General features: G+C 40.8%; 4 protein-coding genes, 2 non-coding genes and 1 pseudogene across 7 annotated transcripts; 3 read left to right on the forward strand and 4 right to left on the reverse strand.

Moving 5' to 3' along the window:
- Window positions 1-11,060: 11,060 nt before the first annotated feature.
- On the reverse strand, window positions 11,061-11,203 carry LOC136389791 (small nucleolar RNA SNORA67). Its single transcript, XR_010748363.1, has one exon. It is a non-coding gene; the product is annotated as a small nucleolar RNA SNORA67 (small nucleolar RNA).
- Window positions 11,204-14,944: 3,741 nt separating this feature from the next.
- CNTF (ciliary neurotrophic factor) lies at window positions 14,945-17,781 on the reverse strand. The gene is made up of 2 exons (XM_066361428.1): window positions 17,012-17,781; window positions 14,945-15,805 (listed from the first exon to the last, which is right to left on the reverse strand). The coding sequence occupies exons 1-2, from the start codon at window positions 17,123-17,125 to the stop codon at window positions 15,317-15,319; spliced, it is 603 nt and encodes a 200-aa protein (XP_066217525.1). The 5' UTR covers window positions 17,126-17,781; the 3' UTR covers window positions 14,945-15,316.
- A 905-nt stretch (window positions 17,782-18,686) lies between these two features.
- ZFP91 (ZFP91 zinc finger protein, atypical E3 ubiquitin ligase) lies at window positions 18,687-52,511 on the reverse strand. Of its 2 annotated transcripts, none has more exons than XM_066361446.1 (11): window positions 52,040-52,511; window positions 46,605-46,633; window positions 29,539-29,751; window positions 29,256-29,292; window positions 28,491-28,589; window positions 27,820-27,954; window positions 26,917-26,967; window positions 26,527-26,605; window positions 25,462-25,576; window positions 22,634-22,733; window positions 18,687-22,299 (listed from the first exon to the last, which is right to left on the reverse strand). In XM_066361446.1, the coding sequence occupies exons 1-11, from the start codon at window positions 52,378-52,380 to the stop codon at window positions 21,789-21,791; spliced, it is 1,710 nt and encodes a 569-aa protein (XP_066217543.1). In that variant the 5' UTR covers window positions 52,381-52,511; the 3' UTR covers window positions 18,687-21,788. The 2 variants fall into 2 exon arrangements, with proteins under 2 accessions (XP_066217543.1, XP_066217536.1); XM_066361439.1 differs by having other exon boundaries at window positions 28,491-28,592.
- A 4,155-nt stretch (window positions 52,512-56,666) lies between these two features.
- Window positions 56,667-98,938, forward strand: LPXN (leupaxin). Its single transcript, XM_066360411.1, has 9 exons — window positions 56,667-56,801; window positions 61,392-61,549; window positions 69,309-69,349; window positions 74,445-74,544; window positions 87,128-87,295; window positions 88,524-88,697; window positions 88,815-88,896; window positions 97,231-97,379; window positions 97,689-98,938. The coding sequence occupies exons 1-9, from the start codon at window positions 56,789-56,791 to the stop codon at window positions 97,956-97,958; spliced, it is 1,155 nt and encodes a 384-aa protein (XP_066216508.1). The 5' UTR covers window positions 56,667-56,788; the 3' UTR covers window positions 97,959-98,938.
- Window positions 91,826-91,902, reverse strand: TRNAA-GGC (transfer RNA alanine (anticodon GGC)). Its single transcript has one exon. It is a non-coding gene; the product is annotated as a tRNA-Ala (tRNA).
- An 11,852-nt stretch (window positions 98,939-110,790) lies between the features above and the next one.
- OR5B21 (olfactory receptor family 5 subfamily B member 21) lies at window positions 110,791-115,980 on the forward strand. The gene is made up of 2 exons (XM_066360412.1): window positions 110,791-110,919; window positions 115,009-115,980. Exon 2 carries the CDS (start codon window positions 115,030-115,032, stop codon window positions 115,978-115,980), a length of 951 nt encoding a protein of 316 aa, XP_066216509.1. The 5' UTR covers window positions 110,791-110,919; window positions 115,009-115,029.
- A 14,274-nt stretch (window positions 115,981-130,254) lies between these two features.
- LOC136388592 (olfactory receptor 5B12-like) lies at window positions 130,255-131,253 on the forward strand (annotated as a pseudogene).
- Window positions 131,254-142,862: the final 11,609 nt, after the last annotated feature.

A 142,862-nucleotide genomic window follows, 5' to 3' on the forward strand; every position in this document is an offset into this window, starting at 1 on the left:
TGGCCATTTGTATTTCTTCCCGGGAGAAGTGTCTGTTCATTTCCTCTTCCATTGATTTCTTATCTAAGTTGTATCACTGTCTGAATTGTATTCTGTTGCCTGTCTTCCCCACCAGAAGGCAAAGTTGAAAATGTCAGTGACTATGTGGTGCTCACCTCTGTCCTAGTGCCTTGAACACTTCCATGAATAATGAAAACACATCTTACCTTGAGGATGATAACGCCTCTCTACCGGCAGCTGCTTTTACCTCCGATACAGCTCTTACCTAGCTGTCTGAATTATTTTTCTAAAACAAAGGGTAGATGCCAGCACCGTCCCTCTCCAGAACCTTTTGTAGATTCTTTCTTGAAGGCGTCATTACCTCATTCTTCTACTCTCATCTCCTTCTTGTGGCTCTTAGGGAACCTTGAGTTCAGTCATGGTGTACATTCACAAACATGTCACAGGCTTTTGTTAAGCCAACTCTAAAGGAGCTTGGAGGTTTTGGCTAGTTATAAATGATAAAGATTTCTTCAAGGTTCTTAGAGTTTGCAAACTTACAATATAGCTAGGTAAAAACCCAGAAGTGTTTAAGGGTTCTTATAGTAGAAAGTACATTGTTGAGAATAACCAGTCCTGCATTCTTAGCCCTGAGGTTGGTCCGGGATGTTTATCAGTCAGATGTTGGGCAGTCTGGGTTTTAGATGTCGTGTGGTCTGATCACATCCGATGATCTGGGTAATAGATGCCATGAGATCCAGATATGTGAGTCCTTCGGAGAGTAATCAGAGCCATTTAAGGTCCTGATGTATATTCAGGCATTGACACAGGACTAGAAAATTAAAAAAAGTTTAAGTCCCCAGGCTAGTCAAAGCAAGAACGGAGTCTTTCCTCATGCCTCAACCTTCATCATGTTAATAGTTTTAGCATTTTATATATTTTAAAATGACTCCATTTTATATATTCTCTGTTTTTACACTTTCCTAATTTCTTCCTTTTGATCATGATTTTTCTTTCAGCAAACAGATCAAACAAAACATTTTAAAGTCCCTCATTGTCACCCTGCGTCCATCACGTCCCTCAGACGGACTTGCTATTTATGGGTCTTATATCCATCTTAATATTTGTGCCAATTTTCAGGTTGAAGTATTAAGAAAGGATCAATTAAGACATTACAGACAGCCCCTGGGTTACCAACAAAATTGGTTCCCGGCCCTGGCCGGTTGGCTCAGTGGTAGAGCGTCGGCCTGGCATACGGAAGTCCCGGGTTCAATTCCCGGCCAGGGCACACAGGAGAAGCGCCCATCTGCTTCTCCACCCCTCCCCCTCTCCTTCCTCTCTGTCTCTCTTTTCCCCTCCCGCAGCCAAGGATCCATTGGAGCAAAAGATGGCCCGGGCGCTGAGGATGGCTCCTTGGCCTCTGCCCCAGGCGCTCGAGTGGCTCTGGTCGTGACAGAGCAATGCACCCGATGGGCAGAGCATTGCCCCCTGGTAGGCGTGCCGGGTGGATCCCGGTCGGGTGCATGCGGGAGTCTATCAGACTGCCTCCTCGTTTCCAGCTTCGGAAAAATACAAAAAAAAAAAAAAAAAAAAAAATTGGTTCCATAGGTTTGAAAATGTTTAAGTATTTCTATGCACAGAAAGGTAAAAATAAATAATATGCTAAGACAAACATCCTGTCTAAGATGCATTGAATGGGTAAATGCACCTGTTCCAACTTTCATACAAATTCAACTTGAGAACAAACCTACAGAGGCTATCTCTCTCCTTTGTGACCCAGGGACTGCCTGTATATATCATTTCTAGAAACCTACTTCAGCCTTGAGAGTAGGTCGGTTCACTTAAACAATGGTCTGTCACTTCAGGAGGTGGGATTCAGCAGGTGGCTCCCTTCAGTCTGTGCTACGAGCAGTCAGGGTTTTCAGGAAAAGCATCTGTATGGAGACAAAAGGGAAAGCAATGGCGAATGGTTGAAGCAAACTGTGGCCCTAGTTTCTGAATTCTGAAGAAAGCCAGTCGAGAAGATTTTAGATGTCTGTCTCGAGGCATCTTCAAATGGAGAAAAGCAGTGATGATGGTCCGATAGATTCTCCGGGTTTGCAATCTGAATGTTCTTGAAATTGGTTTTTAGAAATGATATATAATACATATATATCAGTATCCAGGTTATGAACGAGATAGCTTCTATAGGTTTGTTCTTAAGTTGGAATTGTATGTAAGCGATTTGTCTGCAACAAGCACAAAGATTGTCTATATGTGAGCTGTGACGGTGATGTTCCTGATGTTCATACCAAGTTGTCCCACTTTAGCTTGCGTCGCTTTGGGAAAAGGGAGGTTTTAGTTCCCAAGGATTCTAAGCCAGAAGGATGGGAGAAAAATTGGAAATGTTTATTTGGAGAGTCATGGCCAGATGTTGGAGGGAACTGGAAGAATTCAGGATCTAGTCTAGTTTTACAGGTAGGAACAAAACCTCAAAAGATAATGAACAGCACTAGAATCTAATATCCTCAATGATGTATTACTAAAAACATAATTTTTCTCTCTAAAATTGTCCTCATTTTTAACAAAGATAGACAAATTAAGACCAATGTGTTTACAGAGTAAATCTAGTTTTAATAAACTTGGCCTGTTGTTTATACAGGAGCAATAAGAACAGTAACTAAGTACATAGGGTCTTTTAAGTCTGATTTGCTGGAATTTTTCATAAGGACTCTTCAGATTGAACTTGAAAATCTTTCGAATCCAGAAAACCTAAGGCAAGAACTTGACATCAGACTTCACCTGAGACACCTATAGATTTGGGTGAGTTCCTCTCTTCTCAAGGTTCCCAAAATATCTTAAGGTTCTTGCACCTGCCAAGACATGGCCTTCTTTAAGCACCTGGTAAGGCTGCTGGGAATCTTGAATGCAAGGTGCCAGGCTGATGTTTCCAAGGGTTTTATCAGCCTCCATAAGTCAATTTCAATTTCTTAAAACTGTCTGGTCATATCTGAGCCTGTTTCTCTCAATCATCAATTCAAATGAGAGGCTCAGTATTATAACCAGTTTCCAATGTGTCCTGTTACATAGAGAACAGATTTTTATTGAACTTATGCAAATAACAGTATTGCCATGAAAATAAGAGTTTCCAAATTCTGGATCAAGTAAGGAGAAAAAGAGAAATGTTTCAGTTCTGGTCATAAAGATATAATCTATCAAATTGCTCTAAGTTGTAGGTAGCTTAAGAGAAAAGGTTTCCTTATATCTGGAAAACAAAACAAAACAAAAAAACCCCAGCAAAATCTTAAGTTAAAAAGTCATAAAAATTGTAATCATCTTTATCAGTTAATCCAGTCCAATGTTATTCATTCTTGTTGGTCTTGATCTTTTTGTTAACAGTTTAATGAATCAATGTTTTCTGAGTTCTGTAGATACCCAGTTTAATATACCCTAGAAATTTTGTATAGTTTCTAGAATAGTTATTTTAATAACAATATATACATACAACTACAACATAATGATCTCTTATTTGACAAGGCTTCCCATGTAATTTTAGCATATGAAATAGTTTAGTTTTTCCTTATAAAGAGAAAGAGTTTCCTCTGAATGTTTCAGGGAACCTTCTGAAAAACCTCAAAGTTATATTCAGGTTAAGAAAAAAATTTTATTTAACGTTGAATTTGGGGAAGTTGTCAAAAATTAAAGACAAAATAAAATAGCAAAATAATAAAAAATTCTTAACAGCCTCCAAAGGTCCCCCCCCCCAAAAAAAAACGTTAAAGCATTTGGTCAAATACATAGGATCATAAATAGATAACTAAACAATTCTTAGTTATCTATTTAATCATGGTGACAAAAACTTCATAGGAAAATACAAAGTTAAATAGTTGCCAGCATCATTTAGCTCTTTTAACATAAAGAAGACTTGGCTTTACCTAAGCAATAAAAAATGTGATGATCAGAACTCAGGGAATAACTTTAATAAAACACAAAACCTTTTCTTTCCCTTTGTAATCTCTTCTTAAGAGCATACCAACAGTACAGGAAAACTTCATTCTTTCTTCCCCCCCCCCCCCAAAAGAGACAGAGAGAGGGACAGACAGACAGGAAGGGAGAGAGATAAGAAGCATCAATTCTTTGTTGCGGCACCTTAGTTGTTCGTTGATTGCTTTCTCATATGTGCCTTGACTGGGGGCAGGGTGGGGGGGTTACAGCAGAGCGAGTGACCCCTTGCTCAAGCCAGCGACCTTGGGTTTCAAGCCAGCGACCTTGGGCTTTAAGCCAGCGACCTGTGGGCTCAAGCCAGTGACGATGGGGTCATGTCTATGATCCCATGCTCAAGCCAGTCATCTCGTGCTCAAGCCGGCAACCTTGGGGTTTCTAACCTGGGTCCTCTGGATCCCAGGCCGATGCTCTATCCACTGCGCCACTGCCTGGTCAGGCTAAAACTTTATTCTTTTAACAGAGAGAAAAAACTAGATTCTAAGTTTGTAACAGTGTACTATTGATAGTAAAATAAAATTAACTTTAATGTTAGTACTTAACTCCTTTAAGCCAATTAAACAGAGCTCTTTTACAAATTAGCAATACCTTCCTGAGACAATATACACACAAAACATGTGAATATACAGACAGTGTAAACAGAAACCTGTTTCATTAAAATGTCAGCCGTGAGACAGATATAATAAGACCCCAAACCACTGATCTATTACAGAATAACTTAAGTTTATTCATTCAGATGTCTAAGGCATTTTCTTATTAATATTTGTGGAGGAGAAAAAATTCTTAAAGATTTTATTTACTCATTTTAGAGAGAGGTGAGAGATAGAGAAGAAGGGGGAAGGAGCAGGAAGCATCAACTCCCATATGTGCCCTGACCTGGCCATCCCAGGGTTTCAAACCAGCGGCCTCAGAGTTCCAGGTCAACACTTTATCCACTGCGCCACCACAGGCCAGGCCAGGGAAGTGAGATAATTACAATTTGATTTTGACCTTGGCAAGAAGCCTTAGATCCAAAGCAGCAGTTTGTGCTTAGAACAAAACAAAGCGAGCAAAACAAAAAAGACCACTTGGTTTCTTTTTTTATTTCTTTTTTCCTTCAGTACAAGGAATTGAGGATGGTAAAGACAGCAGACTTTGTAAAGATTTTCAAGATAAGGACAATTGCTCCAGTTCCCCAAAGCATCGAGTTGTAAGTTAAGTGACATCATCACTTGATCTACCCGTCCAACCACATCTTCCTAATTTGCTTCTTTCCCCCTGACACAGAGTTTTATTTTACTCGGAGGAGGAGGTTTAAAAAAAAAAATTCCTATAGGGCTTTGAACTTTTAGCTTCCAATTTTGTCAAATTTCTAATCAAAAAGTCCCCAAATCCTTTCAAATACCTGGTCAGATTTCAGCTGGGATAAACAGTAAATATTTCTGGTTAGCATTAAGTAATTCCACGGCCTCAAGAGGGTGCACAGGTCATTACCTCCCAGAGTTATTTCCTCCGATACCCACAAGAAAGAACTGAACGTCCTTATGACTTTGACTAAATTTAGATTTAAACCCTAGCTCTAGAAACCATCTCTTTCTCCCTTCCGATACCCCTCCCGAGACCTGGGCTTCACCCAACCCTGATAATCAGCAGCCCCCAGGCTGCAGAAGACAGTCTCCCAGACTTGACAAATGATCACAGGTTCTGGACCAACGATAATACTTGGGCCTCAGTGTTGCTTCAGTTCCTGAGTCCTTAGGTAGAATGACCCCCTTGCCAACTCCCAGACAGAGGGACACTGAAATAGTCCTTAGAACTGTCCTCAAGACCGGAAGAAATGATTCACTACCTTTATCTTACCTCCGACCAATTAGCCTCAAAACAACCCCAAAGCCCCTGGCCCACGCTGTCTTGTGACTTTGCCCTAAATAATCTGTAATCTACATGCCATCAGATAGTTTGGGCTTTGAGCATCAGCTTCCCATTCTCCTGGATGGTGCCATTCGTCAATAAAAAGCCCATATTCCTCCACTGCAGTACTCGGTGTCTGGAGTTCAGCTCTGCCAGCCCTGAGTGGATGAACTCTTCTTGTTGGTTACCAGGCTGGCAAAAAGCCAGGCCAAGCCCTCCGGGCGCAGGCAACAGCTGTCCCTGGGAGAGAATGAGGAAGAGCCAATTGGTCTTACAGTCTTCTGTTTTAGGTACTTCTTATATGTTTACTTCTTTTGTTAGCTTGTTATAGGAGAGTCTTGCTTTTGTTTTATTTATTTATCTATTGATATCGATTTGAGAGAGAAAGGGAGAGAGAGACAGAAACATAGAACTGTTCCTGTAAGGGCCCTGACTGAGGATTAGACCCACAACCCTGAGCACTGGGACGGCGCTCCAACTAACCAAGTTATCTGGCCAGGGCAGGAGAGTCTTGCCTTTAATTGTTGGTTCACACGAACAAAGTTTCTTTTAAGATTCTTTTAGAGTTGTTTTTACAAGTTATTTTGTCTTTTAGAAGGATCTGCGTACTAAAGAATGCATCCTAGTGTCCCTACGAGGCTGACAATTGTCTCTCTAGGAGAGGGCCCCAGAGGTAGACTTAAAGTTCTTCCTCAGTGCCCATTTCAATCTTAAATTATTTTGCTAAGTTGTTCCATCTTATTCAAAAGGCAGACGAGGCAGGACCAGAATGTTTGTACATATCACTAGCTCGAGTTTCCGAGGAAGCAGCATTTGGGGACTTTTAGAGGGTGAAGAACTCACGTTAAAGACAAATTTTCCTGGAAGGTGTCACAGCTGGGCAAAAAACAAAAACAAAACCACAAAAGAGATGTCAATCAAAAGCCCTCAGTAGTTTATCTGCAAGCTCATCATTGGGGGCGGGGGGGGGGGGGAGGGCTGGAAAACAGGTTAGGTTTGTAGGATTTATGCCTGTGTCCTTGCCTATGAAATCTTTCTTAGTAATTGGCTGAGGAAGTTTCAAAATAAGAAGTGAGTTTATATTTCTTTTCTTTTTATTGAATTTATTGGGGTGACACCAGTTAACAAAATTGTACAGGTTTTCTGTGCACAATCTACATTTGACACATCATCTGTATATTGTGTTGTGTGTTCAACAGCCCGTCAGGTCTCCGTCCAGCCCCTTCTGTCCCCCCTGCCCTCTTCCTCCTCCTCCTCTTCCAGCCCGCCTCCCCCGGCAATCACCGCACTGCTGTCTATGTCCACAAGGTTTGTCTTTTTTGCTCAATCCCTGCACCCCCTTGTCCCCTCTTCACGACAGCTGCCAGCCTGTTCTCTATGAGTCTGTCTTATTTTATTAGTTCATTTTGTTTACTCTATTCCACATATGAGTGAAATCATTTGAGTATCAAATGATTGTATCATTTGAGTATCAAGTATTGTCTTTCTCTAACTGGCTTATTTCATTTAGCATAATACTCTCCAGGTCCATCCATGCTGTCGCAAAAGGTAAGAGTTCCTTCTTTTTTATGGCCATGTAATATTCTATCATGTAAATATACCACAGCTTTTTTTTTTTTTTTTTTTTTTGTATTTTTCCCAAGCTGGAAACAGGGAGGCAGTCAGACAGACTACTGCATGCACCCAACCGGGATCCACCTGACATGCCCACCAGGGGGCGATGCTCTGCCCAGCTTGAGGTGTCACTCTGTTGCAACCAGAGTCATTCTAGCGCCTGAGGCAGAGGCCACAGAGCCATCCTCAGCACCCGGGCAAACTTTGCTCCAGTGGAGCCTTAGCTGCGGGAGGGGAAGAGAGAGACAGAGAGGAAGGAGAGGGGGAGGGGTGGAGAAGCAGATGGGCACTTCTCCTGTGTGCCCTGGCCAGGAATCAAACCCGGGACTCCTGCACACCAGGCCGGCGCTCTACCACTGAGCCAACCGGCCAGGGCCTATACCGCAGCTTTTTTATTCACTCATCACTTGGGCTATTTCCAAATCTTGGCTATTGTAAATAACACCACAACGAACACAGGAGTGCATATATTCTGTTGAATTAGTATTTCAAGTTTCTTCAGATAAATTCCCAGAAGTGAAATCACTGGGTCATAAGGCAGTTCCACTTTTAATTTTTTGAGGCAACTCCCTGCTGCTTCCCACAGCGGCTGCACCAGTCTGCGTTCTCGTGCAGAGGCTTCTCTTCTCTCCACATCCTCACCAACACTTGTTTGATTTATTGGTAACAGCCGTTCTGATTGGTGTGAAGGGACATCTAATTGCGGTTTTAATTTGCATTTCCCTGATGATTAGTGGCCTCGAGCATCTTCTCATGTCCGTTGGCCATCTGTGTGTCCTCTTTGGAGAGGTGTGCTTTCAGGTGCTTGGCCCATTTTTGGATTGTTTGTTTTCTGGAATTTTTTGTTTTTGTTCTTTTGTGTTGAGTTTTAAAAGTTCTTTATTAATTTTGGATAGTAACCCAAAATTTGGTTTCCAGAATTTGCTTTAGTTAGCATCAAATTTGTTTCTTTAAGGAAGGCTACCTTGGAACCGCTGAATTTCTTAAGGGCTTTTAAATACCAATTGAAAAACAAAATGCTTCTCATTCAGCTTGTTTACTATATCTAACGTTTCCTAATTGTGCACATAAATATTTTAATTTCAGGATCTCTAAAGACACCGAGAGTAGTCACTGTAATTCCAAACTGTCCCTCTTATCAGCAATCTTAGCAGAGGATAGCCGAGAGATCCAGCGGGCATTGTAGAATGGGGTTGGCCCTCCACAAACAGGCTGGGGAAGAGGGCACCCTGCTACAAAAACAAGTACCAGAGGACCCAAGAATTAAAGCTCTGAGCCTCAACCGCAGGACGGAGGCATGGAACCAGCAGTTCGCCGGAGCAGGCAGGGAGCCGTCAGGGAGCCGGCACGGAGCCAGCAGGGCGCAGGGCGCAAGCAGTCACTTTGTTTGAATCCAGTGGCAGCGCCCGGGTAAAAGCGCCGCATTCTTCAGATTCCATGACACTGAGGCGGCATGTGCAGAAAGAACTCGGAAAGAGTTCGGTGGCCTTGGCTAGAAACAAGCGATACGGGTTTACTCAAGGGTCTTAGAGTTGCACACTTGGAACACGGCTAGGCAAGAAACCAGACGTGTTCTGAAGAAAGAAAAGTGAAGGGTGCTTAGAGTAAAAAGTACCTTCTTGAGAAGAATCAGTCCTGCATTCTTAGCCCTAGGATTGGTCCAGATGGTTCTCAGTCAGATGTCAGGCACTCCAGGTAAGGGGATGTTGGGTCTGAATACGTGAGTCCTTCAGAAGGTCACCTACAGGACTGGAAAATTCAAAAAGTTCAAGTCCCCACGCTTGTCGGAACAAGACCGTCTTTCCTCACGCCTCAGCCTTCATAATGTCAGTAACTTGAGCAGCTATCTCGGTTAAAGTGACTTAGTGTTGCGAGTCGCTGTTCCCAGGCCCCTAGAGGCTGTTTGGAGGTAAGGGTACTAGCGAGCACTGGATGAAGAGTGAAAAGAAGGTAAACAGATACTCTGTTTCCTAAGATGAAGTTGGTCTATCAGAGAAGCAGAGAGGTGCAGCGGGAAGGGAATGCCCCTCCCCCCAGACTAAATTATAGTTCTCATTTTATATTTTCTAGCTTGAACACTGAGGAAGATCACTGAAACTTTCTGGCCCCCTTGTGCTGCACTTACTGATGGGAACTAAATAAATGAAGTTTGAGTTCCTTCCGGTATTAACAGGAAGGCGCTGCTCTACGGCAGGATAGGAGTATGTCCAGATGCAGGCTTTATGCATCCTGGGTGGTGCCTTGGTCTGCATGTCTCCGTGGCTCTCTGGAGAGCCTGCCGGCTGCCAGGCTTCTCCAGGGCTTGTCCGACCCGCCTGCTGTGTAAGCCATCTTCTGGGTGCAGTGCACAGCCTGAGTCTCAGCTCGGCAGAGATGTGGACGATTTCTGGAGGATATGAGGGACAGGGTCAGCCTCTAGTGGCCAAAGGCCCATAGACACAGCAGGGCGAGGTCTAGGCTGTGACCCAGATGGATCCTGGGAAGCAACTGGCATTCCCCTGAGATTCTTATAGAACTCGCTCCTCAGGCGAAAGTCTTACATTATTCCAAGCTATTCGAGGCATTGAAAATACCTAGTGTTTGTATGTTGTTTATTAGTAGTTTTGGATACTCAGTCTGTCTAAATGATGTGACAACCTGTGAGTTAGTGTTTGTTATTTCCATTTTGTAAATGAGGATCTCAGAAAAAGTGATTTGTCGCCAAGTTTGGAAACTTAACACTTTGCCACAGGGAAAGATTTGGTACATACCTGTCTGAACCGGCTTTGTTTAAAAAAAAAAAGTGAATTTCAGTATTAGATAATCTCAATTACTAGGAGTCCCATGGCAGTGGGGTGGAGTGGAGTGACTTTTGGAGCCAGAATTAAAACTCCAGTCCTGTCACATACTAGAGGACCTGGAGAAGAAGTTCCTGTACATTCCCATGTCCTTCATTTGTGAACATGAGATCATATCTCAGACGATTAAATGACATAAAATGGTATAGAGAGAGATGCCTGACATAAGTAAATGCAATATTCCATCTCAAATGACCTTAAACACGTCAATAAAAAGACAGAATCTCTTAGCAGTTTTTCCTATTTTTCCCTATGTGATTTTCCACAACTTCGTTTCTACCCTCAAACTGACCAGAAATGAGCCACTCAGGGTTCTTGTGTCTTTCAAAGGCTTGATTGGGCTTGGAATTCTTGAAATTAAGTCATGTGAAAGAAAGCTTCCCCGTCTGCCAGCCAGCTGCCGGGCGGGGGAGCGGCCGGGGAGGTTTCCCGGTGGCTGGCATCGCGGAGAGTTCCCCAGCACGCCTGACTGCGCCGCCCACCAGGACGGGAGGCTGACATTCCACCCAGTGTTGAAATCACTGGAAATTCCCCGTGTTCATCCCAAAATAACAGAAATGAAAGGAGCAACTCGTGGTCTTGCTGAGGTGAGACCTTTAGTGTGATCTTGCATTCTTGCATCCTTTATTTTCCATCTGCCCAAAATAAATCAAGTAATGTAAGAATCACATGCATGCGGGTTTTCTTATCTTGCACCCCACACACTTCATCAAAAAACCAAATTATACGAATAAATTGTGTGTGTGCATAATTTTTTTTACACGTAGGCAGCCAAAGGCAGGCAGAGGAGATTACAGCTCCCCTTCTCCCCCAGGGCCTGAGGCACGGCAGGCTCTATTCCAAGTTGCTGCTTTCCGGGAGAGGGCGCGACTAGGCCCCTGGGAGGGGGCACCACCTTGGTTTTACTGTCTTTATCAGTAGACCTTAGGTTTTCATCTCACGGCACACATAAACTAACTACTAAAATTCTGAGGCACACCAAAAAAAAATGTATTTTTTGCTGATCTGACAAAAAAAATTAAGTATAATTTTGATTCATTCACACTGGCAGTTACTGTTGTGTTGGCTGTTGTCATTTTTTTCTTTGACAATCTGAGGGAAAAGCGGTCAGGACCCCTGACTCAATAGTCAGAAATTCTGGTGGCACACCAGCTGAAAGTCGCTGCCTTATGGCTCTAGAGAAGCTTCTAAGCAGAGAGGAAACTTTTGTCACCTTCCTTTTTTGAATGTACCGACGGAGGGTTCGTTCTTGGGTCTGATGCTCACGCTGCGGTGGGATGAGACAGGGGGCCAAGCCATTCTTCCTAACGTCCAGGGCCCAACACTGTGGCAACACAGGTGCACTGCACAATCAATAGAGTCGGCATGCAAACTCTACTTTCTGTCTCCACTTCTCTTCACCAATCCCTTTCTCATCCTGGTAGAGGCGCCCCCTCTGCCCCCTCCACCCCCTCCTGTGCTCACCTCCTTCAAGAGGTGGAGTCACAAAAATCAGTCTCGACTTTTCAGATATGTCCCCCTGAACTATTCACTTGTCCTCTGCCGGCTTGACCAGAGGTCAGCAGTGTGAGTCACCCCTTGGGCTTAATCTTGCAGCAGCCTGAACTAACAACAATGCCAGGGTTATGACTTTATACTTTCCATTTTTATTAAAACTCACTTCCCTCAAATCTGATTATCGTAAAGATAATTTTATTCCATGCTTGGCCTTCGAGTAGACGGTAATTTGCAAATCTTTTCCAAACCGCTCTCTTAAATCAAGGCAATAATTTACCAACTCTCACACATGCCATTCCTTGACAGATTCAGGAAAACACTCTCTTTCCCCACAGAGAACGTGTTTCTAGAGACAGTGGGATAGAAAAAATCCTCTTCACAAAATAAAAGTTAGGGGCAAAGAACAGAATTTATACATTCTATACACACATAGAATATGGTTATACATATATAGCTTAGATGTATATAAAAATATGACTCCCTGGAGGTCCTATCTATATACAGATCTAACAAAGGAACTAAAGTGTAACGATCAAGAATCTCTTTTGCATTGTGGATGATTAAAAATATATATACTCCCAGTGTCACCATCACCCGACTGTATTGAGATACACACCTACAGCGCTGGCCTCACGTCAACCCCCTCTATGCGATCGGTTTCATCCATTCAGAGAAGCGTGATGCAGTGTGTACACATAGACCCGCTCATGTTTATGCTTTTATTATTAGAGCTAACTGTTCATTTCCCTCATCCTTTATCTTTTCCTGAGGAGTCTCCCCCACACTTCCTTTGAGGCACACTGCAAGTTCCTTGAAGAAACAGATACACAGCTCAGCACAGCGCCGGGAGTGCACTCACAGACCAGCTGCTGACAGACCTTCCTATTTCCTCCCCGCCCACGGTCAGGACTTGCACCTTCTCTGGACCCTCTGCCTCTTCGGATGCTCCTCTTACAAATAAACATTCCTTCACAGGCCGCTGGGCAGAGCTTTCCCGCGCCCCGCCGACCTCTGGTCCGTCTGCCCGTGTGTGTGCTGCAACACCTGAATATAAAGACAACACTCTGGGCGCGGAGTCGTGCCTTTCAGATTTAGCACGTCTGTGATCAGTTACTCCCCACTAAGCAATTTTAGTCACCCTTCTCCATTAAACAAAAAGAGTGTAACGTATTCATTCTACAGATACATTTAAGAATTTCACATTAATAAGCTTATCAATAAAAAAAAAAGAATGCTCTTAAGGGAGAAGAGATCATTTAAATAAGGAAAAGCTCGAATTAAATAAACCCCTACGTACTCAACTGGGTAACCATCCACCTAGACCAAAATCACAAACGAAATAAAACCAATCAATCAACCTCTAGGGGCAGGCGGCCCTCTCTGGGTATTGCGGCCTCACTGTCTTCTAACCGGGCAACTCCTTCCCGTTTCTCACTTCTGTTGACTTGGTGCTCATCCAACCACTGAGATACTTCCTCCCTCCTCCAGGAAGGAGTGATTGCTGGTCCTCGCTGGGCTTCCTCCTTGAACTCAATAGCATTTAAACCTGGGCCTTACAATGTCAGCCTTTTAGCTTTGATTTCTCTGAATGCACATACAACCTTGTTTCCATAGGGAAGAGCAGGGCCTTACTTCCCCTGTATTGCCCTCAGTCCTACCCCAGAAATCTTCTGATAATACTGACTTCATGAAGTGTTGGACATGACCCATGTGGTGAGACACAAGCTCAGGCACCCATCCCACTTCATGGAACCCATGTGAGCTGGCCCTGACTCGTGGCTCATTTAACGCAAAAGCCTAAAATAAGTACTAAACCGAATTGATTTGGGCCCCCAATCCAAGGTCTTGAGTCTTAATTAATCAGTAGTATGAAAAGATACACCTGAGAACTTTTTGATTCACATTTGCATTGGTTCATAAGCCCCGCTGAGAGTGAACTTTTCTGCTAACGCCCTCACGTACTGGCCAGCACTTCTCATCCGTTTTCCCCTCAGGAACAGGAAACAAAGAGCAGGCCCTTGGTGGTGAAGAGCGAAGACTTTGCTGTGCATTGTCTTAGCGTCGCTGGCTCTCCCACTGGGAAGAGGGGCCTCGCCCTCTCCTCAGGACTAAGTCCAGAGAACATGGAGCTCTGTGACTTTTTAACCCACTGTCCATGAACGCTTGGGTTACAGTGACTATCAGCACTGCTGATTCCAGGGACCGTGTGGCAACCTGGTAGAGGCTGTGCCCAACCCTGAGCTCATAAACGTCAGCGGACACTTGAAAGCATGATGTAGTATCTATTGCACAGCTTCCTAAGTTTGGAGGTTGGGCGGCCTGGTCTTTCCCCCAAGCAGATCGCCTCCGCTCTCTTTGCCAAATAGGGACAAGAAATACCGCCTCTGATACTAAAACTCTGCCCTTCAGAACATGTACGCTAGTCCCTCCTTATCCTGGGGGATACCTTCCAAGACCCCCACGTGATGCTTGAAACCACAGACAGTAGAGAACCCCTTATGTTTTTTAACAGTAAGAGATTAGTAACTAAAAATAAAGCGATTACTACAATGTTATGTGAACGCAGTACCTCTCTGCTAACGAAGACGGCTAAGTGACTGACAGGTGGGGAGTGCACACAGTGTGGCTACGCTGGACAGAGAAATGGTTCGTCCTGGGAGGGTGGAGCGGGACTGCGTGAGAGTCCATCACAGTACTCAGAATAGCGTGCAATTTAAAACTTACAAATTGCTTATTTCTGGAGTTTTCCATTTAATATTTTTGCACCATGGTTGAGCATGGTACCTGAAACCGAGGAAAGTGAAACGGGATGAGTGAGACTACCGTAAGGGGGTTGTTTCCTCAGCGCGAGGCGAGGGACAGAGGACACTCTCATGTTCCAACCCTCTGGCAGAGAGGCGCAGGGACTGAGGTTTCTAGCCAGGCCTCAGCCACGAAGGGCACAGAGGCTTTGGAATGAGAAAGGTCTGGGTTCAAACTTTGTGTGCCGTTTGCTGGGTGAGTAATCTTGACTAGTTAGAAGTTTCTGTGAGCCTGTCATCTCATCTGTCAAATGGAAACACCACCATCTCCCTCAACAGGGCTGTGAAAACGACAATCGACATAAAGCCTCTGGCATACTGCTTCAGTGTAGGAGGGACTCAACGTTAGTTACTATTTTTATTACCCAAGAGTTTGAATCGGATAGCGTCCACGATTTTTAATGCCCTGTTATACTCCTCTCAGAAGTCTTCTAGGACTAGAGTTAAAGATATATTTATCCTGTGAGGCTGTTAAATGTCTGCAGAGATTACTCAGTGGGTGGTAAAGGTTAGCGCGCTGAAGTGGAACAATGTCCCGGGCCCCACACCCAACCTCCCGCCGAGGAAACCTGTGTGCCCATTCGTCCGGATCTCCAATCCTGCTTGATGAAAATGCCTGCGGTCTGAAAGGTTTTCAAAAACTTAAGAATGGGAAAGTAAGGCCTCAGACAACTATGTACACTCCGTTAGAACAGAAAGCGAGAGCACGGTGTACTGCTACATTTTCTTGTCTTTAGCAATATAGTGGCTTCCATGTGCCGAGACCCCAGTCTGATGAGAAGAAATGACCCGGAGGTCATGGATGGACCTCACTGTCCACTGTGAAAGCTCTTGCAGCACTTTCAGGCCCCACAGCTTCTTTGCAAAGAGACCACCATCTCCAACAATAACGGGTATCCCATCAGCCTCCCTGGGTGGGATCTTGTGTTCCAGGAGAGCCATTAATTCCTCCAGCTGGTAAGCAAAGGCAGCCACCTGGAGGAGAAGGGTATGTATAGCCTGATGGAAGTCACCTTCGGCCGGAGTCAAGTGCACCCGCTGGTCTTCCAGAAGCCTGGTCAGCATAGTGTGGAAGGTGCGATAGGCCTGGAGGTTCTCCTGGAGCCGCTCGGCCTCAGTCAGCTCGCTCCACCGGCCGCTGCCTGCCGTGGGCACACCGTCCATGGAGTCCAAGTCTATGTCCTCGCTCAGGCCCTGATGCTTCACCTGGCCACGGATACAGGGAAATGTCACATCGTCTGTAACCAACCCAACATCTCACTTCAGTCCTTCCCAAACCTCATATAACATCTTAGTCGCCTCCCTGGTCATGGATCCAAATTATACAGAAAATGAAGTCTAGAACAGAAACCCCTGATTTGGGGTCCACGGCTGGACTCTAGGAAGACCACACTGTCCCTGAAATTATACATACTGCTTTGACTACTTGTTCATTTTGGGGGGAGAATCTACAACTTTCACCAGGTTCTACAGGTTGAAAACCACTGGTCTTGGATAGCTTTTCCCTCCAACTTTAAACTCCCTCCTAGAGTATTTCAATCATACTCAAGTTTTAAGTATGTTCAACATACTTGAAGACACAGGCCACACTTAGGAAGCCCTCGAATGTAGCCATTGTAGAATTTTTCTAATCATCCTCTCCTCCACTGCCTAGTCAGTGGGACCATCTTTTAGAGAATTCAGGGGAAATCAACTTAAACAACTGGTACTTCTGAGTCTGATTTCCGCCCGTTGGGGCTGTGCAAAGATACTCTACAGGGTCTGGGGTGTTTCCACCCCAGGTCTTAGTCAGACTGGTGAGAATCTCCCATCAGAACACCAACCCGGAACCCACAGTTCACACCTTAAGGGTGTAACACTTCCCCATGTCCCCATGAATCTTCTAGGGGATCCTTTTGATACTGTAGGCAACCTTTCTATTTAGACCCAGAGACACTTTTGATGTATTTCATTAAAAAGTGAGTGGCTGATATTCTATAGGAGAAATTGGTTGGGTTTACACTGTTCTCCTCCTAATTCTATAAACCTTACTCTACCTTTCGTTTACCCAGTTCAAAAATTCAGAATAATGTATATGAAGAAACCAAACTTAGAGGGCTTTCTGCTTAATCCATTCTGGTAGAATTCACATGGTGGGCAACCTGATTTGGAACAGCCCCCGAGACAGACAGCCAACACTACATGGCACCCCATGTGTATTTTCTACTAAAGAAACAGGGTTTTCTAAAAACCCCAAGAAAACAAGCTTATATAAGTTTCCTTAAGGGAAGGGGCCAGGTAAAATGATATATGTGCCCAATATAGAACTGTATGATTAGGGCTTTCATAATCAGTAATGGGGCTGCAGCATTACAGTAAGGGGTTGGAGCAAAATAAATGAAGTGAAAAATAACAGCAAAGTAGGCAACTTACATAAGATTCCATGAGCGCGGTCAGGTCGGAACGAATCTTCCTTGCTAGCCAGATAGAGCGGCTGCAGAGGTCCCGGCGGGGAGGGGTCGGCGCTGAATGTTCTGCGAAAGCCATCCCCTAACTCAACTGTCCCAGGAGACAAGCGAGCTGAGTTTGTTTCTGTCTACACTGGTCCAAATAAGAAATGTGACTCTCAGACTAAATCCACTGGGCATTCTCTACCCCCACCCCCTGCCTGACTCACAAGTGGCAGCAAATTCCTGGCTGTGGATTTTTGTGCCCGTGGAATCAAAGGCCCCTTTTACTCAGTGCTTTTCCTGCAGTGTCTGCCTCCATCGCTCTCCTCCTCCGAGTGCCTGGTGGACTTGTTTTTATGTCATTGTTTTGCTTTTGCACTTAGCAACAAGGTCACTATCTCACTAATCCCCGTGACACCCCTGCCTAATGTGATCTACTTTACACACATATAACCAGTTCATTTTATTATCACCATCCTTAGTGCTCCCCATGTCCTTTTCTTTTGCCTGGTAAAGGATTCAGGAAGATTCCATTATTACTATTGATAGAGCCCTGCCACTTATTAAGCATCTCACATGGGCCAGACATGGTACCTATCTTCAGAATAATTCTGTAAGTATTATTTGCCCCACCTTACCTAAGAACTTGAGACTTAAAGAAATTAAATAATGTGCACAAAATCCAATAACCATGCTCAAAATTTCAGAATAGGTATTTGATTCTACAGCTATTTCTCCCACTGACCTTCCAATTTCACTGTTTAGATCACATTTTGTTCAAGAAACAAAGTTATGTGAAAAAGATCCTTTAAAAATAAGTTTTGTTTTAGTCCTATCCTTTTGTAATGAATTTAGTTTACATTTGATTATAAATCATCAGAAAAGAAAGTATCCCTTCTCCCAATCACTGTGCCCTCTTTCCAGCTACAGCAGGAGGAAGGTCCTGCTCAGGCCTCTTCTTTCCCAAAGGACGGAAACACCCAACCTGGACTTGGTAACATTTCTAAGGCCGACTCACTCAAGTGACAACATGCTTTTCTTCTTCATCCTTATCAGTCATACCATAGGCTTCTTACCAAAATAGGAGAATGACTGGGGCTTTGAAATGAGGGCTAAAACGTTTAAAAGCACTTGGAGAGTTGCTATTCTACTTACCTTTAACTCAGTAGGTGAGGATGGTGCTGACTGGGTAGAGGTTGCAAATTTCAACTTCAAATCAATCAATTAGCTTTCATTATTTCATATCATAGAGCCTCTAACTGAAACACATACCTTCTCAGGGGCAAATTTCCACAGGTAAACGATAAAGGATGATAAGGGAGAGAGAAATGAGGCCGGTGGCTGTCACAGTAGGCCTTTTAAGATGTAAAAGTATCTTCTCCTTTTTTTAGTTAGTAGTCTGCCAGCTGATCACAGGATCACGTGGCATCTCAGCATTAGAAATCAAGACCAACTACCTGGTTCTCAACAAGTGCCTTCTCTGCCACCTGAAACCTGCTGAGGGCGCCTGGGTCCTGAGCAGGAGCAGCTGTTTCACCCAAGAACAACTCTAACTTACTACAGCCAAGGAAGACCAGCTGCTTCCATGAAGACGACTTTTATTTTTCTTTACATATTTATTTTGGATATGCCTTACCTAGATTAAGAGAAAACAAGAATTTGAAAAGCAGAGTATCCCTTTTATTATAATCTCTTTTTACATAAGTTTTTCAACCTAGATTCAGGTAACTACCTGTCTCTCCCATCAAAGGAGAAGGGTCCTGCACATTACATAGGCAAAAAGGCTTTTAGGAAATAAAATATTTTAAGTTGATCCATTACAATTTTTCAATTTTCTTGAGTACATTGGAAAGTGGGGAAAAGACAGGAGAGGAAAATGGGATTTCAAACAACCAGACTGTAATAAGCTCAGGTTTAATACACTCTTTATATTTTTTTTCTCCAAACAGGTACAAAGGAGGTTCAAGTGCTCTACGTGGATGCTTTCCCATACCTTAATATATATATTTTTTACTCCCAGTAATCCTGGCCAGTGTTTATTATCTAAACTCTCTGAAGCATATTAAGTCTCAATAATGTAAAATAACCCTGGGCAATCAAATAAGGGGGAAGCACAGAAATAATGCTTGTATCGCAACTACCTTTTCAGACTCTAGAACTGCCAATTCCAGATGGAGAATGAGCAGTGGGGAAAAGGTAGCAGAGTTGACTGTGACTAGGAAATGCGGAATTTTCAAAGTGAAAGAGCCCCCGGGAAGGCAGGAGGAACAGAAAGGAAAACAGGTAGGGAGTGCAGTAAAAGTTAGTGTACTTAACACCAACGCTCTCCTATGCTGGCATCCCTTTCTCAAAAGGTAGAAGTCCATGAAAAAGATTTTAAAATTTATTGCAAACTGCTATAATAATTTATTGAAGCAAATTGTAGGCAAATGGTAGCTATGAAGAGGACAAAAAAAAAAAAAAAAAGAGGAAGAAGAGATATTTTTAATTACTAGAACTAACTAGTTGTCTTTGGTGGGAAGAGGAGTGTGAGATGGGAAAGAGCACATCTATAAAGGTATTTTTTTCACCGCAGTTTGCTTTTGTGTACATGGCTAAAATAGCTGACGGCCAACTACCAAAAATGTCATTTATGGACACAAAGGATAAGATAAATGTGACCAAGACAAAGGTGAATGTGGGGGACAGATGCTAGCTAGTAAAACAGTCAAAATGGACTTAAATTGGGGGCAAACAACTTTGTTGTAGATCCACCCAATCATTCACGTATTGTTTTCTAGTCAGCATACCGAAGTCCATTCCAAATCCTCGCTGTGGGCAGGAAAGCATACTCTACATCCCTCTATCCTCACTCCACTTTCTGCCCCACACGGAGGACGGCAAATCTGCAGCACTCAGCAGAGAAACAATAGTGCTTACAGACCGCGCACTGTGGCCATGCCACTCCCGACTCCCTGGCATCCCAACTGCCGACACTGGTGGGTGGAAAGTAAGCCTCTTTCAGAGCTGACATTTCCTTACCCCTCTTCTTGGGGAAAAAAAATCAAAGGAAAAATTTATAGTTTTAGTGTTTGTGAAAAACAAACTGTTCCTTATTTTCTTCTTAGCAAAACTTCATTCTTTCCACCAGCCATCGCACATTTCTGACAGACAACGCACCCCCAGGGCAAGCCCTGAATTCCAGTTCTGAGGAACACAGGACAGAAACCGTCCTTCTAATTGCCTACAAACGAACTGAAAGAAGTTTTGTCTTCTGGGAGTTACGAACTTACACAAAACCACGACCTGTCTCTCCCGTGAACAGTGACAATCAGTCCACCCCATTAAAACCCCTCTACCTCAAGGAAAGTGGGAGTTCCCGGGATCTTAGGGGAAACCGAAGCCATCACTACACTATGTTTGTTGAAGCCTTTCCCTTTCTGAGTGTGTTAGAAACGGGAAACGGAACAAAGCAATTTTCTCTGAAGTAAAACTGAACGACCCCTAGACCATTCCTTCACTAATGGCAGTGCCCTTCACTACTCAGGAGATGGAATGAATCGATGATAAAGCAAAGCAGAAACAAAAACAAATTTACAGGAGAAAATCTTTTATCTGTAATTCAGACCCTGAACAATCTTTCTCATCCCCTCAAAATACCCAAATCTCAATGTTCTAAAAACGTACAGAGCACTAGTTACCTCAAATCTAGCATTCTTCCCTAAAAAGGCTTCCAAAAAGCACTAAGCTACTGTAGTGATTTTATTGGTGCTGAGGACCAGCTTCAAGGCCACTGGAGAGCTGTGATTTCAGAGGCTGCCTGTGCTTCTTCAACCCTCTATCTTGCCTTCAAAAGTACCTCTTATGGAAAGGACCCCGTGTCAGAATAATCGTATCTCTCCTGGCCCCACAAAATATAGCAACAAAGACAAAAAAGAAAAAAAAAGAAAATCACTTTCCGTTAATAAATAAGAAATTTCAGGTTCCACAACACAAAAAACACACATGTTCAAAGTGCAAATTTCTGCCATTAGACTGGGACTTTTCTCACTGTCTCACCGGTCCACGGCCCCACCCTATGGTCAGAGACCACGGAGCGGGCAGCCCCTCCCTGTGGGGGCCTGCTTCCCAGAAGTGAGCACCACGAAGAACCTTATGGAGGTGTTGGAAGGGGGACTGAAGTGCTGGGGTCAGAGTGGTCCCCATGTTTCCTTCCTTTCTGCAACCCAGTGAGGAACGGAGAAGGGCGTGAGATGTGTGCTGTTTTAACAGCGCTCCCTGCGAAGGGGCCCTAAAGTGCCAAGTCAAGCTGCCAGCCTCCGGAGATTAGAATTCTAGGATACTTGGAGGGCAGCGTGCTGCAGTGGGTAGAAGCCAGACCATAGGGCAGCAGGGAAGGAGAGAAGGGATTCAGAGGACAGTACATACGACTAAGAGTTAAAAGCTGACCCGAGCACGGAAGAATCCGAGTTTGGAAAAGGGCATCTGCTGTGAGCAGGAAGTCCGCCTGGCTGGAACTGAGCATGAGGGATCCCTCACTGGAAGAGCTTATTTTTTGTCTACCTTTCTGGAAAGGCAACATCAATTTTATAGAGGGGACGGGAGGAGACGGTGTGTGTGTGTGTGTGTGTGTGTGTGTGTGTGTGTGCTGTGATCCACATCGGAAAGAGCAGGCCCTTCAGTTATTTTACTAGATCTTAAATGCTTTACATTTTTTTTGTCCTTTTTATCTTTTAAGTACAAAGTCTGAGCTGTCCCAGTGCCTAAAGTCTTCCCTTCTACTAAGGTCCAGTGGAGTCTGAGTCTTCGATCAGAACCTCTGTGGTAGCACCGAGAATATCTGAGTTCATGACCAGCCCTTCAGTGCCCCCGCTGGTGCCGCTCCCCACAAAGATCTTGCCGTCGGCCATCAGGCTCACCCGGTCCGGCCCACTGCAGTACGACTTGGACATCCCTTCGGCCTCTAGCAGGAGGCACTCTCCGGAGGCCGAGTTCCCCAGGGGCTCAGGAAGGAGAGGAAGGCCCTGACCATCGGCAGGCTGGGTCAGGGACTCCGGGTTAGTGCCCAAGATATCTGTGCTGGTGATGAGGGCGCCGGCGTTGGCGGCCAGCGCTTCGGCAATCAGCACCTCAGGGTGGCTTTTTGCTTTGTGTGCCACTACACTGTCCTTCTTCTCAAATTTTTTGCCACAAATATTGCAAGAGAACTGGTAGAAGGAGTCTGCATCATGCTTCTTCATGTGCCAATTTAGGGAGGCCTTTTGCCGACAAGTGAACCCGCAGATCTCGCACCTATGGGGGGTGGGAAAGGGCTGATCAGACAGAGAAGTCAGGAGCTCTGACTCAGTCAGGGTGCAAATGCAGAGGCTGCACACTCAGAAGCAATAGGAACTCATGTCTTGTGAATGGCTACAAAGGCTACCAAACAAAACACTAATCTGCTTTTTTCCTTCTGTTTAAAAGACAGAAGAAATGAAAGAGAGTTCACTAAGTAGCTCCCCAAACAATACCCACTGTTATTGGTAAAAGCAAAGCAGAGTGGCAGCTGAACTGTTTGGAAAGGGCTAACCGTCCAGTGGAGTCCACGCACGTCTCCCCAGGTGCCGGCCGATAAGCAACTACTCACTGTAGCGGCTTCTCGCCCGTGTGGATCATCCGGTGCACTGCCAGGTTGTGGGAGCTCTTGAAAGCCCGAGCACAGTATTCACAAATATAATCCCTCTGATCTAAGGAGAAAAATAATGGGCTTACTGTTCACTCACAATCTATTTTTTTCCTAGTTTACAATAAGTAAGCAGATGAGCAGGCAGGCCAATTTAAAGCAAAAGCAATACTGTTTTCAATATATAAACACTGGATAAACAAAAACTGAAGTAGAAATAGCTTTTTTGTTTTTCTTTATACTCCGTGTATAGTATAAGGATCTATTTTTTTAAAAAAGGACCTAGATAGAAATATATAAGAACTAAAATCCTAATCTTGCATGATCAGGCAGTGGCGCAGTGGATAGAACATCAGACTGGGACGCAGAGGACCCAGGTTCAAAACCCCGAGGTCACTGCCTTGAGCATGGGCTCATCTCGTTTGAGTGCAGGCTCATCAGCTTCAGCATGGGATCACAGACATGACCCCATGGTCGCTGGCTTGAGCCCAAAGGTCGCTGGCTTGAGCCAGGATAACTGGCTCTGCTGGAGACCCTGGTCAAGGCACATATGAGAAAGCAATCAATGAACAGCTAAGGTGCTGCAACAAAGAACTGATGCTTCTCATCTTTCTCCCTTCTTGTCTGTCTGTCTGTATGCTTCTGTTCCTCTCTCCGCCTCTCTCTGTGTCTCTGTCACAAAAAAAAAAAAAAAAGAAAAAATCCTAATCTTAACTTTACCAGTAATCCAGACCTTAGACAAATTGCTTACTTGGCAACTAAACTACATTTTCCATCGATTTTATTGTTTAAAGCTGTGACGCAAGGTAAACAATTGACCCTTCCTCTCCAGGATCCAGCACAGCACCTGTGCTTCCCCTGCCGTCTGACTCCACATCTCCTGCGCCCAGCTACCTCCGTCATGCACACGCCTCCCCCCTCCCAGGACTGATAAATTTGCTAACATGGTGTGTAATCTATGCAGCACAAAAGCACTGTACTTCATCATTGCTTTATCACTTGGCTCCCAGAGGAGCAAACATGCTTAGTATCATTTGTTGAATGAATGAGTGCTACGTTTTCTCTGCCTAAGTTTAAAGGTAAACGGTAACAAAATTAACCCTGTACTCAATCCCAAACAATTTCAAAACTAAGTAGAGGAGAAGAGCCCAGTTGTTGTCAAGCTTGACTGTACTTAGCATCACCTGGGGATCTTACTAAATGTAGAGGCTGATTCAGCCGGTCTGAGGCAGGACCTGCGATTCTGTCTCTGACCAGAACTCAAGTGATGCCGGTGCTTAATGGCCTATATTCTGCAGGACAAGTAGGAGACGTTGTAACCAGAGTCAACAACACTGCATACTGCCCAGGGCTTGTCCACTTCGCCAGCTCCACAGCCGCATGGCAAACTGAGTGGGGTATCCATGTTTAAGCAATTTATATTTTCAAAGGGAGTCCATATGTACTAATTTGGAAAAAGAAAGCTTTCTCCACTGACATCATAAAATTGTTAACCAAATATAAATGATCTGGAATGAACTGAATTTCTAAAACAGTTTGTCACAGCAGGCTTGTGCTATTTAGCTAAAAGAGTCTAAACTGGTTAGCAGAAAGTGCCTTTCTGTAACACAATAGTCTTTTTCACAAAAACAGTCCTTTTCTGTGAAACAGAAAGCACAGGGAGAAGGCGCGCAGAGCACGGCGGCAGCGAGCAGACCGGTGCGGGTGCGCTCTCTCTGCAGAAACACAGCACGACGCGGGGCTGCGCACTTTGAAATGACTGAAATGATGGAGACCTAAGTTCAAACCCTGGTGTTTGTTGAAAGTCTACCAGGTGCCAGGCCCTGTGTAATAGCCCAGTATGTGATCTCATCTCATCCTTATGACCTGGTGTCATCAACATTCAATGACATCTTAGTTAATCTACTTTACAGATGAGGCAAAGTGAGAAAACAATGATGAAACCTGCCTACGTCACACATACGGTAAGTGAAGCAAAGGGTCCACATGTCAGTGTGACCTCAGGCAGGAGACATGCTAGTTCTGCAACTGGAATTCCCGGTCTCAGGACTACGACAGCTGGGAAGGTAACACGTATCTATCAAGTATCTGGCACGTACCGATCAGCTCGAATATCGCCCCCAACTGTTCCTACTGGCTACACTGCACTGAGACTGTCAATGGCTGAAATGAATGGAATCTGAATCTAGCCTGGAATGTGTGCCACTGAAACACTCTGTTTCTCTTTTTTGAGCCAATAGCTCCTACTAGAGGTTACCTGTGAATTTAATAGCTAGCCTTTATGATTTCAACAGCAGCAAAGTCCCAGGAACCATTTAGTAGTTATCGTAAACTATGTATAAGTAAACCTATTTACCATTTAGGCTTTTTCTCTGCAAGCATCTACACAAAACAGAATTAGAAAATCTTGGTTTCACCAAAGACTAGCTGTGTGAACACAAGTAAGTTAACATTGCTAACCCTGTGGTTGCCTGACTGTAAAACAAGACGGATACAGCCAACTTGGTGATGCTGGACAGATACGCAACGACATATGCAAAATGTTCGGGTCACACGGCACGGGCTCCATGAAGGGTTCTTCTCAAAGAAATCCAAGGGAAAAAATTAAAAGCCAGAGTTTGTTCATCCCTTATAAAATGTATGTCATCACATTTCCTTTCCCACCTTCCTTTCACAAGTGACTGTACTCTTTTTAGATTTATGTTAGGAAAATACAAACCACTCCCAACCTGCACTTAGAAGTACAGTGCATTCATTCATCTGCCTGATAACACATCTGATTCTGAAAGTACCTGTATGATGTTTGGCATGTCGCAGAAGTTGCTTCTGGAGCCTGAAGAGTCTCCCGCAGGAGGGATGGGGACATACGTATTTCTTCTTTAGCAAATGCTGATATTTAATGTGGTGCTAAAACAATAAAAGAAAGTGAAGAGGGATAAAAATTAAGGCTTCCTAAGTGCCTGTCCTTTGCTAAGTCAAAAAATGCTGAAGGAAAATCAAGTACTTTATTTTTGGATAGAGAGGCAATAAAATCAAATAGTTAAGAACACGGCTATGGAAATAAATTTGGATTCCAATCTGGGCCGGTTATTGAACACAGCAGTGTGACTGATCTCAGGAGATGTGACTTAATTATCGTAAGATCCAGTTCTCATTTGTAAAATGGAGATCACCCGCCCCATAGCACTGTTGAGATCCAGAGATCATACTGCATGGTGCTTTGTGCAGCAAATGACACATACAAGAGTACTAGCTATCATTGTAACAGGACCAGAACCAAATAAGAAAGTAAAGCCCGAATCCATGTTACACTTGCTGCCAAACTAAACATCAAACAGGCATTTCTTAAAGTTTAGTAAGAAGTATTTCCCTTTCATGTGTTCTGTGAAACCTAAACATAACCTATATCATTATTCATATTTTTAAAAACCTACTTACTTCATAAAAACCCTACAAACTAAAGTTTTTAAACTTATTTTAAACAGTATTCAAGAAATGACTGGCTTGAGTTACTAATTTAATTTTTTAAAAAATACACATTGAATAAAATCTGTTCATTTGTGCCTTGGTGTGTCGTTACAATTGCCTTGTATCTGAAGTATTTATAGCACAATGGGAAACACTGGAACTTTCCAAGATTCCAAGGAAACTCTTTTTGGGCTCTGGTTCTTAGAGACACTCTTTTCTGTCTCTTAACACAACGACTGAAGGAATTTCATGTTTAAAGAAAGAACTTTTTCTTGACATTGCATGTCAATGATAAAGCCTACACAAAGTCACACATTACAAGGTCTCATCAAGCTTGAGAACTAGCAACGGCACAGAACCTGCAAAGCTCCTTACAGAACCCCACTGACCTGCAAATAGCGAGGGTGAGCAAGAACGGTCCCGCACCCTTCCATCTCGCAGCGCACGTACTGGATGGGAGGCTTTTTCCTGTCACCAGCAAGTACGAGAGAAGTTAGCAACAGAACAGAGGTCTGCCCAGTGACCTTCAACTCTGCCTGCACTATCTATGGAATAGCAACTTTATACTACATATTGTGCAAAGTAAATGACCCCCAAAATATAAAAAAAGTATTAAGACTTTTAGAAACATTAAGTTCCTGCAGTGGAATCAGAAACTTTGCATCGAAGACATTCATAAAGTTGATTTTGTCCATTCCTGCAGAATTACTATGAGGCCAAACATGAGTAAAGCACCTAACTCCAGAAACAAGGTACAACACAGGAGTGTAAATATTTACCTCCTTTTGGGTAATCGTGGACTTTTGTCATCTTTTCGCCTTCTTCCTCTCCTATAAGGAAAAAAAAAGAGTAAACTGTCCACATATTCTGGATGGAAGCTTACTGAGTGGAGGGTGGCCAAAGAGCAACTGGCAGAAACAAGGGTAACCCAGAATACGTGAAGTCACAGACCTATCTGGCAAACCAAAGATTTCTCTCTGGAGTGATACTACTTTCAAATAAGTTTGCATCACAAGTTCAGTATATACCGTTCATAAACTGTACAATACTATGGACAATCTGGATAAGCCTCAACATTACTACCTGAAGCACTGTTTCAGTTAAATCTTGTCAATTTAAAAAATATTATGAAAGAGTCTATTATCTTTTAAAAACCCTAAAAATATATAGTCTTCTTGCAATAGAATCAAAAAACCTAACCACTTAAAAAAGAGGAAAGAATCTTATTACTGCAGCAAGAAATGGTTGCTACACAGGACGCTTTCACCTGACCAAGGTTATTACATCAGTGGCCGCCTCTGCCTTTCTTTTGAAGACCCACATTTGTCATACTTTTTCTTGCTCTTCTACTCCTCTGCAGCCCTCCTTGTACCTACTGTGTTGCCCATTCACTTGTATATCTTTATACAGCCTTGATTTAAACTTTTCACGTTTCTGAGAAGAGTCTGCAATACAACTGTCAGCTGCTTACGGCATTAATACAAGGTGGGGTTAAAGTAGGTTCACAGCTGTTCGTACGGAAAATAATATGGTAATAAATTGTTTTGCACACTCATAACAGCAAGCCTACTTTTGCCCAACCCTGTAAGAATATGACAACACCATCCCTCACATTCCCCCCCTTTTCCCACTAGCGGCTTCAAAATGTTAGGTTTCCATTTCAGTAGTAACTGCCCACTCACTTCCTAGGGGGTTCCTCATCTTCCCTAATTTCATTCTCTTCTTCTTTCACCTCTACCTCTACTTCTACTTTGATTTCTTTCTTCTCTTTTTCTTCTTTCACCTTCCCTGATTTTCTCCGTGGCTTTGGGGTTTCCCTGTAAACACAAATACATTTAAACATAGGTATCCTGCAAAGTATCCTTTCAAGGTCAATGTGATAACAAGGGTTATAATCAATTTATTATAAAATTATAACTCCTTTTTTTTTTTAAGCAAGAGAGAGACAGAGAGACAAGAAGGGATAGAGATGAGAAGCATCAATTTGTAGTTACAGCACTTTAGTTGTTCATTGATTCCTTCTCATACATGCCTCGACTGGGGGACTCGGCCAAGCCAGTGACCCCTTGGAAGCCAGTAACCTTTGGGCTCAAGCCAGCAACCAGTCTATGATCCCTTGCTCAAGCTGGACGAGCCTGCATTCAAGCCAGCGACCTTGAGTTTCAAACCTGGGTTCTCAGCATCCCAAGTCAACGCTTTATTCACTGCGCTACCACCTGGTCAGGCTGTAAAATTATAACTCTTAGGTTCATGAAATGTGATTTCCAGCTGACCATTCCTCACATGTACAAGTAACAGGGCTTTCCAAAAAAATTATTTTTCATTGACATGCCTGAAGTAAAATGAGACATACCTTTCTAAATGGGGTTTGTAGGTTTCATCTCTTGGGTCATCTTTGAATGGTATTTCTTCTTCACTGATCAGCATTTCTTCTTCCTCCTCCTCCTCATCACTACTAAACAGAAGCAAATAAGAGATTAGAAATCCTAGTTGTAAAGATTACACATGAGGAGATTTTCTAATTTTAGTATATGTACTGAAGTGAGCACTGGATTTTATTAGGTAATTTTTTGGAGGTAGCCAGAGATTCAGTCAGTTATCTAGAGTTTTTATCCTTATGATCTAGTTGACCTACAATCTAGCTGCTTTATTCTGAAGAATAACTGGAATTAAAAATCCCTGGTATGCTATCAATTAAGTAAAGGCAAGGAGATGATTATTCAATGTCACAAATAGTTCAAGATCAACTGACTTTGTAATACTATTTCTAATAAGCAGCTGTATCAAAAAAGACCTATATCAAGAGAATGCTCCCCCCAAAAACACATGACCTATCAACAAAAGTACTAATAAAATTTCTAAACTCCCACATTTCATATTAGTGCCTTCCATGGAATAGAAGATACTCAAGACACGATTTCTGAACAGTATAACTAAGGATTACATGGTTAAGGATCTAGTCAAGAACAAAGCAGAATCTAAACTCAATACCAAAACTGAAGTTAATTTCTTTGTGACAGTTCCAAATTCCTTCAAGTGGAATACAACTCTAAATAATTTCATGTAATTGTGCTCTATGTCCCCAAGAGTTTGAATATGAAATATAAAATGTTCTCACCTAATGCCAACTGGAGATTGATGCTCTTCTGCAACATCTGAAAAAAATAAAGCCCCCCCCAAATTATCTTTGTAGATGTATTTTCTCCTTACAGCTAAGAGACCAAATTACAGCCTGAGATAATCACACAAAAGGAGAATATCTGCAAATTGTCAAAAAAAAACCCTTCCTATATCACCACACATAACCCTGAGAGGCTGTTTTGTTTGGTAAAGGTTCAACATTACATTTAAAAGCAACAGGCAACTGGTTGCTAAGTAACCCTTTTCTTCTTGCCCCATACCATAATCAAGCTGATCTGTGTTTGGTTCTGACTTGCAGATGAGCTGCAGCGAACCAGTCTTGGACCTAGAGCTCCGGGTGTTCTCTGCGTCACGATGGCGAGAGACAGATGTCCTGCTGCTACTGCGCCAGCCCCTGCTAGGCCTCGTTGTAGCAATGGAAACTTCCTGAGGGAGGGCAGAACTGTCGTCTTCCTCTTTCTCTTCCTTGGGATCTAGATGAAAACATACCATTCTTTTGAAGTTTACAGTTAACCAAAAACCATTTTGTATGGTAAATGGTAAATTTCTATTGTAAATTCAGTCAAAGAGAAGATAAACTTTTTTTTAAACAGGAAAAAACCCTCAGCTTTCTAAACAAAATAATACAAACAAAATGAGGAAAAACTCAGATAAAACTTATCCTATTGTCATCTCTCTAAAAATAAAAAATGCATATTGCAAAGTAGTAGCTTTATACTGCTTTTTCTACTAAAAAGTGGAATGCTAAAAGGAGTATGCAAAGTATACCAAAGAAGTTAAATTCATGGAATTAGAACCTTTAGATCTAAGACAAAAGAACTTAAAGTGCATGGTACCAGAAAGATGACCAGAAGTACAGAGGAATGAAAAAGAAAGTGTCATAGGTCTAGACATTTTAATCAAGCAATGCTTCAAGGAATTGTTAAAGAGAAATTCCATAATGGTCAGTACACAGAGCATAGGTCTGGTGTGTGGACATCCCAGGTTCGATTCCCGGGCAGGGGACACATGAGACGGGACCATCTGCTTCTCTTCCCCGGCCTCCCCCCACCCCATCTTTTTCTCTTCCCCTCTTGCACCCAGGGGCTCAACTGGTTCAAGTGTGGGCTCCGGGCACTGAGGATGGCTTGGTTGATTTAAGCATTGGCCCCAAATTGGGTTTCCAGGTAGAATCCGATTGGGGCACATGCAGGAATCTGTCTCACTATCTCCCAACCTCACTGGCTCAGCAAGGGGTTACTTGGTCTGCTGAAGGCCCACGGTCAAGGCACATAAAAAAAAAAAAAAAAAGATATGCTCAAACAGTTATAGGAAACCACTGACAAAGAACTAAAGGAAATCCGAATTATGTTTCAACAAATTCAATGTCAACAGAGTAACGTAGTCCCAAAATGGAGGGTTAGGTAGAAGCTGAACTCACCTCCTCACACACATGTCCACATCAAAATTACAACTAAATTATAAAACAGTCAACCTGGATAACCATTTGAAGACTGCCCGAACAGAATCTTTATATATACAGGAGAAGCCATGTTGAAATTGACAGGAAGGGTAGAGACACAGAACTGACAGAAGAGTGGAGGCTAGCCCTGCACCCCCCATGTGGTTGAGAATCCAGAGGGATATCTCAGCTGCAGAGGTCCCCGCACTGAGAAGTGAGGGATCTCAACTAAAACTACGGCTGCCCAGCCCAAAGTACCAGTTCTGAGAGGAGGAGCCCAGGTAAGACTGAAAATCAGCAGGGATGGATTTCATCAGCCTGGGTGAGATGGAAGGCTGCTGGAAACCCAGGCGTAGTCATAAACAGACAGCAAACAAACTCACTTGCAGGCATTTAGCAAGGGCTCTGGCAGAGAAATGGCAGCACTGCCCGTTATCTAGAGACACAAGTTGTACAGCCCCGATAAAGAGTTGGAGGGACAGCGGCCAGTGTCCCTATGTTGAGTCCCTCATTAGCATAGCCCACGGATGCCATCTTTCTTGGGTCAGATATTTCCCCCCAAACAGCACTAGCCTGGGGAGTTACACTGGCCCCGTCTGATGGCTCCCTGGGCCCTGCTCTACCCAACTTGCACATGGCTATAGGTGTTGCCAAAGGCTGTAATCAGACTGAACTGATTACAGTCTTTCTAAAAAATCTCTGGAGGAATTCGGAGCAAGTTCATATGGCTGCCCGAGACACATGGAGAGAGTTGTGTGGCTTTAGGGAGAAGGTTGCTTTCCCCATATGCCTGACTAGCACCACTGTTCCTTGTGTGAGGCCCCACCTGGACATGGCATTACCCTGGGGAGTTGCACTAGCTCCTCCCTGGCAATTCCCAGAGTCTCCACCCTGCCCAGCTAATGCAAAGCTTGCGATATGCCAGCAGCCGCCAGCCTAGGCCCACACTGAAAACTCTTACAGAATTCCGGGTATGCTCCAGGGGTTGATGGAGACACACAGAAAGAGGATGAATTGAGCAGATTTAGAGTAAGAGCTATCTTTTTGTATGCCTGACAGGTGCCTACCTATGCTGAGCACCCCCTCCACACAGCCAAATCCTACCCTGCTTTGGTCTGATGATCTCTACTTGGTCTACCCTGAAGACTTCCTAAGAGCTCACAGCAAAGGTCCGCAGGCTGCAGGCTGGTAGAAATTGGCCTCAATAGACCAAGGATCACTTTGTAGCTGCTAACAGGCAGCCCAGGACTGGTCACAGGCTGCATCTGACATTAACCTGCACACAAGTTTTCCTCCCAAGAGGTTCCAGAACCAATACATCTGGGGGCTGGCCTCAGATGATAACACAGCACAACCTAATTAGCTCCATACAGAGGTCTCAGAAGACACCAGACCCTGCGAGACCGAATTTCACTTTGTGAAATCAGTGCCCTCACAGCAGCTTTTACACTGTGGTCGTGACCAGTCCTCACAGCCAGCTAGCCTGAAGGTCATCCCAACCACAGACATACCATCAGCAATTCAGGCTCAACCAAAAGAGGAGGGCACACAATGACACTCCCCAAAGCACCCAGCTCAGGGGATCAAGGAGACTGTACCACTGGGCCCCATAGGACACTTACTACATAAGGCCATCCCACCAAAACTGGCAGACATAGCAGACCTCTACACAGGGAAGCTACCAGAATGGGAAGACAAAGAAACAAGCTGCAAATGAAAGAACAAGAGAAATCTTTGGAAAAAGAGCTAATGAAATGGAGGTAAGCAATCTACCAAATACAGAGTTCAAAATAATGATGGTCATAAGAATACTCAAGGAAGTTAGTGAGTACTTCAGTAGATTACAAAAGGATAGAAACCATACAAAAATCCAGTGAAAAATGAAGACTATCATAACTGAAATGAATATACTAGAAGGAACCAACAGCATATTAGCTGAAGCAGATCATATCAGCAATTTGGAAGACATGGTAGCAGAAAACACCCAATCAGAAACAAAAAGGAAAAAAAAAATTTAATGAGGATAGTTTAAGAGACCTCTGGAACAACATCAAGTGCAACAGCATCCACGTCATAGGGGTACCAGAAGAAGAGAGAGCAAGGGATTGAGAACCTAATTAAAGAAATAATGACTGAAAACTTCCCTAATGTAGTGAAAGAAAAGATACACAGCCTAGGAAGACTAGACAGTTCCAAACAAAATGAACCCAAAGAAGCCTACACCATAAGAATGTCAGCTGATTCCTCAACAGAAAGGTCAGGAGGGAGTGGCAAGAAATATTCAAAGTGCTGAAAAGCAAGAAGTTACAGCTAAGACTATCTAGCAAAGCTATCATTTCAAATTGAAAAATAAATAAATAAATAAAGCACTTCCCAGACAAGAACAAGCTAAAGGAGTTCATCAACACATTTCAGTGTTACAAAAAATGTTAAAGGGACTATTCAAGATGAAAAAGGAAATATATATAAATGAATAAAATAGAAATAACTACATACTTACTAACAATCACTTTAGATGTAAATGGAATAATAAATATTCCAATCAAAAGACAGAGGTTAGCTGAATGGCTAGGAAAACAAGACCCATATATATGCTATCTACAAGAGACCCACTTCAGATCAAATGACACACACGGACTAAAAGTCAAAAGATGGACAAAGATATTTTATGCAAATGAAATAAAAAAAGCTTGGGCAGCAATACTTATACCAGACAAAATAGACTTTAAAACAAAGGCATTCCATAATGATAAAGGGATCAATCCAACAAGAGGATATAACCCTTATAAACATTTATGCACCCAAAACAGGAGCACCTAAGTACAATATATAAAGCAAATCTTGATGGACATAAAGAGATCAATAGTATTATAATCATAGTAGGAGATTTTAACATTCCATTGACAGTAATGGCTAATAAATGTTAAAGAGCATTTGTAAAATTTCTATAGATAATAAAGGTTTAGGGCAGAAAAATTGGAATCACAAACTAGTGCCATTTATTTTCAAAGTACAGACATTAGGTGAATAAATTGTCTCTTCAACACATTAAAAGACTGCTCAGACATGTTTGAGAAAGTGAAAGGATGCTTTCTCTTTAAAATTGCAGATCTGAAAACATTTTTATTAACTGGATGGTCTCTATAGCTAATAATTAGCTCAAATTTAACATTTAAGTTTGAATGAATAAGGCTATTCTTGAGAAGATGGGTGGGTGATAAAGGAGCAGAAAGTAGACCAAGGGCATGTACAATAAATGTCATGAGGTGGGAAATGGAAGTAAGACCAAGGTGACTGGAGCAGAGAGAACATGATGGAAACTGTCATCACTTATAATGTTGGGGAAGAGGCAGGAAAAAAAATTTAATAAAGAAGGTAGTCACAGAAAGCCAGGAAAGAGTTTAAGCAGAAAGGCACAATCAGATTTGGTTTTAATGTTCACTCTGGTTGCAGATGAGAAAATGACTTAGGTAGGTAAGAACAGATTCAAGGAGACCTACTAAAAGTTGACTGCAACAGACTAGGCAACAAATAATACCTTGATAAAGAATAAAAGCATGGGAGATGAAAAGAATTAGAAATAATGTGAGGATACTTAGGAGACAGACTAGACAGGACTAAAGAATGACTTAATAAAAGAACAGAAGGGATAGAAAGGTATCATAGATTTAATGGTTTCTAGATTTATGACTTGAACAATCGGATGGATGGTGGAGGCATTCACAGAAAAAGATCAGGTGTTTTTCGTTGTTTGTTTTGAGAAATATGCGTTCCATTTTGGATATGTAAGTTAGATATGTCTGCTGAGTAAAATATCTGTGCACACAGACCTTCCAATTAGCATTTTAACACTTAAATAAATCAAAAGAAAGAGAACAACCATAACTTGAGAAAAATTTCTAAAGAGAAGCTAAACAAACAAATGGGAAAAACAACTAGAAAGAAATGGACATTGAGGAAACAGAAAACCTTATTTCTTAATATATCCTAGAATTGGCGGCAAGTACATCATTAGATAAAGAACAATACACTATATTGGCAAAAGTAGGTTTACAATTAACTGTGAATACATCAAACAGTTCATTCTCCTATTATTATTTATTATTGTTATTATTTCCCACAGAAAAGAGTGTACCCTATGTTTGCTCCACACTGTATTTAACAGAAGTACACTCAAGAAAATATTTTGGAAATTTAAAAAAATAAAAGATAGCAAAAAATTAAAACCTTTAATAAACTGTGTGAAGTTAGGCCACAAGAATAGAAAATCTGTCAAATATGAAGGACATGAATTGTAATGGTTTATTTTATGTGTCACCTTGGCTAAGCTATGGTATGCAGCTGTGTGGTCAAACACCAGTCTAGATGTTGCTGTGAATATGTTTTGCAGATGTGATTGACATTTAACTCAGTAGATGTTGAGTAAATTATCGTCCAATCATGTGGATGGGCCTAAGAGCAAGGAAAGGATTCATGGAAAAGGAATTTGGCCTCAAGAATGCAAACACAGAAACCCTGAGTTTCCAGTCCTGTGGATTTTATACCTAAGACTGCAACACCAGTTCTAACATGAATTTTTGGTGTGTTGGTTTGCCAGATGGATTCTGAATTTGATGACCCCCATCATCACATCAGCTAATTCCCTAAATCTCTCTACACATATACAGTGTGTCCGTAAAGTCATGGTGTACTTTTGACCGATCACAGGAAAGCAACAGAAGTCGATAGAAATGTGAAATCTGCACCAAATAAAAGGAAAACCCTCCCAGTTTCTGTAGGCAGCATGTGCGCATGCGCAGATGATGTAACACCGTGTGTACAGTGGAGCAGCCCACGGCCATGCCAGTTGAGATGTGGATGGTACAGAGTATAAACTTCAGTGTGCTCTGTGGCTCGCTAAATTCGAATCCGTGACCAAAGTGCAACATGAATATCGGTGCGTTTATAACGAAGCGCCACCACATAGGAATAACATTACTCGGTGGGATAAGCAGTTGAAGGAAACCACAGTTTGGTGGAGAAACCCTGTTCTGGTAGGCCATCAGTCAGTGACGAGTCTGTAGAGGCTATATGGGATAGCTACCTAATGAGCCCTAAAAAATCTGTGCGTGAGCCCACATTGAACTGCACTGAATAGGTATGAAACTGGGAGAATTTTCCTATTATTTGGTGCAGATTTCACATTTCTATCATCTGTTGCTTTCCTGTGACCGGTCAAAAGTGCACCATGACTTTACGGACACACTGTATGTATATTGTATTAGTTGGTTCTCTGAAGAACTCCAATACAGATAGATTCTGGTACTGAAAGTAATTCCAGATGAAGAGAATATTAAAGATAAGTTTTCTGAATTGGTTCTGAGGTCTGATTCGAGTTAAAGGTGCTAATGACAACTTCCAGTAGTACAGTGAGTACTGAAAGTCCATTGTATGTTTTAACAAGAGAAATAGGCAAAATATCACCAATGGATACTCCCAATCAAATACAGTGGTACCTTGAGATACGAGTTTAATTCGTTCTGTAACAGAGTTCGTAAGTCAGTCAACTCGTATATCAAACAAATTTCTCCCATTTAAAATAACTGAAATAGATTTAATCCATTCCAGCCCTGTGAAACATCCCCAACCCATCCTAAATTACAAAAAAAGACATGTTTTTCATTAAGAAACACACATGTATACTTTACCAATACATAACAAAATATATGAAATAAAAGAAAAAAGTGTTATTTAGTACTGTATTCTTACCTTGGAGACAGAGAAGTGCGGTTAATGGAGGTGAATGGCAGAGGAGGAAGGAAAGAGGAAAGGATGTAGGCACTGCAGACACGTAAACTAAAATTGCACTTTCTTAACACTAAATGTAAACTAAAACTGCATTTTCTTTACTTAAAATGAAACCACAAAAACTTAATTGTAAAAATATGCACTTTCTTAACTTCAAACTTAACCTAAGCTTAACATTATGTATCTTCATTTAATCATCACCTGTTTTTGCCTTTTTGGCTGCACTTTCGGCACTTTCACTCGCAGGACTTTTGAATGAAAACCTACCCAAAGAGGTTTGCTTTAGCCTGCCTTTTAAAATGCTATGGAAATGTGACAAACAAGTGTCATTAAAAAGTGCTAAAGCATGACCAGTTGAAACTTTTTCTGGGTGTTTCTTTTCAATGAACCTTGAAGGCTTCTCCCACATTGCCAGCATGTCTTTAATTTCACTCGTAGAAATCACTGCCTCCCGCTCTACCTCCTCCTCACTACTAATCTCTTGCAGAAGCTCCATATGTTGCATCATCTGTAGCTCCTTCAACTCCTCAGTTGAGAGTTCCACCTCATGTTCCTAAACGGGCTCATTTACGTCACCCTCATCTACCTCCAGACCCATGGACTTTCCGAGGGACACAATCTCCTCCAACGCTTCTACCTTGGTCTCGGTCTCTGGTTCAAATCCTTCGAAGTCCCTGTCTGCAACAACATCAGGCCATAACTTTTTCCAGGCCGAGTTCAAGGTTCTTCTTGTAACCTCTTGCCATGCCAAGTCAATAATGCATAAACATATCATGATGTTGTAGTGATCTTTCCAAAACTCTCAAAAGGTTAGAATTTTATTCTCAGTCACCTCAAAGTAGTGGCAGTTTTGTGTAAAGCTTTTTAAAGTTGGAAATGACCTAATGATCCTTAGGTTGCAAGACTGAAGTCATGTTGGGTGGGAGGTAGAGGACTTGCATGAATTTGAACTCATCAAGAATGTCATCTTCAAGACCAGGTGGGTGGGCTGGAGCATTATCAAAGATTAGTAATGCTTTCATCAGGAGTTTATTTTCTTGAAGATATTTCTTCACTGCAGAACCAAAGACGAGATTTACCCAATCAATAAAAAACGGCCACGTAACCCTTGCCCCAGCATTGGCGCGCCACATAACCTGCAGTTTTTCTTTAAGAATCTTGTGAGTCTTAAAGGCTCAAGGATTTTCGGAATGATACACTAGCAGTGGCTTTACTTTACAGTCACCACTAGCATTTGCACACAATGCAAGGGTCAGACAGTCCTTCATGCATTTATGGCCTGGCAGCTTCTTCTCCTCTGTGGTGTTGGAAGTCCTCTGGGGCATTTTTTTCCAAAACAATCCTGCTTCGTCCCAGCTGAACACTGTTGGGGGATGCAGCCTTCCTTTGTGATGAGTGCAGCAAAACGTGCGATGTACTTACTCCTCAGCTGCCTTAACGTCAGCACTCGCAGCTTCACCATGCCTCACCACCGAGTGGATGCCAGATCTCTTCTTGAAATTTTCAAACCAGCTGTGACTTCCCTTAAACGTATCTTTTGCTGCCTCTTTTGAGGTTGATGGTTCTTTCTTCTTCAAGTCTTCGTATATGTGCCTTTCGCATATTATAGCCTCCGTCTCTGTATCTTCGGCCAGCTCTTTCTTTCACCCACACCAGCAAAAGCCTCTCCATTTCTTCATGGATATTTGTCCTTAATTGGGAAAGAATTATAGTTCCTTTTGCTGAATTTGTGCTTTTGATGACATGCTTTTGTTTAAGGATGGTACAAATTGTAGATGTATTGCGGTTATACAGCCTTACCAGTTCAATCACTCGTACACCACACTCATGTTTTTTATTATTTCTTGCTTTACTTCTATCGACATCATTCTCTTCTTCTCACCACTGTCCTTTACACTCACTTTCTTCAGCCCCATGATAGCACACAAAAAAAGTTCGTAAAAAATGCAAAAATGAGTACAGCGCATGAGATTCAACTTGACTCTGTGGGTAACAGGTGAAAAAGAATGAGATGCTGGTGTTGTGCTGCCGAAACTAGACCTGTGCACCAATGCGCCAACTAGCGGCAGCTTCTCAAATCACGACTTGTATCTTGAACAAAAATATGGACTGAGTCGCAACTCGTATCTTAAAAAAAAAAAAAGTATGTTGGTCTGCTCGTATCTCAAGGTACCGCTGTACTTTTAATACATGTGAACTTTTCTTTTTTTTTTTTTGTATTTTTCTGAAGCTGGAAACGGGGAGGCAGTCAGACAGACTTCTGCATGTGCCTGACCGGGATCCACCCAGCATGCCCACCAGGGGGCGATGCTCTGCCCATCCAGGGCATCACTCTGTTGCGACCAGAGCCACTCTAGTGCCTGAGGCAGAGGCCACGGAGCCATCCCCAGCACCCGGGCCATCTTTGCTCCAATGGAGCCTTGGCTGCGGGAGGGGAAGAGAGAGACAGAGAGGAAGGAGAGGGGAAGGGGTGGAGAAGCAGATGGGCGCTTCTCCTGTGTGCCCTGGCCGGGAATCGAACCCAGGACTTCCGCATGCCAGACTGACGCTCTACCACTGAGCCAACCGGCCAGGGCCTATGTGAACTTATAATACATGTTTTTAGAGTTCACATGTAAGGCCAAGTTCTAGTGATTAGGTATTTGATACCTTAGAACATTTCAAACTAACAAGTATAATGCAATCGGCTGGCTGCACCTAAACTGCACTGAATAAAGTGGGCAAAGTTAAAGACATGCTCAGAGATTCAAATTCCAGTCTCAAAATAAAACTAGGCCTGACCAGTGGTAGTACAGTAAATAAAGTATCAACCCAGAATGCTGAAGTCCCAGTTCCAAACCATCAATATGATCCCATGGTTGCTGGCTTGGCTTGAGCCCCCTCCACAAGGCACTTATAAGAAGCAATCAGTGAACAACTAAAGTACAACTACAGTTGGTGCTTCTCATCCCCCTCAAAAAATAAAAGAAATTTTTAATTAAAAAATTTTTAAGTATAGTTTGTATGCAATCTTATATTGGTTATATTAGTTTCAGATTCAACATTTTTATACCTTACAACAGGGGTCCCCAAACTTTTTACACAGGGGGCCAGTTCACTGTCCCTCAGACCGTTGGAGGGCCAGACTCTAAAAAAAACTATGAACAAATCCCTATGCACATTGCACATATCTTATTTTAAAGTAAAAAAAACAAAATGAGAACATATACAATATTTAAAATAAAGAACAAATAAATTTAAATCAACAAACTGACTAGTATTTCAATGGGAACTATGCTCCTCTCACTGACCACCAATGAAAGAGGTGCCCCTTCCGGAACTGCGGTGGGGGCCAGATAAATGGCCTCAGGGGGCCATATGCGGCCTGCGGGCCATAGTTTGGGGACCCCTGCCTTACAATGTAATCACCCCACTAATTCTAGTAATCATCTGTTAATGTGTAAACTTATCCAGTACTATTAACTATATTTCCCCTTCTCCTTTTTACTCATCCCCACCCGCCCTCCCTTCTAGAAACCATCCCTTTGGTCTATTTCAATGAGTCCGGTTTGTTTTGAGTTCACATGTAAGTGAAACCATATGTCATTTGTCTTTCTCTGCCTGACTTATTTCACTTAGCCTAATGCCCTCTAGATCCATCTATCTTGTCGCAAATGGAAGATTTCATTCTTTATTTTGGTGCATAATATCCCACTGTTTGTAGGTATGCATCTGTATCACATCTTCTTTATCCATTCATCAACAGACACCTAGGTTGCTTCCATATTTTGACTATTATAACCAATGCTGAAACGAACATAAAGGTGCTTGTATCTTTTTGAATTAGTGTTTTCATTTTCTTTAGATAAATAGCTAGAGGTGGACTCGCTGGGTCGTATGGTATATTTGTCGTATTGCTGGGTCGTATGGTATACCAATTTTTATTGATGAAGCTTCATGCTTTTTCCATAGGGATTGCACCACTTTACAGTCCCACCGACAGTGCAAAAGGGTTCTCTTTTCTCCACAGTATTGCCAACACGTTATTTGTTAACTTTTTGACAGTAGCCACTCTGACTGGTGTTCATCTCATTGTAGTTTAATTTCCCTGATCATTAGTGATGTTGAGCATCTTTGCATGTCTGTTGGCCATCTGAATGTCTTTTTGGGGAGAAATGCCTTTCCATGTCCTCTGACCATTTTTGGATTATTTTTGGTGTTAAGTTGTATGAGTCTTTCACACATTTGTCAGACTCATCCCTAAGCAGGTTCATAGTTTTGATACTACTTTAATGGTATTTTTTAATTTTATAATCTCAATACTTTGTTGCCAATATACACACATGGCTGACTTGTTAAAATGCTGACCTTGTGTCATGTTGGGGCTTCAAGATGCCTTGCAGATTCTGCCTTCAGCCTTTGGAACTTGACCCTCAGACCATCACGGCATGAATGGATATGGATTGGAAGACCAACATAGAAAGGAAACATCCTAACTAGAAAGTAACAAACTGTTGTATTTTAAACCATTAAATTTTTTGATGGTTTCTTATATAGCCATAGACAATTGATACAAGAGTTCAGGGGGAGTTACAGTAAAGAAAATAGTTCATTAATTTACTTTTTAATTGAATTTATCAGGGTGACACCAGTTAACATTACCTGTATTTCCCCATGTATAAGATGCACCCTTTTTCAAAAAATTTGGGGTCTTAAAACTGGGTGTGTCTTCTACAGCAGTTGTAGATTTTTTACTTGCATTTCCCGCTTTTTTGAGCTTGTCTTTGCACTCAGTTCCGCACTTGTCACTGGTATATTATGGTAAGTTACGTTTTGCTACATTCTACCCAGAATTCAAGTTAAAAGTGATCCAGTTTGCAAAAGTGAATGGAAACCGTGCTGTTGAACCTAAGTTTTGTCCTCCTCTAGCTGAGAAATCAATCTGAGACTGGCTATGGGAAGAAGAAACCCTATTGGAAATGCCACGGCAGAAGGCCATGAGAGGCAAGTCAGCAAAATGTCCTGATGCAGAGAGTGAGTTGAAGATATGGATTGAAGAACAAAGGGCAACTGGAATTCCTGTCCACAAAAAGTCAGCATGAGGCAAGAATTGCTGATGAAAAAGAAGTTACTGATTTCAAAAAGACACAATTGGTGCTTCAGGTTCATGAAACAGAATGGACTAAGCATGCGTACATTCACCAGACTTGCCCAAAAGATGCTTGAAAGCTATGAGCAGAAGGTCCTTGAATTTCATCGTTTTGTCATTCCTGTTGGAAGACACATCAGTTTGAGTTGGGACAGATTGCAAATATGAACAAAGTCCCCCTTCAATTTGATGTCCCAAGTAACAGAACTGTTGATAAGAAGGGAGTGAAAACTCTTAAGTGTGAAGACAAGTGGACACGAAAAGGGCCATGATACAGTTGTTCTAGCTTGTTGTGCTGACGGAACCAAGCTGCCTCCTATGCTGATTGTCAAACGCAAAACAATGCCAAAAAAAGACATTCCTTGAGGAATGATTGTCCACGTTCACAACAAGGGTTGGATGGATCCGATGGGATGAAGATCTGGTTTGAGAAAGTTTGGAGAAGGAGACCAGGTGGGCTCTTACGCATACCTGCCCTATTGGTGCTTAATCAGTTCAGGGCACACATTACAAAAAAACAAAAAGACGACTGCCGCAGAGCAAAAAACAAAACTTGCCATCATACCTGGAGGCTTGACATCCCAGCTCCAGTCAGCATTAACAAACCCTTCAAAGCTGCCAAGAGAGACGAATGGAACCAATGGATGAAGTCTTCTGGGGATAATCTGACACCAGCAGGAAGAGTGAAGAAACCAACTATAGGAGGAGTTTGTACCTGGGTGAAAAGATCCTGGAATAATATCAAGACTGAGATTGTTGTCAAGTCATTTAAGAAGTGTGGCATTTCAAATGCCATAGATGAAACCGAGGACGAGGCAATATATGAAGACAGTGATTCATCATTAAACACAGGTGAGGACAAGTTAATGGATGGGAGTTTTGACAGTGATGAGGAGTTGTATGAATTTTATGATGAATAAAACTTGAGTTCATTAAGTTTATGCAATATCATTTTTTTTTTTCAAATTTCTGGTCCCAAAATTAAGGTGCGTCTTATACATGGAGCAATGTGTATATAGGTTTCAGGTACCTGATTCTATAACACATCTCTGTATTGTATGTTCAATCCAAGAAAACAGCTTAAAAATTCTGAGACAAAATTATGAACAGAAACAACCAATAAGAAGATAGGATACAAGCTGGGCTTTTAAATAGGGTCAAAGAAACAAGCCAAGTTTAATGAGGTAGGTAGACAGAAGACTAAACCATAGCTGCCCTGTAGGGAACTCAACTGCAGTGGCTGCACTCAGATTACTCTAGCTAGTGGGCATTTGAAGGAGCTTGACCCCTCTTGGACTGAAAAGGTCAGGGAGTATTAAATCAGAGCGAATTCCTCTATGTTCGAGGTTCTGGTCCACTCAGGATAATCTCAGTGTGAGGATAATGTTAGGGCCTCATGCAGAGAGGCCCCTCGCTTAAGGGTTTTGTATTCTTATCGGCTGAATATAGGTTTCCCCACTCAGGACATTAGGTTTCGTCTGCTCTAATTTTCTTTTATATAGGCATTCTGCTCTAACTCTCCAGTGGCCTTGCTAGGGAAAGGGATTTTAATATAAAATAATTACTATATATAACAGAATAAACTTATAACTGTGTCAGAGATAGTTCTTACAATGTATCCGGAAAATTGTTATAAAGGTTTTTTTTGTAGTAACAAAGACTCATTTACCTGATTTATAAAATGTCCCATAACTAAAATGAGCTGATAATCAAGGCTAAGTTTGTTTGACAATCCAGATATATCATAAATGAGGTATGTTTTCTGGATATATGAACTAAAAAAATGATTTAAAGGTCAGAGGACATCCCCAAGAAGGAAGATGATGTCCAAGGAGATCATTCTCACAATGAAAGAAATAATATGGTTCTTGCTACCTTAAGAAAAAGGGCTAGAAGGAAATAGAATAAAATGCCTCCCTAATGTACTGTCGGCCATCTGACACATAAGCATTATTGTAATAGTCAGAAACTTGAGTTTCTGAAACCTGATCAGACTACTCTGTATATTTTTATAATTAGTTCTATTTTGTTTTCCATAAATAATTAGTTAAGTCTATACTGAAATATTAGCCAATCTTGACAGTATTAAAAAAAAAGTCAGGGAAAGTGAGTTATATTTAAGCCAACTTCATAGGAGTATCATTAAATTGTGAAGGAGAGTTCTTTCAGCTAAAACTGATAGTATATGTAAGAGTTAAGACTGGAATTATATGTCTCGTGGTTCAGATCAAAGAGCACAATATGAAAACAAAGCCAAGTTCAAAAGGAACTAGCCAGGCTCCATCCCTCAAAATTTTGCTAATATTCTTGAAAGTTCCACAGTGATGATGATAATCCTTCGGCAGTGGGCAAACTAAGCTTTCCAGTTTGAAGCTTTGGTGGTCTCCTCTTTCTGTGTAGAAGGCTCTTCGTCCAGATATCTATTTGCATATTCTGGTCTGAGCTCAAATGTCGCCTTCTCAAGATCTTCCTTTGCCATCTGTTGGAAACCTAGTGTTGCTATTCCCAACTTTATCAACCTTTATATTACATCGTTTTAATGTCTTCATTGTACTTACTTGATTACCAACACAACTCAGTACCAGGAATGGTGCTGGGCACATAGAGGATACTTACTAATTACATGTTGAATGAGTAAACACTATTTCTGCAAAGCAACTGTCCATCTGTTTTACATATACACATTAGGGTGAAATCAATGTAGCAAGAACAGGGACCAATACTAAACATATTTCTTTATTACTATTTCAGTTTTATAAATGAACTTGGTACCTTGCAATTTAACAACTTAAAAATAGCAAGTTGCTTTTCTGTGTGTGCAATATTTGTTCAAACATGTCAATAGTTCTTATCTTTACTGAAGGAAAACATATAATTTCAAGTTGTTTAGAGTAAATAAGATTTAAAAATTCTACAGTCATATATATCTAGGAAATTTCACAGCCTGTTCAAAGTTCCAAAAACTTCAACCTTTGGAATGAGTATGAGTTAGTTCAGTTAAAATTCGGCAGACTGAACAGGAAAATTATTCTGTAGTAGAATAACTTTTTGAGAAGTTAAATGACAAAGGAAAGGAAAAGAATTGAAGTGAATTCTGAATATTAAACAGCATAGGAAAAAGTGACTACTATACTCTCTATTTCTTTATTCACTGACCTAGTTGTATAATCTATTTTAAGATACAGTTTTTATGTACTGTTCATAGAGTTAAGCTACTGTAACAGGTAAACTAATGAAGAGATGGAGACGGCAGTTGGAGAGTATCTATTTTTTTTAATATTGCAAATTTAACAACTACTTTTTATTGGGTGCTCACTGGCTGCTAGGTATTGGAATTATCTGCAATAAAAGACGGAACCTGAACTCAAACCTTGAGCTCTAACTCTAAATCCAGAGCACTTAACTGGTGTACTAGAGTGGGACTGATTTTGAAACTGAGTTACCCATAATGCAGTTTTAATCTCCCCATAGCTGCACAACTACTGTTTAAGAAGTAGTTGACAACTTCTGGATTAAGACATCTACACAAAGAGCAATTAACTTATCTCCCAACAGGGGTTCAAAATTTCAACCACATTCTCCAAATTACCCTCAAGGAAATCCAAAATAATTTCTTCAGACATACTCTTTAGACACACAAAGTAATTTTAACTCTTTAAAAGTAGTTGAAATTTTTGGGTTTTTTGTTTCAATGATAACTGCTCTGGTACTTGATTGCCAGCTTCACGACATTTTCCCCATTTCATAAAATATCCAAAATAAACACAAGTCCTTCCATTTTTGGCAGACATATTCTATTTTCCAAGTAACAGCAACAAAACCAAAACCTTGCTAGAAAGAATAGCCACATAAAGCTTTCTAAAAGTATTTTGCCTAGTACAAAATACTTTTGCCTGGTATACTGCAGAAATACTAGCCTCAGATTCTAAAACTCAAGAGAAAAAAGAAACTGGAGCATTGGCAACTAATTATTTAGAAAACAGCCACCACCTTCAAGCTACTGGTTCCTAACCACATGTCATTCTTTAAAACGGCATAAAATCCAGGTTTTAAACTTGCCTTATATATATTCTAACAGCATTATTTATGAAAAGAAAATTCTATTTAGAATATATATATATATATATATATATATATAGAGAGAGAGAGAGAGAGAGAGAGAGAGAGAGAAAGAATAAATTAACCATCATCCCCCCCCAGTTCAGTTATTAGGTAGATTCCTGTCAGACACAATAAACAAAATATATTTAAAAGTATATCTGTCCCAGTTTTAAGAAGGATACTATAGAGTTAAACTCAGCATTAAAGAACACAGCCAATAACTAAAAAAATAATAATTAAATGAATGAGCAATTGTCTCAACAAGATAGGGGCAATTTTCATAACCCAATCTGCAAAGTCAGAAAAAAGTCTTTTTTAAAAAGTGCTTTTAGGAAGAAAAAGATAACATTACCTTCCCTCCATAATTCAGATAAACAGAAACTACATTCAATAGGCATATTTGGTTTGCTAAAACTCCTTAAAGAGAAAGGACCCAATGACCTCATTTAATTATTCACCAGGCTGAAATCTTAGATCATTCTCTTTCCACATTCTCCAAACTGCATTTATAATTTGAGTCTCTACCAGCATCAGGATTTGTCTACACTTTACTCTGTATATTGTGTCTTATTCCTGTTACTTTACAAAAAAGAAAAAGAAAAAAGAAAGTAAGCTTAAAATATTATAATAAACGGACATCAATAATCTACTTTTCCATTATTAAGTTTCTAAATAATGTCAAAATGTTACACTTGCCCAACCTGCCTTTATCTAAATAGGTTCTTTCTACTCCAATAATTCCTTACAAAATAAAAGTCACTTTTAAATGAGAACAATTTGAATTATCAGGCTGAAGTTTGTTCTATTTTCTATCTGATTATAAGGTAATAATGTAACATACATGAGAGGTAAAAATGACAAAGTCTTACCTTTGTCTGTTGTTACTTTTTCTACACATCTGAAAGAAATAAAAGTGAAATATTAAATGAGTAATCTTGCATACTCTACTAAAGCACAAACATTTAACTTTTCCAGGTTCATCTAAGAGCAGTGCAGAAAGCACCCGATGCAGTGTTGTCCAATAGAACTTCCGCAGCGATGACAATATTTTGTATCTGTACTGTCCAATACAGTAGTTGCATGTAGCTACTGAGTGCTTGAAATAGCTAGTGTAATTGAGGAACTGAAGTTTTAATTTGGATTAATGTAAATTTAAATAGCCTGGTGAAGCTGTAGCTCACAGCACACAGCTAGAGTTATCATTTAAAACAGTTGTTTCTAACTATGAAAAGATAATACAAAGAAAACCTAACTAATTTTGTTATATTAAGGGGTTATATAAGAATATATCCTTATTTTACACAAATGCAGTAAGTAGGGGTGAGATGAAATGTTTGTGATTTTCTCTAAAATCCTCTTTGCCAAAAATAAAAGGGGGAAGAAAATGAGAGAGGTAGCTAGCATGGCAAAATCTAAGTAACTGCTGCCCTGGCCGGTGGCTCAGGGGTGGAGTGTCCACCCAGCATATGGAAGTCTGGGTTCGATTTTCAGCCAAGGCATACAGGAGAAGCGCCCATCTGCTCCTCCACCCCTCCCCCTCTCTTTCCTCTCTGTCTCTCTCTTCCCTTCCTGCAGTCAAGGCTCCACTGCAGTAGTTGGCCTGGGCACTGAGGATGGCTCCATGGCCTCCACCTTAGGCACTAGAATGGATCTGGCCACAATGGAGCAACGGCCCAGATAAACAGAGCATCGCCCCCCTGATGAGCATGCAGGGTGGATCCTGGTCAGGTGCATGCAGAAGTCTGTCCTCTCTGCCTCCCCACTTCTCACTTCAGAAAAATACAAAAAAAAAACACAAAAAAAACCCCAAAAAACTAAGTAACTGTTAAATCTAGCTGATAAATACTGGGGTTTCATTATACTATTTTGTTTATGTTGAGAACTTTAACATCCCAGGTCCACGCTCTAGCCACTGCACCACCACCGGTCAGGTAAAAAAATAAACATCTTTAAAAAATAAAAACAAAAACAAATGAAAAATTTGTTTTGAAAGAGGGAAGTAAAAAGAGATAAGAAGTATCAACTCACAGTTGTGTCACTTTAGTTGTTCACTGGTTGGCTTGACCTAGGGACTCAAGCATAGCTTGTGACCCCTTGCCCAACCCAGCAACCTTGAGCTCAAGCCAGTGATCCTGAGATCATGTTGATGATGATGACGCACTGAAGCCAGCAACTCCACGCTCAAGCTAGCGAGCCAGCATGCAAGCTAGATGAGCCCATGCTCAAGCCAGCGACCTCGGGGTTTTGAACATGGGACCTCAGAGTCCCAAGTCAATGCACTATCCACAAAGCCACCACTAGTCAAGCAAAACAAATAAAAAATTCTCATGAACCTGAAAGGGAACCCTAAAATCATTTATTAAAACCCAAGTCAAAATCCATTTTTAAAAAGGCAACATGCCTTGGATCTTCACCATAGAGATGTCAATACAGTATCTCTGCGCAGTATAGTTTTCTCTCTCTCTCTTTTAAAACAACACAAATGAGACATAACAAAATACAGTCTGTTGTCTTTAGAATCACTTTCATTTTTTCATTTCATAGTTTTTAAATAGCTTGGCATAATTTTATTTCAAATTGTATCGCCAATGTCACAATTAACATTTAATAAAAGATAATACTAATCATCCTAAGTCTAAATAAAAAGTACCAAAATAATTGCTAAAAATTAAAACCTACATTAACCTTTCCTAAAACCTTCGGAATGGTTCAGTGTTTCTATTACTATATTGATCCTTATGGGAGGAAAACTCACATCTTAGTCTTATACAACCAAAGCCTTCTCCAAAAAGCCGTAAGTTTTTTTCAACCCATTCTCACTATCTCCATGATCCTCACCTTTTCCTTACAACAGTAAATAGCAAGAAAGTGTCAGCCAAAGGTTTATTATCATTTTGCTTTTAGCAATAAATAGAGCAATATTTGTTACCTTCATTAACAACCCATCTGACCTGAAGGAGTACCTCTAAGAATACTCACTTTTAGTCAACATGGTAATGCAACAGCTAAATTGAGAAGTTTAAGAAAGTTATTGGAGTTTCAAATTCTGATAAACACAGGACTTCCATACGGCAGAATGAAAAAAAGCCGTTTTGCATTTTAACCTCATTTAACAATTGCATTGTGTTTCCATACTAGTAGAAAGCCTAGGGGGTTTGATTTTCGAGGAAGAAAAAAATTTTGGATATATATGTATTTTAAAGTAGATGAGTATATAATCATCCGCATTTGAGGTATAAGAATCTTAACTCTGGGGTTTACTGGCTAAATTATGGAAAATGATGAGCCTCAGTTTTTTTTTGTTTTTTTTTTAATTTTAGAGAGGAGAGAGAGAGAGAGAGAGAGAGAGAGAGAGAGAGAGAGAGGGAGGAGGGGTAGGGAGGAGCAGGAAGCATCAACTCCCATATGTGCCTTGACCAGGCAAGCCCAGGGTTTTGAACCGGCGACCTCAGCATTTCCAGGTCGAGGCTTTATCCACTGCACCACCACAGGTCAGGCGAGCCTCAGTCTTACAGAGTACTACTGATATAAAACCTTTCTTCAAATCTGGTTTCTTTCCTTAGCCTTTAAATTTTAATTTATAATGCTCCTAGCATTTGAATTTATGCCTTTCTCTTGAGCACATTCACTGAAACATTTATTTCTCTTCACAAAGATATCCTATTCTTCTCATTAACTTCTGAACATTTCAATGCAAATGGAAAAGTTATAAACATAAGCTAGTTTATGAAAACTGTAACCTAATTATCACCTAACTATACACATCATTTTGCAAACCATATGTTATCAGTTATAGATGAAAAGGTAGAATTAAAGAAGTTAACTGACTTGCCCAAGGTCACTTAGTGAGTAGTAGAAGCTGGGACCTGACCTTCTAAGTCTAATGACTTTGCCATTATATCACTTGCCTTCTAATAGGAAAAGAGGTTTCAACCCATCCAATTTGATGTATTTATTGATCTTTTAAAGCTGCTGTATGCTTTGCTATCTCTTCAATCAAGAAAAACAAATGTAGGTTAAAAAGCTGATTACGGAGAGTTTATAGGGGACAATGCTGATAAAAAAGGACCTGAATAAAACAAGTAATTGGAGATTAAATCCCCTACTTCTTTTTAAAAAAATCTATTATAACAATATTAGGAAAACAAAGATAAATCAAGTCGGAAGGCACTTGTGACCAGGGTTCAGGAAAAACTCAAAACCTCTTAAAGTGTCTTAAAAGATTAAACTTCCTACTTAATTAGTTTTAAAGTTTATTTCATCACTCTGAAAATCCGTCCAGGCATATGCACTTGGCCAGCCTTCACGAATCATGACTCTTCCCCTTATTCTGCAGGGGCCTTGCCGACCAGGCCTATGTCTCACGTATCTTCATAAACCCTAGCTCAGCACAGTGCCAGGCCCAGTTACTGATTAAGGGTTACCAAGCTCAAATGCTATCAGACTCATTTCCACCACACGCAGTAAATTGAAAATGTATAACTAAACCATCTTTATCCAAGTTTAGCCATTGTAATACTTGTACTGTAAAGTAAAAAGACTCATTTAGTACTTTTTGGTCAAGAGTCAGGAAAAATATAAACCATGACAGAGGGTAAATCTATTACTCTAGCTCTAATTATCTTGAGATCATTCCTATAAGTAAAACTGTTGGAACAGAGCGAGGGAAAGGTGCCAAGGAGATAGATATTTTAACTCTCAAATGAGTAGGTGAGAATTAAAGGGAGTTAAAAATATATATATACTAACTCATTAGCCTTCCGACATGTAATAAAATACAAGTATTGTAGAACTGACATGAAATCACTCAACTACACATCACTTATACCTCTATCATGCTCCCACCACTCAAAACAGCCTCTAAGAAACATCTTCACTATGTAACAGACTTTGTGCTAAGTCAGTGGTTTTTCAACTGGTCTGCAACAAGATTTTTAAAACATGCTCTACCTGACTATTTAGTCAGGGACAGTGCCTCTTTTCCTTTAGATTGTCAATTTAAAAAATGACAACAGCCAACACAATAGCCATCGACGGTGAATGGATCAAAATTATACCTATATTTTTTGTCAATCAGCAAAAATAAGATTTTTTGGTGTGCCACAAAATCTTAGTAATTAGTTTATGTGTGCCATGAAATGAAAATGGTTGAAAATCACTGTTAAGTGCTTCACATACTGCAATTAATTCTAACAAATTAATCTCACAGGAATTATCATTATGTTCTACAGATGAAGAAACTGAGGCACAAGTTGTTCAAGAAATTTGTGCAAGGAATTTATATCCAAGTAAGGCTAATAATAACTTACTTCTTAATTTTAGAACAGTTGTTAAGTTGTAAATCAACTGGGTCTCGTATAAACTAAATCTTGCCACATTCTATTAAAACTCTGATTTCCTCCCCCCCTTCAATTTTCCCTGCCTTTACTAATTTGTTTCACTTGAGAGTAAAAAACACAAATGATGTTTTCAATCATGAATTGAATGGCTAAAGTGATTAACTTCCAGAATTAGCAAATACATGTGCTTTGGCATCTTCAATAGTGGAACATTATTTTAATAAGCAGTTTAAAATATTTATGACCCTGGTTCCTCCATTATCTCTAGGAAATACAGGAAATCCTTTCATAGTCGTCTAATTTTTAAGGATGAAATTCCTAACATTAAAACGTATGCAAAAACAAACATGTTACTTGGCAAATAAAGAAAACCCATATAATTTTGTCACGAAAGACTACACTTAACAAAACTGGCCAAGCCACGTTTTTATCCTACTAGTTAATCACCCGACTTCCAAAATAAGTGAAAAGTAATGTGAAAATTTTAGCAGCGAAAAAAACTACAGAAAGCTACTAACTAGTACCAACTGGCTCTTAAGTTAATGCCAGGGGAGGGGCGGGGGGACGGGCACACTTTGAAGCTAATAACGCTGAGCTGCTGGTTCCCAGCGGGGATGTGATGTAATACTGGAGAGCCGCCGGAAGACGGGAAGGGATAGGCTGACAAAGGGAGCGCAGACGCCGGAGTGCGGGGTCAGCCTGCGACGGCAGGGAGCGGGGGAGGCACTGGGGAGAAGAGGCCATCTGCACCCAGGACCGCCGTCCCGGAGCGGGAGGTGGCCCGCCAGCCAGACCCGAGAGGACAGAGAGCACAGCAGCCCGGGCAGCGGTGCGACACCTGTCCTGCAGCCGGCAGGGGGCACAGCAGGCAGCGTGTCACGTGGAGTGGGCGCTACGGGAGCCGGGAGGGGAGCGTGCGGACGGAGAGGGGTCTCTCCCACCGCCAGAAAGACGACGTTACTCACAGGAGTCGCGGACTCTTCTTGCCCTGAGCCGGAGACGGGGGCTTCGCGCTCTGGGACTGCAGCCCTGGGCCGTCCGGAGGCCTGGCGCTGGGGCTGCTCCTCCGCCGGCGGGGATACTCGGCCTTCCTCCGACGGGACACAGCGGCGGCGGCGGCCGCAGCGGCCCGGCCCCGATCCCGTCCTCCCCTCAGCACGCGGCTGCTAGTGGTCCCCGCAGGCGCCGCCGCCGCCGCCAGGGGCTGTTGTTGGGGCTCCCCTGGAGCTGCCTTGTCCGCCGCCGCCTCTCCCCCTTCCTGGTCCTGCTGCTCCGGGGGTCTCGGCTCCTCTGTCTCCCCCGGCATCGGGGCTCGTCCGTCCCCCACCCCCTCGTCCCAGGCGGTGGAGGCGGAGGCGGCGGCGGCCGCGGCGCTGCTCCCCCCGCCCCCCGCCTTCCGGAGTCCTGCACACTCTCACTCAGCGCTCCTCTCTCCGCCCCCTCCCCTCCGCCCGGCTCCGAGGGTGCCCCCCCCGCCCCCTGCCACTCAAGGCTTGCTACCGCAGGCGTCGCGCGCGCGCCCGCGCCCGGAAAAACGCTCCGTGGACCAATCGAAGAGGAAGAACGGCTCTCGCCCCGCCCCTCTAAGGTCTCTCACGCAGCGACGTACTAGGTTCCCGCCCCCACCCCTTGCTTCAACCAATCAGGGAACGGCTCCAAGGGAGCGCGCGAGGTTTCCTTCCCTGCGTACCCGTTCTCACCGTTAAACGGCTGCGTCTCGCGACAATCCTAAAGTGACCTTTCCCCTTCTCCGTAATTCCACGCGTTCTAGGGGCAGTGGGAGGGGCGGGTCTAACGAGGAGGGTAGGGGTAAAAAAACGCACCTCTTTCCCCGCCTCGCGCGCTCCCTGAAGTGGCTGCGCGCGCACCTGCCTCCCTAAGGAACCGCTAATGCCACAAGGGCTCTTTCTATCCCTCCTTAAGCTACGGAAGTAGCCTCGACGTTCTTCTGCCTCCGCCCCGATACCACTTTCCTGTATGTGGCCTTTCTGTCCCCAGCGTTGCCAAGTCTTGCAGGGAGAAGAGAAAAAAAATTTTGAGCTGTCGCTTCTCCTTTAAGAAAAAAAGCCCCGTCGCTGCCGGATGAAAGTCTCAGGAAAAATGGCGGCGGTAGGACAGAGGCGGGGTCGTGAGGGCAAGGAGGACCCGCCTCTTTGCCGCATGCGCATGGTTAACTTGCCCGAAGGCATCCTGGGAGATGAAGTCCTACTTATTCGTTTTGGGAAAAAAGTTAGGAAACCAGAAGCAAGAGGTTGCTGGGAGTTTTTTTTACCGGGGCATGATGGGGAAAGTAGTTTAGTGTTTTCGCAGTCCCAGTATAATGTTCCTTGGAGGAACTGTTTCCGGGTTAAGGTCCCATGCCTGTGCAGATACTGGTGCAAAATTTGATCCTGTCAGGATTTCCTGGGAAGGTTTTCTATATTCTTTTTTCCCCTTGGCTTGGCGGAGCATTTCTTGGGTGCTCATGTAATAGCCCTTACCTTGGTTTTGGTTAGATAGCACCTCGTCTGGATGGGCTAGTGTTCATGTCTGCAATATTCGTCTTGTCTTACCCATCAACCTTTAGCAACTAGAGGTCAAGGACTGAATTTGGTTCTGTCGGGTTGTTAGGACCTATCCACCAATTATTTGATTAAAAAAAAATTTTTTTTAGTGAGAGGGAGGAGTGAGATTGGAAGCACTTTTAGTTATTCATTGATTCCTTCCTCATATGTGCCTTGAAGGGGGGATGGCGCTCCAGCCCAGCCAGTGACCCCCTTGCTCAAGCCAGCAACCTTTGGCTTCACATCAGTAATCTTGGGCTGGAGCCAGAGACCATGGGATCATTTCAATGATCCCACGGTCAAGCCAGTGACTGCACTCAAGCTGGCAAGCCTGTTCCAAATCAATGAACCGTGCTCAAGCTGGAGACCTCAAGGTTTCAAATCTGAGTACCTCAGCATCCCTGGTCAGTGCTCTGTCCACTGTGCCACCACCTGGTCAGGTTATTATTTTTAAGATTTTATTTATTGATTTTATAGGGAGGGCAGAATGAGAAGTATCAACCTGTGGTTGCTTCACTTTAGTTGTTCATTGCTTGTCATATGTACCTTGACCTTGTAGCAAGCCTGGGGTTTCGAATCAGAAACCTCAGCATTCCAGTTGGACACTATCCTCTGTGCCACCACAGGCCAGCCAGTATTTGATTCTTAATAAAAGTTTGTTTAAAGAATTGTGGAGTTGTATTTCTAGTATACATTGTGGAGAACAAGGAGCTAACGTCAACTGCTTGACTTGGCTGTGGTCCCTGGACTGAAGGGAAATTGTTAGCGTGACTAAAGTCACCAACCCAGAGAAACTGAAGGCCTTCAGGCGCCCTGCTCTGAACCACCTGCTTCTGTGGTTTTTAAATGTTTCTGCCACACAGGAAGCACAGTCAGATTAGCAACTTTGTCAGAATTTCTTTTCTGCCTGACAGCCGATGCAACTATTATAAATCGTCCTAATGTGATAAAAGGGAATTTCCATTTGCTTATCTACAAGTTACATTTGGTGATGGTACTGGGCCTCTGGCATTCCTTCCTTTTTCCTTTCAACTTTCATCCATTATAATCAAGGAACGATTTGCAGGACCACTTTTTTACCCCTAGAAAATAAAGCATCGGAGGAGGTAAAATGTCCAAAGAAAGCAGAGGGGAGCAAGATCTGAGCAATCCAATTATAGATTTCACGTTAATCATTCAGTTAAAGCTGCAGGTACAGCCCAATATTTGTAAGCCACGTGCTGAAGTGCATTTTTCCTTCTAGTGTTTTGTATCAGTTACTACTTCAAGTTAGGCAAATGTTTTCTATTTTCTATTGAGTGGTTTGCACTTCCATGGGCCTAATGGCATTTCAGTTGTAAAAATGGCATAGTGTGGATAGGAATTTTGTCAAACCCACATTCACAGTACGCAGGCTTTTGGAACAGCACTGACATCCAATGGCTGCTCAAAGTAATGCAGAGTAGGAATCTCCATTAAACCAAAATGTCTTCAGAGTCACTAGGGAATGGTGAGAGTGATTCCTTTAGACCAGTGGTATTCAACCTTTTTACACTCAGAGACCGATGAAAATAGAATTATTTCAGGTACCGCTAAGGCAGAAATAAATCACCCCGAGCATAAGCGCATTTGACTAAGATCATTGGGTCTACAATCTTCATGTAACATCAAGGTGGTTAACTCTTTTGCTGGCTGGCATGAAATTGAAATTTCTGATGGACCTGGTCCACAGACTGGGGGCTGAAAAACATTGCTTTAGACCACCAAAAAAACAAACAAACAAACAAACAAACAAAAACGACGGCCATGTTATAGAGGAAGGTTCATAGACTTTGAAGTTAAATGTGGATTACATCACCATAGAAAAGTTACCTATTAATTCAGTAACTTACTATTTCTTGAATCTATTTCATCACAGGTAAAAATAGGGGATAATATTTATTTCACAGGGTCATAATTATAGTTCTTTACATACTGCCTTCCTATAGTAGGCCTTTGTAAATGTTTCATTTTATTCAGGTAAGTAAAATCGGTTTAACAAAAGGTAAAAGTTAACGTCAGCATGACTTTTCAGAAAACTGCTGTAAAGCAATGTCACTAGGCAGGAACTGTACTTAATTGAGACATCTGCAGCTTAGCACCTGGGGTCTTAAAACTTCCAGTCTCATACTTTATGAACCCTGTAGTAGTTTGATGTTTGAACCATTGAAATAAACCAAGTCCCCGACCTGGTCAGTTGGCTCAATGGTAGAGCATTGACCCAGCATGTGAATGTCCTGGGTTCGATTCCTGGTCAGGGAACATAGGAAAAGTGCCCATCTGCTTCTCCATCCCTCCCCCTCTTGCTTCTCTCTCTCTCTCTCTTCCTCTCCTGCAGCCACGGCTCAGTTGGAGCGAGTTGGCCCTGAGCACTGAGTATGGCTCCATGGCCTCCACCTCAGGCTATAAGAAGAGCTTGGTTGTTGAACAACAAAGCAACTCCAAGATAAGCAGAGCATTGCCCCCTAGTGGGCTTGCTGGGTGGATCCTGGTCAGAGCACATGCAGGAATCTGTCTCTCTGACTCTCCTCCTCTTCACTGAATAAAAAAGAAAGAAACCAGGTCCCACCACCTCTACCACATTTAATGGATTTAAAATCTATTCAGGAACTCACATAAACAATTTCTGGATAACTGAATAAAAACAGCAAAATGAATTGGGTGCCGGTTAACTTGGATGGAAGTTTTATGAAGCAAACTATACCTCTGTGGCTCCCCAGGTTCATAAAAGAAAAACATTTTCTGGATGCAAAGTTGCAGTGGGATACCCACATGGGGAAAAATCACAAAAGCAGATCTGCCATATCCATGAGTTCAAGGTGAATTCTGGCATGTACTAGGTACTCAAATTTAAATTTTGAATCTTAATGCCCCTGGCCAATGTACCACCAGAATTCCAATTTTCCTGCCAACCTTTTTATGTCAGTCCCATTTTTAAAATTCTGACCTACAAAACAGAAAGAGAGAGAGAGAAAAAAAAAACGCAATCACCAAATCAAAAGAGAGGAAGTGCTAAGCAAATACAGGAACCAAAAAGGGTTATAGAGGCTGCTTCAGTCTGTCTCATTCAGTTCCTTTGCGGTCCTCTTCTTCAGCGCGGGCCAAAGCAGTTCCTCCTAATCTGTGGCACCAGAGAATCCTGGGCGTGTGACAATGGAAGAGTTGGGTGAGTGAGGAGCTTCTTGGAGGAGAAACTCTTAGGGAATAAAGGAGTAAAGATGTGGCTGCTATCTGCATGTGTGGTGGGTGTACTGCTAAGCAGATAGAAGGTAGTGCTGGAAGATTTGATTTTCACTTCTCTCCTGACCTCAGTCCGCCCAGAGTAAAGTGTGAGGAACTATGATTGGGGCAAATACAGGGTCACGGTTTTGGTGGCACAAAAGGCAAAGCATTTGATGCTAAAAACAGAAACTGCACAAATACTTTTGGACTGATTTGTGATTGAAATGGTCATTCTATTATGAGCATTTGCCCCTTGGGGGCTACTGGAGATCATAGAGTGATCACATAGTAGGCAACTGCAGAGATGTGATTTGGAGGGGGAAAGAAAGAAAAGAGTGAAGAGTGTTGTGAGGAGAAGGAACAGAAGTGCCACAGATTAAGAATTAGGGATTCACAAAGGCTTGGAAAAGGCCAGGGTACGTTCATTTGTTCTGTGGTTTAGTATGAAATCAAGACAACACAGCACTATAACTTCAGGGGTTTTTTTTGTTTGTTTGTTTGTTTTTTGGCTTGGCTTTTTATTCAGAGGAACTCTGAAGGAGCAGATAACTGTGGCCTGAAAATATAACACCACCTTTCATTCCAAAGCAATTAAAACCAGCAGTACAAGTATTGGCTACATGGCTTAGGAGAGATTCCTCATTGCAAAACTTTGGAGTAACGTAAGGTTTGTCATTGTTGGGAACTCATTCCGTATTCTTTGCCAACTTTTATTGCTGACATCCTTACTCATGCTGAGTCACTAAGCCAATTTCTATGCTGGATGAATTCCACAGTGTCTTGAGTTTTTGTTTTTATATATTTAAGGTACGTCCAAAGTGGAAACAATGACAAAAAAAATCTTGCATATTGTCTTTTTAAAAAGTTGTTTGGAGTGCAATTTGAGAACTGGAGGAACAGATGAAGGGAGGCAAATGACAGGAGAAAAGAGGAAAAGTGGTGTTTGGTAAATACGTACTGAACTGTTTTGGAGGAATAGTTTATGTTGAGACTGGAGGTAGAAGCCAAGTTCTTATCCTGTATTGGGCAATTTCACATTTCTACCTGAATTTCACTAGAATCCAGCTCTGCTTTTTTTCACTTTTATTTTACGGATACCTAATGGCCTTCATGCAGGTAATTCAAAAAGGAACTTCATACTTTTTCAGTGACTTAAGCTAAAACTAGACATTTTTACATATGTCAATCATTTTAGTGTCTAAAGCCATCCTCTAAAGTGAGTATTATCCACTTTTTTTTCCAAGATGAGAAAACTAAGAAAAACAAAATAACTAGTTCAACGTCACGCTCAGGAGCACTCGATACCAAAATGAACTAAGCTACAAGGTTTTCTACTACTTTAGAAATGTGTTGGCTCGGGTGTTCTGGCGGATAGAACAACCCAGATAATGAAAACATTAAAAAAAAATAGATTTGCACAGTTTTGCATTTCCTGAGTGAGATGAATGGTAGAGAATTCTGGTCCAGAAGATAGAAAGTATCATGCAACCTGGAAGGAAACATTTCTGTAGATGATTCAGGTGGCTAAACCTCAACCATTCCTTCCAATTGTTGTCAGCCCAGTCGCCACTCTAAAGACCTAGGGCAGGTCTCGCTTCCTGCCGTGGAGGAGTAGAGTGGGGGACAGGTGGGCACAGGCCGGCCCAGCCCGTAGATCCTCTCTGCATCCCTCCTGACATGTGCATGCTAGATAAAGGGAAACTGGTAGCAGACTTTGGCTCCGGATGAAATCATTACCAATCCAATGAGACCCCCCAAGAAACCCACTTTACCAATGCTTTCATTTTAACACCGATAATTATATGATTCCTCAGATGAAGGGCTCCAGAGAAGACTGTAGTAGAGTTTTCAATCTAGAGTTCCCCACCTCCAGTCATCCCGTATTTGTCATATTGAAATTCGTCATCTTCAAATTACAGAATCTGGCAAAAGGCAAGATAAACTTGGGGTGTCGGGGATATGTGCACTCAGGAAACAGGAAGAGGAAGGCCTGTTTTGTGACCTAGACAGGCCCAGACAGGAGAGTTTCAATACCTTTCAGTCTAGTGGGTCCTTCTAAGCCCGGCCTTCTATTAGTGGTATGGTTTGTTTCTCTTCTAGAGGGTCTCCCTTGTCTTCTAATATTTATTTAAAATGCCTTTTTATTTTGAATCCAAGAAGATCCATGACTTCTGTTTGGAGCACAGTTTAGAAAATAGATAAGAAAGGAGCTGTATCTTAATAGAAAGTTATAGACTAAAAATTTGGAATTCAGAATTTTGGCATTCAGTCTAGCTAGTAAAGTTGTGAAAAAGGAAGTTTTACTTTCTCTTTCTACCTCAGTTTTGTTTTCTTTTTTTAAATTTTAAAACCATTTTATTGGACAGAACTTTAAAATATGCAAAGGTAAATAGTTTAATGAAATTAGATGTACCCATCAACGAGTTTAAACAATCAAATCCTGTCCAATCTTATTTCATTTATAAACCCACTCATTCTTTTAATTCCAGTATTATTTTAAAGCAAGTTCAGATGTTACATAATTTCATTTGTAAATATTTCAGGATAATTTCTAAAATAAATATATATATTTAACAAATAACCATGATACCATTATCACAGCCACAAAATCTTTAATAGTAATTCCTTAATATTATGAAATACTATTATCACACCAAAATATTAACAGAAATTATCAAACGTCCTTATACCTAAAATAAATTAATAGCATTTACTTAATATTATTGAATATATAGTCAGTCTTAATATTCTTCATTGTTTCTTTTCTGTTTGCTTGTTTACTTTTTTATTTTTTTATGCTCATATCATTTTAGTTAGGGTTCATATACTGAAATTAGTTATGTCTCTAAAACCTTCTTAATCTATTGGTTCACTCTCCATTTCTTTATTCATTATAATTTATTTATTGAAAGGTAATATTCTCTGAATAACTTAGGGAAAATTCTCTATGCTCAGTTTTCTTATCTCTAAAACAGCACAGACAGTTCAATATTGTTCTGAGATGGATGATTTAATTAGGTTTATCAGGGTATTAGTTAATAAAATTTATAGGTTTTAAAGTATGCAATTCTGTAATACATCATCTGAATATGGCATTGTTTACCATCCAAAATCAAATATCCTTTTGTCACAATATATTTGACCCTCTTTGCCCTTTACTGCCTCCTCCCACCCCTATTCCCTCTAGTAACCACCAAACTGTCGTCTGTGTCTATGAGTTTTTGTTGTTTGTCTTGTTTGTTCATTTGTTGCTTTCAGTTTTATATCCCACAGATGAAAAAAAATCTGTAGATATCGTTTGTAAGAAATGATTAGATCTTTTCTTATGACATTAAGAAATATCCATCCCCCCAACATCTGAAATAATTAAAAATGTTTTTTAAATAATGTGTGAAGTTCAAAATTTGAGGGATTCTGAGCTAGGCAGATCCTTAGAAATAATAAAATCCAGTATCTTGCAAACTTTTAAAAACCTGTGGTAAGGAAATCACTAGAGATCCACTAATGGGTCTTGACCCACAATTTAAAAAGTACTACTGTACTATAATTGTTTCATTATGTAGATAAAGAAACAGTTTCAGAGAAGAACTTTATGCCCTAGTGACCGAGAGAATTTATGTGAGAATGAGAACTAGAATTTCTGACTTGAAGTTAGTGCAGGGATTGGAAATCAGATTGCCCAGGGTCAGACAGCCATGGTCTGAACCCAGTAACAATGTGAACTTAAACAATTTATTTGGCAATTTCTTGATCTACAAAATAAAGACAATTATCACTTGCCTCAAAGAATTACGATGATTAAAATATGTAAATTCCTTACCTTAGTGCCTATCATATATTAATTTTTACTAATTGTTATTAATTTCATCCTAACAGAAAAGTAATACTGTAATGCTTGTAAAGTCCATTGCTTTTCCTAAGAAAATAAAAAGGAAACAATCTCAACTATTTGGATTGTGAAATCTTGCTTGATTTTGTAATATTTGTTTTCGTCCCAATCTCCTTTGCCTCCACACCCTAAAAGGCAGAATACTTATACTCTTCTTTGAGAATTGTGTTATGTGCTTGGGACAGAAAGAGTAAAAAAATCATCATCAAGCTTAAGATTAAATGTTACTGTCCTGGTATATTTTTAAAAAACTATAATATAATTACTTGTATTTTTCTAATAGGAAAAAAATATGTAGAATATACTATTTTCTAATTAGGGATCTTTATGAGTGACCCACCCCAAATAAATGATAAAAATTAATACCCTGAAATAAAATAAGTCAAATTATAAGAAAGACTATGAAATTGAGTGCAACCATAGGAACTAAGAAATAGGCCACAATATGTTGAGGCTTTAAATATCTGGCAGAATAGACCACATTCTAGAAGTAAAATAAGGAGTAAGGGAAGATGTTTGAAGGAAAATAACCTCAACCTGACAGAAGATGAAGATGAATAGAGGAGGGGGGGTGCTATTAAAGGGGAGAATTATTCAAGAAGACTTCCCTAGCCTATACTTACTCCCTTGTATGTGATGATATAGATGCGTTATTGGATGAACTGGAACGCTCCAGCCTCCAGGACAGCGGTGAATACTCCAGCCCGGCTCCTCTTCCCGTGGACCAGCATTCCAGAAAGGAGGGTGACCATGCTGAGACTGCGGATATCCCTTCTGCTCAGGATAACACAAGCCCCTTTCTGGTAACATTTCATTTACTGGAGCGCCTTGCATATAGATGTTTGAGTGTTTTCTGAAAGTCAATTGTGTCTTACACAAAATAGTGTGAAAGGACAATTACATATCCAAGAAAGAGAAGGAAAAAATCCTTTAATGCTATCGTAAAGGTGGTTGGTTTTGGAAAGTAGAGGAGATTGAGAGAATCATAATAAAAGAATAAGCCTTTGAGAACTACTTTTTTTCCCTAATGAGGGCATGGTAATAAAGTATTCTCTAGTTTGCTTGGGGTATTCTGATATTACTGTCTATAAAGCCAGAGATTACCTAGGCAAAGCCAGGTGGCAGCTCAGACAAATATTTTCAGGGTGACATTTTTGGGTCACCACTTTGCAGGTCTTATTTTCTGCTGCATGTGTTAAGAAATTCAGTTATTGTTATAGCCAGAGATAACGAAGCTCTAGGAAACCCACATGAACAAACCAAACTTATGAAATATAATGTTTTTATAAACACCAGAAATCCAATTTATGTTTCTGATTAGAGTTAAAATTGCCATGTATAACAGATGCTAGTCTTCTCTGATATGTGTGTTCCCTTTCTATGAATAAGTCTACGAGCACCTACTTTATAATTAGAAGGTTGCTTGATAAGAATGGAATTAGTGTAAGAGGAATTAAGTAGATGCTCTTCAGATCTGGTATTTTTTAACTGTGGCATTTGGACATGAAATCCCCAGTGGCACATATCCAGAATTTGAGCCCATGGGTAGGTTCCCCCTTTAATTGTTCTTCTTTTCAGCCACCCAAATAGTTTTGAGGATGCACATGTATCTCTCTCCTATGGAGCTATTGTCTTGTTCTCACAGCTAGAGTATAGCCATAGGTCCCTAGTTGGCCTTCTACCCCTGCACCCTGTAATTTATCTCAAAATAGCAGCCAGGGTGATCCTGTAAAACTTAAATCAGATCATGTCACATTTCTACTCAGAATTCCCATCTCGTTTGGAGTCAAAGTCCTTTTACCCCCAAATTTCCCTGTTTCATGAAGTTTTCTTATTAGAATGTATTGTATACTAAAGTATGCCAAAATCACTGATTCAAAAGAAGATATGCACCTACATGTTTATTGAGACATTGTTTACAATAACGAAGATCTGGAAACAGCTCAAATGTCCATCAGTGGACAAGTGGATAAAAAAAGCTGTGGTACATATACGCAATGGAATAATATGTGGTCATGAAAAAGAAGGAAATCTTACCTTTTGCGATGGCATGGGTGGACCTGGAGATTATTATGCTAATGAAATAAGCCAGGCAGAGAAAGACAAATATCATATGATCTCACATATATGTGGAATCCAATGAACAAAGTGAACTGAGGAATGGAATAGAGACAGAGGCGGGGTCACAGGGAGCAGAGGGACAGCTGTCAGAGGGAAGAAGGATGAGGGGATGGGATCAGAGAAGGTGAAGGGATTAGTGAAATTATATATACATAACACAGAGATACAGATAACAGGACAACAAATCCCAGAGGGAAGGGGGAAGGAAGTTAGAGGGAGGGGGGCAAATGGGGTATAAATAGGGACACGGGGTGGGGGTGACAGTGTTATATTTAGTGGGATACTTGAATCCATGTTAACACAATAAGTTAAAATTAATAAAAATCTTAAAAAACACACACAAAAAATAAAGTGTACCAGCATGGGTTAATAGACCTCCCTGAGGTTCTTCTGGCTTCTTTTATGGTCTCGAGTAGTAGTATATAAAACACACATGTAGAGTACAGAATTCTTACTTTATTATAGCTAAATCCAAAACATGACTAATGACACCTCATCTCTCTATGCCTGATCCTGTGCAGACAAACCTAAGTGATAGCACCCTTCCGGGATTAATATGCAAGGTTCTGGTTATTAAAACCGAGAGCTCATGCACAGCAGTCAGAACCAGGCCATTTCTGTGGCTTTGATGGTGGTAGGAAAATTTTACAGGGTTTTTCCCCCTGCTAGCCACTATAGCACCATTCATGCCCTGCCATGTTCCCCTTGGTGACCTCCGAGATGCTTCGATCCTCCTCAGGATCAGAAAGAAAAATAAGAAATTGTGGCTTAATGTTGAACAAATTCTAAATTCTGTTTAGGAAATAGAAACTAGGCATTATTGCCATGGAATGTAGTATCAAAGTGTTTATGTGAAAGCAGTTTAGTCATTAATTGTATGTTTTAGTACTTGCTAATGTTTTTGCAATAAACACATCCAGCAACATTTGGCTCAACATAAAACCAAAACCCCGGTAGAGCGTCGGCCTAGCGTGCGGAGGACCCGGGTTCGATTCCCGGCCAGGGCACACAGGAGAAGCGCCCATTTGCTTCTCCACCCCTCCGCCGCGCTTTCCTCACTGTCTCTCTCTTCCCCTCCCGCAGCCAAGGCTCCATTGGAGCAAAGATGGCCCGGGCGCTGGGGATGGCTCTGTGGCCTTTGCCCCAGGCGCTAGAGTGGCTCTGGTCGCAACATGGCGACGCCCAGGATGGGCAGAGCATCGCCCCCTGGTGGGCAGAGCGTCGCCCCTGGTGGGCGTGCCGGGTGTATCCCGGTCGGGCGCATGCGGGAGTCTGTCTGACTGTCTCTCCCTGTTTCCAGCTTCAGAAAAATGGAAAAAAAAAAAAAAAAAAAAAAAAAAACCCAAACTACACGATTACCTTTCACAAGAACCTTGACAATGGGTGTGTAATTTGCACTAAATATTTGTCAACATTTACTGTCCACTATGGAGGTAAGTAGAGATACCATTGTGCCTGTGAAAACTAGAAGACACAGATATGATAAAGAGGCATCAGCATCTACTTCACAAGTGCAGTTAATTTAAGAGTGTACACAAGGATGCTGACTCGACGCGTGCAGCCGCAGGAGGTGTGTTGACATGTCACCGTGAAACACACCTATCCATGGGGTCAGGTGACGCTTTTAAGTTAAATCTGCTCATTTTCCATTCTGTGTTTTCTTGTGCCTGGAAGGAAAGTGAACTGGTGATAATGATGGAGTTGATTTCCTTTGCAAACCATCAGATAAGGTCAGATTGATATCGGTGTCATCAGAGGCCTCTGTTAGAGAACTTATTAATGCCAAAATGATTTCATTTTTTTCATCCAATGTAGGGTATCAAAATAAAGTAGAAGTTTACTCTTCTGTCAAAAATGAAACATCTGACATTGTTAATGCCATTGTGAATTTAGTTGAAAAGCTCAACAGTGAAGATAAAATATTATTTTTTTGGGGGGGTTGATCGTGTGAATACAAATTTCAGCGAAGAATAATATTGTGGTAAAATCAGTGTTCTTACATACTAAAAAAAATGTACTTGGAATTGAATTGGTTGTGATGCGCACCAGATAGATAGATAGATACGAAGATAGATAGATAGATAGATAGATAGATAGATAGATAGATAGATAGATAGATAGATAGATAGAAATAGAGATACATATATATGCTATAGATATCATCTGCAAATTTTTTGTGACAGAGCTGATGTTGAATCTCAAAGTATGTCAGCATGGCAGTACATATTATCTCTCTGTATTCCCTGTCATTGGTTGGATTTTAGAAATGCTTGAGGCTTTGAAAATTCACTCTGTAAAACAACCTAGGTTTAGGTCAAAGTATGTGCAGAATCAGTTGGAAATATTTCACCAAATAGTCAACAAAAGTAGCACGAAAATTTAGCTTTTGAAGCTGTTAGCGAGTTGTAATTATTATAAAACAAAACTTGCAAGAAGGAAGTTCAAATTTCTGCCTACAGAAACCAGGGAAGAATTGAATAAGAATTTACTTGTTACTTTTTAAAATAGTATATCCTATAAATTATTTTCAGTAGCCTCTTCCCCTCGCAAGAGTGTTCCCAGTTTGAACAATAAATAAATGATGTGGTCACCTTGCTCGTGTGCTTTGACCTTTTTACTCTTTGCCCCTGTTTCTCTTTCCCTGGTTCTGTCTGCTCAGGCCACAGTGGCTTCTTTTCCATTCCCAAATGCTCTAGGGTGCTCGACCTCTGCTCATTCTACCTGGACCAGGTTACTGCTAATATCTGCCAACTTTCTCACTTCCTATCAGGCCTTGTTCAAAAGGCCCTTTCCCAGTGAGTCCTTCCTGATCAACATTATCTATCTATCTATCTATCTATCTATCTATCTATCTATCTATCTATCTATCTTTCATCTATCTATCTGTATGTATTTTTTATTTTAATTACAGTTGACATCTAAGATTATATTAGTGTCAGGTGTATTGTGTCCTGGTTAGACCCGTGATGGTGAATCTATTACACGCGTGTCAGCACTGACACGCGTAGCCATTTTCGATGACAGCCAGCCACATGTGGCCACATACCAGAGAAGTATGGGGCCACATGCCGAGAAGGACGTTTCATCCTCAGCTCCTACACGGCCAGGTGCTGTAGCCGACGATCAAACAGTAGCTGGCACTCTGTGTGGGAGGTCTGTAGGCCAAAACAACAGAACTCCAGCACAGAGCATCTAGTTCTGGGACTTCCAGTTAGGCTGTTAGGGGATCTTTGACCTCACTTCTAGCCGGTGGAGCAGGAAGCAGCAGAATGCTGCGGGGGACGCATCTCTGGGGGCCCTGTGATCGCCATTACCAGCAACCACATAACCACAGCAACCATCATCCAATCTACTGTTCTGGGGTGTTGTGGATTTCTAATTGACCATCACTACTGAGATAAGTGAGGGGGAGGCTGGGAGAGACTAGGGCCTATGCTACGGTTGCCGTTTCCTGCCATTAGAAATAGCGGCAGCCATCTTAATTTACATAAGATGTAACTTGCAGAATTTCAAGACAGCATCTGGGATCAGGTGTTTGTCAACTTGAGGTCTAAAGCTTGATAATCTGGAAAGGTGCTGCTTGGAGAATCAAGAGGAGTGCCACTATGAACAGGAAATTTGAAGTGCCTGGAACTGATTACCAGACACTTTTAGCACCCTGAAAAATATAGCAATGGCTTTACTCACAATTTTTCCCTCTACGTACTTTTGTGAGACCTTATTCTCAGCGTTAAATAATATCAAAACCAACAAAAGAAACATATTGACAGATGAAGTTAGTAGCGCTTGCTTGGGCTTGAAGTGTACAAAATACCAACCTTCAATTGAAGATTTAGCCAATGAAATTCAGCAACAAAAAAGTCATTAATAGGCAGGTTAGTTAAAGAATTCCCCTCCCCCTCACTTATCTTAGTTCACGGCACTCCACACAAGTTAAATAATATCAAGACCAATAAAAGAAACCAACTGAAAGATGAACAAAGAAGTCACTAAGCATAAGTTAAATAATTAGTTTTTGATTTATTAAATACAGTTATATATTACAATTATACACATTTGTTATTTAAACTATAAATATCGTGAAATTACGGGTTTTTTCTCGAAGTGACACACCACCCGAGTTATGCTTGGTTTTTTGGCAAATTCTGACACACCAAGCTCAAAAGATTGCCCATCACTGGGTTAGACAATTGTGTAACTTATGAAGTGATCCCTGCTAAGTCTAGTCCCCACATGGCACCATACATAGTTATTACAATAGTAGTGACTGTATTCCCTATGCTGCACTTTACATCTCCATGAATATTTTGTATTTCTTTTCCGCTTTTTTAAGTTTAATTAAAAATTTTTTTCATATACAGTTTACATTCAGTATTATTTTGTATTAGTTGCAAGTGTACAGCAGAGTGGCTAGACAATCATATACTTTACAAAGTATTTCCCCAATATTTCTAGTACCCAACTGGCACCATATAATATTATTGTAATTATAATAATATTACAGTATTATTAACTATATTTCATATGCTGTACTTTACACCCCCATGACTGTTTTATAACTACCGATCTGTACTTCTTCATCCCTTCACCTTTTCCACCCAGTCCTCGAATCCCCTTTCCCTCTGGCAACCCTCAGTCTGTTCTCTGTGTCTATGAGTCTGTTTCTGTCCTGTTTGCTCATTTATATTGTTCTTTAGATTCCATGTGTTTGTCTTTCTCTGACTGACTTATTTCACTTAGCACAATACCTTCTTGATTCATGGATGCTATCAGAAATACTAAGATCTCTTTCTTTTTATGCAGAGTAATGTTCCATTGTATATATGTGCCACTACTTTTTTACCCACTTGGCTATTGATTGAACACTTGGGTTGCTTTCATAGCTTGGCTATTGTAAATAATGCTGCAGTGAACATTGAGGTGCATATATAGTGTCTTCGGTTTCTTCAGATATATAACCAGAAGTAGAATTGTAGGGTCATAAGGCAGTTCCATTTATATTTTTTGAGCAACCCCCATACTGCTTTCCACAGTGGCTGCACCAGTCTGCATTCCCACTAGCAGTGCACAAGGGTTTTGTTTTCTCACACATCATTGCCAGCACTTGTTTGTTGATTTATTGATGATAGACATTCTGACAGATGTGAGGTGATATCTGATTGTGGTTTTAATTTGCATCTCTCTGATGATTAGTCATGTTAAGCATCTTGTTATATGTCTATCAGCCATCTGTGTTTCTTCTTTGGAAAAGTGTTTATTCAAGTCCTTTGTTCATTTTTAATTGCATTGTTTTTTGTTGTTGAGTTGTATGTGTTCTTTATGAATTTTGGATATTAATCTTTTTTCAGATGTACTGTTGGCTAATATGTTCTTTCATTTGGTGGGTTTTCTTTTTATTTTGTTATGGTTTCCTTTGCTGTGCAAAAATTTTTTAGTTTGATGTAGTCTCATTTGTTATTTTTTTTCATTTTTCTAGCCTGAGGAGATATATCAGAAAAAAAAAGTATTACAAAGAGAAATGTTTGACGTTTTACTGCCTATGTTTTCATGGTAGGAAGTCAATTTGTATTTCTTAATGCCCCTCCCAACTGGGAACCATCAGTTTGTTCTCTATATCTATGAGTTTGTTTCTGTTTTGTTTGTTAGCTTATTTTGTTTTTAAATTCCACATATGAGTGAAATCATACAGTATTTGTCTTCCTCTGTCTGACTTAGTTCACTTAGTGTAATAACCTCTGGGGCCATCCATGCTGTCATAAATGGTAAGAGTTCATACTTTTTTATTGTGATCACTGTATTTATAATTGCCATTTCTTCTGCATTTTCTATCTCCCACCCCTGATTAATTTCACATTTGAATTAATTTCTTACATATTGATTCATTTATTATCTATTCATATTATCATTTATTATTTTTCACAATCTAATACCCTGAGTAGACAATTTTTGCTTGCTTGTTTTTTTGTTGTTGTGTTTTTTTACTGCTACATCTCTAGTCCTGATACGTGACAGGAACTAATTAGCTGTTCAAAAAATAAATGAGTTGCTAGTCAACTACTCTTTAGAGTCGCACATTATTTCTTCTGGTATGTTAAATTTAATTGTGTTATGGCCTTCCCTTTGTTACCATCCCATCTATAAAGGGGGCTTTGCTCTCGCTCATTTTGTGTGTTTTATGCTTTCTATCTGAGTACTTCTCAATTTCAGTGCTTTTAGGGCACGTGGGGGGCACTATTTGTTCACATGGCAGTTACTGTGCATAGGATTTGCCTCTCTCTGTGAGGTGGCTGGTATTCCCCTGCCTTGTGGAAGGGCATCTCAGAGACACACTAGTTATCAATTCCCCTTTAGAAGTTAAAAACATTCTCTAAATCAGGGTGTAGATAAGCGCCAACATTCTACTAACAGAAATTCATTCTTTCCTCTGTCATTCTGTCTTAGGCGCAGCTCGTGTACACTAGCAATATCCAGGAGCCCTACAGGTATTATTATTATTATTATTATTATTAAATACTTTGATAACAGTTATCTGTATTTGGACAATAATTTGCTTAGAGCCCCTACTACTCTCCTCTTCTTTCGATAGTCTTTGAGCAGAGGTGGAATTCTGCCAAGCTGATAGGGCAATTTCTCAAGGTACCTTTTAGATGGGTGTCCAGGCTGAAGGGCTCTGCTGTTTCCTTCACCACCTGAAAAAGTATAAATAGTTTAAATCATCGCAGCTGTTCTGGCTCAGCTATTCCAAGTCACAAAAGGGAAAACACCAAATGAAATTTCAGCAAGAAGTTAATAAAACCAGAGCTAGGATCAGAGTTGAACTAAGACAGTGGGTCTATATGGCAGACAAATGAATATAGACTTCTTTCTATACTTGCTCAAAATTTATTTAGTGAATGAAAGGATTGCTTTTTTACAAAAGTTACAGATTGAAACAGATTCCTTTTCTAAATAATTTCTACTGGCCAGAGAAGAGCTGACAGTCTGAAAAAATAAGAAGACCACTTTCCTTGTTCTGTCTTCAGTTATAGCTTGCAACTTTAAAAATCAGACTACGTTCTGGGAAACAAAGTAAAGGACTTGAGATAGTAAGGGCTTATGCTTGGCAAAGAGAACTACCCCACGCCTTATTTGGTTTCAGAATCGCAGCCAAGAGTGTACATATGATGCCAAAATAAGGAAAGGACCTCTGCTATCAAAAAGTCTTTTTATAACTTCCCACTTGAGGACACTTACTATTTTGATGGGCTGGAGGCCAACTTATTGATACAATTGCTAGTTTATTCCAGTTCCAGGAAGTTGCTTGGTGGACATTCCCCCTAGACCAGTGGTCCCCAAACTTTTTTGGGCCACAGACCGGTTTAATGTAAGAAAATATTTTCACGAATCAGCCTTTAGGGTGGGATGAATAAATGTATCATGTGACCGAGACAAGCATCAAGAGTGAGTCTTAGACGATGTAACAAAGAGAATCTGGTCATTTTTTAAAAATAAAACATCGTTCAGACTTAAATATAAATAAAACGGAAATAATGTAAGTTATTTATTCTTTCTCTGTGGACCGGTACCAAATGGCCCACGGACTGGTACCGGTCCGAGGTCCGGGGGTTCCTGTCCAACCCTTTGTAAAAAAAAAAAAAAAAGAAGGAAGAAAGGAAAGAAGGTAGGAATGAAGTGAGGGAAGAAGGGAGAAAGGGAGAAAGAAAGAGAGAGAGAGAAAGAAAGAGGAAGAGAGAGAGAGAGAGAGAGAAAGAAAAAAGAAAGAAAGAAAGAAAGAAGAAAGAAAGAAGAAAGAAAGAAAGAAAGAAAGAAAGAAAGAAAGAAAGAAAGAAAGAAAGAAAGAAAGAAAGAAAGAAAGAAGGAAAGAAAGAAAGAAAGAGAGAAAGAAGAAACCAAAGGAAAACAACAACAGCAAACAGTGTCTGGCACACAATAGGCTCACAGTAAATGTTTGACTTTTTTAAATCCAACAGGAACACTGAAGAACATATGAACATATAAAATAAAAACCAGACCAACCGACAGCCATTTCCTGTTGACCTAGCAGAGTGATCACTGATACTGACTTATCTCTACGCCCTCTGCCGTATCAGCCTTTGATAGAGTTCTCATCAGACTCATTCCTCCCTCCTTTCTTGCTCTGCTCTGAATTCCCTGGGAGCTGACCCCTGTGGGTGGGATCTGCCAGGCTCCAAGAGCACTTGTCTCTGGCTGGCTTAAACCAACAGAAGGCACTGTGGAGAGACCAGAGGGTGAAAGGCAGGGAAAGTGAAAACATTTTCCCCCAGTCTGTCTCTCCTCACAGTCTCTGTCCACAGTTACAGCTTCTTTACGGTTTCAGCTGGAGCAAAATAGGGCTGCCACAGTCCCAGCTTCTGCCTGTTGACCCGGGCCCCTGGGCTCTGGTCACTCTGCCTCTTTGCTTTGTCCCATCGGCCTAATGACTTCCTGCTGTGGCTACTGTCTGGGTTCCCTCAAGGTGTCTCCTGTTTGCTTTCTAGCTCTCCCATCACTTGTGTAATCAAATTTCTGAATTAAGTTCCTTTTGCTTACTCCTAATGTTTGTATTTTCCTGAGTGGCCCTCAACTGATACACTTCCACTTACTGAATGATACGTTCTGGGTAGACCTTTGTGGGAGAGTGAGGTGAAACCCGGGTGATCTAGTAAATATGGAGTGGACAGACACAAATCCCCAAGGCTGGTATAATTCAGAGCAGAAAAAGCCAGCCTGAACAGAGAGAGCATGAGACTCAGAAACTAGATTCTTGCATTCTTTTTTTTTTTTTTCTTTCAGAGACAGAGAGAGAGTCAGAGAGAGGGATAGATAGGGACAGACAGACAGGAAGGGAGAGATGAGAAGCATCAATTCTTCGTTGCGACACTTTAGTTGTTTATTGATTGCCCTCTCATATGTGCCTTGACCATGTTGCTACAGCAGACTGAGTAACCCCTTGCTCGAGCCAGCGACCTTGAGTCCAAGCTGGTGAACTTTGCTCAAACCAGATGAGCCCACGCTCAAGCTTGGAGTCTTGAATCTGGGTCCTCCACATCCCACTCCGACGCTCTATCCACTGTGCCACTGGCTGGTCAGGCTAGATTCTTGCATTCTGTGTTCACCATGTCCTCTGGTTCGCTTGAATGAAGCAAGCACTGCTTTGGAGCTTGACAGTATATTCAATACCAGCTGTGAATATAACAATGGAATAATACTTCTATCGATAGTTAGTGTTATATCAGTAGCATTGTGACCAATAATTTAGAAATGTGTCTTTTATATGTCAATATACAAAAATAATTTTACTTAGAATGTTATATTGTGGACTTGATTCCTATTAAGGTATTATGACAATGATTTACTTCCCTTTACACACTTCACCAAGAGTGTAGGTAAAAACCAATGAGAATTCTTTGAATAAACACACGTATGCCGTCACTGGGAGATGGACAAGATTTTAGGATTATATTTAACCTGTATAAGAAACTACATTTATCCTCCCCTGGGGCACAGGGCAGCAGACGTGCTCACTGCCCAGCCACCCTTGTACCTCCGAGACACATCTCTGTGGCAGCAATTACTAAGGGTTACACTGGAAAGACTTGTGAGGCCGAGCTTCTCTGCACTTTCCCTGGAAACCTCCAAAGAATGTCACTTGTCTACCGGACCGTTTTTGTTCCTATATTAAAATAAATTTTTAAAAAAAATCTTATGCCTGGCAGGAGGCCATGTTGTATCTAAAAGACAAAGCCTTTCATTTTAGAAGGCACATATCTACCTTCCTCTTGTATTTTCCTTGTTGTTAAATCATATTGTGCCCAAGAGCCAGTCTTGTTTTCCTTAAGAGAGAAAAAGATACATTTTTCCTTCTGCTTTTTTTTTCTGGTTGGTAATGCATAAAAATAAGTAAAGTAGTAAAGCTATGTTTTCAATGTTGAAAATATATTTAGTGAAAAACTTAGAATATATGGCTTTGCATGTGTGTGCATGAGAGAGGGAGAGAAAAAGAAGAGTCAGTTTGGTGGGCAGTTTACTGAGCTCTCTTGGCTAATGTTGATTACAGACATTACTTGAGTCTATTGTCTGTATAATCCAGTTTTTCCACTTCTCCAAATTTACTCTGTGGGAATAATCAAATGTGGGTACAAATATTTATTTAGCAATATTGATAACAGCAAAAGCCGGAAACAGTCTAGGTGTCTAACAATAAATGATTGGTTTAATAAATCATAGCATATTATATATACATTTGGAATGTAGATAGCTTTAAACATCATTTAGAAGATAGTTCAGCCTGATGAGAGAGAGCACAAGCTTCGCAGACTGCAGGCCAAACCAGCTGTGTTATGTAGAGCAAAGTTTTTGCCTTCTCTGAGCCCCAGTTTTGGTTTTTGTCTTTTTCTTTGTTTTTGTTGTTGTTGTTTATTGTTTGTTTGTTTTTCATCTGGGAGTGATAGTACCTCACTCTTAAGGTTGTTATAAGGATTTAAAGAGGACATGTGTAAAACCCTTTACAGAGGGCCTGGCTGAGTGTAAACACTCAACAAATGTTAGCTATTATAGTTGCAAAGCACAGATAAAGGATATGCATAAGGGTATGAAAAAACATCTATCTGCAACAACAGGACTGGTGGTTGAATTTTTTTTCAACTGCTTTTCAGCACTTATCAATGTGTTTATAAAGTGTTTCTCTTATGTGTTACTATAATGCATTACATTAACCCATTTAATGATCCATCCTTGAATGACTTAGTATAAACACTACCTAGCTGTGGTATTTTTAAACACACATCTGCTATTTTCATAAAAACTTCATTTCTCTTCTCTTCTCTCTCTTTCTCTTTAACAATTATGCAAGTATTTTAATAGGATCTATATTCTGTGTCTTGGGTCCAAATTTTGAATTTATTAATAATTTATGCATAATTATATGGATCTAAAATCAACATCATATACATTATCTGAACTCTATCAGGGATCTGCGAACTTTTACTATAAAGGGAAAATAGTAAATATTTAGCATTGTGGACCATAAGGTCTCTCTCTGTCACAACTGTCCAACTCTGCAGGAGAACAGCTGTACATCGTGTGACTGGGTGTGGCCACATTTGGCCCATGGACCTCAATTTATGGATGAATGCCTTTTCTATGTTCTCATTTACTTTTTGTCTTTCACCTAACTGAGAGGAGATCTAATACTTGAAAATTTTTAAAGAATGTTATTAAAATAATAATAAAAAAACACCCACATTTCGACCTCGGTGTTAGAGCACTTTTCAGAGCCTGCTTCGCACCTGGCCATTGGGGCGAATGGCGGGCAGGCTCCGGGTCCAGCGCCTTTCTTCAGGTACTAGAACAATAGTCAGTGTTCAGGATGAGCAGAGGGAGACATGGGGGCACATTGTTAGTCTAGTATTTATATTTCAAAATACTCTTTGTCTCTTAATTTTACTGACATCTAAGCGTTTAAAGGTTAAAGCTGCTTTTTCTGGTATTTTATGCGTGGCTTAACAATCATTTGAATTTTGATGTGTTAGCATGTTTTTTGTGTTTTTTCTTTCATTTTTTGCTTTTTTTCTATAGTCAAGTCCAGGAGCCAAAGGAATCACCACCAGCTTCTAAAACCTCAGCAGCCGCACAGCTGGATGAGCTCATGGCCCACCTGTGTGAAATGCAGGCCAAGGTGAGCACAGTCCCTGTGGAAAGCCTTCGGGTTTTTTGTTTTTTGTTTTTTTTAACCCAGCTCTGCATTCGCCCTTGAAGAACACTTCTCAGTTGTCATTTATTTTCCCAGACTACATTGAATTCCATGGGCAAACTCAACTTTGTGCTTTGTATTATCTGGGCACAAAAGAGACTGATCCAGGGACTGATCTCAAGGAGCGTAGAGTGTGCTTGGTAAAATGAGGCATGAGCCTCTGTAACATTTATAGAATAAAAGTCAGGTGGTTTATCAAAATATGTGGAGCAAACATCAGGAATGCAGAGAGGTCAAGGAGATTTCATCGGAGGTGGGCATGGGTGTGGGACAGACAGACTCTAGGAATGGAAAGGGTTTGGACTCAGAGAGAGAGAGAGGAGGCCCTCCCAATTGGAGCGCGCCCTGCAGGCCTTGGCCTCTGATGCTGGATGAAGCATGGCAGGACTGTGAAGGGGACCTGCCTGAGCAGGACAGAGGACAGTGGTGGACAAGCTGGGGCAGAGCTATGGGGATCAAGGGTGGATTTCACAATAGGAGCTATGAGGAATCCCAAGCCCCACGTTGAGATAAAACCCATCTCCTTGTTCTAGCCTCCAGAGCACAGGTGGTGAGCCCATGTGGCCTGGCAGGGAATGGCCATCAGATAAACGGCCTTAGGAACTTATCCAGGGAAATGGCATCTAGGATGCTGATCAAGTAGAGAATACAACCATTCTGAATAGGTCGAAGGACTTGATACTGCACACATGAAGTGACTGAAACCATTTCAAGGCAATATATAAAAATGTGTGCAGTTGGTGAGGGAAAGAACCTTACCTTTGTGGCTCCTAATACCTAGGACAGTTCCTGACACATTGTGAATAATACACACTTATTAGAGGGCCAAGTGAATAAATGTCAGAAACAAGTTTTCTCTAATGTCTACGATAGAGCTGAGCGCATTCGTTATTGCACTGTACATCTGGAAATACTAAAAAAAAATCTACATTAAGTTTAAACTGTGTGGTGTTTTCTAATTGATTTAGCATGTGCCTTGGTTTATTTACATTTTAAAGTATCTGTTTATTTTTTAAAAATTTTATGCGGTGACATTGATAAATCAGGGTACATATGTTCAGAGAAAACATCTCCAGATTATTTTGACATTTGATTATGTTGCATACTCATCACCCAAAGTCAAATTGTCTTCTGTCACCTTATATCTGGTTTTCTCTGTGCCCCTCTCCTCCCCCCTCTTCCTCCCTCTCCTTATCCCTCCCCCGCCCAGTAATCACCACACTCTTGTCCATGTCCATAAGTCTCTTTTTTATGTTCTATCTATGAATGGAATCATACAGTTCTTAGTTTTTTCTGATTTACTATTTCACTCCATATAATGTTATCAAGGTCCATCCATTTTGTTGTAAATGATCCAATGTCATCATTTCTTATGGCTGAGTAGTATTCCATAGTATATATGTACCACATATTCTTTATCCAGTCATCTATTGAAGGGCTTTTTGGTTGCTTCCATGTCTTGGCCACTGTGAACAATGCTGTAATGAGCATGGGGCTGCATGTGTCTTTACGTGCCCATGTTTTTGAGTTTTGGGGGTATATACCCAGTAGAGGGATTGCTAGGTCATATGGTACCTCTATTTTCAGTTTTTTGAGGAACCACCATACTTTCTTCCATAATGGTTGTACTACTTTACATTCCCACCAACAGTGGATGAGGCTTCCTTTTTTTCCACAGCCTCTCCAACATTTGTTATTACCTGTCTTGTTGATAATAGCTAATCTAACAGGCATGAGGTGATATCTCACTGTATGTAGTTTTGATTTGCATTTCTCTAATAGCTAGTGAAGATGAGCAAATTTTCATATATCTGTTGGCCATTTGTATTTCTTCCTGGGAGAAGTGTCTGTTCATGTCCTCTTCCCATTTTTTTATTGGATTGTTTGTTGTTGAGTTTTATGAGTTCTTTGTATATTTTGGATATTAGGCCCTTATCTGAGCTGTTGTTTGAAAGAATCATCTCCCATTTAGTTGGCTGTTTTCTCAGTTTCTTTTGCTGTGCAAAAGCTTCTTAGTCTAATGTAGTTTCATTCATTTATCTTTGCCTTCACTTCCCTTGTCTTGGGAGTCAAATTCATAAGTGCTTTTTATAACCAAGGTCCATGAGTTTAGTACCTATGTTTTCTTCTATGTATTTTATTGTTTCAGGTCTTATATTTAGGTATTTGATCCATTTTGAATTAATTTTAATACAAGGGGACAAACTGTAGTTGAGTTTCATTCTTTTGCATGTGGCTTTCCAGTTTTCCCAGCACCATTTGTTGAAGAGGCTTTCTTTTCTCTATTGTGTGTTGTTGGCTTCTTTATCAAAAATTATTTGACCATATATATGTGGTTTTATTTCTGAGCTTTCTATTCTGTTCCATTGGTCTGAGCGTCTATTTTATGCCAATACCATGCTCTTTTTTTTCTTTTTTTTTTTTTTTTTTTCATTTTTCTGAAGCTGGAAACAGGGAGAGACAGTCAGACAGACTCCCGCATGCGCCCGACCGGGATCCACCCGGCACGCCCACCATGGGGCGACGCTCTGCCCACCAGGGGGCGACGCTCTGCCCATCCTGGGCGTCGCCATGTTGCGACCAGAGCCACTCTAGCGCCTGAGGCAGTGGCCACAGAGCCATCCCCAGCGCCCGGGCCATCTTTGCTCCAATGGAGCCTTGGCTGCGGGAGGGGAAGAGAGAGAGAGGAAAGCGCGGCGGAGGGGTGGAGAAGCAAATGGGCGCTTCTCCTGTGTGCCCTGGCCGGAAATCGAACCCGGGTCCTCCGCACGCTAGGCCGACGCTCTACTGCTGAGCCAACCGGCCAGGGCTCCAATACCATGCTCTTTTGATTGTCATGGCTCATAATATAATTTGAAGTCAGGTATTGTAATGCTCCCAGCTTTGTTCTTTTTCCTTAGGATTGCTTTGGCTATTTGAAGTTTTTTATAGTTTCATATAAATCTGATGATTTTTGTTCCATTTCTTTAAAAAATGATATTGGAATTTTGATGGGAATTGCATTAAATTTGTATATTGCTTTCAGTAATATAGTCATTTTGACTATATTTATTCTTCCTATCTAGGAACAAGGAATAGTTTTCTATTTCATTGTATCATTTTAGATTTCCCTTAACGATGCTTTGTAGTTTTCATTATATAGGTCCTTTACATTCGTTGTTATGTTTATATCTAGGTATTTTATTGTTTTTGTTCCAACCATGAAAGGCATTATTTTTTTGAGGTCATTTTCTGATGTTTCATTGTTGGCATATAGGAAGGCAATGGACTTTTGTATATTAATTTTGTATCCTGCTACCTTACTGTATTGGTTTATTGTTTCTAGTAGTCTTTTTGTGCAGTCTTTGGGATTTTTTGATGTATAGGATCATATCATCTGCAAAAAGTGACACCTTTACTTCTTCTTTTCCAATATGAATGCCTTTTATTTCTTTTCCTTTTCCGATTGCTCTGGCTAGAACTTCCAGCACTATGTTAAATAAGAGTGGAGAGAGTGGACAACCTTGTTTTGTTCCTGATTTTAGGGGAAAAGTCTTCAGTTTTATGCCATTTAATATGATGTTAGCTGATGGTTTATCATAAATGGCCTTTATTATGTTGAGATATTTTTCTTCTATACCCATTTTGTTGAGTGTTTTAAACAAAATTGTGTTGTATTTTATCGAATGCCTTTTCTGCATCTATTGACAGGATCATATGATTTTTGTCCTTTGTTTTATTGATATGGTGTATTACGTTAACCGTTTTACGTATGTTGAACCATCCTTGTGATTCTGGGATGAATCCCACTTGATCATGATGTATTATTTTTTTAATGTGTTGTATTCAATTTGCTAGTATTTTGTTTAGTATTTTAGCATCTGTATTCATTAGAGATATTAGTCTGTAGTTTTCCTTTTTTGTGTTGTCCTTGCCAAGTTTCGGTATGAGGATTATGTTGACCTCATAAAATGTGTTTGGTAGTATTGCTTCTTCTTCAATTTTTTGGAAGACTCTGAGTAAAATAGGATCCAAGTCTTATGCTTGATAGAATTCACTAGGATAGCCGTCTGGCCCTGGAATTTTATTTTTGGGGAGGTTTCTGATAGTTGTTTCTATTTCCGCCCTGATTATGGGTCTGTCCAGGCTCTCTGCTTCATCATGATTCAGTCTAGGGAGGTTGTATTTTTCTAGGAATTTAGTCATTTCTTCTAGATTGTGAAATTTGGTGGGATATAGTTTTTTGTAGTATTCTACAACAATTCTTTGTATATCTATGATCTCTGTGGTGATTTCTTCTCTCTTTTTTTGATTTTGTTTATTTGAGTCCTTTCTCTTTTTTCCTTAGTGAGTCTTGCCAAGGGTTTATCAATTTTGTTGATCTTTTTCAAAGAACCAGCTCTTTGTTTTATTAATTTTTTCTATAGTTTTTCTGTTTTCTATTTCATTTATTTCTGCTCTGATATTTATTATTTCTTTCTTCTGCTGGTTTTGGGTTGCCTTTGTTCTTTTTTTTCTAGTTTCTTAAGATGTGAAATTAAGTGGTTTACTTGGGCTCTCGCTTGTTTGTTCATATAGGCCTGTAGTAATATGAACTTCCCTCTTAAAACTGCTTTTGCTGCATCCCAGAAAGTTTGATATGTCATATTGTTATTTTCGTTTGTCTTTATGTAACTTTTGATATCTGCTTTTATTTTTTCTTTGACCCATTTATTTTTTTAAAGTATCTTTTTTAGTTTCCACATTTTTGTGGGTTTGTTTACCTCTTTTTTGCAGTTGAATTCTAGTTTCAAGGCTTTATGATCAGAGAATATGCTTGGTATAATATCAATCTTTCTGAACTTGTTGATGTTATTTTTGTGGCCCAACATATGATCAATTCTTGAGAATGTTCCATGTACACTAGAGAAAAATGTATACTCTGTTGCTTTGGGATGACATGTCCTATAAATGTCTATCATATCCAATTGTTCTAGTGTTTCGTTTAATGGCAATATTTCTTTATTGATTTCCTGTTTGGATGAACAATCTAGAGCAGTCAGTTGTGTATTGAGGTCTCCAAGTATGATTATATTTTTTTCGGTTTTTGTTTTTAGGTCAGTCAATAGCTGTCTTATATATTTTGGTGCTCCTTAGTTTGATGCATATATATTAAGAAGTGTTATGTCTTCTTGATGAATGTCCCCTTTATCATTATGAAATGACCATTTTTGTCTCAGATTGCCTTTGCTGTCTTGTAGTCAGCATAGTTAGATATGAGTATGGCTACACCAGCTTTTTTTTTTTATGTTATTTGCTTGGAATACTGTTTTCTAGCCTTTCACTTTGAATTTGTTTTTATCCTTGTAGCTCAGTTGTGTTTCTTGTAGGAAGCATACAGTTAGATTTTCTTTTTTAATCTATTCTGCTATTCTGTGTCTTTTTATTGGTGAGTTCAATCCATTTATATTTAGTATAATTATTGACACTTGAGGGTTTCTTATTGCCATTTTATATATTGCTTTCTGATAGTTTTGTATCTTGTTTGATTCTTCTCTTTTGTTTTTCTACCAGTTGTTTTTATTTGGTTGTAATCCATACTTCTTTCCTCTGTTACTTCTTTTTTCAAGCCATGTGCTTCAGTGGTGGTTTTTTCAGGAGTCATTACCATTAAGTAATGGAAAAGGTATCTATCATATTCATTGTAGTATATTATCTCATGAGTGCTTCTGCACTTCATCACCCTTTGCTACTGTTGATCTTTGTCCTCTCCCCTTTTATGTTTTTGTTGTCACAGATTAAATTTGATTTTATTGTGTTCCTGATGGAGCTTTTACTTGTGGTTTTGTTTTGTTCTTTGTATCTGTTCAGAAAACTCTCCCTTTAGTATTTCCTGATGTGGGGGTTTTCTGGTGATAAATTCCCTCATCTTTTCTGTATCTGTGAATGTTTTTTATTTCTCCTTTGTATTTGAAGGATAGCTTTGATGGGTATAGTATTCTTGGCTGGAAGTTCCTCTTCTTCAGAACTTTAAATATTGGAGTCAACTCTCTTCTAGCTTGTAGAGTTTCTGCTGAGAAATCTGATTGTAATCTAATGGACCTTCCTTTATATGTTGTTTCATCTTTTCCCTGGTTGCCTTGAGAATTTTTTCTTCATCATTGGGTTGTGCTAATTTCATTATGATGTGCCTTGGAGTAGGTTTGTTAGGGTTAAGATAACTCAGTGTTCTGTTAGCTTCTTGAATTCGAGGCTTTAGTTCTTTCCACAGGCTTGGGAAGTTCTCATCTATTATTTGTTTTAATATGTTCTCCATTCCATTTTCTCTCTCTTCTCCTTTTGTTATACACATTATTCTTATGTTGCTCTTCCTAATGGAGTCAGACAATTCCTGTAGGGCTTTCTCATTTTTTTTTTAAATTTGTGATTCTCTATCCTCTTCTCTCTTTAGTGCCTCTAGTTGCCTGTCTTCTATGTCACTAATTCTCTCCTATATTTGGCCTGTTTTATTAGATAAGCTTGTTACCTCATTTTTCAGTTCATGAATTGAGTTTTACATCTTTGTTTTTATTTGTTTTCATAGTTTAAATTTCCTAGGTGATGTATTCTGTTTGTTGAATTGTTTTTTGAGCTCCTTAAATTGCCTTTCTGTGCTTTATTATATACCCTTGAGTATTTTTAGGATTTCAATTTTAAATTCTCTGTCATTTAACTCCAAGTTTTCCAAGCTATTGAAATTTTTTTTCTATAAATTTTTCCTCATCTTTCTGAGGTACCTTTTATCTTTTGTATCCATGATATTTGATTTCTTTTTCCTTAATGGCATTTGAGAGTGGTATTGTTAATAACACTCATAAGAATTGATAAAGAATTTAAAAAATATTCATATAAATAAAAAAGTTATAAAAATTGAAAAAAATTTTTTTTGAGAAAATACAGTGAAAAACTGAAAATTATATTGTGTTAAATGGAACAAAAACTACATAGAACAAAGGGCCTGAGTTGGAGAGAAGTGACAAAGAGGCAAAAAATGAGGTAAGAACCCACAAAATTCTACAAGGAAAATACTAGATCAAGAATAAAATAATTTGTTTGTAAATGATGGCCAAATGAGAGATATAGTGAAAAAGAGAGCATAAAAAATGAAAAAAAATTACAGTGAAAAATGATTATTCTATTGTATTAAGTGGAACAAAAACTACATAGAATTGAGAGCCAGAGTTGGGGGGAATACTAATGAGATAAAAAGTGAAGTAAAAAGCACACAAAATGCCACAAAGAAAAAATTTAAATCCAAAATAAAATTATTTGTTTGTGAGTGAGGATCGAATGAGAGGAAAAGTGAAAGAGAAAAGAAGAAACCAAAAGAGAGGGAGAAACAAAGAGAAAAGAAAAAAATAAAAGAGAGAGTTAAGGTTTTTGGAATGTAACCCTCAAAGAGAGAAAAAAAAATGGAAAAGGTAACACCTATAGGTTATGAACTTCAAAATGGAAAGAGGATAAAATAACCAAGGTGGAAGAAAAAAAAGATACAAAAATGAAAGAAAAAAATGGAAAAAATTATAAAGACTGTGGAGTTTTCCTGGTTTTGAGAAGTTATCTTCTTCCTTTTTCTTCTTTCTCTTTCTTTTTGGCTGGTGGCACTGTACCCCAGGTTCTGCCCCTGTGGCACTCTTAGACAGAGATTTGCAGTTGATGTGTCACTATGGCAACAACATAAAAGAGGCCTCAGTTTTGTTGATAGGTGGGGCTTGTTAGTGTTTGCAGGCTTCGACAATGGGAGAGTCCATTTTCCCAGAGCCTCTCCCCAAGTCTCTCCTTCCTGAACCAGCAGCCTGGGGACCCAGCTGTGAAGTTGCTGCTGCCACTGCCTGGAAGCTCTAAGAACTGCCAAATCCTCTCTCTATCCCCACTCAGTGCAGGGTTCTGGGTAAGGCTTTGCCAGCCCAGGCCACCAGCATAATCAGGCAGGGCTGGGAGTTGATTGCTCTTCAGGTGTCTTTCTATGAGCCTCCAGGTATGTCTAGTATGCTTCAGCACTTCATAGGACTACTCTCCCAGGCTTTTTGCACTTTGTAACCTGTATCAGCTGGCAGGAAGATGCCCCAGTCACTGCCTACAGAACAAGAAGTCTTAAAAGCTGCCAAGTTCCTCTTCCAGGTCCTTTTAAAGTACAGCCCTGGGTATGAAAGCTGTGCAAACCAGAGCCACCAGCTTAAGCAGGCAGGAGGGCAAGCTGACTTCTGGTCAGGCTCCTTTCTAAGGTTCCCCGGTATGTCTAGTTAAATTTGCCTCAGCGCTCTGTGGGTCTGCTCTTCACAGGCTTCTCCCTTATTGGGAATCCTACAAGCCCAGCCCACCCAACTTCTGCAGTGTTCTCTGAGGTCTGTTCTGTGGGAATGTGTTTTTTAACTTGCATCAGCTGGCAGGAAGTTGCCCCAGCCACTACCTGCAGAGTGAGAGGCCCTAAGAACTATCAAGTCCCTCCTCCAGGTTCTCTTAACTTTCAGACCTGGGAAAGAAGACCTTGTTAGCCAGAGCCACTGCCAATGTAAGCCAGCTGGGCAGTGAGCAGACTGCGGGTTAGGCTCCTCTCAGCGATCCGCGGGTCTGCTCTCCAGAGGCTGTCTGCAAGCTGCCTTCATGCCCTTCCCCCCAGAACTTTCATAGTATTCTTCCCCGGGAACGTGCTTTGTTAGCCTGTATGGTTGGTGGAGGTGCCCCGCCCGGAGAGGTCTGGGCATAGGAAAGCTGGGTTTTTTGCACTCCCCGTGCGCTGTTGTTTGGGGAGCAGGGATGATACAGAGACTCTGGTTACAGCCCACACAGAAGGCCGCTGCTGACAGTCTCCAACCCAGCCCCTCGGTCCGGGAACATGGATGCCCATGCCCGAGGTACCAGGAGGATTCACTCGTGTACTGCTCATACTTGCCGATCCGGAGACCGGGAGTAAACAAAGTCCACTCCATAGGCAAGCCAGGGTTTGCTGCTGGTGTTAGCTTCATGTGGGCTGAGCTGCAGGCATATTCTCTCCTCAGCTTGAATCTCTCTGCCCCAGCCCTCCCTTCCTCTCAGTTCCAAGTGAAAAAAGTTTCCTTGGGTCAGTGAGGGAAGCGGAATACTCCGTTCTCCGTCCTATTTCCTTCAGAGTGGTTTATATATTTAGCCACCTTTTCACCCAATTGTACCTTTGTTTGATGTATGTGTATTTCAGATGCTCCTGGAATTTTTTTTTTCTGTTTTTAGTTGTTGAATTTGTTGAAAGTTCAGGGAGAGGTACTGGGAGCCCCCTTCATGGTGCCATTTCTCTGACGTCACTCCTCTGTTTGTTTTTTTAGTAGGCCATATATTCATATTGTACAAAAATTAGAAACATGTAAGTCTGCATGAACTGTTGTCCCTTTCTCGGTCCTGTCTGCAGCTATCCCGTTCTGCCCCCTGGAGGTAGACAGCAGTGCTTGCTGTTTCTTACCTATCAAGTCAGAAATATTCTGGAACATACAAGCAAATAGATACAGATGTAAATATAGATATATTATTATGGGGTTGTTTTTTTTTTTGTGTGTGTGTGTGTGTGTGTGTGTGTGTGACAAAAACCAAGAGAGAGACAGAAAGAGAGACAGATAGGGACAGACATAAAGGGAGAGATATGAGAAGCATCAATTATTCGTTGCCACACCTTAGTTGTTAATTGATTGCTTTCTCCTATGTGCCTTGACCCGGGGGCTACAGCTGAGCGAGTGACCCCTTGCTCAAGTTTGTGACCTTGAGCTCAAGCCAGTGACCATGGGATCATGTCTATGATCCCACACTTCAGCCAATGACCCTGCACTCAAGCCGGATGAGCCTGTGCTCAAGCTGGTGACCTCAGGGTCTTGAACCTGGGTCCTCTGCATCTCAGTCCGACACTCTATCCACTGTGCCACCACCTGGTCAGGCTATTATTGTTTTTACTGAGTTATTTTTCACTTAATATTGGTCACCCTCACAGCTCTTTTAGATGTTAACCTTTTGAACACTGATCTTTTCAACATTAACTAATGTCACGTAATAAAGGAAGAAGGAAATCTGTCAGATGATAAAAAGTTTCTTGAAGAGAAACGAGCATTTTGGATTAGTGAGGTATTGTGAGGTTATTCCTGGCAGTGAAAATAGGATAAGTAGAGGCCTGAAGTCAGACTGCAAAGGATTGCATTCAGGAGGCTGCAGGGAGCCTGGCTGGTCTTGAACAATGGAGGCTTTTCACTGAGGGATAAAGACAAGATTGGAAAGGTAAAGTGAGGTCAGCTGTGGGAAACTTTGGGCGTCTGTGTGATGCATGCAGATCTGATGCTGGCAGCAGAGACAGCCGTTGTAATTTTCTGATCAGGAAGTATTAAATAGAAGGAGCAGTGGCCCAGTTGGAAAGGAGTGAAGAGAGATGGAATCCGGACTTGAGCTGATGAAGGATAAATTGGGCATGTTTTCTGTAATTTGAGTCTTTTCCATTGACTATTTTATAATGACTATTTTGGAATTTTGCTTCCATAACTACAATCTATCAGCAAGTCTTATCAGACAACTTCTCACCACATTTTCCATTAGCATTGAGTCAAGTCATTATTTTTGGTTTGAGCCTTTATAATAATCTCCCACCTAACCAGGGCCTCTAATTCCACTCTATATTCAATTCCTCACTCAGCTACCACAGGGGTCTTATAAATCAGATTCTTTCACTCCTGCATTTGAAACCCTCCACTGTCTCCATCAGCCTTGGAATACAACTCAAACTTTAAAAAATTTTTATTTATAAAATTAAATTTAATGGGATGACATTGATCAATGAGTACATAAGGTTTCAGGTAAATATTTCTATAGCATTTGAACTGTTGATTGTGTTGTGTGCCCATCACCCAAAGCCAAATTATTTTCCTTCACTATAAATTTGTCTCTCTTGACTCCTCTCTGTCCCACCACTATTCTTCCCCCTCTGCTCCCTTCCCTCTGGTAACCAGTTCACTTTTATCTATGTCCACGAGTCTCATTTTAATACCCCACCTATGTGTGAAATCACATAGTTCTTAGCTTTACCTTTTTGTGTGTGTGTGTTTTTTTTGTTTAGTGAGAAGAGGGGAGGCAGTCAGACAGACTCCTGCATGCACCTGGACCATGATCCACCCGGCATGCCTACTATGGGGCAATGCTCTGCCCATCTGGGGTGCTTGCTCCATTGCAACCATTGCCATTTTTTAGCACCTGAGGTGGAGGCCATGGAGCCATCTTCAGCTCCCAGGGCCATCTTGCTCTAATCGAGTTATGGCTGCAGGAGGGGAGAAGGGAAAGAGAGAGAGAAGCGAGAGGGGGAGGGGTGGAGAAGGATACGGGCGCTTCTCCTGTGTGCCCTGACCAGGAATCGAACCTGAGACATCCACACGCCGGGCCAACATTCTACCATTGAGCCAACCAGCCAGGGCCAGTTCTTAGCTTTTTCTGATTTACTTATTTCACTTAGCATAATGTTCTCAAGGTCCATCCATGTTGTCATAAATGTCACAATGTCATCATTTCTTATGGCTGATTAGTATTCCATTGTACATATGTACCACATCCTCTTTATCCAATCCTCTATTGAAGAACTCTTTGGTTGTTTCCATGTCTTGACCACTGTGAATAATGCTGTGATGAACATAGGGTTGCATATGTCTTTGCATACCAGTGTTCTCAAGTTTTTTGAAACCCCAAGCTTTTACCATGAAGGTAAAAATGTGATCATTGTGATCTTTGCCTTCGTCTCCATCATCCTCTCCTGCCACACTCAGTCTCCCCCATCTGCTCTAGCCCCACTGACCTTTCTTACCTATTTATAATGTACTAAACTATTTCCTTCCCCTGGGCCTCCCCTCCCTCTGTAGTGCTTTTCCCACAAATATCAATATTTCAACTGGTTCCCTAAGGACATGATTCAAATGGTCACTGAAAAGATCACATCCTTAGAGGTCCTTCTCTGATCACCCTCATCTCAATTCTTCCTCACCATCCCACCCTCTGTCACTTTTATCTTGATACATAACATCTCCCTTTCCTATCTCACATTGCATCATACAGTTATTTTGCTTCATTGGCTCTTGTTTATCACCCAGGAAATGTGGACTTTATGAGGGAAGACATTTGGTTGCTCTCGTACACTGTCTTAACAAGAGCCCAGAGCAGGAATTGGTACAAACTAGGTGCTCAGGAAATACAGCAGAATAAATGAATAAAGAGAAAATTGTTGACCTGTGGTCCTCACAAGAGCCAGAAAAAATATGATCTTCATCCACTCAATTTCCTATGGTCAGGAAAAGATTTACAAATGAAGAAAGATGAGTCAGATTTCATTCTGAATGGAGAAAAGATGAAAGCATCTGTACTGGCATTACAATGTTGGATTCTTCCATACCTTGATGAAAGCTTCAGGAAAGACTAAGGGGTCAGTCGGTAGCGGTGAGCCCACAGGGTCATGAGGAAGATGCCACTGAGAGTAAATGTCCCATGAGACTGACTATCTTCACGGTTCTCTCCTTGGTACCAGGTTGCAGTGAAAGCAGATGCCAGCAAGAAGCACTCACCTGACAAGCAGGAGAGCAAGGACTCCCTGGACTCGATGCTGGGGGGTTTGGAGCAGGAATTGCAGGACCTTGGGATTGCCACAGTGCCCAAGGGCCATTGTGCTTCCTGCCAGAAACCAATCGCTGGAAAGGTGGGATGGGCCAGGATATTGGTCCGACAGCCATCTATGTCTCTTTGTGTGTCTGTCTCTGTCCCATCAAAGATTGCTCTTTCTCCTTGGATTCCAAGACCTTTTAATAATAGCTCATAATTATGGACCACTTACAGTGCTCTAGGCACTGAGCTGAGTGCTTTACAAGGATCCTCTCATTTAATGGTCACATTAGTCCTTAAATGAGACTTTGTTATTGTTTCCTTTGTGAAGATGAAGAAACTGGGGACTCCGAGGAAGTTAACTGATCAGCAAGAGATAAAGCTAGGATTTGAACCCATGAGAGTCTAACTCTCAATTTTAAGCTTTACCCTTTTTTTCTGTGCTGCCTTTAACAAGAGGAACTTTCTCACTGCCCCCTCTGTGCAGACATTTTTAGTTTACATTGGTCACGTACAATTTTCAGCTGCACTCAGCTCTAAATTGTGGGTTGCTCTGCTCACCCTTCACCGAAACCATCCCAGGGCTTTGACTCCACACGGGGTGTGGGAGGAGGTGTTCGGACCAGAGGAACAGAAACTGTCTCTTGGTCTTTTCCTCTTCCAGGGATCCCTTCGGTGCCAAGGCTGTAGGGATCTGTTGTTGATCACTACTGCGCTCTTTTTCGTTTCTTCCGCCATCTGGGGCAGGATAGTGGTAACGAACACTTACAGGCTTTTATCAATGTGAGCGGTCGAGAAAGTGGGCCCCCTTTTTCTCTCCAGAAAGCCAGGACAACAGACCGCATGGGTAGGACCTAGTTCTAGGCCTCCGTGTGGTGGAACTCCAGGGGCGTCACTGACATGGAAGGCGGTGTGAAGAGTACAGCAGATGTGCAACCTGTAGGCCCTAGAGCAGGGGTCCCCAAACTTTTTACACAGGGGGCCAGTTCACTGTCCCTCAGACCACTGGAGGGCCGGACTATAAAAAAACTATGAACAAATCCCTATGCACACTGCACATATTTTATTTTAAAGTAAAAAAACAAAATGGGAACAAATACAATATTTAAAATAAAGAACAAGTAAATTTGAATCAACAAACTGACCAGTATTTCAATGGGAACTATGCTCCTCTCACTGACCACCAATGAAAGAGGTGCCCCTTCCGGAAGTGCGGTGGGGGCCGGATAAATGGCCTCAGGGGGCCGCATGCGCCCGTGGGCCATAGTTTGGGGACCCCTGCTCTAGAGCTCTCATGCCAAGAGCGTGCTTCCTCTCATCCCCAGGTGATCCATGCTCTGGGGCAAGCCTGGCATCCGGAGCACTTTGTCTGCAGTCACTGTAAAAAAGAGATTGGCGGCAGCCCCTTCTTTGAGCGCAGTGGCTTGGCCTACTGCCCCCAGGACTACCACCAGCTGTTCTCTCCACGCTGTGCTTACTGTGCCGCTCCCATCCTGGACGTAAGTCAGCCCCTCTTCCCCCTGCTTCCCTGCAGCTCCTCCTCACTCACGGAGAGGCAGGGTCCTGGTTCACAGCTCCGCAGCGTTCTAATGCGCCTCTGTGTGTTCCTCTTCCAGAAAGTGCTGACGGCGATGAACCAGACCTGGCATCCCGAGCACTTCTTCTGCTCTCACTGTGGAGAGGTGTTTGGTGCGGAAGGTACGACCCTGTGGTGCCTGGAGCTGCGTCCCTTGACCTGCCTGGTTGCACACATGTCTGCCACGACCACCCAAGTGCCCGTTTCCTTCCTCACCTTGTCCCAACGTTTATAGGTTTTGTTTAAATTGAATTATTTTAATCAAAGAAATATGAATGCATCGTTTAAGAGCTCAAACGTTACTTCAAGGGCAATATTGAAAATGAATAGTCCCCTGCTCCTCTTTTCTCCACCCCAAATCTATTTCTTCTCTCTAATTTTTTTAAGCTTTTTCTTTTGTTATTAGGTGTTTTAAATGATACATTGCTATAAAATGATTTTCCCCCTAATTTTAATCATTTATGTATTCACTTTTTACCAGAGAAGATGAGGATTTAGAAATGTTATTACTATCCCACCTTACCCTCAATGTATTTCCCCTCCCTCATTTTCTCAATATATAATCAGGTCATAATTACAGGTCAGATCGGTAATCATAATTACAGATGATCATGTAAATATTGCTTAGGTAGAAAATTGTGATTACAGTGGAGCACGGATTTTGGAGTCAGACTGCCTGGTTCAAATCTGGGCTGTGGTATTCATTACTTACACGATGTTATTCAAGCATTAACTCTCTGTATCTTATTTCCTCACCAGTAAAATGAACTTAGTAATAATGCTTACCTTATACAGTGGTTATGAAGATTTTAAGAGATAATATGAGTATAGTGTTTAGAATGACATCTGGCACGTGAAAATGTAATAGTAATATTATTATCACAGTGTCCTTTTTGTATAAATTTATTTATTCCTGAAGTTAATATTTGGATCATTTTTTCATTAGCGTAATTTTCATTGTACTTATCACTAATTTACTTGACAAAACTGTAAAATCCTTCTCAAAATAGTCAACCACATGTGGTGTGATAGGTCAGTTCCATTTGTTCTTTTTTGTAGACATCTGCCCAGGAGACTTCCATATTCCTGCTACAGTCCAGAATGGTTTCCCCTCAGGCCTGCTGAGAAACAGTTTATCCTGGGTCCTTATCTTGGAAATTCCTTTTACTATTTTCCTCTTTGAATCCTCTGTTGCCTGGATCTCACATCTTTTAATACATGTTACTGCCCTTATTTTGGTGGAGCACATCCTCTAGTAGCTTCTGAGAACAGGATAGGAGGTAAAATTTTGAGACCTTGAATATCTGAAAATACTTTTGCTCTGTTGTCTACCTTAAGTTGCCTGGGCAGATACTTCTAGGTGGAAACGATCTGCCCTTATATTTCTGAAGACTTTGCTTCACAGTCTTTCAGCTTCTACAGGTGGGAAGTTTTTATTAAGATTTTGCTTTTATTCCCGATCCTTTCTATGTGATCTCTTCTTCCCTCTTTGCATTTTTTTCCTTCTGTTTTCTGAATTGTCTTGATTTTTTTCCCTGACTTCTTTTTATGTTTGTTTTGAACAGATATGACTCGTGCATGGAATCAGAAAGCTTCTTTATTTTGTCTTTTCCTGTTTTGTTTTGTTTTTTGGAATTAACTCAGCGGGGAATATTTTCTTCTCTCACTTAAATAAAAACTCGGGTAATCCCATGTCTTTTCTAATTACGCTTTTTCTTCCTTTAAAAAGTAGTTTAAGCCCTGGCCGGTTGGCTCAGCGGTAGAGCGTCGGCCTAGCGTGCGGAGGACCCGGATTCGATTCCCGGCCAGGGCACACAGGAGAAGCGCCCATTTGCTTCTCCACCCCTCCGCCGCGCTTTCCTCTCTGTCTTTCTCTTCCCCTCCCGCAGCCAAGGCTCCATTGGAGCAAAGATGGCCCGGGCGCTGGGGATGGCTCTGTGGCCTCTGCCTCAGGCGCTAGAGTGGCTCTGGTCGCAACATGGTGACGCCCAGGATGGGCAGAGCATCGCCCCCTGGTGGGCAGAGCGTCGCCCCTGGTGGGCGTGCCGGGTGGATCCCGGTCGGGCGCATGCGGGAGTCTGTCTGACTGTCTCTCCCTGTTTCCAGCTTCAGAAAAATGAAAGAAAAAAAAAAAAAAGAAAAAAAAAAAAAGTAGTTTAATTAAATTTATCAAGGTGACATTTGTTAATAAAATTATGTAAGTTTCAAGTCAACAGTTCCATAATATATCAGCTGTACATTGCATAGTGTACTCACCATCCAAAGTCTAGTCTCCTTCTGTCACCATACATCTGACCCCCTTCACACTCTTCACCTTCTCTCCACCCCACTTCCCTCTGGTGACCACCATACTGTTATCCGTGTCTCCGAGGTTTTTTTGTTTGTATTGTTTGCTCATTTGTTGCTTTCTGTTGTATATCCCACAGATGAGTGAAATTGTATGGTTCTTGTCCTTTTCCGTTCAATTTATTTGGCTTAGCATAATGTTTTGTTCTGATCCTTGCAGAGCTGAAACTGGGGTGGAAGGAGATGAGACTGGAAGGCAGGAAGATTCTTATCTCTCGTACTGTTATAACTGTTCTTTATGCTGTCTGGGCCTGGCAGATGTGTAACTCTGACTTTTTTTTTTTTTTGGACCCTTTTGTGGATTTAGTACAGGGTCAATTGTAAATTCCTAATTGCCCTTCACATGTCCTGGCTGGTTGTTTGCTCCTGGGCTCATTTCTTTGAGAAACATTCCACACAGATTCTTTTTTTTTTTTTTTTTGTATTTTTCCAAAGCCAGAAACGGGGAGGCAGTTAGACAGACTCCTGCATGCGCCCGATGGGGACCCACCCGGCACGCCCAACATGGGGCGATGCTCTGCCCATCCGAGGCATTGCTCTGTTGCAACCAGAGCCATTCTAGCGCCTGAGGCAGAGGCCACAGAGCCATCCTCAGCACCCTGGCCAATCTTGCTCCAATGGAGCCTCAGCCGCGGGAGGGGAAGAGAGAGACAGAGAGGAAGGAGAGGGGGAGGGGTGGAGAAGCAGATGGGCGCTTCTCCTGTGTGCCCTGGCCGGGAATCGAACCCGGGGCCTTCTGCACGCCAGGCCGACGCTCTACCACTGAGCCAACCAGCCAGGGCCCCACACAGATTCTTTATTGCAGGGTTTACCTTGTTTCCTCCAGGTGATCTCTTAGAAATGATTCTGATGGCTCCAGATCATCTTTTTCACTCACATTTGCATATACAGACCATGGGAATCTTGTACCTCTCTCTTGCAGTTAGTGGGGCCAAAGTTAATTTTCAGGTGCATCTCTCTCTTCAGCTGCCATAGGCTCCTTCAGCCAGACTCTCACCTAGAGACTTTTTCCAGGGATGAGTCTAGTACCATCACCGGTATCCCACTAATGGCAGGGGACATATACCCAGCTCTCTGAGTGGTCCTATTGAAGTCCCTCTCTTAACTTGAGATTAGCAAGAGAGCCATACTTCATCCTACTTGGGGGCAGTGGTGGACCACCCATAGCACAGTTTTCTTCAAAGAAATCTCTCTCTCCATTTCCCTTTCTCTTTACCGGTTTTGTCACCTCAGTGTGCTTTAAGGGTTCAAACCTTGTGGGAATAGTCCATGGATGCCTACTTTTGAGGGATGTCTTACAGCTCAGTTTGGAATTTGATATCTGTGACATCTTGATGCCATACATCTTGTTATATTGGTCTTTGCCAAATGCTGCTGATCTTTGGCTGCCCGTTTCCTACTTAAGAATGAGACACTAAAATGCTAGTCAGGATATAGGCAGAACTATGTGGTACATAGATAAGATACTCTGGTCAGTTTGCTGGGACCCTCCTGGATATTAATATGTTAGCTCTTTAGTCTTGAATCAGTTCTACCCAAGAGATGTTCTCTCTGCCAGCATTATGAGAATTTAAAAAAGGGATTGGAAGATGGGTTTTTACTGTTCAGAATGTCAACTTTATCTCATTCCCATTTCCCAGTGGAAAGCCTGGCTTCTCTCCTCATGGGGCCCAGTGTTCCTGATCACTGAGACTCTATGGTTTGGTATTTCCAGAATTAATCAGTGCATCTTATGGTCAGGCAAGGAATCTGATTCTCTTACAGCTCCTCAGACTTGCAGCCCATCCTGTGCTCAGTCTTGAAGACTATTTTATCCATTCAGTTCCTGAGCCCCTCTGATGCTATGGAGCTCCAGATGGCTTGAATTTTGTTGGCACTTCCTCTCTCAGGATATGGAGGTTTCAGTGTTCTTGTTTTTGCCAGGCTACTTGTTTCACTTTTACCTACCTTAAATTTTTGAAATGTTTATTGCTACTTTTTTCGTGGCGCCCTTTTTCCTTTTCTTCCTTTCCTCATGGGTCTTTCTATTTTAGATTATTTTTTAATCACCATGTCAGTGATGTTCCAGGAGAAAGTGAAGATCATCCCATGTGTCTTGCCCTCACCAGCACAGACTCTCCTCATGTCGAACCTGTTTTTATGTTTATTCCCAGCTACTGTCTCTTTAATTCCAACAATAACTGTGCGAGATTAATTTTATTCCACATTTTACTTAGTTAAAAATGAAAGTGCTGAAGCTCAGAGAAGAAAAGTGATTTTCTTGAAGTCATACAATTGGAAAGTCAAAGAGTTGGAATTGAAATAAGGTCTTATTTTTGCAAGTTTCTTGTATTTTTCTACAACATTATAACTGCCCCTTGACAGAAACTCAATTCCCTTCACATGCTGGGTCTTTTTATTTTGTTGGTACCAGCATACTGCACTTGATTTGAAGGTAGAGCTGGATCCGGCAGCGCTGATGTAATCCATCAGCACAGTGCTTTGTAGTAATGTGCATGCTCGCTGAAGCTTGTTCAGTGCTTTTCACAAATCATTAGATCTTTCATTTCTGGGTTGCACTTTAGTTAAGGAGTCTTTTTCACTCAGATTTAATCTAAAGGATATTGAAATGTGGCGTGGTAAATTTATAATGTACTGGTAGCCGCAGAAGTCTGAGAGTTAGTTGAGTAGAATAGTCAGCAGGTGAACGCTGCCCAGCGATAATTGTGATGTGGAAGTTGCCTGAGAACAGAACAACAAGATACAGACCTATTTCAAGAAGAGATATGAGTTAGACACAAAAGAAAAGTATCTTGCATATAGGATGGCCAGGAAGCACCACTGCTCTTGACTTGGGCAACTTCTAAACAGATAAGGCAGATTGGGTCATTTTATAACTTTATATAAATATGAAGCCACACCTAAAATATATTTATTTGGACAGCTGATAGGAAAAAAAAGGGTATTTATTAATCAGAAGCTCCTTTTGTGTAGTATTTTTGTTTTTATCCTTTGCTTTCTGTAAATGGTTACTTCATTAATTAGGTAGCAGTTTGCTTTACCGCAAGTCACATAGTCACACACATAGCTTCTATAATGACTGCTGAACTGTTGAGCCTCCTGAGAAATTAAATTCATCTGCATTTTTGTTTCAGTTCAGGGAATTACCCTTGGAGGAGCAAGTTTCTAAGCACATCAGGCCTTAACATCCTCCCGTAGGGACCCAGTCCTCATTGTCTACCTTTCTTTTGAATCCTTCATTATCCGGGCCATACAGGTGCTCCTTAATTTCCCCCGGGGCTATGAGCTTCACCCCAGTATAAACATCCTCCCTCTCTCTGTGGCACTTTTAATTGTTAGTGTCCCTCCACCATCCTGCAGAGGTAATTGGCCCCAGAGAGAGCCTCCAGGAAAGTCAATGCTGAAACTTTCTCAATTTGTTGGATACTAAATTCAGGGTTATCACGCAAGTTTGGCAGATTGCTGTTGATTCCTCTCCTGAGACTCACCTGAGTTCAAACAGAGGCTGGTACCTCCCTCTTATCTCATTCTCATGGCCCATTACAAGTGCCTCAGTGAGAATCATTCCTAGGTCGTTGGCATGCCTTACGGCTTTCTCAGGTGACACTGATGTACAGGCAAGCGCAGTTTGAGGTCACTTGCACCACTGAGGACTTGTCAGAAATGCAAATTCTCGGCCCCACGCCAGACTGAATCAGAAACTCTGGGGGTGGGGCCCAGCCGGTAATCTGTATATTGACAAGGTGACATATGTATATTGACATCTACAAGTGATGGATGCACATGAACGATTGAGAAATATTGGGCCATACAAAAGGAAGAAAGACAATTGTGCACATTGGTTTGTTTTTCTTAAATACTAGGCCTTCCCACAGTCAGTCACCCTCAATCAGACTCTAGACATTCTTGGATAAAATGGAAAAAAAGTAGAGTGGGCTCACCTGTGTCACAGGGGCAAGAACACAGGACAGTTTATAAAATTATTCATTTAGACTGTTAGAGCCATAGGCCTCAGAATTCTGTCAAACTATCTGCTTTTCCAAGTCAGCCTCGTTGAACAAGGCAAGGAAACCAAATAGTGACCAGAGGTCCTAGAAAGACTGCAGCCACCTGATTGGCATTCCAACCCCAATATTGGAATATTCCAGCAGCCAGATCAATCAATCAATATTGATTGATTGATTGATTGATCTGGCTGCTGCTATGAGAGTAGATTTCTAGAAATAATATTCTGGGTGGGATGCTTCCCAGGCCACTGAGCATGCTTTGCTTACATGGCATTTCAGTGGGCACAGGCGGGGCTTTCCTACTTCCTGAGCTATTGGTTTATGGTATTGGGGCTCAGCCAGTGCCCTCAGGTCTCACAGAGAGGTCAAGGGCAGGACGCAGTAAGATTTCTTTGTTGTTCTGTTTGTCTTTAGAATGCATCTAGTAGGACTGCACAGTCAAAATACTGTGCTTTAAAGGTACTAGAATGAATTCTTGCCTTATTTTTTTTTGTCTTACCACCAATTTGATATGTAATTAAGTTCATTTATTTCAACCTGATTCAATTTTTAGGGATAAATTTTATAAAACAATAATAGAAATCATATATTTATTTAGGAACCTTTCTATTCACTATATTTCTCTGAGATATAATTAGCAAGTATTTTCCTCTGGTTTTCCTGTGTCTTGGCTTTGTTTATGGTGTTTTTTGGTCACATATAAATCATTAATTTATACTTTTATTTTATTTTATTTTTGTGACAGAGACAGAGAGACAGAGAGAGGGACAGATAGAGACAGACAGGCAGGAAGGGAGAGAGATAAGAAGCATCAATTTTTCGTTGCAGCTCCTTCGTTGTTCATTGATTGCTTTCTCATATGTGCCTTGACCAGGGGGCTACAGCATAGAAGAGTGACTCCTTGCTCAAGCTAGCGACATTGGGCTCAAGCCAGTGACCTTGAGCTTAAGCCAGCAACCTTGGGCTTCAAGCCAGCAACCTTTGGGCTCAAGCCAGTGACCATGGGGTTATGTCTATGATCCCACACTCAAGCCAGCGACCCTGTTCTCAAGCTGGTGAGCCCATGCTCAAGCCGGATGAGCTTGCACTCAAGCCTGTGACCTTGGAGTTTGGAACCTTGGTCCTCTGCGTCCCAGTCTGACACTCTATCCACTGCGCCACCACCTGGTCTGGCATTAAAGTATACTTTTAATGTAGATAAATTTATTAATCTATAACTTGCTATTGAAGTTTGAGCCCTTTTATGACAGTTTTCATTTCATTCCCAGATTAAAGAAGAATCTATCCATTTTTAATTCAAGTAACTGTATGGTCTGAATTATTACCTTTAGATTTTACATCTATTTGGGAATTATTATTTCATAGCACCTTATTTTTAAATATTAGTCACTTTTCTTCAGGTGCTGTTTCAGACCCTGGAGGTATAGTGTGACAAGACCAACAAAAACTAGTTTCTCTCAGCTAATGTTGCAGTGAGGCAAGACAGACCACGAAGATGGTTTTAGGCAACAGCAAAGATAGTGACAATGATAAAGATGATGTGGGGAGATAGATGCCTCTTTGACAAGATGAGTTTTAGCTGGTTTGTGAATGACAAGATGAGGCTAGCCATATGAAGGCCTCAGGCAGAACTGTTCAGGCCCAAGGGATAGTTAGTTACTAAGGCATCAAGATGGAATAGATCTTAACATTGTTAAGTGCTCACTATAAACCAGGCACAATACTAAAGCACTTCACCTGCATTATCCAAGTATTTTTTACAACAAAACCTTAGAGGTAGATATTTATTGTAGCCCCATTTTGAATATGAGAACACTGAGTTTGGGAAAGTTTAAAATCATTGGCTCCAGCCCTAGCCAGATGGCCCAGCGGATACAGTGTTGTCCCACCGCATCAAAGTTGCCGGTTCCATCCCCGGTCAGGACACATATGAAAAGCAGCCAATGAGTGGTCAAGACCGAGTTGAGGCTTCTCTCTTTCTCCCCCACCCCCCAATCAATGGAAAAAAATTTTTTTTGATAAAATCATTAGCTTCTTCTCGACCTCCAACTTGGCTTAAAGGTCTGGAACTGCAAGAGTAAAGCCTTGGTTTTCTCTCTCCAGGGTTTCATGAAAAGGACAAGAAGCCGTACTGCCGAAAGGACTTCTTAGCCCTGTTCTCACCCAAGTGTGGTGGCTGCAACCGCCCGGTGTTGGAAAACTACCTTTCAGCCATGGACACTGTCTGGCACCCAGAGTGCTTTGTTTGTGGGGTCTGTATACTCAGTTGTTTTGGATTCACAAAAAGTCAGAGGTTTTCCTCTCCAAGAGGCACAGCTGCTCAGAGGGTTCACAGCTCGGGATTAGGAACTGATGTGGGCTTCCTAAAGGAGACACAACACGTAGTATTTGTTGTGGGCCTTCGCTTGTCTGTTTTGCTAGCGGGCGATAGTCTACCCTCCATTTGTCAAGGGCCCGAGTGGATTTCTGCTACTTGCAAGTAACTGGCAGGAATTTGTAAGCTGGAAGTTTTCTAGGCTGACACCTGCATTCCTTTCCTTTCTCTTCTCCCCGCCCCCCAGGACTGCTTCAGCAGTTTCAGTACTGGCTGTTTCTTTGAACTGGATGGACGTCCCTACTGTGAGCTCCATTACCATCGCCGCCAAGGAACCCTCTGCTACGGGTGCGGGCAGCCCATCACCGGCCGCTGCATCAGTGCCATGGGCCACAAGTTCCACCCTGAGCACTTCGTATGTGCTTTCTGCCTGATGCAGCTGTCAAAGGGGATCTTCAGGGAACAGAATGACAAGACCTACTGTCAACCCTGCTTCAATAAACTCTTCCAACTGTAATCTCAGCTGAAGGAGCCCAGCCCCTTCAGATAGATCCCTTATAAAATTTAAACCAAGAGAGGGAAGAGCGCCTTTGTTGTGACTGACCTGCTCAGTAAACATATAGAGAGAGTAAAGGTGATGAACAAAGAAAGGAACGTCTAGCTGTCACATGACTAGTCTTAAATTTCAGATTTCTAGTCTCTTTAAATTTTAATTTGGTACTTGGATTTAGATCTGGGCGCTGTTCTCTCGCGCCTCTGCAGATATATTTTCCATCTGCGTGCATTCATTTCAGAATCTGAAAACTCAGATTTCTTCATTTTCACCCCTGTGCTGGCCCTGTTCACATCTTCTCTCCCTTGGACCTCAGACTGGGCCTTTTCAAGCTTCCCATAGTTCCCTGGGACGTGGTTCCCCAGGGTTCCCCACAGTCACGGCTGAGGACTCACCCTTGCTGTCCGGCATCATGGTACCACTCAATCTCCTCACATCTCCCTTCGGTGTATTTCTCTCTTCCAAGAGGAAGTAGATTTTAACTGGGCAAGTTTGCGTGCTGACATAACTGATAAATAAAGTGGCTTGTGTTTTAATGACTCAATGCATATAGTTTGGTAGACAAACCCTCTGCTTCTCCTATTAATATACTAGGCATTTTCTGCAATTAAATTTGTATCATACCTCTTGTTTACTTCTGTACAACATCACTTTTTTTCATCAAAAGAAACTAAAAGGAAGGACTCCTGTTCACTTTTTTATTCATCTGGGTCCATAATGTTCATTTTATTTTACTTTTTAATTTGCACTTAGATAAAAAGAATTTTTTGAAAAGATGGCAAAGCTTCTTAATATTGTTTTCATCATTGCGTTCACTGAAGGAGAAAAACTGGACCTCCGCTGGGCACTTGCAAATCCATATTTGCATATGTGTGCACGTCTCCAAACCCATAAAATTATATATATATTAAATATGTCCAGATTTTTTATGTACCAATTATATCTCAATAAAGCTTTTGTTTAAAAAATAAAAACGCATCTTCCTCAACTTCACAGTAATCTCATGAAGACAGACACGATGGCTGTTCTTAGAATATCTCTAAAGAAAGAGCTTGTAAAAGATCATTTGATCATTTTCTAGTTTGGATTAAGAAATCCAAGCCCCCGCCCTGGCCGGTTGGCTCAGCGGTAGAGCGTCGGCCTGGCGTGCGGGGGACCCGGGTTCGATTCCCGGCCAGGGCATATAGGAGAAGCACCCATTTGCTTCTCCACCGCCCCCCTCCTTCCTCTCTGTCTCTCTCTTCCCCTCCCGCAGCCAAGGCTCCATTGGAGCAAAGATGGCCCGGGCACTGGGGTTGGCTCCTTGGGGCTCTGCCCCAAGCGCTAGAGTGGCTCTGGTCTCGACATAGCGACGCCCCAGAGGGGCAGAGCATCGCCCCCTGGTGGGCAGAGCGTCGCCCCTGGTGGGCGTGCCGGGTGGATCCCGGTCGGGCGCATGCAGGAGTCTGTCTGTCTCTCCTTGTTTCCAGCTTCGGAAAAAAGAAAAAAAAGAAAAGAAATCCAAGCCCCCCATAAAAATCTCCACTTCATTATTTGTTCCTCCACAAAATATTGTAAATAAAGTTGCATAAAAGTTAGGTCATTAAAGAAGCTGACTTTCTTATGCCCTCCCTCAAGTAAACCTTAAAAGGAGTCATCCTTACTCAAAAGAGATAGTGAGTAGGTCTGTGCCACATCATTGTTACCATGGTCTTAAAGATGTTGTATGATTGTTTGTTAAAAACAGATTAGACCCTGGCTGTGTGACTCAGTGGATAAAGCATCGTCCCAGTGCACTGAGGTCGCAGGTTCGATACCTGGTTAGGACACATATAAGAAGCAATCAATGAGTGCACAACTAGATGGAACAACTAAGTGGAACAGCGAGTTGATGCTTTTCTCCTTGCACGTCCCCCACCCCCATCAATCAAAGGGGGAAAAAAAAGATTAAATGACTGTGGTAAACTCCTTAACTAAAGGTGTTTCTTGAAAATAAAACTGATTTGGTGTCCAGATTGGTCTGGGCACAGAACTTCTCGAAGAACTGATGGATTAAATGATTGTTGCCAACTTTTCTTATATCTCTCTGGGTCCTGCTATCCAGTGGCTCTGCAGCTGTGTTTATTTCCCACATGCACACATTTGTTAGAATGGATGGGTAGGGATTTTGAGAGTTAAAAGGAAGTGGTAACAGTTAATTCTATGTGATACAGACTTCAAATGCATCTAAGCTGTGTGGGTGGCCACACAGATAGGGAGCCATCTGGTCTCACGTCCGTTGTGGTTGGCTGAGAGTACCAGACTAAGCAGAATTTACGTCCAACTTCTAAACATCCTCTTTACCGCATTTGACTCTCTGGTGTTATATGCAGGTGTTAATATGCCAGTGCTCGTGGTTGCCTTGGATATTTGACAGAGTAAACTTGGAGTTTAAGCTTTCAAGAAAGAATGCTTAGAAAAAGAAAAAGAAACGAAAGTGTTCAGGTTCTTTTCTTTCTTTTTTTTTTTTTTACCTGTTCAGAAAGAGATGATGTCATCAGGACTAGCGTTTTAGCCACAAGGAAGCCACTCACAAGTAAAACATTACTATTACTCAAACTGATCACCTAATTCTCTACTCTTGATTCTAAATAACTCCTAGCTTTTAAAAAAAATAAAACCTGCCCTCAAAGAACAGAGCTTTTGCACCAGTGAGATATCTGAATATGCTGTAGATTGGAAACCTTATTTCTGTATTCTAAAAGAAGAATTTCTCAATGAGTTAGCTAATTATTCTATAGAATAAGTATGTAATTCTCCAAGGTGATACTTTGGTAAAGGCAACAATTATTTTCCATACAAGTTCTAGCAAGTACATCTCTTACAGTTGAGGGATGGCTGCCAGCCACATGCTTCTTGGTTCAGGACCAGCAGAGGAAGAAAGAGTGTTTTCCTCTAACTTAGCAGGAAAAGTCCCAAGATTCTACTACCTGGACTAGCTTAGGTCACATACCCACTAGTGATTTTTGCTGGGGGAGTGGACAGTGCTGCTTGGCTTACACCAAACTGGACCCCAGAGGTAGGAGCAGGACTAAGTTCCTGAGAACCACAAGGACTTTGTGGAGGAGATGTGAATACTTTTAAAAAATCTGGGTACTGCTAAAAAGGGAGTAATGAATCTCGAATTTATATGACTATATGTTCAAAAGCAAAAATATTAATGTATTTTTCTGAGTTTCAAGGTAACACAGAGGTAAACAAATAGATATTTCTAGTGCCCTGAAGGAATGTGTCTGAGAACTCTACAGAGTTCAAAACTAGAGGAGAGGCAGGAATCGTGGTGTTATGAATAACACAAGGCAGAGCTACTGGTCTTCCCTAGGCCCCTAGGGCACAGCAGTAAGAAGCATCAAAAGCAGCTTTAGCTTGACCGGTGGTGGCGCAGTGGATAAAGCGTCAACCTGGAATACTTAGGGTCACTGGTTCAAAACCTTGGGCTTGCCTAATCAAGGCACATATGGGAGTTGATGCTTCCTACTCCTCCCCTTTTTCTCTCTCTCACTCTTTCTCCTTCTCTCTTTCTCTCTCCTCTAAAATTAACAAATAAAATATATATATTTTTAAAAAAGCAGCTTTAGTCTCGGAATCTGAAAAGGGAGCTCTTCCAGCTGAAATGAAGGTGAGAAGGAGTGATGACTTCTTTTAGGGGCAAGTGTCTCAGGCATGAACAAGTCCTTAATAAGGGCAGTGGTGGCAGCCACTACAATATGGGACTGAAAAAGTGACTGTGTGCCCCCACAACACTGTGGAAGCTCTGTTACTAGAGGCCAAACTCACCATCAGGGCAGCATGGAAGTGCTGAGAACCCGGAGCTCAAAGGAGACCGGAAATCCCCTGGGATCACAGAGAAGTGCTGGTACTTGAGTTGTGCTTGTTGCAAACGTACAACTTTGCCAGGAAGCTGCAATGTCTCCGATCTATTCTGTAAGAAAGGAGGCAGTTTATGAAGGTTGGTTCCACTTCTCCCTTGTACTTAACTTAAACATGTTGTGCCTAAACTAATTTTTTGTGGGAAGATGGCTCCTAATGTTTGTGTTCACAGATTGTGGATTCTGGACAGTTGCATGGAATTCCCAGCTTCTTGGTGAGAATAATCCATCTTCCCTTTCTATTTTTGATATTACCAAATTGGACAAAAACTGTATTCTAGAGATAATATTTTTGTCTATGGATAACTACCTGTGAAAGACACCTCTAATCACAGGTGCTAACAGAACAATTCCTACGGCTGAGAATGAATGCATCAAGAAATCACAGGACTTCGCTCTTTTTAAACTTTTAACTCAAAGAGGGTGAGACAATTTGATTTTAGATTTTTCTGCCTTTGGACTTTAATGTGCTATGATGACTAATACAACCGGATATAACTGAGGATGTGAAATAGAATGAGAGTACACATCTCAGCATTATTCTGTTCAGTCTGGCATCTCCGTGAGGAACCATATCTCCCCCCTGTTTGGTCCATGTGACTATTTACTGTAGGTTGATTCTATTCTCAGCTCCCAAAATGGACATGAGTGTCAGGCCTGACCAGTGAGCTTATTTTGTTCTTCTGGACCAATATGATTGGATCAGGGGTAGACATGTGACTCTAGCAAAGCCAATCAGATCGTGCCCCAGGACCTTTGATGAATTATGAGGGAAAAGGTGTTTTCATTCTGTTGGGATTCTATGTGTAGCATTAAAAAAAACATTGTTGCTGAGAAATATCTTAATTATCACTTGGGCACAGGGTTGCTTGAGAAAGAAGTCAGCACAGAGGAAAGCAGCATTGAGTAATGATGAGGCAATGTCTTCTTTTTTTGAGCTGCTAGATCCTACCATATCAGCATCTTAACCCCAGACTGGGAAGTCATGTGAGTAATGAATTCTCCTTTTCAGTTAAACTCATTGGAGCTGAAAGTCTGTCACCAATTGAGTCAGCCAACCAGATAGTCTTTCTCTTACAAATGTAAAGTATTCTTGAAGAATGAGTGAGTGAATGAATGAATGAACTTGGTGGTGGCACAGAAGGTGCATTGTGTGTCACCCTAAAACAAACAGACAAAAATAGAATCTACTTTTTACATTACAATGGCACACTTTGTATTTGAAGTCTGAAGCATCTTGGAGTTAGCTGATATATAAATATTTAGAATAAAAACTTCTTGTTCCTGTCTGATTTGTTAGTAAAGTTGAATAATGTGTATCAATATCACTAAGGGGATAGGGGAGAGTGTTGTCATCCTATAAGATGCAAAAATGTATTGCAAATCAGGTTATATATGCTGGTTCATCTAGTGCTCATCCATAGAAAAATATTAAATCTTTGATGTTACTGTAATTGTATTTGTACTAAAAAACTGTTTTAAAAAATCTTTGTCTTACTTGCAAGCAAAAAAGGCAGAAAAAATTTAAAATCACAAGATAATTGGATGTACATTTATCTTAAAAGTTGCTCTTTGAAGAAAACTGGCTTTACAGGAGGTCAAAGAAGAGGAAGAAGACATTTACAGTGACTCTGAGAGGAGATTTTAGGGATACTTCTCAGTTTGGAGGTTGAGGATGATGATAATAAATTATGCCCAGCGACCTTTGGAGAATATGACTTTCTCACTCCAGGTGCTCTTGAACTTTCCAATGTGAATTAAATATTGGAGACTTAAAAATAAAGTGAGAAAGCCTGACCAGGCCGTGGCACAGTGGATAGAGCATTGGACTGGGACACGGAGGACCCAGGTTCGAAACCCTGAGGTCGCCAGCTTGAGCGTGGGCTCATCTGGTTTGAGCAAGGCTTACCAGCTTGGACTCAAGGTCGCTGGCTTGAAGAAGGGGTCACTCGGTCTGCTGTAGCCCCACAGTCAAGGCACATAAGAGAAAGCAATCAGTGAACAACTAAGGTGTCGCAACGAAAAATTGATGCTTCTTATCTCTCTCCCTTCCTGTCTGTCTGTCCCTATCTGTCCCTCTCTCTGTCTCTGTCACCAAAAGTAAATAAATAAATAAAGTGAGAAAAACATAAAAAATTAAATTAAAAAAATTAAAGAAGTGAGAAGCTTAGAAGGAAAGAGTTTTCTAGGATGATGTGGAAGTTTTGAAAGAGGAATATAAGAAGAGATAATGATATAAGATAAATAAAATAACTTGTGAATTGGGCAAGGTAAATTTCCAGAGCTTCCAACAAAGAAGAAAAATGGGAAATGAGAAGGGTGACATGTAACACACTCTCTCGAGGCAAAGAAGGCCGTGGTCATGGTGGTCGTGGGAGGGTTGTCTGTCCCCTGGTTACTTCCTTAATACAAACTGCTTGGGGAAACCATCTCTTATCCCAGAGTGTCTCTTTGTTCGGGTTTTCCTTGAAGCAAACCCTGCAATGAGGGTCTACATGCCATGGTCCATTTATGATAAGAACTCTGGATGCACAAGCAGGACAGTGGGGAAACAGGATAGCAAACGGACACAGGCCAGTTCAGTATGCATTAATGAAGAGCTTACTGCTGTGGCAAGTTGGAGTTCAACGTTCTCAAGGCTCTCTGGACCTATTGTAGGACACACGGAATGTCGACTGACCCTCCCGTCATCCCACCTCTGCTTCCTCCAGCCTGCCCTGTATACAAGCTGGACATGCTTCTGTGACCAAAGCCCCTCGGGTTAAGTACTAGGTGCCTGAAAACATCAGTGTGCATCAGTGAGTTACAGCAGATACGGGTGGGGAACTTACAGCATCTTTTGGGGATGGTTATGAAGGGGTTAGCATGCATGAAAAACTCCATTGGAACGCTTTTTAAATCACTAATAATCACACTACTTTGAATGTGTGACAAGCCTTATATTGGCAAAGCTTTACAATGTTCCCGCCTTTATGGATCTTAATGTATTTCATCTAATGTAGTAAATAATCGTGGAATGGATTGAGGAAGGGAGTGGGCAAGAATTATTACTTCTATTTTACCTATTAAAAATGATCTATTACATGAATAGGTCAAGATCACTCAATTTTAGTGATAACAGTAGAAACCACACCAAGGTTTGCTCAGTCTTTGCCAAAGACACTTTTTTTTAGGCTTGATATCAGCGATGTAAAGCACATCTCAGAAACATGGCCCACAAAGTGAATTTTTTTTTTTTTTGTATTTCTCTGAAGCTGGAAATGGGGAGAGACAGTCAGACAGACTCCCGCATGAGCCCGACCCGGATCCACCCGGCACGCCCACCAGGGGGCGATGCTCTGCCCCTCCGGGGCATCGCTCTGTTGCGACCAGAGCCACTCTAGCGCCTGGGGCAGAGGCCAAGGAGCCATCCCCAGCACCCGGTCCATCTTTGCTCCAATGGAGCCTCGGCTGCGGGAGGGGAAGAGAGAGACAGAGAGGAAGGAGAGGGGGAAGGGTGGAGAAGCAGATGGGCGCTTCTCCTGTGTGCCCTGGCTGGGAATCGAACCCGGGACTTCTGCATGCCAGGCTGACGCTCTACCACTGAGCCAACTGGCCAGGGCCCCACAAAGTGAATTTTTAAGGAGCAAGTGAGGGGACTAGGGCAGGACAGTGATTCGCTGCTGTAGCCTATGTTGTTTTGGGTATCGTGACAAGAATAGTAACTGTAGCACCAGACAAACCAAAGTCCAAATGTTGACTCTGCCACTTGCAAACTGTGTAAACCTTAGTTAAGCCATTTATCTTCTCCAAACTTCAGTTTCATCATATGCTAAGTGTGGGTAATCCTACTTCCCATGTGGGTTTGTTGTGAGGATTCACCAAGATAATAAGTGTGAGAAAGGGCTTTGCAAACTGCAAAGAACCATACATGAAAGGCATTAGCAAAATAGTCCAGGAGATAAGTGAAGAAGTCAACTTTGCTTCCCTCTCAAGCATTTCCACGGAGACTGTGAAACTGTAGCAGGCTCTTAGCTGTTTGGGGGATGATTTCAGAAATCTTTTCTAAGGCTCAGGATGAAAGCTGATGAAACTGGAAATGCAGGGTGATTAGGAGAAGAGCTTGAGTGTGAGCTCATAATCTTCCTTTGCAGCAACGTATTGACAAAATAATGCTCAAGAGTGAATGATTTCCATGCTTCAGGAAATCCATCCATTTAGCTGCTTCCCAGAGATAGAAAACAGCTAACCTGGGTTAATGAAGCTGAGTCACAGAGGGGAAAAAAGTTCAGGAAGCTTCCAATGCAGTAATATTCACTGCCTATCCTTGACCCAACCATAATTCAAGGAAATTCCCAGGAAAATTCTTATCATCATTGTCACTTTCATTAGTATGCTAGAGCTGCCATAATGAGTACCAGAGAGGGCAGCTGAAACAACAGAAGTTTATTTTCTCACACCTCTGGAGGCTGGAGGTCCACGATCAAGGTGTCGTCACGTTTGGTTTTTCCTGAAGTCTCTCTCTCTGGCTTACTGATGGCCGCTGTCTTGCTGTGTGTTCACCTGGACTTTTCTCAGGGTGCCTTTCTAGTATCCCTTCCTCTTATTATATAGGACACCAGTCCTGTCAGATGAAGGTCCTATCCTATGACTTAATTTAACCTTAATTGCCCATTTGAAGACCCCATCTCTAAATCCAGACACAATGGGGCGAAGAGGGCTTCACATATGAATTCTGTTGGGGACACAGTTTAGTCCAAACCTTAAAGAATTAAAATCCAGTTACTTAAAAGAATGCAGTGACAAAGATATAATTCTACATCTGATCACCAGCTAGGTGGTTTCATTCGGATAGCTTATCCTTAACTCATCACATTTCATTATATACACAGGTGATAAAAAAAAAAAAAAATCCCAGAGCTACTGTTAGGCATGTAAATACACACCCTACTAAATATTTAATGTTCTCAAGCTTGTGCAACTAGAGAATGGTTTTGAGGCTGGTGACCTCAGTGTCTGTCTTCCGGTCTGTCTAGACGAGAGCCTGACCTTGCTGGGGTACAATGCCCCCTTTCTGTCCTCCTTTCCAGCCACTCCCTTTCATTCAGTGATGACAGTCCCTTTACTCTGATCTCTTCTAGATCGAAGTCTAATTTGGCAAGTAAGTGTCTAGACTTTGATCACTGCACCTGTTGCTGTTATTTTAACTGATGTACTTTAAGTTTTATGTTCTCATATCTTTCTCTGAAGGATGAAAATTCATTCTTCTCCAAAATAATCATTTAAAAAGAGAGATATATATATATGCAGTCACAGACATGAGTTGCCGAGGAGCGAGTAAGGAATGGTATAAAGAACAGGGACTAATTGCTGTTGTAAGATCTCAGAAAAGGAAGTAAAGATGGGATCAACAGTATAGATGGAGGGGGCAGGAAAAGAAGAGGGAAGTTCCTGAGACAGAAAGGCAGAAGAAGAGCAGAGACATTTAAATGGAGAGGTGGAGGGGAAGTTGATATTACATGGTCCCAACCTTAGTGAAGGAGATGATATCACTCACGGAGAGTGCAGACACCTGAATGGGGCTGAGAGGTCAACAGAAGTTCAGGAAGTTCTGGGGAAATTGATGAATAGAAACAGGTCAGGAATCTTAGACTCACGGGTTTTAATTAGGCCACTCATCAGCTGGGTGGCTTTCGACAGATCACTTCCCCTCTGTGAATCTCAGTTTATTCCTTGATCAAATTAAATATTTACAAAAACAACACATACTTATACAGTCCTTTACATTTACTATGTAACTCTCACAACAATGGAGTGCAGAGTCTAAGTGCTTTGTATGAGCCTGCCAGGCTCTGGGAGAGCTGGGATCTGAATCCATGCATCAGGCCCTGAGAACTGGACTTGTCACCTGTGGGCTAGGGTGTCCTGTGCATCTTAACACCTGGTGATCTCTTAGGTCTTAAAAGGTGCTGACATCTGACTTGTCCATGAAACCAACATTTTCGACAGACTAGTAGCTTTCTGATTCCTCTTCTAAGTCCAAAACATTCTTCCTATATGAACTTACTGCTCAGCACCTGGGAGGAAAACAAGCTCTCTGTTTCCTCAGCACCATAGGAAATAGCTCACCACATGGAAGGCTTGAGATGACCACTAGGTGGCAGCATTAACTCGAGGATGGATGGACAGAAACTGACATCTGGCCTTGAACTAAAAGTCAGAATTGGCCTCGCTCTTCTCCTTTCTTTATTTTTCTAAACCCTCGACGTATACCTACCTATCCGAAGGTAGAGTCACTACTTGATTTTGGAAGATCAACAGTGAAGGAGTAAGAGAAGTTAAAGCGGAAGTGTTCCCTTAGGAATGAAGAGCTCTGGGGAAGGAAAAGAAAAGATAAATTCACTGCCACGAGGAACTGATGAGGCTCGAAGAGACTAAGGACTGATGGAAGTTACCCATTCAGTACCAATTCTAGGTCACTCGCTGAAGTTCAGGACCATTTCACGTCACCATGTTAGTAGTCTTCATAGGCTGTTTAATTTTCTAGAATGTTATACACTGATGGAGGAGAACACTAAATTATTTCATAGGGCCATATATGTTTTGACTAGACTACCTCAATTGTTAGGGTTTTGAAGCTACAAGTAAAGTTTTCTCTTCTTTCTTTTCTTCCTCCTTCCCCCTTCCACTTTTCTCTCCTTCTCCTCCATGTTTTTTTTTTTCTCTTCTTTTTTTCATTTCTCCTCCTCTTTCTCTCCCTCTTCCTCTCTTTAGTTTTTCCCATAGTTGTGGTATTGATCCACTACAATAACGAGGAGGAAATCTAGTCTTAGGGGCCAGGGTATTAGTTACTACAAAATTCCAACAGTGGTGCAAAATCATCCTTGGCCTTTTATCACCTAGCTGGGCACCTACTTGTCCTCTTCTTATTTTTTCTTTTATTAAAAAAAATATTCTAACAGAAAATTCTTCCATGAAAATAGTTTCATAAAAGGAAAAAAAATTAAAGGTAAACAAGCTTCACTTTTATAGCTGACTTTGCTGGAACATGCCTTTGTGAGTCCCTGTGGGAAAGAGGACTCTTTTCCAGATTCTGAGAGCATCCCTGCTCGTTTATATTGACTGGAGATTGTAGGAGCAGTAAGGCACAGTGAAGAAGTGTATAGACATTGAATCAGACTTGAGTATCTTCTTACTTTCTGGAACTATAAGATGCTCCAGGGTCTTTTTGTTTTGTTTTTGGTATATTTCCTGCCTTAGTCCTAGAATCAGTTATTTCTCCAAGGAGCCCTGGTTCTTTCTTTCTTTCTTTCTTTCTTTCTTTCTTTCTTTCTTTCTTTCTTTCTTTCTTTCTTTCTTTCTTTCTTTCTCTCTCTCTCTCTTTCCTTACTTCTTCCTTCCCTCCCTCCCTCCCTCCCTCCTTCCCTCCCTCCCTCCCTCCCTCCTTCCCTCTCTCCCTCCCTCCCTCTCTTTCTTTCTTTCTTTCTTTCTTTCTTTCTTTCTTTCTTTCTTTCTTTCTTTTCTTTCTTTTTCTTTTGTGAGAGGAGGGGAAACAAAGACAGAATCTTGCATGCACCTGGACCAGGATCCACCCCACAAGCCCACAAGGGGGCGATTCTTTGCCCATATTGGGCTCTTGCTCCATTGCTATCCATGCCTTTTTTTTTTTAGAGTCTGAGGCAGAGGCCATGGATCCATCCTCAGAGCCTGGGGCCATCTGACTCTAATAGAGCCACTGCTGCAGGAGGGGAGGAGGAGGAGGAGGAGGAAGAGGAGGAGGAGGAGGAAGAGAGAGAGAGAAGAGAGAGAGAGAGAGAGAGAGAGAGAGAGAGAAAGAAAGAAGCGAGAAGAGGAGGAGTGGGGAACAGGTGGGTGCCTCTCCTATGTGACCTGGCCGGGAATCAAACTTGGGTTATCCAAATACCGGGTGACGCTCTACCACTGAGTCATCTGGCCAGGACCTCTTTCTATTGCTGTGTGTTAGGTATATATGGAAGTTTTCACATCTGTAAAATTGGGAGGATAATACATTTTGTGCAGAGTTGTGTGAACATAAGTTAACTAACACACACATAGTACCCAATGAGAGCCTGAAATATAGGAGGCCGCCAGTATGTGATACTTCAGTAGAGGCTGAAATAGAATCTTTTGCTTTCTGTAAGCTCCATGTTAAAACAAAGTCATTTAAAACCAAGTTGATTGGGATAGATGGTGATGGAGGGAAACTTGACTTGGGGTGGTGAACACAGTGCAGTGTACAGATGATGTGTCACAGAACGGTACAGCTAAAACCTGTGTGATTGTATTAATCAATGTCTCTTCAACACATTCCATTTAAAAAATACAAAATTAAATTTTTTTAGAAATTGGGAATTTTTTTTTCCCTGAAACTGTTTTGATTCACAAAACTCCTAGGAACTTGGGTTCTTTCATCAGAAAACTGGGTTCAGGCAAAATGGAGAGTCTGATGTTTATCATCTACGTTTGGCATTGAAAAATCTCTTCCCATTTAATTGTAGAGAACCAGCTAGATCCCAAAACTCACAGGAAATCTTCTGTGGACTGAATGGGGGTGATTGGACCCTCTCGCTCCTTTGAAGGCATTATTGATAGAACTTGATTATCAATCATTTTAGCCTGAAGAGTGGGCTCCCTCTGAGCCTTTCAGGCTCTTCCATGACATAAGAATGTTTTATTCCCTCAGGAAAGCACTCCTTCGATTTGATTGCTTGTTTGACTCTCACTAAACCTTGGGTCACCTTGGGGTTGCAACTTTAGGGACCTTCCCTCCAGAGGATCCCAAAGCTACATAGATGCCAGCTCCCGGCTGACCCGGGCCTTCTCAGGATTTCAAACCTTTCACTCAGGCTCTGCAATCTCCTGCAACAGCAGCTGAGATGCCCGCACATTTTTACCACACGGCCTCAGGAAATCTTTTACTCTTTGAAAACTGAGGTCCTCAGAGACCAAACAGCTTTCTTTTTCTTTTTCAGACTTCAAAAATCTAGTAGTTGAAGGCAGCTCTAAATTGAGATCTCTCACAATTCCCGAGGAACCAGGTTTGTTTTCCTTGATCTTTCTTTAAAGAAGCATTCTTCACACTGTGGGTAGAAATAATGGGTTTGTCTAGGAGGAAAGGGCTCAGAAATAGGGATAAAAATGACTTGATTCCATTTTGTCTCTCCTCTTCCACATCTCATAACAACAACAACAACGACAAAATTGAAATAGAGTGAGCCCCCCCCCCCCGGTGATTTCGGGTTACATTTTCTTAAACAGAAACTTGATAAAACTTTTATTTTTATACTTTCTTGGTGGCTTGGACTTCTATAAGCCTTTAAGTGTTCATGCTTTCAATTTTCAACACAGTTTCTCATTTGCTGTTAAATTAAGTGACCTACCATGTGTTATCTTTACATAGTTTCTAAAATGTCTCTACTCCTCCAAGGCTCCTTGTGATCTTTCTGTTCAGCCTATGCAGCACAGAGTGGCCTTGGTAGGGCTGGGTGAGTGTGGAGGAGCACACCAGGAGCAGAAGCAACAAGGTTTGGGGTATGGTGTTGCAACCCTTAAGGGATGGTGGTGAGGGGTAAAAAAAGACTTTAATGTCTGCATGGTTCCAGATTTCTCTCTGCTGCTCTGGATCTAGACGCATTTATTAACAATGACCACTATGTATAATGGAAATGGTTGTCCATTAAGAGGACATAGACAATGCCCTGGATATTAACTGTTGATGTAGGAAGTGGGCATTCTGGGGCAGTTTAACATAGGAAGTCTGGGATAACTGTTAGAAGTCAGACTTACTGCTATAATTGGGTGGTCAGTATGAACCAAGACAATTGATCGGATAAATATTTTGAGAAGATGTTTTGGAATAGATTTTAGAATCCACGCCAAGTCAGCTGCCTTTCATTCTTGGAATTTTCCCAGGTTTTTTATTTTACCCTGTGCTGGAGAAAAGGTTGGTTTATGAGGCAGGAGGATGACTATCTCTTCATTTGAAGAACCACAGTACTTGGCGAAGAGTTTTCCTTCCTTGATCCCCCACCACCACCACCACCAATGAGCAGCAATATTTGGCTGACACTCTAGACCTTGAACTAACTACTTTATCTCGCATTGATATAAAATATATGTGTATGCTGTAAAATATATAAAATATGTAACTCGTGGGATTGTGATTACATGAAGAAGTGTGAAAACACAGGTTTATAAACTCTAGAATTCTGGTTCTCAACCAGAGACTATGTTGCTGCCGTCTCCCAACCCTGCCTCAGGGAACATTTGCTAGTGTCTTTAGACCATGTTGGTTGTCACACTGGAGAAGGGAGGTGTTACTGGCATCTAGTGGGTAAAGGCCAGGGACACAGCTAAATACCCTACAATGCACAGGACAGTTTCTCTCAGTCCCCCACCCACCTCCAACCAAAGAACTGTTCATCTGTAAAGTCAATAAAGCTGAAACTGGAAATTCTGCTCTGTAACTTTGCATAGATATTGCAATTAAGTAATTGTGTGATTTAAATGCACACCATATACCTCAGCTTTCTAATAGGTAAGATCAGGAAACTGCTTGTAACAGATTATAGGATACTATGTCTATTAAATTAGAGAGTAATGCAGGCACTGGCCAAAAGTCAAAATTAAAAAAAAAATCAGAAGAACTGGGTAAATGTAACAGAAATTCCTGCTGGTTGGAAAGTTAATTGATACATTATTAGATGCAAATCTACCAAAAAGTAAAAAGCAGATAAAAAATATAAAATTCTAGGCATTTATCTTATGAAAAAAGAGAGGTGTAAGGAGGCATGTCCAAAGGTATTCACTGGAGCATTGTTTTCAAGGTGAAACATTGGGAAGGAGCAGCAGACTATTCCTGGTCCTGACCAAGAGTGGTTCACAAGCTGGCTGAGCCAGTTCCTAGGACACCAGCCACAATACTTGCGTGGGTAACCACTGCCCTGGCAGGACAAGCTGCGCTGCCTTCTTCTTTGGGGGGGGGGGGGGTGTATAAAAAAGGCTTCTTACCAATTTGATGACTGCAGTTGCTGTCCAAGGTGAGCCAAGGTCAAACAGAACTGAAACTTTCTTTCCCTTCTAGTCCCTTCTTTCCCTTTCTCTTTTTTGTCCACACCTTTCCTCTCTTCCCTGGTCTTGACTTGTTTCCATCCACTCTGCAACCAGGGACAGGAAGAGCCTGCAAACACCTCAGGCTGAGGAAAAACAATAAGAGAGAGACAGTGCCCTAGAAGTAGGACACCAGCCTTTCTCCAGGCCTCTCATCCTGGTCTCACTTTATTTCTGAACGTTTTTCATACCACAAGTCTAAGCTAATATTTTGGCAGGGAACATGGATCCAGCTAGACAAGAGAGCAATCAGCTGTTTGTAGTAGAGTTAGCATGGAAAAATTGTTTAAGCCCTTTGGTGTTGATATTCTAGTCCATTCACCAAATATTTATATATGTGTGTAAGGGGCCATGGTGGGCTGGATGGGCAGTCTCTGTCCCAATGGGCTTAGGGCCCATTAAAAGAAGCTAGGTGGTTGTACAACACATTGTGTGATAATCAACCAAGACTCAAGTGCTTTGAGAGAGCAGAGAAGGGAGGACTTAACTATAACCAGGAACAATAGCAAAGACTTCTGATAGGAGGTGGAAATACATCTCTCTCCAAGTAAATATATTAAGAGTAATTTCAATCAAGTTATTGTTGAAAGATAAAGACATTAAATGTTATAGTCAGAACTCTGGGTTTAATATCAGACAGACCAGAGCTGTAATTCCACTCTCAGCATTTACCAGTTATGTGACTTTGGACAGTAGTTATTTTATTTTTATTATCATTATTATGTTACAGTAATACCTCTCCAGTCCCTACTGGAAAGCTACTACATTTCAGGAGCTGAGAGTGGCCAGAAAAAGGAGACCAAGATTGACAGCTGGAAATAATCTAATAAGAAAGCAAAGGGTGCTGTTTGCATGTTTTAGACAATGGGGCACTGTTTATGAAGGTGACAAATTGGAAAAGATGGAGGGGAGCATTTTCATTTGTACAGTTACTCCTTGCATAAAATGAGGAAAATAATAGAATCAACCCCAAGGTTTGGTGTGAGAATTAAATGAGTTAACCACAAGTAAAGCCCTTGGACCAGTGCCTGGGGTATAGTGAGCCATTATTATGATTAAGACCATATAATTATATGTGTATAGAAAATGTTAGGAAATCTCCATGCAGGCTATATTCTTTGGAGTGAAATAAGCAGATAAGGAATGAGAAAAAAACTCATGCTCTGAGTACATGGGCTTTGGATTCCAAGATATAAAGGTGAGAACCTTGATTCTGACCTCTACCAATTAGGTTATTGTGGTCAATATTAATCTCCCCAAGCCTTAATTTTCTCATCTATAAAATGGGCATAACAATATCTTCTAACGGGATTAAAAGCTGTCATATAACGGAAGGGTCTAGCATGTACCTTGCACACAGTACATTCTCAACATATATATTAATTTCCTCTTTTTATATTGTCAGGGCCCAGGGCAGGGTGCCCCAAGATATCCTACAATGGCTTATTGATTATTTCAAACTAAAGTGATTTGAGAAGGAGCAGGAACAGGAGGAACTCTCTCTGACTTTCTTCTGTCTCTCTAAATGAAGAGAATAACTTTCTGTGTGATAGGTGACCTCTCTGCTCCTGAGGTTTGAGGCACAACCTGATCACAAGAATTTGAAAAATCCAGAGTCATTCAAAAAAGTCTGTATAAACACACCTCATGGCTTTTACTAATTTACTACCTAAGCCCAAACCTCGCCTAGATTTCTTTCTAATGAGCACTAACTGTCTTGTCAATTTCTCACAAATTTATTGTCCCTTTCTCCAAAAAACAGTGCAAAAAGGTGCCTGGTTTGACCATTTCTTTGAGCCTCATTTTGTGATCTGATTGTCATATTGTGATTCTTCCATGGGCACGTATTAAATCAGTTTTTCTCCTGTTAATCTAGTCCTGAGTCAATGAAATAATTTTACTATTGGCCCAGCAGTAAGACCCGAAGAAGGGTGGAATTTTCCCCCTTCCTGACAATAACATCCCAACATTCTTCTTATGCATCTGAGTTTCATTGTCTTCTCTTCTTTAATCACCAGGGCACATTCGAGTTGACCTCCATGGAGAATAACACAGACGTGACAGAGTTCATCCTCTTGGGGTTAACAGACGACCCCAATCTTCAGGTTCCCCTCCTCCTGGTATTTCTCTTCATCTACCTCATCACTCTGGTTGGGAATGGAGGGATGATAGTGATCATCCACTCAGACTCCCGCCTCCACACTCCAATGTACTTCTTCCTCAGCAACCTGTCCTTTGTAGACCTGGGTTACTCATCTGCCATAGCTCCTAAGACAGTGGCTGGATTGTACTCAGGGAACAAAGTCATCTCCTACAACGGATGCGCTGCTCAGTTTTTTTTCTTTGGGGGTTTTTCCACCGTCGAGTGCTACCTCCTGGCCTCCATGGCCTATGACCGCCACACCGCCATCTGCAGGCCTCTTCATTACACCAGCACCATGACAACGGGTGTGTGTGCCCTCCTGACGACTGGCTCCTATGTCTGTGGCTTCCTCAATGCCTCCATCCACACGGCAGACATCTTTAGGCTCTCCTTCTGTAGTTCTAATAAAATTAATCACTTTTTCTGTGACATTCCCCCACTCTTGGCTCTCTCATGCTCCAAGACACTCCTCAGCAAGTTGCTTGTCTGCTGTGTCGTTGGCTTCAATGTCTTTTTCACTCTCCTGGTTATCCTCATCTCTTACCTCTTCATATATATCAGCATCCAAAGGATGCGTTCTGCTGAAGGACGGAAGAAAGCCTTCTCCACGTGCATGTCCCATCTCATGTCAGTGTCCATATTCTATGGCTCAGTCATCTTCATGTACATACAGCCCAGTTCCAGCCAGTTCAGGGACACGGACAGAATAGCGTCTATTTTCTACACTGTGGTGATTCCCATGCTGAACCCCTTCATCTACAGCCTTCGGAACAAAGAAGTGAAAAATGCTCTCTGGAGAACACTCAACACACTTTATCCCCAGTCTTCTGGTGTGAGAAGGAAGTAGTCAAGTAACGAGGGGATAAACCTTCCCTCAGACTTGGATGTCCTCACAACTTTTGAGGTTTGGCAGATTTCAGTTCTTTCTTTTCCAAAAACAGTGGTTACTTCTGCTATGAGGAAAACATTGTAAAAGCAGCACTTTGAAATGTCTCACTCAGAAAGGCCGTCTTAGTTTTGGTTAATGACGATGTGGAACATTTACATCCTTCTTGCACTTGTTTTTTGACTTGATTTAAAGCAAGAAATGAAAACAGGCATTGAATGAACTTAATTTCCCCCTGCCTATTTTTAATGGGAAAAAAACCGTCCATGCACTATTAAAATTTGCCGTCCGGCTCACGTCTTCTTTGTTTAATATTTATCAGCTGGAATGCATGGTGTGATATGTTTCATTTCTTTGGCCAGTGGGCTTGAAAGTAAAATTTCTAATGCTGACAAAAATGTTTCAACATTTTAATAATGTCTTAGAGCAGGTTGTAATTTAAAGAACAGAGCACTAGACTAAGGGTCAGGTGACCTAATATTAAATCCTCCCAACCCCCCCACCTCTGTGCCCACCCACATGCCACCCTCACTCATCAGTTGTGCATTGCTGCATTCTCCATCCCCTCCCACTAAAGTGTTGAGACAACCTTGATGGAAAACAATAAGCCTCTTTGTACATGTGACAGTTGCAGCAGATAAATTGTTTAAACTGCAACCAGAATAAACATACATTTCTTTAAAGAGACTGTACTCTCCTCTATGCTTTTGTCTTTTTTGTAACATAATTACCAAAACTTGCACAGAAGGTTTGGAGAAACAGAGCATTTTTTCCCTGAAGGTCTATGAAAGAAAATATATTTATTTTCTGAATTAAATGCTTGCATTTCTCAGCACCCTTAAGTTGGGTGTCTATTTGAATACACATAAGAACGCTCTGCACCCTCTTTGCTTCTGTTTTTTTCAATAATTCAGTTCACTTCTGGATCCCTGTTGCTCTCAGATGTTCTGTAATTAGATGCTCCAAGAATAGAAAAGCCTGTGGGAATTGACTTCTTAAGATAGGAATTGCACTTCGACGCACAGAGCCAGTCCACCTTCAGGTCTTGTTTCATGTGCCAGAGGGTGTGAGCGAACGAGTGTGTGTGGGAAGGGAATGAAGATTAATTTTACTTCTCACATATCAACTGCTTCATGGTATTGTTTTGTTTTGTTTACAATTAGTCTAAGCCACCCCCATATTTCATGATTTCAAGATCACACACACAAAACGAATATTTATTTTAACTGTGAAAAACAGACATCTTGGTGGGCTAACTCAAGGAAATCAATTTTGGGATGACCAAATTCATTATGCATTAGAACAGCCTCTGAGAAGGGTTAACCATGAGTCTTGTGGAGAGAAGAGCAAAGAAAGAGAAAGAATTTTGGAGCATGAGGCTGACCTATACAAGAAGCTTTCTCTGGCATACAGTCACAAATGTTCTAAGATATCAGGAGCTTCTGGATCCCTGGGCATGACAGCCTAGAGCTGCCTCATCCCTTTTCCCGCCTCCACTTTCTCAGTGGGGCCCATCCAGCAACACACATAGAACAGCCTTTAAAGGCCAGGATCTACTTCACATAGGAGTCTGCCTCAATGACATAGAGAAGTTACAAAGCTCCAGGGTGCCCCAATATGAAATTTTGGAAGCAACTATCCAAGTGTGGAGTACATTCTAATCTCAGCATAGTTTCTTTTCTTATTTGGTTGAAATAATTGACTTCTTTTCTTCCTCCTCTTGCTCTTCCCTTTCTACTTCCTTCTTCCTCTTTTGTTCCTCCTCCTTTTCTTCTTCCTTTCCTTTTCAATCTCTATCTTCAGCCTAAACAAGAACTTTCCTTACCACTAAGCTTAGGTTCCTATGAAAAATTAAAGTCTATCGCAGTGATAGTCAACCTGGTCCCTACCGCCCACTAGTGGGCATTCCAGCTTTCATGGTGGGTGGTAGCGAAGCAACCAAAGTATAAATAAAAAGATAGATTTAACTATAGTAAGTTGTTTTATAAAGATTTATTCTGCCAAACAGCGAAAATCCTACATAAAGTACTTGGTAAGCAATTGTTATTATATGCTTTAACTTGCTGTAACTCTGCTTTATAAATTTTATAAAGTAAAGTTACTTCCCTACTTTATAAATCACCATTACTGTGGAACCGGTGGGTGGTTAGAAAATTTTACTACTAACAGAGATACAATAGTGAGCGGTTGGTATAAAAAGGTTGACTACCCCTGGTCTATCATGTGTATATTATAATTGTGACAATTACATAGTAAGCTGTGTTTCTGGGAGTGTTTCTTTCTGCCTCTTTTAATTTAGGCAGAAAAGTATGTGGATCTTTTAAGTGTTAAAGGCCCAATGACTACATATTTCTCTGTTCTGTTGAAGTTGTCACAAAGTCGTGTTACAGACGCCTGCAAATGTGTGTTTCAGAGCTGGGTGAAAATCCTTATTCTTTGTATCAGTTGTGTGACCTTAAACAATCATTTAATCTTTTTCAGCCCAATCTACAGAACAAACTGTGAAGATAGAGGAAATAAAGTACATGAACAAGTTTGTCATAATGGCCACATATTTGATACAGCTGAGATTTCTGCAGTAGGCTCACTTATCTGTCCCTGTCCTTATCACTTCCAGCCCCTGAGGGCCCTCACTCTCTCTACCCTATCCAAGTCCAAGCCTTTATTTTCATCAGTTGTTTAACTGCCTTTTCTTTGACCTCCTAGGTCTACAGCAGACACATTTCAAGCTGACATTACAGAAGGATCCATTTACAGAAGCTACTCAAAAGGAGACGTCTTGTCACCAGCAAGACATCAATTTGCACAATACACATCACTGTGGGGAACTTTTTCACTTCCACATGGGAAATCTGTCAAATGCAGACAGAATGCCCATTTGGCTATTAACAATACCCACCATCTCCCTGCAGGAATGGTCTGATGAATGAGAGACACTGTGAGTCAGGCCCCTAGATCAAGATAATGTATGTAGTAAGAGCATAGGAAGACTTCCTTCCTTAAATGTCCAAAAACAGAATGGGAAAACACATAACTCAAAACAATTATTTATATGATGATAGATAATCCTTTGGAAAAGGATTAGTATTTATTTTTTTAAATATTTTATTTATTCATTATAGAGAGGGGAGAGAGAGAAGGAGGGAGGAGCAGAAAGCATCAACTCCCATATGTGCCTTGACCAGGCAAGCTCAGGGTTTTGAACCGGCAACCTCAGTGTTTCCAGGTTGATGCTTTATCCACTGCGCCACCACAGGTCAGGCCCAAGGATTAGTATTTAAATTACTCTGAATAAGAGGCTGTCTTTGTGCATTAGATGATTTGTTTAGGTTTATGTATAAGAAAAGAAAAATTAAAATATTAGGAGTTCTTGACAACTGAAGCTAACATTACAGATTCATAACTCTCTAGCCTTCAAAGAGTTTTTAAAAATAATCTAAATCAACCCTCTCATTTTACAGTAGAAAACCCTCGCTCCCACAGTTTCAGTTGCTTAAACTCACTACCAAATATTATCTCTTACTCATCCTTTAAGTTCTAGAAATTTCTTGATGTGTCAAAATACATTTTTTTTGTATTTTTACTTTCATTTGCTCACCGTGAGACAGATTTCTGTGCTTTAATTTTTCAGTTGAAGAAACTAAAGCTTTGAGAAGTTCTCTTGCCTGCCTACTATTAACAAGACCCAAGATGTGAACATAAGCCTTGCCTTCCCTGCCAAATTCTCTGAGAAAAGAAAAGTAACCTTATGTTATAGTAAATTTCAATAGAGTACTTATTCGATATATAAATCATTTACAGACACTCTTTCATGATAAGTTCCTGCTATATGGAAAGGCGCTTTAGAGAATACAAATATAAGACTTTGAGATGTAATTCATACTTCAACAAAGCAAATCCTCCCGCATATATGGTGACTGGTGTAATGCATTTGGAGATTAATGATTCAGTGTTCAATAACTTTGTCAGCAGGGACTTTTCCTATACTCTATGAAATGTGAATGGATCACAGCACATTTGTTTTAGTCTTGGTAGTTGGTATTGGCTCTTTGAATGCTACAACCCACAGAGATAGCCAAGTTCCAGCTAGTGTGTACTGGACACAAGCTGCAAGAAAGGCAGGCTGTGAGATCTGTGAAAAAAGCAAGCAACACATGACATTGTTCTTGTTTCAGAAGCAGCATGCAAGCTGTGCAGCAGAACAAGGCACATCTACATAGGTGATAATTCAAGGCATTTGTGGTTATTGTCAAGTGTTTGAAATAGAAAATAATAATTAGAACTCTTCAGAGATGAGAAAGAATCCTGTGGGCAAGGAAAGATTCCTGGTAGAATTTGAGCCAACTTTGAAGGGATATTGTAGAAAGAGCCCAGAATTCCAAGATAGGAGACTTAGTTTCTTGTCACTACCATTTATAAGACCAACATAAGCCATTTATCTTGGAGCCCATTTCCTCATCATCAAAGTGGAGATAATAGCACTAGCTGCACCTTCCTGAAGGGTGTTATTAGGGTTAAATAAGATAATGGGTGGGAAAGCATTTTAAAAACTGTTAATGTTCTTTCTAAATAGTACAGCCATTGGTAATTACAAGCAGAGCTGAATGGGGAGCTCCTGACCATGAATGACCCACCTGAACCCAGCTTTGTTCACGAGACTGAACATCAGAGCACTTTCTGTTGGTAAAAAAAAAAAAAGCAAACCCCTCAAAATGGAAGTAAATGACCAGCCAACTCCTCGGTCCATCATTTTGTGGACAAAAAAGAGACCACACGCTGACCCTGACAAGCTCAGGGAAAGCCTGCAGGTGGCCTTGCAGACTCAGGGACCTAAAGTAGCCACACAGGCTGAGCTGAAATGAAAACTTTCTAATCAAGAGCAGTTCATGCTGGGTAGTCCTGTCTTAGGGGGTATTTTTCTCTAACAAAGGTCAATGCTTACCTTAATCGAGCCTGTCGGTTGTCTTTTGCATCGACAATAAGTACCTGACAACATGACTTTGAAATGTAAGGGTCATCTTCTTTTCCTGCCATCTCTTAGGGCAAGCATCCCACCAGAGCAAAGACCAACAAAACCCCTCATTTTATTGTTATCATGTTCATTGTTAACTATCTTATTCCTGCCTATGTAAAAAAAGTTTCAGTATATACATTTTTACTTTTTATCTAATCCCAGAGATTTCCCCATTTCACTTTCACCCACCTCCCTAATCTATCACCAATCAATTTCAGGTGACCCCCCTTGTGTTCCCCTTTGATTCTAACGCATAAAATAAGTGGTGAAACCGCCCTTTTCCAGAGCACCTTCTCAATCCCTTGAGACTTGGCTTCCCGTCAGTTGTCAACAATTTGGCTCAAATAAACTCATAAAAGTTTCTTACAGGTTTGGAAGTTTTTTATGTTGACAACCTCTATAGGCACTCAGGACTTTTTCCATCAAACTGAGAACAAATGTGTCCTTACAGAGAAAGAACACTTTTACAGAGAAACTTCTGTAGGATCTCATGACTCAGCTATCCAGATCCAAACACCAGAATCTTAGCTCCTCTTCATAACATGAAATTACTCAGTTGTTGGTTTGTGGGTTTTTTAAAATCAAATATGTGTGTTGGGGGTGGAGGTGGGGAATAAAATTGTTCTAGCATGTTTAACTAGCAAAAAGTTAATGACTACACGTGTGAGATACACACACACACACACACACACACACACAAAATGGTTTTTAAGAACTACCTACAAATTTCCAGGTGGTGGTGCAGTGGATAGAGTATTGGACTGGGATGTGGAAGACCCAGGTTTGAGACCCCGAGGTAGCCAGCTTGAGCGCGGGCTAATCTGGTTTGAGCAAAAGCTCACCAGCTTGGACCCAAGGTTGTTGGCTCAAGCAAGGGGTTACTTGGTCTGCTGAAGGCCCGAGGTCAAGGCACATATGAGAAAGCAATCAATGAACAACTAAGGTGTCGCAACGAAGAATTGATGCTTCTCATCTTTCTCCATTCTTGTCTGTCTGTCCCTATCTATCCCTCTCTCTGTCTCTGTAAAAAGAAAAAAAAAACTACCTACAAATCAATTATAAAAAGACAGATGACCCAGTAGAAAGTTGGTTTAGCTCTAATTTGTGGTAATGGTGGTCAAAGCTGATGTGAATAAATATTTTGGTCATATATCTCAGTGCACACATACATTCATTTATATAGGGTACATATATCTTAAGGTGGAATAGCTGAATTGTAGGTTATATACATTTTCTACTTTAATAAATAATGTCACACTATTTTCCAAAGTGGTTGTACCAATTTATACTCCCATCAGCTGTGCATGAAAGTACCCACTGCCAACACTTGGTATTACTAGGCCTTTAAATGATGCCAATTTGGAGAGAGGTTAGTGTTTTTTATTATTGTTTTAACTTGCATATCCTTGATTATTGATGAAATTAAACACACCTATGTTGGGGATTTTTTTTCACATCTTTCAGCCATTTTTCTATTGTTATGTAAAAATAAAGAAAACCACAAATTGATCCAAACAAAAAATATATGGGAACAGGTACATATAGAGGCTTCTGTATGATGCCCGACTTGGATGGTGGATGTATTATATATTGCTGTTTGCTTTGTAATTATTATTAAATTCAACCTAGATGTTTATATATGTATATACATATATATATCACAATAACAATATTCTTAAAAGATAAATCAAACATAGCTACTATATTCAGACTTGATATAAATTTCTATTATGCACTTCCTGTATTAGATGTATTTCAGAATACAAATGTTAAAAAGAGATATAGCCAACCAGGCTCCTATATTTAAGAAGTTTATAGTAAAAACTAGAGACAACACCTATATGTAAATAATTTTAATTCTATGTAGAAAACAATAAAAACCAACTGTGAGACATATAAAATACTATGATAGAATACAGAAAGAATGGATCCCAGGATGGGGAATTAAAGGAGATAATATTTGTTCTGAACAAGAAGGATAGATTTACTAAAATGAAAAGGAAACTATGCTGGTGCCCAACTAGTGGAGGATAATATCTTTCAGATTAAGATTTTCAAATTTGGCCCTGGCCAGCTTGCTCAGTGGTAGAGTATCAGCCCAGTATCTGGATGTCCTGGGTTCGATTCCTGGTCAGGGCACACAGGAGAAGCGACCATCTGCTTCTTCACTTCTACCCCTCCCCTTTCTCTTTCTCTCTTCCCCTCCTGCAGCCAAGGCTCAATTGGTCCAAGCACATCAGCCTGGGCATTGAGGATGGCTCCATGGAGCCTCTGCCTCAGAAGCTAAAATGGCTTGGTTACAAGAATAGCCCCAGATGGGCAGAGCATTGGCCCCAGACAGGGGTTGGCGGGTGGATCCTGGTCATGGCACATGAAGGAGTCTGTCTCTCTATCCCCCCCCCTTCACTAGGAAAAGAAGTAAAAAAAAAATATTTTCAAATGTACAGATTCAAACACAGTAGGAAAGTCTAGATATCACGCACACGCCAGAGCTAAAGATGGAATCCCATCTGCTGTAGGAGAACATTTGGTACAGTTTTGCTTATGTACCTATGTTAAGGTAAAGCATTTGTTGCTTCCCCCACGTTGTTCAGCACTTTATATGTGAGCCCATATTCTTCCAAAAAGTTGTTTGAGCACCAGTTGCAGTAGACATCGGCCATTTTTTTGATGTATTCAGAATTCATTTTCCTTTGTAAAGATATTATGACTTCCTTGGAGAATGATCTCATAATCATTGTGTTGATGGGAGAAGAATCCTGCGTGCCCACCCAAATCTATGGAAGCCCAGGCAAGGAGGACCTTTCTGTTTCCACCCTCTTTCAAGAGACCCTGACAGAGAAATGCATAGAAGGACTTAGAGAGGCAGGCATGAATCCTAAGCTAAGTCTGAAGGAGAAGACCCTGCACAAATATAAACGGTAGTTAACTTCAGAGCAGGGGTTACTTGGAGACAGGAGATCTTGGAGTGTGTTAACCATAACAGGAGACTGGCCTGGGGTTACTTGAATGCAAGTGTGCAGGATTCTTGGAGGAATGCCTCCAAGAACCAGATGTCCTTTATGATTGATAAGCTCTGAGACTCTGACTCTTCTTGTGTCCTTGATCATGAAGGAAACAGTAGACATGCAGGATTGGGGATGAAACGGGTGGGAAAAAAGGCTTTTGTAGCTTTCTAATTTTATCTGCTGAGCTGTGGCTTTCGGAACACAATAAATATGCAGTAGTGCAGTTTCTCGGGGCTGATTCCGCCTAAGAGTTTCAGCCCTCTGCTACACCACTTTCATCTGATGTGTCTGATTCCTTTTGCATAGAAATCGTAACAAAGTCAATAACGAGATCTTACTTCTCCAAATTTGAATATGAAACAAACGATGCAAGGACAAACTGGAAGACTCGGAGCTCATTTGCCCCAGTGGTGGGATTCTGGTTGGGCCATTCTGCTGGTTTCTTCGCTACTGACTTCTGCTCCTTCACCCTCTGCAATGCCCTCGGTTCCTTCCTTGGGCCCAGTTTCCTTTGATTCTGTGAACCTCTTTTTTTAAGTTAATTAGTTAATTTTTTATTGAATTTATTGGGGTGACATTGGTTAATAAAACTATACGGGTATTATTAACTGTACAACTCAATAAAACACCATCTGCATGCTGCATTGTGTGCTCACCACCCAAAGTCAAGTCTCCTTCCGTCTCTCTTTACCCCTCCCTTTGCCCACCTTCCCTGCCCCCTCTCTTTCCAGTATGGCTCGCACCATACTGTTGTCTGTGTCTATGTGTATTTATAAATATATATATATATAAATATGTATATAAATAATTCCTTCACCTTTTTTCACCCAGTCCCCAATCTTCCTCCCCTCTGACAGCTGTCAGTCTGTTCTATGTATCTATGTTTCTGTTTTTATTTTGTTTGTTAAATTATTTTGTTGAACAGATTCCACATATAAGTGAGATCATATGGTATTTATCTTCCTTTGACTGGCTTTTTCCATTTAGTGTAATAATCTCTGGTCCATCCATGCTGTCTTTTTTTTTTTTTTTTTTTTTTTTTTTTTTTTTTTTTTACAGCCAAGCAGTGTTCCACTGTGTAAATGTACCACAGCTTTTTTATTCATTCATCTACTGATGGGCACTTGGGCTGTTTCCAGATCTTGGGTATTGTACACAACACTGCAATGAACATAGGGGTGCATATTATCTAGCATGTGAGAGGTACTCCTCCAAGGACTATATAGTGAACAAGAGACAAGTCTCTGTCCTCCAAAAATTTGAAAAACAGAGTAGACATATAAAATGCTGAAACAATAAGATTAAAAGTAATCCTCAATAATACAAGAGACATCTGTAAGCATTTCAACTAGCACATTGGTAGGGAAATAAATAAATAATGCAGATAAAGCATTGCCATAAAATTTATCTTAACTAGCAGAAAGTGAAGTCATTACCAAGTCATCCATTTTATTACCATTTTTTCTTGCTAACAATACTGCTACAGATCTGGAATTATTGGTACCTAGGTATGAGAGATCTTAGGGCTATTTTTGTTCCACTGTTGCTCAACAGACAAGGAAGTTGAGGCCTGGGGAGGGGAAGTGGCTTCTGAGAGTCTCTTGTCCAGGATGTGGCTGAGCCAGGTCTTGTGCCTATTCCACCACTGCAGACCACCGCACACCCACAGCTGCCCTGGCTGGTGGCCACAGTCCGTTTCGTGCTTGCTTCTCCTTAAATGTTTCTGACTGAGCTACCCTTTGTTTTTATAAACACATTACTTGTTCTCTCTTCAGATGGTGATCACTTTATACCTGAGTGACATGTTCATCTGGCTACAGCTGGAGAGCCATTAATATATTGCCTTTCCGGCTAATTGAACAAACCTCTTTTCTGTAGATTTCTTTTTCTTTCTTTTTTTTCTTTCTTTCTCTCTATCTCTCCCTCCCTCCCTCCTCCTCCCTTCTTTCTTTCTTTCTTTCTTTCTTTCTTTCTTTCTTTCTTTCTTTCTTTCTTTCTTTCTTTCTTTCTTTCTTTCTTTCTCTTTCTTTCTTTTCTTTCTTTTTTTTTTCTTTCTTTCTTTCTTTCTTTCTTTCTTTCTTTCTTTCTTTCTTTCTTTCTTTCTTTCTTTCTTTCTTTCTTTCTTTCTTTCTTTCTTTCTTTCTTTCTTTCTTTCTTTCTTTCTTTCTTTCTTTCTTTCTGAGAAGAAGGCAGATAGTAAGACAGACTCCCGCATGCGTCCAGACCAGGATCCACCCGGCAACCTACATCTGGAGCTGATGCTTGGACCAACTGAGCTATCCTCAATGCCCGGGGCTGACACTCAAACCAGTCAAGCCACTGGAATAAGGGGGAGAAGCAGATGGTTGCTTCCCCTGTGTGTCCTGACCAGGAATTGAACACAGGACATCCATATGCTGGGCTGACACTCTATCCACTGAGTCAACTGGCCAGGGCTCTTTAGGTTTCTTATTAGCTAATCTTAAACTCCTTTCTTCAATTCTGACCATCTCCTATGTCAATAATAATGTCTCCCACAGTGGATGCCATGAGTTGCCTGGTCCTCATGGCTGAACTCCTCCAGGCTTGTTTTCTGAAAACGCAGAAATAACAGCCCTGAGGTTACTGCACACAATATTCACATTTCCTAGTGATGTGAAGAACCTTAGAGATCAATCATCCTTTCCTCTCCACAAATATTTCCTGAGGGTTCCTTCTGTGCTTGGAGCACTGCTGGGCATTGTCACCTTAGTTATTTCTCATAATTACTCTGTTAACATTTAATTTATTATCTTAGTTTTATAGTTAATAAAGCTAAGGGTCAGAGATGGGAAGTGACTTTACTAATTGTCAAAGAGCTGGAGAAGTGTCACCATATTCACGAAATGGTAAATGGTTTGAGGACGGGCACTCTGCCATCTTCACCTTTGTATCCCTAGCACCTGGCTTAGTTCCTGGAACACAGAAGGTGCTCAATGATTCTTTCTTAGTGGGTAAATCACTGAACATTCAAGAAAAAGGGGGAATTACAATTTTATTGAGTACTTTTATCATGGCAGATACATTTTCTGTATCATAATGTACATTATTTCCTTAAAATTCATGACAAATCTGTGAGGGATGAATTAAATTTCCCATTTTACAGATGGTGAAACTGAGCCTCAGAGATACACAGGTGCTAAGAACCAGGATTCTATTCCACTCTGTTTTCTGGCTCTGCAAGCCTTCTACTGTATCTTGGACCTCCCGCACCTCCTATTTCTCAGATGAGGAAACTGAGGCACAATAGCCTTACATAACTCTTTCCAAGTCATATTGCCAGAGACTGGCGGCACAAAGGCAGGACCCATTTCCTCTCTCCCACTTCGCAGCACCAGATAGTTTCAGTGCTCAGCCTTTCCAGGGCTCTGGCTGAATTTTCCAGACATGCTGGTGGTAGCGGCACTCTCACTCTGATCAAAAACTCCTCACCAAACATAAAACTAAAAATATAGGCCACTTGCCCATGTGATTGCATTTCATAACTCAGAACTAAAAATAGCTCTCAGCTTGCTTAGCCTGTTTATAATACATTAAAAGCTCATATTCAAAGTCCCTCATCTCTTGGATTAATGTCAAGATTATAGCTCTTCAGGTTTCTTTCTCTCTCGATCTCACCCAGCAGGGAGTAGATTATACTTGTCCACATATTTTCTACATAAATGATTGAAGGCTTATTTTCCAAGATGAATTTCATGGCCTTATTCTCTTTACTATCCTTGCAGAATTCATCTTGGAAGGCAGAAGGCAGATGTGGTTAAGGGCGTAGGCTCTAGAGTCAGATGAGGGTTTAAAGGCTGTGCAGTTTGGGGCAAGGCATGACAACTATGTCGTGGTTTCCTCATCAGTGAAAGGGAGACAACATGTACCTATTTCTCATGATTGTTATGAGGATTAAACAAAATAACTTACAGTGAGTGTTTAGCTCGTTTTCCAACATAGAGAGAGTGCACACATAAGATACCTAAAAACAAAAGTCAGCGTGAAAGAATCGCAACCACCTGCTTTGACCGACTTGCCCCAGTTTGCCTCAGACTTTCTGGGTATAAAACTAAAAGTTCCAAGTAGTACCAGGAAATCCCTCAGTCCTGGCCAAATGGGAATGGTTGGTTAAGCTAGCCCCCAGCAATGAAACAAACAAAAGATTCTGAGTTACTCATTTACTCACAAAGTATTTGCTAATAATAATACATTCCAGACATTTTAATGGCCTTTGGAAGGTAAATATGACAAGAGTTCTCACAGAATGTTTCAGCTAAGAGAGAGAATCGGGAAAATGGGGAAATTATAAATGATCCCCGGAAAGTTGGCATGAAACATGTGACTCTGAAATGCATTGCTCCTGGGGTGGGACATTGACTAGCATTTTCATGGATTACATACTTCTAACAGGGTATTTTCCCCCAAACACTAACACTGTGGGAAATTAATAGGTTTGCATAGAAAAAAGCATTTCCTTGAGCACTTTACAGTTAAACAGCTTTCTTTTTTTTTTTTTCATTTTTCTGAAGCTGGAAACAGGGAGAGACAGTCAGACAGACTCCCGCATGCGCCCGACCGGGATCCACCCGGCACGCCCGCCAGGGGCGACGCTCTGCCCACCAGGGGGCAATGCTCTGCCCATCTTGGGCGTCGCCATGTTGCGACCAGAGCCACTCTAGCGTCTGGGGCAGAGGCCACAGAGCCATCCCCAGCGCCCGGGCCATCTTTGCTCCAATGGAGCCTTGGCTGCGGGAGGGGAAGAGAGAGACAGAGAGGAAGGTGCGGCGGAGGGGTGGAGAAGCAAATGGGCGCTTCTCCTGTGTGCCCTGGCCGGGAATCGGACCCGGGTCCTCCGCACGCTAGGCCGACGCTCTACCGCTGAGCCAACCGGCCAGGGCTAAACAGCTTTCTTTACTGCAATATTTCTCAGCATCTTTAATCAGTTAATGGGCATTTGACTCTAGGATGCTTTAAATATTGTTTCCAAACTTTAAACATTTTTTCATAACACAGATTTATTTTTAAGACTTATAAAATGATGCCAGTGTCCCACACAGCTTCATCAGAAAGAAAAAATAGATGGCATCTGGCATTAAGCACAAAACTCAGAACAGGGAGAAAAACACCAAATCCCAGATCCTCATAAATAGAGCAGCCATGTGTCAGTCATAATAGCCCCAAGCTGTGGTTCTCAATTTTTTTTTTTTTTTGGTTCATGAGCTTTTTTTTCAAAATTTGATCAGCACATAAGCACATAAATGCACAGAGAATAAAGACACCAGTCCAGAGGCTTGAACTTTGCAGAGCATACTGAGCGATGGCATGTCTTCTTAGATATTAAAAAATCTGTTCTCTAAGAGAATTTTGAGCCTTCGTATCAACAGGGATGAGGGGGCTACACAGACTGAAATAAATTGTGACACAGGGAAGAAATCCTTGACTATAGACTGACACAAAATGTGAATGCACAAAAGCAGTACTTATACAAAATACTAGTAATCACTCTGATATATTGAGTGCTTGCTATTCTATGATGACTTTATTGAATCAGGAGGTAGTCTTTCAGGTCCGTAGTTTAGGTTGTGGCTTCTGACATCAGACTTCCCAGTTTTAAATATTTCAACATAGGTGCAATTGCTAAAATCTCTTTTACTCATAGAATTCTTATCTAGAAAGTGGTAATCATTTGTATTTGGTAAATTTCACATTCTGTATACTATACTATACTGAGAGCATTTTAGGCTAAGGACATGTTTTATTTAACTGTCTTTCCTGATTATATACCACTGCTTTTGACACAGTAGAAAAGAAAAAAAAGCCAGTTGAAATAAAATGAATTTAATTTCACATTAATTATATTAAGCTATATTAGTTTAATATAAAGAGTAATTTGTGGTTGTTCCATAAACTTTGAATTAGGAGTCTGTTCTCCTTCCACAAGCAATTTATCAGGTAATATTGCAGATGTCCTTTCTTGTCTTCTCTTTATCTTAATTCACTCTTCTATGAGGTTGAGAGATTAGGCTACATTGTCTCTAAATCTTTTTATCTGGATATTCTATGGTCTGTCAATAATTCACAATTGCATTTTATTGTCCTAGCCATGCTTTAGATCTACAGACTCCTGGAAACATGCTACTGCAATAGTGAAATGAGACACAGAGTGGACATGTTGACTGATTTCAGCAGACTCTTCTCTGCCTTTATCATTCTGATTCTGTTTTCTCATTGCTACAGAACAGCCAGCCACGTAACTCCCAGTTGACCCTCATGGAAAAGAATACCAAGGTGATTGAGTTTATTCTGGTGGGGCTAACAGATAACCGAAAACTGCAGATCCCACTCTTTATCATCTTCTCCTTCATCTACCTCGTCACTCTGCTTGGGAACCTGGGGATGATCGGCCTGATTCTGATGGACTCTCAGCTCCACACTCGTATGTACTTCTTTCTCAGTAACCTCCTCCTGGTGGACGTTGGTTATTCCTCAGCTGTGACTCCCAAAGTGATGACAGGATTCCTCACAGGAGAGAAAACCATTCCCTACAATGCTTGCATCACCCAGTTCTTCTTTATAGTTTTTATCACTGTAGAAAATTTTCTCTTGGCTTCTATGGCCTATGACTGCTATGCAGGAGTATGAAATCCCCTGCATTACACCACCACCATGATGACAAGTGTGTGAGCACATCTGGTCATAGGTTCCTATTATCTATGGTTTCCTGAATGCCTCCATCCACACTGGGGACATATTCAGGCTTTCCTTCTGCAGGTCCAATGTGGTTGATCACTTTTTCTGTGATGCTCCTCTTCTTTTGGCTCTCTCATGTTCAGTCAACTATATCTCTGAGATGCTTATTTTCTGGGTGGTGAGCTTCAATAACTTCTTTTCTGTCCTGGTCATCTTTATCTCCTACCTGTTTATATTTATCAATATCCTGAGGATGCATTCATCTGAGGGATGTGCAAAGGCCTTTTCCACCTGTGCCTCACACCTCAATGCTACCTCTATCTTTTAAGGGATAGGTATCTTCATGTACTTACAGCCCAGCTTCAGTCATTGATGGGCACAGATAAAATTGCATCTGTGTTTTACACTATGGTCATCCCCATGCTGAACCCCCTGGTTTACAGCCTGTGAAACTAAGAGGTCAAACATGCTTTTAAAAAGGTTGTAGGAAAGGCAAACTCTTCTATAGAATTCATATTTTAATTATATAGAATCAATAGTAAGACAGTTTCATACAGATCAGGTCTACCTAGGGAAAATATTTACCTTTCTAACAATAAAATTTCTAATTCCTTATTGTAATTTCTCTAGCTATTAATTAAGTCTACAGAGCAAAGGTCTTAAAAATATGACACCAGAAAGATTCCAAATGGCAGCTGAGTAGGCAGACACACAGACTGCTACCCCCCATGACCAAACTGAATTACAAACTAATTTAAGAACAATCATTGTGAAAAACCAACTTTGGACTAAAAGAACAGGACTTTAAAACCAAGGAGCACAGAAGAATCCATACAGATCCTGGTAGAGAGTGAGGGGGCATGGTGGGATTCCCCTGCTCCCAGGAGTGAGGGGAGGCTGAGGCTGAGGGTCAAGAAGGGCTTCTTTACAAGGAGAGACACTGAGAGGCAGGGGTCCTAAGTCTCAGGACAGGAGCCCCAGACTAGAAACCCAGGGACTAGAGGAGACAGCCGGACAGCATTGAGTGGAGGAAAGAGTGAGAGTTCTGTCTGTGGGAAGCAGCTGGCAAAAGAAAGTGCAAACATAAAGGGCCAGCACAAAAAATATCACTCACAGCCACTTGCCTGGGGCTCCTGGGGGTGAAGAGGGCTGAGATGACTGGTATCAGAGGGACAACCTGAGCTGAGTCATTCTCCAGTGCTAAGGTGGCCATAGCTGGGGAAGGGGTCACTTCCTCTGCCCAGCACAAGCCTAGAGTGGAACCAGTTGATCCACCTCCAAAAAACTCTCCAGCTCCAATCAGCACAAAAGGCTATTCAGAAAAGAGGAAGTTAGGAGGTGGAGCAGTGACTCAGGTTTCCAGGGAGACCTGAGCTATACCTCCCCCTTCATACTGAGAATGACCCCACCCTCGGAGAAGCACTGAACAGAACACACCTTCAGATTCTAAGAGGTCACACCCACCGCATTCTTGGCTTCAACTATGGCCAAAAACAAAACAAACAAACAAAAAAAGATACACCCGCCTGACCTGTGGTGGCACAGTGGATAAAGCGTCGACCTGGAAATGCTGAGGTCGCCGGTTCGAAACCATGGGCTTGCCTGGTCAAGGCACATATGGGAGTTGATGCTTCCAGCTTCTCCCCACTTCTTTCTCTCTCTCTCTCTCTCTCTCTCTCTCTCTCCTCTCTAAAATGAATAAATAAAATAAATAAAAAATTAAAAAAAAAAGATACACCCACTACCCCCCCAAAGAAGCCTCCAGCTGGGATCAGCAAATATAGAAGCTTCCTGTTGAGATCAATAAACAAACTGCAGGAAAATTAAAACTTTAAAGTGGCTCTACTAGTTAAGGAGAATTGAAATCCAAGCAACCAGCAGAGGGAGAAGAATAAAGGCCTGGAGGAGAAGCTACATTCCATAAACCAACTTCATACCCAAAACTCTAACAAGCTTGCAAACCACACACAGAAAGAATGGGAAGACAGAGGAACTGAAATCATATGAATCAACAAGATATGTCCCCAGAAAAAGAACTGAATGAGATGGAAGTAATCAAATTACTGATGCAGAATTTAAAATAATGATTGTTAGGATGCTTAAGGATCTCAAAGCTACAATGGATGGACTTAATGAGCACCTAAATAAAGAAACTGCAAGCATCAAAAAGGACACTAAAATCATAAAAAAGAATCAATCAGAAATGGCAATTACAGTATCAGAAATGAAGACTACACTAGAAGAAATAAACAGCAGGCTAGATGAAGCAGAGGATCAAATTAGCGAATTAGAGGATATGATAAATAAAAAGACAGAAACAGAGCAACAAAAAGAAAAGAGGCTCAAAAAGTCTGAGGAAACTATAATAGAACTCTGACAATCTGAAGAGAAATAATATCCGCATCATAGGGGTTCCTGAAGGAGAAGAGAAAGAACAAGGGATAGAGAACTTGTTTGAAGAAATCATAGCTAAAAAACTTTCCTAAATTTATGAAGGAAAAAGTCACACAAGTTCAAGAAGCACAGAGAGTCCCAATAAAAAGAAACCCAATGAGGCCTACATCAAGACACATCATAATTAAAAAACCAAAGTTAAGAGATAAAAAAAAAATACTAAAAGCAGCAAGAGAAAAGAAGTCAATTACCTATAGAGGAGCCCCCATAAGGATGACATTCGACTTTTCAACAGAAACACTTGACCAGAAGGGAATGGCAAGAAATATTTAAAGTAATGCAAAACAAGAGCCTACAACCAAGACTTTTTTATCCAGTAAGATTATTGTTTAAAATTGAAGGAGAAATATAAAGCTTCCCAGACCAAAACAAAAAACAAACAAACAAGCACTTCAGGAAATGTTAAGGGGCTTGCTGTAGACATAGCAAAAAAATAAAAATAAAAAGATATCGAGAAAAAGATGATTATAGATCTAAAGAATAAAATGGCAATAAAGAACTACATATCAATAATAACCTTAAATGTAAATGGATTAAATGCTCCAATCAAAAGACATAGGGTAGCAGCATGGATAAGAAAACAGGACCCCTACATATGCTAGCCACAGGAGACCTACCTAAGAACAAAAGATACACATAGACTGAGAGTAAAAGGGTGGGAAAAAATATTTCACACAAATGGAAAGGAAAGAAAAGCTAAGGTAGCAATATTAATATCTGATAAAATAAACTTTCAAATGAAGGTAATAGTAAGAGATAAAGAGGGTCACTACATAATGATAAAAGAAACATTACAACAGGAAGATATAACTATTATAAATATATATGTGCCTAATAAAGGAGCACCTAAATATATATAAAATATTTGGATGGACAAAAAGGGCAAGATCAACAGCAATACTATAATAGTAGGGGATTTTAATATCCCACTAACATCAATGGATAGAACCTCCAGACAGAAAATTAACTAAGAAACAGCAGCCTTAAATGACACACTAGATAAACTGGATTTAATAGATATCATTAGAACCTTTCACCCCAAAGCAGCAGAATATACATTCTTTTCAAGTGCTCATGGTACATTCTCTAGGATAGGCCACATGTTAGGGCACAAAACAAGTCTTAACAAATTTAAGAAGACTGAAATCGTATAAAGCACCTTATCTGACCACAGTGGTATGAAACTAGAAATCAAATACAATAGAAAAACCGAAAAACATTTAAGCACTTGGAGACTAAATAGCATGCTATTAAATAATGAATGGGTTAATAATGAGATCAAGGAAGAAATAAAAAAATTCCTTGAAATAAATGAAAATGAACACACAATGACTCAAAATTTATGGGACACAGCAAAAGCAGTACTGAGAAGAAAGTTCATAACATTACAGGCATACCTTATGAAGCAAGAAAAAGCTTAAACCTGTATCTAAAAGAACTAGAAAAAGAACAGCAAGTAAAGCTAGATGAAGTAGAAGGAAGGAAATAATAAAGATTAAAGCAGAAACAAATGATATAGAGGCAAAAAAAAAAAATACAGAAGATCAATGAAACCAAGAGCTGGTTCTTTGAAAAAGTAAACAAAATCGATGAACCTTTAACCAGACTCACCAAGAAAAAAGAGAGGGCTCAAATAAATAAAATTAGAAATAAGAGAGGAGAAGTAAAAACTGGCACAGCAGAAATTCAAAAGATTGTGAGAAAATACTACAAAGAACTATATGACCAAAAATGGGACAACCTCGATGAAGTGGATAAACTGCTTGAAAAATATAATCATTTAAAAATTAATCTAGAAGAATCAGAAAACCTAAACAGACCAATTACACCAAAAGAGATTGAAACAGTTATCAAAAAACTCCCAACAAACAGAAGTCCTGGACCTGATGGCTGCATAGGTGAATTTTGCCAAATAGTCAAAGAAGAACTAACTCCTATCCTTCTCAAGCTATTTCAAAAAATTCAAGAGGAGAGAAATCTTCCAAACTCCTTTTATGAAGTGAACATAATCCTTATTCCAAAACCAGGCAAAGATACTACAAAGAAAGAAAACTATAGACCAATATACCTGATGAACTTAGATGCTAACATTCTCAACAAAATATTAGCAAACTGGATCCAGGAATACATGGAAAAAATCATACATCATGATCAAGTGGGATTTATTCTGGGGAGGCAAGGCTGCTACAATATTCATAAATCAATCAATGTGATTCATCACATAAACAAGAGGAAGGAGAAAAAGCACATGATAATATCAATAGATGCAGAAGAAGCATTTGATGAAATCCAGCACCCATTTATGATTAAAACTCTCAGCAAAGTGGGTAAACAGGGAACATACCTCAACATGATAAAGGCCACCTATTACAAACCCACAGCTAACATCATACTCAATGGGCAAAAATTAAAAGCAATCCCCTTAAGAACAGGAACAAGGCAAGGGTGCCCCCTTTCAACACTTTTATTCAACATAGTTCTGGAAGGCCTAGCCACAGAAATCAGACAAGAAGAAGAAATAAAGGGCATCCAAGTTGGAAAAGAAGTAAACCTATCATTATTTGCAGATGATATGATACTGTACATAGAAAACCCTAAAGTCTCAGTCAAAAAACTAATAGACCTGAAACATGAATTCAGCAAGGTGGCAGGTTATAAAATCAATATTCAGAAATCAGTGGCATTTATATACACCAACAATGAACTGTCAGAAAGAGAAATTAAGAAAACAATCCCCTTAACTATTGTAACCAAAAAAATAAAGTACTAGCAGTAAATTTAACCAAGGAGCTTAAAGACCTGTTCTTGGAAACTATAAAACATTGATAAAAGAAATCAAGGAAGTTACAAATAAGTGGAAGCACATACTGTGTTCATAGATAGGAAGAATAAATATCATTAAAATGTCTATACTACCCAAAGCAATATATAAATTCAATGCGATTCCTATTAGATTACCAATGTCATACTTCAAAGATATAGAACAAATATTCCAAAAATTTATATGGAACCAAAACAGGACACAAATAGCCTCAGCAATCTTGAAAAAGACATTAGTGAAAGTATATTAAACAGAACACAGAGAGATAGAAGGCAGGATAGTGAATTATGGAGGGAGGGGAGAGCGGTGGGGGGAGGGCGTAAGGGGCATGTCTAGGAGAATGAGGGGGGAGGGTGGGAGATACATTTGGGAGTACACTTGTAACTATGTAAACACAACAAATTAAAATAAAAAAAATATGACACCTAAGAATAATAGATTAAGAAGAATCATCCATGAACACATAACTTTTATTTTTTAATTCTTTATAATAAATGTTCACTCATGCTCCCACATGAACATGTATCTTCACATGTACACATATAAGTATATGCACACACAAGCATCATTCATGAGAAACTCATGAAACCCACATACCTACAGAAGAAGTTAGCTAAGATGTATTTGTGATAGGTTTATTGTTATACTATATATATATTCCTTTATTTCCAACTGAGAGGAGGGGAGATGGAGAGACAGAGTCCCCCGTGCACTCCAACCGAGATCCATCTGGTGACCCCTGTCTGGGGTCATGCTTGCAACCAAGCTATGCTTCTTAAGGTATTCCTGAAGCAGAGGCTCCACAGAGCCATCCTCAGCACCCAGGGCCCATAGTCTCTACCCAATTGAGCCATGACTGTGAGAGGCAAGGAGAGAGAGAAAGAAGAGGTAAAGGGGAGTGGAGAAGCACAGATGGTCTCTTCTTCTGTGTCCCCTGACCAGGAATCAAACCCAAGACTTCCACACACCAGGTCAACGCTCTGCCATTAAACCAACCAGCCAGGGCCTTATTGTTATAGTATATTTAAAGAAATTATTTTTGTGTCTAAAAACACATTCTTTATATATATAAATATCTATTTGAGTTAATAGAAATATATATTATATATCATGTATGTTTCATTTTAAATTATATTTTACCTTATCTTTTTTACATATAAAGAAGCAATTGGTTTTATATTTTTAAAATTTACCTTTTGAAAATACCTCCAAAATATCTTGTGTAGATTTATTACTGACTCTTTGTGGGATTTTTTAGTAATAAAAAGTACATGCTTTTACACAGGCATTTATTTTTCTAACCAAATCATATATTACTTCATTTTAATAAAAATATAACATTTCATTTAATTTTACAATTAATTACCAAAAACACAATGGTATTAATCACTTATTTGTATATGAGTGTTATAAATTTGTTATTGTGCAAATCTGTTAATATTTTGAGTCTCCATTTGTTAAAATTTGAATCTATATGTATACCAATTCTTCTACTCAGATTTGAGAAGTTTTGGCCATTTGTTTCTTCAAATATTCTTTCTGCCCCCTTTTCTCTCTTCTTTGTGGACTCTACTATGCATATGTTAATAATCTTATAATATTGCAATGATCTCTGAGACTATTATTTTTCTTCATTCTTCTTTATTTCTGTTTCTCAGGCCAAATATTTCCAACTGATCATAGAGTTCACTGACTTTTTTCCTGATATTTTAAATCTGCTACTGATTCACTTTAGTGAAATCTTTTGTTATTTATTTTTCAAATCAAGAATTTCTACTTGTTTTTGAAATCTATATCTTATTGATTTCTCTACTTGATGAGACATTGTTCTCATACTTTTCTTAATTTTTATATTTGGTTTCCTTTAGTTCTTTGCTTTCTTCCAACTTTTTCATAGTAGGGAACTATCAAAAATAAGAAGAGTTTAGGCCCTGGCCAGTTGGCTCAGTGTTAGAGAGTTAGCCTGGCATGTGGAAGTTCCAGGTTTGATTCCCAGCCAGGGCACACAGGAGAAGTGCCCATCTGCTTCTCCACCCTTCCCCCTCTCCTTTCTATCGCTCTCTTCCCCTCCTGCAGCCAAGGCTCCACTGGAGCAAAGTTGGCCCAGGCCTGAGGATGGCTCCATGACCTCCACATCAGTCACTAGAATGGCTCCTGTTGCAATGTAGCAACATCCCAGAGGGGGCATTCCGGGTGGATCCCGGTTGGATGCATATGGGAGTCTGTCTCTCTGCCTTCCCATTTCTCACTTCAGAAAAATACAAAAAAAAGAGAGTTTAGGCAAAGAACACCCCCAAAAATGTTATCTTTCAGCTTCTGGTAGCCATGTTATAGTGTCTACATAGAAATATAGCTGGAACTTTCTGTGTGTGTGAGTCCCAGGGTTGGTCAGTTTTATCTGTAACCAGATGTGCTACAGATAAATCCCTATTTTTCAATTTGCTTTGACAAGTTAAGCAGCTCACATTTTGATTTCCTTCTGTCCTATTTCTTAGTTTATTATTAGCACACATTTCAACCCCACAACTACATGGCAGTGTGTTTGGAATTAATTCACAGTGACTTCTAAGGCCTCTAAGGGATAAATTATTTCTTCTGGAGAAAATAGACATTCTTTCAAAAATAAATGAAGACTTTCTCACACACGAAAAGTAAGACTTTGTAATTGTTCCATAGTGTTTGATGAGACTATACCAACTCTGTTTTTAAAACTTTGTCAGTATTAACTTATACACTCCTCCTAACAACCATGTGAAGTGGGCACTACCATCTCCACTTACACATGAAGGAACAGAAGTGCAGAGGGATTGTATAACCCACAACCTTTTTCATATGAATTTCAGGAAGTCACACTGATGGGGAGCAACACAACTTTTATAGTGTCCCAGCCTAGTTTTCATCACCCCTCTCATGACTCCTTGATTGCCATCAGGAAAGTTAAGTCTGAATCTCTTCTGTAGACATCTACACTATCAATAAAAAATAACCCATTTCTGAGTTATATAAACACATTAGTGCTATGCCTTCACAAACAAAGCTAGGTCTCTACAGGCTAATTTTTTCTACACTAAATGACTTGGATGAGAGAGTGTGCTTGTTGTCTCAAATCTGTAGTCCCCTGACAATTTCATGTATGTATAAATCCCTCTGATTCCAAGTCATTGGCTGCTAACACCCCAACATGACTCGATTTGACATTATTTTAGAGGAACCAGTCTGTATAGACTCTTTGGTGTTATTTTATTGATCTTAATGTAAAATTTTGTCCTTTTTACTAAGTGACCTTATTTCTCTGGCATATTACTCTGAGCCAGCAACAATGGTCAGGGATAAACCCCCAAGCTAAAGTGTTGTCCGCGGTGAGTACGAGGATTCTTTCTCATAGCTGCTCAGCATTTACAGAGTGCATTTCTCCTAATTGTTCTCCCAACAGTATCTTCGTGCGACAGGTTGGAGAATATTTTATAATCCTTACCTAATGATTACTTTTTTCTTATGTTTCCCAGCCTCTAGGGAACTCTTAAATCTTTGTGATCAGACATTAAGAACTTCAACAGATTCCTGTATTTCTTTTTGGGTGGTCTACCAGTTTGAGGATGGTGGTGAAGTTGTCATGTTCCTTGTAGAACAAGGTAAATTTTAAGGTCTGTTTAGATTGTGCTATTAGAAGACGTGCTATGATAAATGACAAGGACAACATCTTTCCATGTTTTTTTTACAGTTTAATATCCCAAGTGTTCATACTCAAATGCTTCTGTGCTGTTTAGCTAGAGTCCAGACGTCACAACAATCTCCATTAGTTAAAAAAAAATGGTGATTTTTATCAAATAACAGAGAATTTTTCTCATCATTTAAAATTCTTGTGCTTAGGAAAGCATTTGAAAAATGGTGGGCACTAAGTAAATGTTTGTTGAGGCAATGAGCAAACAAGCAAATAAATGGAGGAGTACATGAATCATTACATTAAATGAATTGTTTATTGAGCCTGTTCATAGAACATATTTCAAAGTTCATGGCCCTGTATTATTAAAGCATAGTCTAATGTGTAACTTTGCACAGACTTTTTCAAGGCCCTTGATCACAGGTTTTAGAATGTTTTTGAACAAGTAATCTACAGCAAAATGGTATGATTTGCATTGTGACCTGGCACACACAAACACACACACACCAGAGACAAAACTTGCATGTGACTTATTTTTCATTTACAATACTTTCTATTCTTTCTATTTTAAATGGGCTCAAATATTTAAAACACTTAGAAAAACATCTGCACATTATAAGTGCTATGTGAGTTAGAAATTATTACTAATATTAAAATAGTGTTCTAGGACAATTTGTGGTAAATTAATTCTCCAAGACTCAGTTTACTCAAAACAAATTCATAGAGGGTTATTTGTCAGAAATTTGATGAATATAACAAATTTATTGATTCAACAAAAAGCTGTTTCATACAATATTATTCTTGATTATATTACAATAGATATACATGTATTCCTCTATGATTTAAATATATTTTACTTAGTATATACTCAAGGGAATTTAAAGAGGATTATTGACATTAACTATATTGAATAAATGTAGACTATATTGTAAAGCATATGTTAATAAAGAATATATTTTATTGAAGTATCAACAAAATGCATGTAAATGCTCTTCCTCTTAGATTTTTCATCTAGAATTTCAAAGCATTTATCTTTGGAGATGTTATTATCCTTTTGTTTGGAATTATTTTTTACAGAGCTCCTTTCATATAGAAATAGCAATCATTTCTTTACTAGTTCATTCATCCAAAACAAATTCATTGACTATATGATAAATGCTATGCACTGTGATGGGCACATGGATACAAAGATAAATCAATCAATGCTTTTCCAAGTTCCAATCTAGAAGGCAATGGATAGAGATATGTAAGTAAAATATAGTTTCCATAATATATGTAAAAAAGTTATTATCTCCATTTTGCCACTTTTTGAAAACAACCTTTAGAGAATTTTAAAATTGTGTTCAAACTGTTAAGAGAAATGGCTAAAATTCAAATATGGTGTTATTCTAAACCTCAAGCACTTTTTATTACCCCAGATAGACTTATAATTATGGAATTATTTAGTCTCTCTATTATTTATTGTGTGTTGTTATGTACCAGATACAGTGGGGAAAATCTAAGATAGCATAATATATTGTTTATATTATATAATGTTTCTATAATCATTCAGACTTGGATTCAGACTATGAGAGGCTGGAATTTTTATAAAGTTAGACAATAGTACCTGTTATAAAAGGCAATGTGGCTACCCATTACGTTGCTGATATTATTGTTGTTGAGATCAAAAAGACATTGAGTACAGGGCACATTTATTATCTAGCTGAACAGACAAAGCTTCAGCATCTTTCAATATCTACTCCTTAGTTCTCAAAATCTCTAAATAACCATGTTTTCCTCTCACCTCAGGTTTCTTTAAGTTTCACAATGACCCATTCTGGGCCTCAATTCTTACCAGGTATGCCCCAAAGGATGGCTTGGCCTGGAGTAGTCACACTGGAGGTAGTGACAAGTGAATGAATTTGGGATACATTTGGAGGTAGAGATAACAAGATGTGCTCATGGGTTACATGTGGAGTGTGAAGGAAAGAGCACAAGACTGAATAATTCTGGCATCAAAGGGTCCTTTGTTGAAGGCTTTTTCAGACTGGACCAGATATTTAGTCTGAATTCTAAAAATTGAAGACTATTTTATAATGAGATTATACAGTTCGATGAAATAATTGGTACAGCCTTCAATAGACTCCTCTTGCAGAAGCCTTGCCATGGAAGTAGGCATACAAAATTTGTATTGTAGTTGTCCTTAAAGCTCAGCCCCCAACATCTTGTTAACATTTGTAAAAATAGTATGCTTATTTAAACAAATTTGAATTTATGTTATGAGGTCAATCACCTGCAGAAGTTTCTTTATAATAGGATTCCAATAATTTTGTTAGGTCTCTTTTGTTAATTTCTTTTAACCATGTTATATACTACTACAACTACTATTGATTATAACATTTATTTAATAATAATAAACCATGTTTTATTGCATGCTAACTCTGTATTAAGCACTATTTTGAGTGACTTAAACATGTCAACTCATTAAATTCTCCAAACATCTTTGCAAGGTGCTATTATTATCATCCTTGTTTTAAACTGAGGCACAGAAAAGTTGTGACTTGCCCAAGGTTGCCCACCTGGCAGGTAGGAATGCCAGAATTTGAATGATCCCAGAGACCATGTTCTTTGTCACAAAATGACACCTCTCTAAGTCTTTCAAAATACCTTTGAAATTATTGTAAGAATTTTGAAAAATAGTAGAAGTAGGAAACACAATGTTCACTTTTTTTATTCAGATGAAGAAATTCAAGCTCAGGAACACATGTTGCTTTTACAGGGGGATAGAACAAGAATGGGAGTTTTCCTCCATTCTCTGCTTCTCTCCTCAAGAGGATGAAGCAAGAGATAGGCTGTACAATGTATTATTTGAATAGTCACTGTTTTGAGACTTTAATACTTTTTGGCTTTTCTTTTAAGGGGGGAGAGTTTTCTCTGAGGAGTGAAAGGGAAACTATCCTTTTCCTTAGATCTCAGTTGGATCACAATAGCTTAAATGACAATCTTCACAGTACCGCACATCCAAATAGACAGTGAGATATCATTTTTCTCAGGTATTTATCTAATAGGACAGTTGGGAGATTAAATAAGGTACTAATTATTCCTCTCAGACTGCCTGGCACGTGGTAAGTGCTTAGTTAATATGAGTGTTACGTGGCTCAGGAATAACAGAGTAATTGATACAGGTAGCAGAAACTTTCAAGCAAAATGAAAATA

The sequence above is a fragment of the Saccopteryx leptura genome, chromosome 1, assembly GCF_036850995.1.
Source record: "Saccopteryx leptura isolate mSacLep1 chromosome 1, mSacLep1_pri_phased_curated, whole genome shotgun sequence".
In the NCBI taxonomy this organism is placed as follows: Eukaryota; Metazoa; Chordata; class Mammalia; order Chiroptera; family Emballonuridae; genus Saccopteryx; species Saccopteryx leptura.

Excerpts from the sequence above, each read along its gene's own strand:
- OR5B21 (XM_066360412.1), top strand. The coding sequence starts at position 115,030 with ATGGAGAATAACACAGACGTGACAGAGTTCATCCTCTTGGGGTTAACA.
- ZFP91 (XM_066361439.1), bottom strand. The coding sequence starts at position 52,380 with ATGCCGGGGGAGACAGAGGAGCCGAGACCCCCGGAGCAGCAGGACCAG. Across the intron at positions 29,293-29,538 it reads CACAGATCAGCTTGATTATG|ATGTTGCAGAAGAGCATCAA; the intron begins GTATGGGGCAAG and ends TATTTTTTTCAG. Across the intron at positions 22,734-25,461 it reads ACATGCCAAACATCATACAG|ATCAGAGGGATTATATTTGT; the intron begins GTACTTTCAGAA and ends TTTTCTCCTTAG.
- CNTF (XM_066361428.1), bottom strand. The coding sequence starts at position 17,125 with ATGGCTTTCGCAGAACATTCAGCGCCGACCCCTCCCCGCCGGGACCTC. Across the intron at positions 15,806-17,011 it reads CCGCGCTCATGGAATCTTAT|GTGAAGCATCAGGGCCTGAG; the intron begins GTAAGTTGCCTA and ends ATCCGTGGCCAG.
- LPXN (XM_066360411.1), top strand. Across the intron at positions 61,550-69,308 it reads ATAACACAAGCCCCTTTCTG|GCGCAGCTCGTGTACACTAG; the intron begins GTAACATTTCAT and ends ATTCTGTCTTAG. Across the intron at positions 88,897-97,230 it reads AGAGGTGTTTGGTGCGGAAG|GGTTTCATGAAAAGGACAAG; the intron begins GTACGACCCTGT and ends TTCTCTCTCCAG.